General features: G+C 43.8%; 7 protein-coding genes and 1 long non-coding RNA gene across 12 annotated transcripts in view; 5 read left to right on the top strand and 3 right to left on the bottom strand.

The window, feature by feature from the left end:
• The window catches only part of LOC124009511 (GRB10-interacting GYF protein 2-like), a 55,645-nt gene extending 48,767 nt beyond the window's left edge, over positions 1–6,878 (top strand). Inside the window, 4 exon segments of the mRNA XM_046321357.1 lie at positions 1,929–2,068; positions 2,278–2,486; positions 5,586–5,736; positions 5,946–6,878. Coding sequence (XP_046177313.1) covers positions 1,929–2,068; positions 2,278–2,486; positions 5,586–5,736; positions 5,946–6,013 — 568 coding nt within the window. The 3' untranslated portion in view covers positions 6,014–6,878.
• A 722-nt stretch (positions 6,879–7,600) lies between these two features.
• On the top strand, positions 7,601–17,614 carry LOC124010215 (protein SNORC-like). The gene is made up of 3 exons (XM_046322643.1): positions 7,601–7,725; positions 15,892–16,062; positions 16,410–17,614. Exons 1-3 carry the CDS (start codon positions 7,650–7,652, stop codon positions 16,517–16,519), a joined length of 357 nt encoding a protein of 118 aa, XP_046178599.1. The 5' UTR covers positions 7,601–7,649; the 3' UTR covers positions 16,520–17,614.
• A 2,088-nt stretch (positions 17,615–19,702) lies between these two features.
• Positions 19,703–36,326, top strand: LOC124009960 (G-protein coupled receptor 55-like). 3 transcript variants are annotated; one of them, XR_006834340.1, is made up of 4 exons: positions 19,703–19,971; positions 20,812–21,544; positions 22,997–23,390; positions 36,194–36,326. XR_006834340.1 is itself a non-coding variant. In XM_046322227.1 (3 exons), exons 1-3 carry the CDS (start codon positions 19,958–19,960, stop codon positions 23,204–23,206), a joined length of 957 nt encoding a protein of 318 aa, XP_046178183.1. In that variant the 5' UTR covers positions 19,703–19,957; the 3' UTR covers positions 23,207–25,149. The 3 variants fall into 3 exon arrangements, 2 of the variants coding, with proteins under 2 accessions (XP_046178183.1, XP_046178185.1); XM_046322227.1 differs by lacking the exon at positions 36,194–36,326 and having other exon boundaries at positions 22,997–25,149; XM_046322229.1 differs by lacking the exons at positions 19,703–19,971; positions 36,194–36,326 and adding an exon at positions 20,534–20,713 and having other exon boundaries at positions 22,997–25,149.
• A 29,773-nt stretch (positions 36,327–66,099) lies between these two features.
• lpar5a (lysophosphatidic acid receptor 5a) lies at positions 66,100–67,624 on the top strand. The gene has a single exon (XM_046322429.1). It carries the CDS (start codon positions 66,112–66,114, stop codon positions 67,021–67,023), a length of 912 nt encoding a protein of 303 aa, XP_046178385.1. The 5' UTR covers positions 66,100–66,111; the 3' UTR covers positions 67,024–67,624.
• A 115-nt stretch (positions 67,625–67,739) lies between these two features.
• LOC124010088 (integral membrane protein 2C-like) lies at positions 67,740–73,865 on the bottom strand. Its single transcript, XM_046322430.1, has 6 exons — positions 73,652–73,865; positions 71,460–71,594; positions 70,991–71,179; positions 70,549–70,659; positions 70,225–70,378; positions 67,740–69,167 (listed from the first exon to the last, which is right to left on the bottom strand). Exons 1-6 carry the CDS (start codon positions 73,742–73,744, stop codon positions 69,076–69,078), a joined length of 774 nt encoding a protein of 257 aa, XP_046178386.1. The 5' UTR covers positions 73,745–73,865; the 3' UTR covers positions 67,740–69,075.
• Positions 73,866–75,296: 1,431 nt separating this feature from the next.
• LOC124009839 (transcription cofactor HES-6-like) lies at positions 75,297–77,374 on the top strand. Its single transcript, XM_046322033.1, has 4 exons — positions 75,297–75,694; positions 75,794–75,880; positions 75,998–76,079; positions 76,411–77,374. The coding sequence occupies exons 1-4, from the start codon at positions 75,617–75,619 to the stop codon at positions 76,872–76,874; spliced, it is 711 nt and encodes a 236-aa protein (XP_046177989.1). The 5' UTR covers positions 75,297–75,616; the 3' UTR covers positions 76,875–77,374.
• Positions 77,375–85,902: 8,528 nt separating this feature from the next.
• LOC124009961 (period circadian protein homolog 2-like) lies at positions 85,903–114,396 on the bottom strand. 3 transcript variants are annotated; one of them, XM_046322230.1, is made up of 20 exons: positions 114,246–114,396; positions 106,819–107,326; positions 104,280–104,515; positions 104,002–104,123; positions 103,513–103,714; positions 102,731–102,782; positions 102,159–102,301; positions 101,928–102,006; positions 101,488–101,594; positions 101,166–101,319; positions 100,752–101,001; positions 100,396–100,507; positions 99,936–100,152; positions 99,518–99,639; positions 96,355–96,621; positions 95,243–96,159; positions 89,350–89,587; positions 88,807–89,050; positions 86,735–86,885; positions 85,903–86,580 (listed from the first exon to the last, which is right to left on the bottom strand). In XM_046322230.1, exons 2-20 carry the CDS (start codon positions 107,193–107,195, stop codon positions 86,569–86,571), a joined length of 4,002 nt encoding a protein of 1,333 aa, XP_046178186.1. In that variant the 5' UTR covers positions 107,196–107,326; positions 114,246–114,396; the 3' UTR covers positions 85,903–86,568. The 3 variants fall into 3 exon arrangements, with proteins under 3 accessions (XP_046178186.1, XP_046178188.1, XP_046178187.1); XM_046322232.1 differs by having other exon boundaries at positions 88,888–89,050; XM_046322231.1 differs by having other exon boundaries at positions 100,396–100,504.
• A 16,368-nt stretch (positions 114,397–130,764) lies between these two features.
• LOC124009266 lies at positions 130,765–143,036 on the bottom strand. The gene is made up of 5 exons (XR_006834263.1): positions 142,121–143,036; positions 141,052–141,167; positions 139,384–139,480; positions 138,759–138,958; positions 130,765–130,813 (listed from the first exon to the last, which is right to left on the bottom strand). It is a non-coding gene; the product is annotated as an uncharacterized LOC124009266 (long non-coding RNA).
• Positions 143,037–144,179: the final 1,143 nt, after the last annotated feature.

Below are 144,179 nucleotides of genomic sequence, written 5' to 3'. Positions count from 1 at the left end.
CAGATGTGAGTGTAGCGAAATGCTTGTGCTTCTAGTTCCAACCATATCTAACAAATAATCTAACAATTTCACAACAACGACCTTATACACACAAGTGTAAAGGAATGAATAAGAGTATGTACATATAAATATATGGATGAGCGATGGCCGAACGGCATAGGTAAGATGCAGTAGATGGTATAGAATACAGTATATACATATGAGATGAGTAATGTAGGGTATGTAAATATTATATAAAGTGGCATTGTTTAAATTGACTAGTGATACATTTATTACATCTAATTTTTTATAATTAAAGTGGCTGGAGATTTGAGTCTGGATGTTGGCAGCAGTGACTCAAATGTTTGTGATGGCTGTTTAACAGTCTGATGGCCATGAGATAGCAGCTGTTTTTCAGTCTCTCTATTGTGCATCTGTAAAAGTTGGTGTGTTTTTTGGTGAAGCCAAATTTCTTCAACCTCCTGAGGTTTTTCCGTGATGTGTACGCCGAGGAACTTAACTTTCCACCTTCTCCACTACTGTCCCGTCGACGTGGATAGGGGAGTGCTCCCTCTGCTGTTTCCTGAAGTCCACAATCATCTCCTTTGTTTTGTTGACATTGAGTGGTTATTTTCCTGACACAACACTCCAAGGGCCCTGACCTCCGCCCTGTAGGCTGTCTCGTCGTTGTTGGTAATCAAGCCTACCACTGTAGTGTCGTCTGCAAACTTGATGATTGAGTTGGAGGCGTGCATGGCCACGCAGTCATCATGATTGAACAGGGACTACAGGAGAGGGCTGAGAACACATCCTTGTGGGGCCCCAGTGTTGAGGATCAGCGGGGTGGAGATGTTTCATACCTTCACCACCTGGGGGTGGCCCGTCAGGAAGTCCAGGACCCAGTGGCACAGGGCTGGGTTAAGACCCAGGGTCTCGAGCTCAATGACGAGTTTGGAGGGTACTATGGTGTTAAATGCTGAGCTGTAGTTGATGAACAGCATTCTTACATATGTATTCCTCTTGTCCAGATGGGTTAGGGCAGTGTGGTTGCGTTGTCTGTGGACCTATTGGGGCGGTAAACAAATTGAAGTGGGTGTCAGGTAGGGTGGAGGTGATATGATCCTTACCTAGTCTCTCAAAGCACTTCATGAGGATGGAAGTGAGTCATTTAGTTCAGTTACCTTTGCTTTCTTGGGTACAGGAACAATGGTGGAAATCTTTAAGCATGTGGGGACAGCAGACTGGGATAGGGAGAGATTGATTGAATATGTCCGTAAACACACCAGCGAGCTGGTCTGGGCATGCTCTGAGGACGCGGCAAGGGATGCCGTCTGGGCCAGCAGCTTTGCGAGGGTTTTACTCACGTTGGCTGCGGTGAAGCAGAGTCCACAGGTTTTGGTAGCGGACCGTGTCGGTGGCACTCTATTGTCCTCAAAGTGATTGAAGAAGTTGTTTAGTTTGTCTGGGAGCAAGACATTGTGGTCACACAAGCTCACAGAACGGGACTGCTGAGTGTTGAAGCGCATAAAAATAGTTATAGCATTAGTATACAGTATTAGAGATGTGAGACCGGATTTGTGTTCTACTTGTCTTTATACACCTCTATAGAACAACTTGTCAAATACAGGTGCATTGAATACTGATGTATTCCTGTCTGGGGAGACAGATTATAAAAAGCATGTCATAATAAACTTTCAGTTCTGACCAAGAAGCCCCCCCCCACCACAGGATACTCTTTTGAAATATGTCTATGTACTTGTTATTCTCTGAAAATAAGCACATATTCTTGCACTTCATATGGAAGTTTCACATTTTTCAGCCCTTACCAGTTTGCAATCCCTGAATATGATGATTCACTTACAAATGGGATGATGGTTTAACAGGAAGTCTTTAAAAGTTTTGAGGCCAATGTATCTAATCGTGTGTGTATGTGTGGTAACTGTGAGCAGCAGTCGGGCCAATAAGAAGGTGGAGGAGGAGGAGAAGCTGCTGAAGTTGTTCCAGGGGGTTAATAAGAGCCAGCAGGATGGCTTCATGCAGTGGTGTGAGCAGACCCTGCACACCCTCAACACCGCCAACAACCTGGACGGTGAGTATATAATATACGTGCACACGCCGCCAACAACCTAGGTGCGTCTGAAATGGCACCCCCTATTCCTTAGGGGTTCTGCCCCAAAATAGTGCACTATATAGGGAAAGGGTGTCAATTCAGACGCACCCTAAAGATACCTTGAACCTAAAGTAACCTTGGCTGTGTGTGACCCCATCTTTAAAACTCACCCGGCCCTCTTCCTCTAGTCCCGACATTTGCGTCTTTCCTGAAGGAGGTGGACAGTCCGTACGAGGTGCACGACTACGTGCGCGCCTACTTGGGGGACACGTCTGAGGCTAAGGAGTTTGCCAAGCAGTTCCTGGAACGCCGTGCCAAGCAGAAGGCCAACCAACAGAAAGAGCCCCAGGCCCCACAGAACCAGCAGCCGACTCTCAAACAGCGACAGCAACAGCAGGTGAGAGAAACATGGCACAGCAATTCATTGAGCAACTGGGGTGTAGCTATCTTTTTAGTAACCAAACGAGACAACAACTTGTAAAAAATAAACTTGTTTTTGTTGCAATCTGTTTTCCATTGCAAAACCTTTTGCTTAGGTGTGCACTAATGAATACTCCCCTGGTTTGGCGATTAGTTGTAGTCTATAGTTGTATGATAATCGGTTGAACTTATATTGCGCTTTTCAAACCACCCAAAGCGCTTTAAATAGTAGGGGGATGCTCACCTCATCTACCACCAATAGTTGAACTACCTAGTGTTGTGACATTGGTAACATTTTATTATCGATACGATCGAAGGCCAAGTAACGCGATACAACCAGGGAAACAGTTCAGATAGGCCTGGCGTCCTGTTCACATTGTCACCTGACACTTGTTCACATTTTCTTAAAGTTATGCTCATGTGCTATACAACACCTGTCACTGATATTCACACTTCTGCTCAATACAACACGTATTACTTTACACTGTTCACTTTATAATAGAACACTGCCAAGAAGGGCTAATTTGCTCATATTTGCAAAGGCCTACCTGTGATTTGGCTGGAAGAATGGAGGAAGGAATATAAACTGAAATATAAATGCCAAATGCATTTTTTGCGGAGTTACAGTTCATATAAGGAAATCGGTCAATTGGGGTGCCAGGCCCAGCCAATCAGTGAGTTTTCTTCCCCTACAAAAGGGCTTTATTACAGACAGAAATACTCGGATGTGGATGTCCTGGGCTGGCGTGATTACACACAGTCTGCGTTTGAGGCCTGTTGGACATACTGTCAAATTCTCTAAAACGACATTGGCGAGGCGCCTTATTTTAGAAAGAACATTCAATTATCTGGCAACAACTCTGGTGGTGAAATGACATACAATGTATCAACTATGTTCGCGCTGCTCCAATGTATCACAGATGACTGCTCAGGGTCTCCATCCGCCCTCGCCGTCACAGCTAAATTATATTTTATAATCTGATGGAGGATTAGATGTGCATGAAGAGCGGACAGAGGGAAGCAGGTGAGTGAGGGCTGGAAGGGGATGCGGCTGGCGGATTACAGCTGCCACACGTAATATGCGCATGGAAGTCAAGTGGACGTTATTGAACCAGTGTGTAAAATAGACTAGTATTGCCAAAGCAGCAGCTACTCTTCCTGGGGTCCAGCAAAATTAAGGCAGTTTATACCATTTTAAAACATCACAATACATTCACATATTTCACAACACTCTGTGTGCCCTCGGGCCCCTACTACACCACTACCACATATCTACAGTACTAAATCCATGTGTATGTATAGTGTGTATGTTATCGTGTGTGTGTGTGTGCCAATGGTTGTGTTGCTTCAAAGTCCCCCGCTGTTACATAAGGTGTTTTTTTAATAGTTTTTTAAAATATAATTTTACTGCTTGCTTCAGTTACTTGATGTGGAATAGAGTTCCATGTAGTTATGGCTCTATGTAGTACTGTGTGCCTCCCATAGTCTGTTCTGGACTTGGACTGTGAAGAGACCTCTTGTGGGGTATGCATGGGTGTCCGAGCCAGTAGTTTAGACCGGCAGCTCGGTGCATTCAACTTGTCAATACCTCTCATAAATAAAAGTAGTGATGAAGTCAATCTCTCCTCCACTTTCAGCCAGGAGAGAATGACATGCATATTATTAATGTTAGCTCTCTGTGTACATCCAAGGGCCAGCCGTGCTGCCCTGTTCTGAGCCATTTTGCCATGTGGCACCTGACCACACAACTGAACAGTAGTCAAGGTGTGGCAAAACTAGGGCCTGTAGGACCTGCCTTGTTGATAGTATTAAGAAGGCAGCGCATCGCTTTCTTATAGACACTTCTCCCCATCTTAGCTACTACTGCATCAATATGTTTTGACCATGACAGTTTACAGTCTAGTGTTACTCCAATCAGTTTAGTCATCTCAACTTGCTCAATTTCCACATTATTTATTACAAGATTTAGGGTTTAGTTTAGAATGTTTTGTTCCAAATACAATGCTTTTAGTTATAGAAATATTTAGGGCTAACTTATTCCTTGCCACCCACTCTGTAACTAACTGCAGCTCTTTGTTGATTGTTGCAGACATTTCAGTCGCTGTAGTAGCTGAAGTGTATAGTGTTGAGTCATCCACATACATAGAAACTCTGGCTTTACTCAGTCAGTGGCTTGTCGTCAAGGGGCCTAAACAGGCCGTGCAAGGGTCCTAAACAGCTACCCTGGGGAATTCCTGATTCGAACTGGATTATATTTGATAGGCTTCCATTAAAAAACACCCTCTGTGTTCTGTTAGACAAGTAACTCCTTATCCACATTATAGCAGGGGGTGTAAAGCCATAACACAAGTTTTTCCAGCAGCAGACTATGATCAATAATGTCAAAAGCTGCACTGAAGTCTAACAATATCATCAATTTCTCTCAGCCAATCATCAGTCATTTGTGTAAGTGCTGTGCTTGAGTGTCATCTAATTCAATAAATTAAGGAGCCGAGTTGTATTTTTTCCCCAAAATTTCATTTAAGGTGCCCCACAGCTTTTTAATATCATTCTTTATATAGTTTCTTTGTTTCATTTCTTTTTATTTAGTTTAGTCACGTGATTTCTTAATTTGCAGTTCTTTTGCCAATCAGTTGGGCTGCCAGACTTAATTGCCATACCTTTTGACTCATCCCTCTCAACCATACAATTTTTAAATTCCTCATCAATCCAAGGGGATTTAACAGTTTTTAGTCATTTTCTTAATGGGTGCATGTTTATTAGTAACTGGAATAAGTAGTTTCATAAATGTGTCAAGTGCAGCGTCTGGTTGCTCCTCATTACACACCACAGACCAGCAAATATTCTTTACATCATCAACATATGAATCACTACAAAACTTCTTGTATGACCTCTTATACACTATATTAGGCCCAGCCTTTGGAACTTTGGTTTTCCTAGATATGGCTACTATTATATGTAACGGTAACAGTATTAAAAAATGTTGGAATTAAATGTATTATGATGATTTGGTACCGGTATACCACTAGTTAATAATTATCTCACCCCTCATTTCCCCTGTGACTCCATTTCCCAGGATTCAGTGTGGGGCGTGAGCGGGACGGGCTCTCCGTCTCGATACCAGTCGAACCACACCAGCCTCCAGCAGCAGGCACGTTTCGAGACCGTCACCTCAGGGAAGAAGAAGAAAAAGCAGAAGATGGTCCGGGCAGACCCCAGCCTGCTAGGTGAGGACAAATACAATGATTCATTTTTTGAAGGAGTTAAAGAGTATGACAGTCATTTGTTATTGTATCACCTTCATTCCTATATCACCACTTGTAATTGATACAGCCTTACCTGGCAACTCACAGTATCCGTTGATAAGAGGTGCTCTATTGTTTAACTGTTTGACATTGAATCTAACGTGACTTCTCCTGTTCTCTCCTCTCCCCAGGTTTTTCTGTGAACGCGGCGTCTGAGAGGTTGAATATGGGCGAGATAGAGACGGTGGAGGACTTTTAAAGGGACTGCTCTGCCGCCACTGACTCGATCCGTTTTGAACAGCTGTCATTTTCCCCGCCCACACGTCCCGTCCCAATCCTTTTACTTTTCATTTTTGAAAATGCATCCTCTTTCTGTTCTCTTTAAGTTAATTTAATGTTTGTCATTGGAAGCTGGGGATGCTTTCCAGTGCCAAAGGACCCCCCACCCCAAAAACATCCCTAATGAGTATTTTGCCCTATGGGAGACCGGGAGAAGGCTAATGACGCAGCCAGACAATCAAACGGAACATTCACGCAATGAAACATTGAACGAACTGACCAAAAAAAATCTATGAATTGAAATCTGACTTCTCTCGGAGAAGAGAGCAGAGCTAAGGGGATGAGGAGTATGTGGATGTCTCTCCTCGTCTATGGTTGGCTGTTCAGTTCCCTCCTAGTCTCTGGTGTCTGAAAGTACCCAAAAAGAGAGGCCATTTCCTGATGCAATCATTTTACGCGTGGACATAAGGGTGGGGATGTGGGGGGATTTTCGATGAAAAAAATTGTCATTTAAACCTTTTTATTTTATTTTTTAATTTATTGAAAGTTTTTCCTCCACCTTCCATGTTGTTAAATCTTCACTCCTCACTCCTGTTTTCTGCCAGTTGCTTGTGGATGATGGTTGCATTGTAGGAGCTAAGGAAGTGTGCCCGCTGATGTCCTGTTTTAAGGACATGCTCGAAAGTTCCAAGTAGTTATCCATTTCTTGTAAAATATTAGGCTGTTTAAAGAATAAACTTTCAATTCTGCATCTGTATTATAATATATGAAAATGATGAACTACTGGAGTCATACTTTTCTATTGCGGTATGAAATAAAACAGTCTCTTGTGTGGGCTGTTCACACTTCTGTCTTTTGTATGAATGAACCACTTCAAAATACTGAAAGTGTATAATTTTTCCTTCTTGCCTGCACAATGTTTGTACTCCCACCCCCCTCTGATGCTGATGCACTAGACAGATTTTTTAAAACATTGACACTTTTAGGGAATTTGTTATCCTGTGTAAGATTCAAAGTTGTGTATTTATCTCATCCCAGTCACTGAGTTCCAATACTACTCTAACCCTCCTCTGGTGAAGCAAAGCTCATATCTTCTCACAACCTATAGCTATCTCCAACTGGCAACCTGACCCCCCATAACCTCTTACCAGTACCACAGATAATACTACCCCCAATATGAACTTTTGTGAAAAAATACCTGAGTCTGTATCGATGGCCAACTGGAAAGCATGGGACGATGGACTGAGAGGCCTGGGAAGGTGTTGGGATGGTGAGTCTTCTTCTCCAAGTAGAAGTTTCCCGGTGGTAGATCTAGGATCCGTGTACCCTGCCTCAGTCCTAACCCTAACTGTCCAGGTGGAAACGGTTGAACTAACCTTTAATCAGCATCTAGGGTGTATTTCCTTGTTTTTCTGAGGAGTATGAAGTGGGTGTACCCTCATCAGAGGTGTTGACAAAGTCTGCACTGTCCAGACACTTCTGTCTTCATACACAGTCCCTCCTCCCCCTCTTTCACCTCTCTTCCCCTTTTCCCTTCGCTCCAGCCCTCACTAGCCCATGCTTCAGGAGCTCTGGAGACTCCCAGTCCAGTCATCCTCCTCACAGAGACAGGAAACATGGCCAACTGCAGCAGCGTTTCCAGACTTGTCCTCATGGCCCTCCTCGGCCTCTGGGTAGCCACCCTCCACTCAGGTAAGCTCCCTGCCGGACAGTGTCTCTCCTGGTTTTCCTTGTATTAGTCATGGGAAGGAGGGTAATATATGATACATACGTCTATTTGGTCTTTACGTTTCGAATATCCCAAGTCTGAATGCATCAAAAGACAGTTCCCGCTACAGTAAATGTATTTATTACAATGTTATGAGTGTGTTTAGACATTGCCTTTAGACCTCACCGCAAGAGGACAAGGGTAGAACACTGGTTTGGTTGTTTAGTCATCTGTAGAGATGTGGATTAGAAATAAGTCTGTGTGCTTGTGAAAAACAGACTCAAGATTTGCCACCAGAAATGCAGGGGTTGTTGAAGGTCATTTGTTGGGAAGTTGAAAGGCAAAAATATACTCCCTGCTTTTTCTTTTGCTCCCACAAGCACATCAACAATATTATGTGCAATTTCAGGGACATTAACATTTTATTCAAATCGACGTTCTACTTTATTTCAGTGGACAAAGAATCAGAATATTCTTAAGGTTTTTTTTTCTGAATGTTTCTCATTTGAGTGGACATTGGGTAAGTATGGTCATATTTAGCTGTGCTCAAGGTGAGTGTGTGTACGTGTCATTTTCCCCCACTATTGACCTAGAGGCCCTGTTGCGAGAGGCCTTGCACTTTAAATGATGCAGTTGATCGAGAAAAGGGACATTTAGAGACTGAAAGCTAGTCTTTGACAAACACGGTGACTCACTTGCTTTCATATAATAACTCATGTTTAGAACCTTTCTGAAACGCAATATTGGCTCAATCTGGATGTGGTTTCGCTCTGCCAGGTGTCGTCAACCTTTTCTATGTGCTTCTTTATAAGGTTTTGTCATTTTTTTATAGAGAGAATCGTTAAATGTGAGAGGAGCTTATCAAAGTAAAGCTCACCGCTGACATTTTAATTACTTGCACTGATGAAATGGTTAAAAAATGACAGCAAATACTTGGAATTTATTTGATGTCCCTCTTAACAAGTGTAAGAGTTGTATTTTTACGAGAACCCTCTCTATGCGTGTGGTCTTCCAGCCAATCTGCTGATTCTGTATGTTGATCAGCAGGAAGTCTCACCCTCGTTTAGTTTTTCTCTTTCTATTTCCCCCTTTTCTCTTTCAATCTTTCTCCCCCCTTTGCTTTCTCCAGTTCTCTTTTTCTCTCCCTCCATTTCTCTGTCTCTTTATCCCTCCTATTTCTTTCTAGTTCTCTCTCGGTTTACCTCTTCCTCTCTGTTAACTTCTCTCTCTTTCTCACTTCAATTTGCTCTCGTTCTCCTACTCTCACACCTAAGTGATAAGCCTAAAGCCAGGCATGGGAATGAAGGGGATTCCACAAAGCCAGGGATTGTGAGGGCCTTAGTGCTGCTTTCCTAAGGCCCTACGGGTCAGGGCAAGGGTTGAATCCACCAGAAACATGCCACTTTTTCCTCCAAACAATGAACTGTCAGTAAGCAGTGAGTGGAACATTGACAGCAGTGTGCTGTCAATGTCTTGTCGGAGAGTCTAACGCTACACTCCTAAACCATTTTTAGGTTGAGGTGGTTGGTTTGATGAAGTCTTTCCTCGAAACGGTGACCTGTACAACACTGTTGCTTGGCATGCCCTGGGACAATGTTTTTTTTAAATATTTTTATTTATTTAACTAGGCAAGTCAGTGAAGAACAATTTCTTATTTTCAATGACTGCCTAGGAACAGTGCCTCGTTCAGGGGCAGAACGATTTGTACCTTGTCAGCTCAAGGATTCGATCTTGCAACCTTTCAGTTACTAGTCCCAACGCTCTAACCACTAGGCTACCCTGCCGCCCTGTTTTTGTGACCAGGCTGAGCTTTTGACATCAATGTCATGCCGGAGAATGTAGAGCTAGCATGGCGTTGTTTGTCGCGAGAATGATTTGTTACACACCTGTATCATCGTAGGATGAGCTGGATGGCTTGATAAAGAGAAGTTTTGTAGCGTTGAGGTGTTACTGAGCTCACCGTCTTTCATCTACGTTTACATGATCATTGTGTTCAGTTTAGCATTTCAACTTGGAACCTTGTGCATTCTCTTTTTTTAAACTGCACTTCCATTTCAAGATTTTCTTTTGATAATTTTGTAGTTCCTGTACCAATGATATGTCTATGGTCTCACAAGCATAAGATTCAGTATCAGCACCACCACAATCTGTATTTCACCTGTTCAGCAAATCTCAAAGTTAACCCATGAGTGATGTATGTGAATGATGTCGTTTTGCACCCGCATGACTCCTGTCATGGCCGGAACACAAGCTGCTTACTAAACCGTTTCCACCAAAATCTTCCTTTTCTCATTTTATAACTGCTCTGACTCATGACCTATCCAGGTCGTTCTTCTCTTAGGGGTCACGAAGAAAAGAAGACGAGGAAAGAAAAACAGTAACAGTACTTGGACCCAAACAAAAGTTCTCCTGTTCTCCCCTTCGAGACCCAAGCCCTCATCTCTTAGTGATCACGGAAGGGATGTAGATAAGGACAGAAAGCTGTTTAGAATGATTTGGACACAGCCATAGGACACTGCCTCTGTACTAACCTCCCAGAGTCCTCATCCGGGTTTCAAGTTGTATCACACTACAGTAGCTAACAGGGACAGTTGAAGTCGGAAGTTTACGTACACTGAGGTTGGAGTCATTAAAACTTGTTTTTCAACTACTCCACAAATGTCTTGTTAACAAACTATAGTTTTGGTAAGTCGGTTAGGACATCTGCTTTGTAATTTTTCCAATAATTGTTTACAGACGGATTATATCACTTATAATTCACTGTATCACAATTCCAGTGGGTCAGAAGTTTACATACATCAAGTTGACTTTGCCTTGAAACAGCTTGCAAAATTCCAGAAAATGACGTCATGGCTTTAGAAGCTTCTGATAGGCTAATTGACATTATTTGAGACAAATGGAGGTGTACCTGTGGATGTATTTCAAGGCCTACCTTCATACTCAATGCCTTTTTGCTTGACATCATGGGAAAATCAAAAGAAACTAGCAAAGACATCAGGAAAAACAATTGTAGACCTCCACAAGTCTGGTTCATCCTTGGGAGCAATTTCCAAATGCCTGAAGGTACCACGTTCGTCTGTACATACAATAGTACGCATGTATAAACACCATCGGTCCATGCAGCCGCCATACTGGTCAGGAAGGAGACGTGTTCTGTCTCCTAGAGATGATTGTATTTTGGTGCGAAAATTGCAAATCAATTCCAGAACAACAGCAAAGGACCTTGTGATGATGCTGGGGAAACGGGTACAAAAGTATCTATATCCACAGTAAAAACGAGTCCTATATCGACATAACCTGAGAGGCCGCTCAGCAAGGAAGAAGGCACTGTTCCAAAACCACCACTTTTTAAAAGAAGTCAGACTGCAGTTTGCAACTGCACATGGGGACAAAGATTGTACTTTTTGGAGAAATGTCCTCTGGTCTGATGAAACAAAAATAGAACTGTTTGGCCATAATGACCATCGTTATGTTTGGAGGAAACGGGGAGGCTTGCAAGCCGAAGAACACCATCCTAACCGTGAAGCACAGGGGTGGCAGCATCATGTTGTGGGGGTGCTTTGCTCCAGGAGGGACTGGTGCGCTTCACAAAATAGATGGCATCTTGAGGAAGAAAATTGTGGATATATTGAAGCAAAACCTCAAGACATCAGTCAGGAAGTTAAAGCTTGGTCACAAATGGGTCTTCCAAATGGACAATGGCCCCAAGCATACTTCCAAAGTTGTGGCAAAATGGCTTAAGGACAACAAAGTCAAGGTATTGGAGTGGCCATCACAAAGCCCTGACCTCAATCCTATAGAACATTTGTGGGTAGAACTGAAAAAGTGTGTTCAAGCAAGGAGGCTTACAAACCTGACTCAGTTACACCAGCTCTGTCAGGAGGAATGGGCCAAAATTCACCCAACTTATTGTGGGAACTTTGTGTAAGGCTACCCGTATTGTTTCTCCCATATTAAACAATTAAGGCCAATGCTACCAAATACTAATTGAGTGTATGTCAACTTCTGACCCACTGGGAATGTGATGAAAGAAAGAAAAGCTGAAATAAATAATTATTTCTACGATTATTCTGACGTTTCACATTCTTAAAATAAAGTGGTGAGCCTAACTGACAGGGAATTTTCACTAGGATTAAATGTCAGGAATTGTGAAACTGAGTTTAAATGTATGTCAACTTCCGACTTCAACTGTACAAGATACACATGGTATACATTGTCCAATTACATGCTTAGTTTCATGTTCCTTCTCAACAATACGAACACAAGGTAAATGGCTCAGTAGAATATAATAAACATTTTTTAGCAGAATTATAATACAGGAAGGAACAGTTTATACACCAATATTTAGACTATAATATATTTATAGTCCAATAGACCAGTGATCACTGAAGTAAAGTACACAAGAAGAGGAAGCTGTTTTACAGTAATGGGACCCGGCCGTAGTACACCTTCCTGGCCAACTTGTGGCCTTTACCAGCCTACAGGTGGTGAGGAGAGGTCTGCTATAAATTCTGAACCTCACCAACAGGATATTTGTAGCTATCGCCCTGTGGTTTGTCAGAAGGTGTTTGGAGGACGGTGGAGTAAACCCCACCTGGGAGGCAGTCGGTGAGGTGAGGCGAAGACACGGGCACAGGCAATGCCCCTTTTGGAGGTGGGCACAGCCGCAGGACCAGGTGCCCGGGCAGTGTGGTGTTCACATACGCCCGTTAGCAAGCTCTGTCATCTCTCCGGACCGTGTGAAATCCTGACTGGACTGGAGAGGTCAAAGCCACCAACGTCTGTCTTTTGTTTTTAGTGTCTGAGATCAGCCTTTTCCTAATGTCTGTGGGTTCTGTCTGTGGTTCGTTGACATGTCTAGGTCACACTACAGTAGCTAACAGGGACAAGAGGCACATAAGACTGAGATGGCACGTTCCATCATCATGAGTTTTCAGTGAGGCAGCTGTGTTGGTTAGTGGAGTTTGGACCTGTTCCTCTGGGCGAATGAGACATGGAGGGATGCCCTAGCTTAACTCCTTAAATGTTCACATATTGTCAGTGAGTGACAGAGAGCCTATGGGCTTACTCATACTAGATGTGATACCCATGTTAGTGTCTTGTCACAGATTGGTTGTGTGTAGACCCAGGTAGCAGGGTTTGGTAGACTGGTATTACCTGAAACTGGTAGTGAGAACACCTTTGGAAACTGCGTCATGAGAATAGATACAGCTCAGTGTTGATCTGTGGGAGATGAAAGACCGAGGATTCAGCTGGTCAACGGTAGCGCTGCGGTCAAGTCTGGGAGCCATTACTGGAAATTACGGAGAAGCACATTTCTCCTGCCCTCCTTGACGAGGCAAACTAACACCAACGGAAAAAAACATCACAGAGCTTTTTTTCCTCCCCGTCTTCATTAAACAAAGCTGTCCAAGGCGGCACAGCCTTTTTACACACACACACACACACACACACACACACACACACACACACACACACACACACACACACACACACACACACACACACACACACACACACACACACACACACACACACACACACACACACACACACACACACACACACACACACACAGACTATTTGATAAACATCCTTGTTTGACGTCCAGTGCCCGGCCATTCTATGGGCTGGGGCTACTGTAGGTTTGGGGCTGGCTGGCCGTTACCGGTTGGAGCCTGTCTCCCTGAATGCACAAGTTGCCTTTTGTGCCATGGGCTGAAGGCCTCATTGATGGCAGGGCTGGCCAGAGGCCCAGGGCTCTGTACCTGCAGTCAGCCCCTGCACAGGAAGCCACACGCTAACACGAGTCAACACACGCAGCAGAAATACTTACCCCACCCCACTTGCCCGGCCTATACCCCGGCTGGGTAAAGCCTGCAGTACACAGGCCATCACTGAACTCTGAACGTCTCCTAACCAAGCATTCCCACGCACCATAGCTAATACCTTCTTTATTTTAACTGATCATCTTGAAAATACGCAACCAAATGTATCAGTTCAAAAGATTGTCTGTGTACAGACCGGAGTACAACAGGGTTATCTATCACCAGTTCGTGTGTGGTGTTGGAATTCTAAGTCGTAAGGATGGGCCGCAATGGACATAGGTCCTTGGACATTATTCTGTATTTATCGTTGGAATTGTCTCCCGCAATAAGAACATTCAATCTTTTGAAGTGATGTTTGTTTATGTGTATTTTCAAGATAAAACTTATTAGCTATGGTGAGTGGGAATGTTTGGTTGGGAGATTTGCAGTGTTAAGTAAGGTTATGAAGTTTAGAGTGGGTGTCTTCATAGCTGGAAGGTAAATATGTCATAAATAGCCTAGGTGTAAATATGTTTATGGTTTTGTTTTGGTATATGAAGCGTGAGCTTGGGTAGGTTGAGTCAGTGAGTGAATGGGTGGGCTTGTGTGTGCATCATACATGCGTGTGTGTGGACGGTTTATTTTTCTTAGGTGATTAGGATCGGATTTTCCCCGTTCCATAGATTCATAAAAGCAAGGTCGCTCAGCTGTGCGCTTGAAGGGGAACGGTGGTTTACAGTTAGTTAGCTGGCGTTCTAAATCCTAGTGTTTCCATTCCCTTTTAACACAAGCCACAGAGGACACAGTGTTTCTCAGATCATTGGAGAGAATTATGTTGCATTTTAGTCAATTTAATTGGCCGTATCCAGAATCCACTCTTAGTACTCTTGAGCCTTGCCTTCTACTGGGGAACCGCGAGAGACAGCTTTTTTTTTAAAAGAGATCTGGATTCCATGGGTACTATGAAGGTGTGAAAAGTCGCATACCACCTCAATGCTAGGACCTGTGGAATGTAGGTGAGAGGAGTGAGAGACGCAGGAGAGAGGGGAGATGCAGGGTGGAGAGAAGAGCGAGGTGTGCGGAGGAGTTGAGCGAGCACACAGTGGAGGCTACCTGAACTGTGTACAGATAGTGCTGATCCTCTGCAAAGCCTTCCTTTCTGTGTCTTAGGCTGCTAGCAGAGCAGCACAGAAAAGCTATTAGTTCTTCCACAAATTCTGTGCCTTTTTGAGAACTGTAACTTGGGTAAAATATATATATATAATAATTTCACCTCATTTTAATATTCTGTCATGGAACACATGTTCAGCTTCATAAGAAGTGTTTTCCCTTTTCAAGAGGTTAAATAATATAATTACTGTAGTAAGTGCCAAATAAAGTAACAGGGTTGACTATTTTAATTCCCCCTGTGACAGTGGGAATGGAAGCTTGTGTGCAACAGGGAGAGAAATGAATGCAAGCTTCACAAACCAAATGACATAGTAAACATTTTTCCAGCCTGTCTATCTATGGGGTAACAGGGTTGAGTTGTTAATCTTGCACCGCTAGGTTTTCCACCACAAAACACCAGGAAATGGTAGAACCAGCTCATCTGAAGTCAATCTTCTGAAATGACTTTTGTCAAAGCAACAAAATAACTAGAGCTTTACAATGATGGTGAAACTTGGAGACATTTTGGGATTGAAGTGGGTCAAAATCTTCCTCGAAGTGACAGGGTTGAAGAGAGGGACTTGTCCAAATGCAGATGTATTGCATTTTCCCCTGGTATATAAAAAAGGGCACGTCATTTAATATCAGGAATTTATTGATGCACAATTTATATTTAAAATATCAGACGGCAAAAAAAAATAGGCACTATTTCGTGGAATGAACCACTAGCTTAGCCCTCTTTCCACTGCAGCGTCAGACTGGCTAACATGTAGCTCTGTCAGTACTCTAGCTGACATTCGCAGCTCTGTCCCTCACATTAGCAGCCGCCAAACCAGCAAAGCCACTCCTTAGACAAACTACTACGTGTCATGAAACATTTGTCATATTTTCAGGTCACACTTTTACCTCGGTTGTTGTTGTTTTTCTATAACTAAATGTAGCTGAAACTGAAAGTGCGTGTATGACTGAGCTTGCTGAGTTATCCTCATGTTTTTTGTTTAACCAGTTTAGTCCCATTGAGGTCCGAATGTCTGTTTTCCAACGGACTCTTGTTTTCCACACATTTGCACTACAAATATGTACAAGATGCTACATTTAAACAGTTGTAGACTCTCTTTAACTATTTGAACAAGCCCAAATTGGAAACGCACACACACACACACACACACACTGTTGCACTGCTGTTGTTCACAGAGACTGCAGCAGACCCCACACCCACTTTACAAGGGGACAACCAGGACACGCTGTCCGGAGAGGGGGCGTATGAAGTCACCACCAAAGACCCCTTCCAGGATATGACCGAGAGTGTGTTGACCTTCGAATACGAGGACACCACCCACTCACAGGCCGTGGACGAGGAGGAAAGTGAGACATTTCCCATCACCAGTCAAATAATATTGAAATGTTATTAATATAAAGAATTTGGGTTATACCCAGAGGATTTAGGAAATAGTATATTCTGTAAACATTTGCATGTGAAGAGCCATTGGCCAAAGCTCGCTGGAGGGGTTGTTTGTGTCTGTCAATCCACACCACAACCCCTGAATTGGTAATAAACCACACCATTGTAAAGTGTATCGAGACTGTGATGATGCATTTTAAATCAAATTCGACCTTGACTTGACAATCCTGCTTTATACTCGAGTGTCAGGTTGGTGGCCTAACCTTTGACCTTTGCTCGTTGTGTGTTCTCTGTGTGCCCCTGTATCCAGGTGTTCTGGGCCCGGGTGCCATCACAGCCATCGTCATCGCAGTCGTCCTGGGGGCTTCAGTCCTCCTCGCCCTCATCGTCATTACACTCAGGAAGTTCACTGCTTCCTAGAGCCACTTCCTCCTCTTTCTTTCAATCTCTCTCTTTCACTTCTTTGTCACTTCCATTCATCTATCTTTATTGTTTCTCTACATTTTCTCCCATTCACTCCATTTCCCTTGTACACACACATTGTGAAAGTGAAACCCTCTACAACCCTGGATGCTATAATGGTGTGTGGCAGGTCCCTTTTGGCCTTGAAGAGCAACTGACAATGAAATACCTTCAGACTCTAGCTACTATAATCATGCTGTTCTTGTTGGCCCCCATGTCCACTATTACGTTGTCAATTGGAGGCTTAAGTGGGAGTTAGGATTTGCCCCTAAGAGGACATTAGAGACTGGCAGGTTCTTCCAGTGTAACGTCATAGCTTTAATCAAATCCCTTTGACTTTACTCGTAATGATCTGTGTGCCGAAATGTTTTGTCCAGCTTTGATTTTGTTCTTGCTGATCTTTGTGGAAGCAATTTTTTTCTGACGGTTCTGTTGTGTGTTGCTGTATCCTGTCTGTCTTTGTGTGTGAACGGGTGTGATGAGTGTCTTTGTGAAGATGAATCCGCCATGTTCATTACGTTGCTGAGTGCCTACTCATTTGGTTAAAAGTGAAGTGTTATTGACAGTAGAATGAAAAATGAAATGATTTACCAAATGTACAACACAGAATTCACTTGTATGATCAAATGTTATTTTTATCTCATGAGAGAATGTTTTCACAATTCACACAATGTGCTACCTTTTATTGGCAAGTAGTCTTTTTAATTTAAGAAACGTTTTCCATTTTCCATTGGAACAAACATATTGATAGTGATCCAGAACTATAATATTTTAATATGAAAATGCTGCCATCGTCAATAAATAAACATAAACAGGGTAAAAAAATATATAATTTAACCTGCAAAGCAAATATTAACATTGCCTATTAAACGGCAGAATGACTGTTGTCTTTGTGTTTTGGGGGGGATTGATGGGAAGCGTTGTTTAATATTTTGATTTTCTCTGTATTACTCTTGCGTTTTACCAATCAACTAACTCATGCTTATGTAAAACAAATATTCTTTAAGGTTATATCACCTGTTTTGAACTATGTTTTATATTGTATAAATCACTTCCTACAACCAAATATTAGTCTTGTCATTTATTTCAAATGTATATGGGTAATATATTGGTGCACCAAGTTTCTGTAAGGCAGAATAGAGGGCTTCATTCATCCAATCACAATACAAACAGGTGTTGTCACAAGTTATTGTGTTGGACTGACACACATACCCGCTGACGAGTGGAAGTCAATCACTCACAGGTGCCGGATGTGCTAGTCAGCAGCACGTTTGACGCTTAGTGAAACTGGAACAAATGAGTCATGGGAGCACAATAAAAAGTGTAAAACTTCCATCATGGTTCCAGATTAGAACTGGCTCTATTGGGTTCTGGTTTGGAAAAGACCCAAGTCATCAGGAACATGGAAATATAATCAATTGTATATGATCAGGACACCGACAAGGGTCAAAGGTTAGAATGGCACACCAGTTACTCCTCAAAAGGGAAATAGTAATGGATTATCATTCACAGTCAATCAGTGGTATAGTTGAGCAGTGGAACAGGAGAGATTGATTTTGTCACTACTTGTATTTATGAGCAGTATTGACATGTTGAATGTACCGAGCTGTCTGTTTGAATTACTGCCACACAGTTCGGACACCTATGCATACCCCACAAGATATGCCACCAAAGGTCTCTTCACAGTCCCAAGTCCAGGACTGACTATGGGAGGCGCACAGTACTACATAGAGCCATGACTACATGGAACTCTATTTCACATCAAGTATTTGATGCAAGCAGTAAAATGTAATTTAAATAACGGATAAAAAATCAACCTTATGGAACTGCGGGGACTGTGAAGCAACACAAACATGGGTACACACACACACACACACACACGATAGTATACGCACTATACACACGTACACATAGATTTTGTACTGCAGATATGTGGTGGAGTAGGGGCCTGAGGGCGCACAGTGTGTTGTGAAATCTGTGAATGTATTCTGTTTTTAAAATTGTATAAACTTAATTTAGCTGGATCCATAATAAATACAACATTCCACTAGGGGGAGTAAAAACAAATGTATTTCCCTGTAAAACATTGAAGTTATCTTGATCAGAATCGGGTGCTTCCTCAAAGTTGTCATAAAAAAGTTGATATGGTGCAGTATGTTCTATATAGCTCAGATCACTATAGCTTCTACATCTACATTGATCACTGTTTGGGGTTTTAGGCTGAGTTTCTGTATAGCACTTTGTGACATCGGCTAATGTAAAAAAAGGTCTTTGTAAATACATTTGATTGATTGAGAGTAGAATGCTGTCCAGACAAATTTAACATGATTGGAGAATAATGTTGATGAAATAGTTCATTTTTGACCAATGATCTTTTCATGAATGAGTATGGTTTACAGTATTATCAGTCAAAATTAGAGTAATAGCTTTGTATAAGATATAAAATGATAATTATCTCTTCAATCCCTTTGATGAGAGAGATGACAACCTTGATTTAACATGGTTTCTATGCCTCCAGTCGAAACCAGGAAATCCTCAATTACTGTACATAAGAACAGACTGCTGTCACGCAATCATGAGCCCTTTCATGTCTGTTGTGTCATCAAAGTGTCAGACTTCATTTCAACATAACCTTCATAAGAAACCACTTAAAGTATGGTGTGACCAAGAGTTTTTCCACGACAATAAACTATACGTTTGAATTCAATATTAGAGACACTGTAAAATGCACCTCAGTCTCTAAGTCATCTTCATTTTTCACGTTAAAAGTTTTCACCTTTTGTTCAAAAGGAATGTGGCTGTCTTACCTAATTTTTTGTACCTTTATTTAACTAGGCAAGTCCGTTAAGAACAAATTCTTATTTACAATGACCGCCGCCTACACCGGCCAAACCTGGACGGCGCTGGGCCAATTGTGCGGCGCCATATGGGACTCCCAATCACTGCCGGTTGTGATACAGCCTGGATTAAATCCAGGGTGTCTGTAGTGACGCCTCTAGCACTGAGATGCATTGCCTTAGACTGCTGTGCCACTCGGGAGCCTTGTGGGGCTACACTACCGCAGACAGACTCACTTAGTTCGAACATTTCTATAAGAAATGAGCACATTTTAAAAATCAGCATGAATATATTTTCATATATGTGATAGCAGGATGATACTATGTTCTCAAGTGATTGTTTACATTGCTTGTTGTGGTCTGCTATCTCTTTGTCTTAAGGATGTCACAGACTTCACCCAATGTTCTGCTGCATAGAACCCCTATCCAGCTACTGTAGACAACTTGAGGCTATGTCACATATAGGAAGTGGTCATGGGAAGAAAAACAGAACTGTGAAACTACTGTGTCTGGAACTGACAGACAGACAGACAGACTGATAGACAGACGCACCAGCAGAATGGCATCTATAAGGTAAGGTTTCACTTGTACTGTATTCTATTTCATCATTACAACAGAATTGGCACAACATTTTTGATTTCATTAATTTATCTATAACAATGTAATAAACAAATCCAGAAGTCATCTTTTATTCCTTTAAAGCATAACCCGTTCAAATTGAACAGTCTGAATTGGGTTCACATTTTTCAAACCTTCCTTTTACCTGTTTACATTCATTGAGAGCTCTTTACAAGAGAGAGCCAGCCAAAATAGCATTTCTGTTTGGAATACTCTGGCTGTTTGGCGAGCAGACGGGTAGTGAAGAGGTTAAGGATTCTCACATTAAATCAGGCAGGCACTGCTTCTGTACGTGAGAAGGGTACAGATACTGTGCTCGCACCAGTAAGGGAATGTGGTTTTGCATAATGACGCGTGTGTGTATGTGTGCGAGCGTGTGGGTGTTTCACTTGCCTTTCAAATGGTATCTGGGGCATATAGGTACAAGCTTGCTAAATATCACGGTAGTGGAAAGATAACTGAGAGGAAAAAAGCTAAACAATTCTAAGATAGTAGGGCTAGTATAGTATAGTATGTATGATTAATCCACAATCAAAATACCGTCTTTCCTTTAAGATGTTTTATTTTGTACATGTCTTTATGCTTTATTAACCCATCCACCACCCCACCGCTTCGGAGGAAACATATCTTGTTTGTTTTTTACAGCTTTTCCGCTACATTTTCCATATACATTTTGCATACACATTTGACATACAAGGTACTTTATTCAAAAGCAATCGCATAACAATAATACATTGCAGTATGCCTTCCTTAACTAAATAAAGCACCAACCAGTTTCTCCCTTTGACCCCTCAGCGACGCCATGGAAACCAACTGCTCCTTCGACGAGGTGGACCACCTGATGACATCACTGGAGCTCGTCATCTACGTGCCCATCTTCGTGTTTGGCCTTATCCTCAACGTCCTCGCCCTGGTTGTCTTCTGCATCTTCCTCCGCAAGTGGAGCGAGTCCACCATCTACATGACCAACCTAGCACTCATGGACCTCCTTCTCCTCCTCCTGCTCCCCTTCAAGATGCACGCCACCAACCACCAATGGGAGGCCCACAACCGCTTCCTCTGCTCCCTCCTGGAGAGCCTTTACTTCGTGGGGATGTACGGCAGCATCTATACCATCGCCTGCATTGCTGTGGACCGCTGGGTGGCCATATGCCACCCATTCCGCGCCAAGCAGCTCCGTTCCCCCCGGGCTGCTCTGTGGACCTGCATCCTGGTCTGGGTGGTGGTGCTGGGGGGCATCTCCCCCATCTACGGGTTCCGCAAGGAGGAAACAGGGTCATTCCACTGCTTCCACACGTTCTCAAAGGAGGGCTGGCATCCAAAGGTGATCGGCTGCCTGTTGAGCTTCGGGTTCGTGGGGCCGGCCCTGGTGCTGGTGGTGTGTTCAGCCCAAAGCATCCGGACACTGAGGCAGTCGGGCCAGGAGAGCCCTAAAAGCAGAAGCTGTGTGAAGATCATCTACAGTAGTCTTTGCGCCTTCCTGGTCCCATTCACACCCAGCCACCTGGGCATCCTGCTACAGTTCCTGGTGAGTTAATAATAAGGCTAGAAATGCCATAAATGCTTTCTTACGGTTATCTTTTGTGCACATACAGTACCAGTCAAAGGTTTGGACCCACCTACTCATTCCAGGGTTTTTCTTGATTTTTACTATTTTCCTCGTTGTAGAATAATAGTGAAGACATCAAAACTATGAAATAACTCATATGGAATAATGTAGTATCCAAAAAAGTGTTAAACAAATCCAAATCTATTTATATTTGAGTACAAAGAAATGACAGTCCATCATTACTTTAAGACATGAAGGTCAGTCAATACGGAACATTTCAAGAACTTTGAAAGTTTCTTCAAGTGCAGTCGCTAAAACCATCAAGCGCTAGGATGAAACTGGCTCTCATGAGGACCGCCACAGGAAAGGAAGACCTGAAGTTACCTCTGCTGCAGAGGATAAGTTCAATAGAGTTAACTGCACCCCAGATTGCAGCCCAAATAAATGCTTCACAGAGTTCAAGTAACAGACACATCTGAACATCAACTGTTCAGTGGAGACTGTGTGAATCAGGCCTTCATGGTCAAATTGCTGCAAAGAAACCACTTATAAAGAACCCCAATTAGAAGAAAAGACTTGCTTGGGCCATGAAACACGAGCAATGGACATTAGACCGGTGGAAATCTGTCCTTTGGTCTGATGAGACGGAGAGTAGGTGAACGGATGATCTCCGCATGTTGGTTCCCACCGTGAAGCATGGAGGAGGAGGTGTGATGGTATGTGGGTGCTTTGCTGGTGACACTGTCAGTGATTTATTTAGAATTCAAGGCACACTTAACCAGCATGGCTACCACAGCATTCTGCAGCAATCTGATTTGCACTTAGTGGGACTATAATTTGTTTTTCAACAGGACAATGACCCAAAACACACCTCCAGGCTGTGTAAGGGATATTTTACCAAGGAGAGTGGAGTGTTGCATCAGATGACCTGGCCTCCACAATCACCTGACCTCAACCCAATTGAGATGGTTTGGGATGAGTTGGACCACAGAGTGAAGGAAAAGCAGCCAACAAGTGCTCAGCATATCTGGGAACTACTTCAAGACTGTTGGAAAAGCATTCCAGGTAAAGCTGGTTGAGAGAATGCCAAGAGTATACAAAGCTGTCATCAAGGCAAAGGGTGGCTACTGTGAAGAATCTCAACAACAACAAAAAATTGTTTAACACTTTTTTGGTAACTGCATGATTCCATATGAGTTATTTCACAGTTTTGATGTCTTCACTATTATTATGCAATGTAGAAAACAGTACAAATAAAGAAAACCCCTTGAATGAGTAGGCGTGTCCAAACTTTTGACTGGTACTGTGATTATCTGGGGGCATCTTCACCCTTTCGCTCTGGTCTGTTATTGCTAAGACCCAGAGTTTTTCCTGGCCGTGTGACCTGACCTGACAGGCATAACCTCTATCTAATCCTCTTTGTCCTCCCAGGTGCATCAACGCCTGATCGAGGACTGCTTGGCCAAGACAAGGATCAGCTTGTACATTCAGGTGACCATGAGTCTGGCCAACATCACGTGCTGTCTAGACGCTCTATGTTACTACTTCATCACCACGGAGGTGAGGAGCTCCAAGCAGACCTTCACCTTCAGGAGGTCCATGAGCCAGAAGAGAGCCACCACCAGCACCTCGGAGCTCTGACGAGACCCTTGGAGGAAAAAACACTGAGCCAAACTGGTTGAAATGACGTTTTATCCATTTTCGCCCACTGGGAAGTTACTGGCTGTAATCTGACTAGGTTTGTGAGACATTCTGCCACTGTTGGAGGACAAGGGACGTCGACACGGAAAAAGGAGTGTTTATTGTTGAATACCTAGACAACAAGGTAGGTTGAAGGACAACAAGGTATTGAATAGGTTGAATAGGAGAAGTCAGTTTGCTTACAATAGGCATTCATGAGCTCTATAAGTCACACAGTACGTGGGCTAAGACATACAGTCAGGTCGAAAGTAATTGGATCCCTTGATATAGATGATCAAAAAAGACTGTGGAAAATAAATGATACAAATACTGGAGCTGTATTGTATGCTCAATTTTAAAGAAAGAAAATCATATTATTTTATGCTAATACAATTGCTCAGAGAAAGAGATTGTGTTTAACAAGTCATTTTATTTTAATCTCAAAAAGATATGGATCCCCATTTTCAATAGTCCAGCGCCCACCCCTTGCAAGAATAATGACACTGAGCCTTTTTCTGAACTGTTTTATGAGATTGGAGAACACATTGGGAGGGATCTTTGACCACTCCTCTAAACAGAATCTTTCCAGGATATCTCCTTGGTCTGCGTTTATGGACTGCCCTCTTCAATTTAAACCACAGGTTTTCAATGGGGTTCAAGTCCAGAAACTGAGTTGGCCATTGCAAAATGTAGATTTTGTGGTCAGTTAACCATTTCTTTGTGGACTTTTGATGTGTGCTTGAGGTTATTATCTTGCTGGAAGATCCACATGTGTCCAAGTTTTAGCCTCCTGGCAGAGGCAACCAGGTCTTTGGCTCAAATGTCCCGGTAATTGGTCAAGTTCGTGACGCTATTGACCTTATTAACAAAGGCCCCAGGACCAGTGGAATCAAAGTAGCCCCATAACATCAAAGATCCGCCGCCATATTTTACAGTGGAGATGAGGTATTTTGTGGCCATGCACTTCTATTTTCATGTCACCTGATCATAGTTTGCTAAATGCCATTGGCACTTAGATTGGAACCGGTCATATGACATGTTATATTTTATCCAGTCTTTTTTTGCTCGGCTTTATTAAGGGATCCAATCATTTTGGACTCCACTGCATGTGGGCTAAGACAGCGCGCCACTGGTTTCAACTGCCGTCATAGAGAATAAAATCCCCATTTATCTGCGTATGCAGTATGCTGAATGTTACTGTGGGAGTATGAATAAACATATGTACATCAACTATATATTATTCTGTATTGAATATGGTGTATTATAATTGTATTACATTATTACATGATCATAGTTTTGTTCATGTCTGTAATTAGGGTAAAAGTAGTCTATTTCAAATACGTATGTAGTGTGTAGGATGGATACGATTAGGATATGTGATTTAGGTGAATTGTAATGGAATTAACCCCAACCCTGCTACATTGCATGAAAATCCTGGTCATTATTGTTTTAGCTGCGTTCATTTACCCTCTTGTGTTAATGAATGAACGCTTTGTCAGACAACAGTCCAAACAGGAGTACACATTATTAAAGCTGTCTATTCATATAACAGCAACCTATGTTACTGACCGCTAAAATAAGTTTTGTTCGGTCATTAGATTAAATCATTTTTGTACATTTTTTAAAAAAAAAAGTAAACAGTGTTATTTGATCTGTTTTCTAGAAACTGACTTTGAAGGACAGTCGGTTTAAACCTTCAAGGTGAAAAAAGAGAAACCAAATGGAACACAGTGGCAAAGACTTCCGAATAAACCCCTGATCCATTTCCCTTTGAGGCCCAACTAGGTTGGCTACATGAGCCTCTACAATGACTCACTTTCTTGTGACTTACTTTAAACAGAGTCAGAATCTCAGTAATATCCATATATATACCCTACTGTTCAAGTGTTTGGGGTCACTTGGAAATGTCCTTGTTTTTGAAAGAAAAGCTTATTTTTTTTTGTCCATTAAAATAACATCAAATTGATCAGAAATGTGTAGAACAGTGTAGACATTGTTTATGTTGTAAATTTGTAAATGACTGTAGCTGGAAACGGCAGATTTTTTATGGAATATCTACATAGGCGTACAGAAGCCCATTATCAGCAACCATCACTCCTGTGTTCCAATGGCACGTTGTGTTATCTAATCCAAGTTCATAATTTTATAGTGTGTATATATATATATATATAGTGTTTATATATATATATATATATATATATATATATATATATATATAGTGTTTATATATATATATATAGTATATATATGTATATATATATACACTATATATATATATATATATATATAGACCCATACACTATATGGGACTTCTATTAAAGCGCATTATAGAACTCATGTAAAACATGAAGAAAAGGTCTCAGATCAGGTCACACTTTGCACCTGTTTTTTCAGTAAGGGATTTAACACCTAAAACAAGGCTAAAACGTTCTTAACCTTTCTGCAACTGTAGTATTCTTTCTCTTAAGTCTTAACAGTCTATTGACGCACCCAAGCATGTTTTTTGCGTCTTTTACTTTCGGTTTTGTACACCAGCTTGAAAATGATACACCACACTTGAAAATACGACATTTGTGGTTCTGGAAAATATATTTCACAGCGGTTTAGTTGGATCAATGATTCTCAACACAAGTTCTTATTGATTTTATTTAACCTTCATTTAACTAGGCAAGTCAGTTAAGAACAAATTCTTATTTACAATGACGGCCTACTTGCTCACATAAACTGAAATTAGGCGAACTATTAGAATTATAGCAACCAGGAAATGGCGGAGTAATTTCTGCATAGTGCACCTTTAATGTTTATTAATTCCATGATGAAAACGCAGGTGCAAAGCAGTTGCAAATGCTTAGCTAAACCAATCTGACCCACAGTCTTTAGGAATTCATGGAGTTATACAGAGGGATACCTCTTTCATCGAGCTGTTGAAAGGGGTTGTTTGTGAGAAAACTGTACCTCCATAATGAGGAGCAATGTCATTTAACTGTTTGGATGGTTGTTGTGTAAGCCACTTCAAAGAGACAGGAACAGCGTCATAAACAAATAGAAAGACAAAGACAATCAATGCAGCAGCGGGGAACAGAGCAGGGAACTGACAAATATAGGGGAGGAAATAACCGGCTATAAGTGAGTCCAATAACGCTGATGCGAGTGACGAGGGAAGGCAGGTGTGCGTGATGGATGGCAGGAGCGCGTGATGGGTGGCAGGAGCGCGTGATGCAGGGTAATCTGGCGCCCTCAAGCGCCAGGGGAAGGGAGAAGCGGGAGCAGACGTGACAGTATCCACTCAATGGAGAGACTGTGTGTGTGTGTGTGTGTGTGTGTGTGTGTGTGTGTGTGTGTGTGTGTGTGTGTGTGTGTGTGTGTGTGTGTGTGTGTGTGTGTGTGTGTGTGTGTGTGTGTGTGTGTGTGTGTGTGTGTGTGTGTGTGTGTGTGTGTGTGTGTGTGTGTGTGTGTGTGTGTGTGTGTGCTGTTCCCGCTAGCCGAGCATCCAGCTTAGGATGCTCCTCCATTGTCCATTCATTCACTCACAGATACTCAACATATACAATGTCCTCCACCTGAACTCAACCATGTTGATGCTGTCCTCTAATGATTTGAGCATGTTCTTTATTGAAGCTGGGTGGTGCGTGTCATTAGAGCACAAACCATAACAAAACCGGTTGCAACAACAACAGAAAACATTTGATATTGCAGTTGAGATACTCTTCTACCTCCCGGTGACACCGTGTTGTCTTTTGTGTTGTGCCTTGTGCACATTACCCTGTCCTTTATTGACTTCTCCTCTGTCAAAGCAAACCAACAATCAAATCAATGAAAATGGTCTTGGTTGTACACATGTTTAGCAGATGTTATTGTGGGTGTAGTGAAATGCTTGTGCTCCTAGCTCCAACAGTGCAGTGATATCTAACAATACACACATCTAAAAGTAATATAATGCAATTGAGAAATATATCAATATTTGGACATGCAATGTCGGAGTCCGGAGTATAAATATATATACGGCGTGTACAGTACCCGTCAAAAGTTTGGACACACCTACTCATTCCAGGATTGTTCTTTATTTTGACTATTTTCTACATTGTGGAATAATAATGAAGACATCAACACTATGAAATAACACATGGAATCATGTAGTAACCAAAGAAGGATTAAACAAATCAAAATATATTTTATATTTGAGATTCTTCAAAGTAGCCACCCTTTGCCATCCAGGCTGTATCACACCCGGCCGTGATTGGGAGTCCCATTTGGCGGCACACAACTGACCCAGCATCGTCTGGGTTTGGCCGGAGTAGGGCGATAAGAATTTGTTCTTAACTGACTTGCCTAGTTACATAAAAATTATAAAAATAAATAAATGCCTTGATGACAGCTTTGCACACACTTGGCCTTGTTACCTACCTTTACCACCTGGTGGGCGGCCCGTCAGGAAGTACAGGACCCAGTTTCACAGGGCGGGGTTCAGACCCAGGGCCGCAAGCTTAATGATGAGCTTGGAGGGTGCTATGGTGTTGAAGGCTGAGCTGTAGTCACAAACAGCAATGAACAGCATTCTTACATAGGTTAGAATTGCAGTGGGCCTACCATTTGAAAGGAAACACTTTGAAGTTGTGTGGAAATGTGAATTGAATGTAGGAGAATATAACACAATAGATCTGGTAGAAAATATATCAACCAGTGTTTTCTTTGAAATGGTTGTAATTTCAATAGTGTCCACAAGATGGCAGCAGTGTATGTGCAAAGTTCCAGAAGGATAACTTGGAAAATGACGGATTCTCAAGACTTTTACTGTGAATTCCCCATGTACATTTGGTCAAATCGTGAAGGACACAGTCGCATTCATATTCCATTTTTCTGCTAGAATATCGTCAAATCTGTATACTTGGACTTTGATTTAGCTTTCCAAGTATTAGTAGCCATATTATAAGTTCAACAATAGCAAAACAACCAGTTTTCATAACTTCATAACTCCGAGTATCCTTATAATTTTTGTCCAAAATGAAAAGGCATGCTGTTGTACAAGGTTACAAGCTACATTTGACAACATATACATTGTTTCCTAGTACTCCCGTAAAGCCCAGCTCATTGGCTATTGAACTAGCTTTGTTTGACCCCAGTTGGTTCTTATTTGACAAAGATACAGTCGTTGGGTCATTGGCGTGCCATTAAGGCGTCGCTCTCTGACCAAATATTGTGTCCAATAGGATACACCACACCCATAATGAAATTGTGAAGTCTTGTTACCTTATAGGATCTCTGAAGAATAGATAGATATGTACTGTACATAGCACGCTGGGTATGTACATAGTCAATGGTAGGCTTCGAGGGGACTCCTATGGTAGGTCACTGACCTCAACCCAGATTCTCTCAGAGCGTTCACAATCAGCCCACTGACACCCCTATCAAATCACAGTCTACTTGAACAAAGCAATACTCAATCATGAGGCATCAAAGCCAAAGGAACTGAGTAACATTAAGAAATGCTATAGATGGAAGGAATGCAGTTTGGAAACCTACCAAAAAACAATTAGGCAACAACAAATTCAATCCCTTTTAGACAATTTCCTGGGTAAAACGTTCCACTGTAATAGTGATGTGTAAACATGGCAGTAGAAAATCTTAACAGTATATTTGACCTCTCTGCTTCTCTGTCAAATCTAAAAATCTCAAATAGAAAACCGAAGAAAATGAACAACAATGACAAATGATTTGATGAAGAACGCAAAAATCTAATAAAGAAATTGAGAAACCTGTCCAACCAAAAACATAGAGACCCAGAAAACCTGAGTCTACGCCTTCACTATAGTGAATAACGAAAACAATACAGAAATACACTACGAAAACGAAGGAACAGCAAGTCAGAAATCAGTTCAATGTAATCGAAGAATCCTAAGACTCGAAGCACTTCTGGGAAAATTGGAAAACACTTAACACAAATAATTATCTATCCAAAATGGAGATGTATGGGTAAACCACTTCACCAATTTATTTGGGCTCTATAACAAAGAACAAACCCCAAAAACATATACATGACCAAATACAAATCTTAGAATAAACTGTTAAAGACTACTAGAACCCACTGGATTCTCCAATTACCTTGAATGAGTTACAGGACCAAATAAAAACCCTCCAACCCAAAAAGGCCTGTGGTGTTGATGGTATCCTTAATGAAATGATCAAATATTCAGACAACAAAATCCAGTTGGCTATACTAAAACTCTTTAACATCATCCTTAGCTCTGGCATCTTCCCCAATATTTGGAAACAAGGACTGATCACCCCAATCAACAAAAGTGGGGACAAATTTGACCCCAATAACTACAGCGGGATATGCATCAACAGCAACCTTGAGGAAATCCTCTGCATTATCATTAACAGCAGACTCGTACATTTCCTCAGTGAAAACAATGTATTGAGCAAATGTCAAATTGGCTTTTTACCAAGTTAACGTACAACAGACCACGTCTTCACCCTGCACACCCTAATTGACAAACAAACAAAACAAAACAAAAGGCAAAGTCTTCTCATCTTTTGTTGATTTAAAAAATCCTTCAACTCAATTTGGCATGAGGGTCTGCTATACAAATTGATGGAAAGTGGTGTTGGGGGAAAAACATACGACATTATCAAATCCATGTACACAAACAAGTGTGCGGTTAAAATAGGCAAATAACTCACATTTCTTCCCACATGGCCGTGGGGTGAGACAGAGATGCAGCTTAAGCCCCACCCTCTTCAACATATATATCAACGAATTGGCGCAGGCAGTAGAAAAGCCTGCGGCACCCGGCCTCATCCTACTAGAATCTGAAGTCAAATGTCTACTGTTTGCTGATGATCTCGTGCTTCTGTCACCAACAAAGGAGGGCCTACAGCAGCATCTGTATAGATTCTGCCAGACCTGGGCCCTGACAGTAAATCTCAGTAGGACCAAAATAATGGTGTTTCAAGAAAGGTCCAGTAGCCAGGACCACAAATACAAATTCCATCTAGACACCGTTGCCCTAGAGCACACAAAAAACTATACATACCTTAGCCTAAACATCAGCACCACAGGGAACTTCCAAAGCTGTGGTGAGCGATCTGAGAGACAAGGCAAGAAGGGATTTAGATGCACTATTGTAAAGTGGCTGTTCCACTGGATGTCATAAGGTGAATGCACCAATTTGTAAGTCGCTCTGGATAAGAGCGTCTGCTAAATGACTTAAATGTAAATGTAAATGTAAAAGGGCATTCTATGCCATCAAAAGGAACATAAAATTCAACATACCAATTAGGATCTGGTTAAAAACACTTGAATCAGTTATAGAACCTTTTGCTCTTTACGGTTGTGAGGTCTGGCGTCCGCTCACCAACCACAAATTCACAAAATGGGACAAACACCAAATTGAGACTGCATGCAGAATTCTGCAAAAATATCCTCTACAACGTAGAACACCAAATAATGCACGCAGAGCAGAATTAGGCCGATATCCGCTAATGATCCAAATCCAGAAAAGAGCTTTTAGATTCTTCAACCACCTAAAAGGAAGTGATTCCCAAACCTTCTCAAAGCCATCACCTACAGATATGAACCTGGAGAAGAGTCCCCTAAGCAAGCTGGTCCAGGGGCTCTGTTCACAAACACACCCCACACAACCCCAGGACAGCAACACAATTACACTCAACCAAATCATGAGAAAACAAAAAGATAATTACTTGACACATTGGAAAGAATTAACAAAAGAGCAGAGCAAACTATAATGCTATTTGGCCCTAGCAGAGAGTACACAGTGCCAGAATACCTGGCCACTGTGTACAGACTCAGTGAGCATAGCCTTGCTATCGAGAGAGGCCACCGTAGGCAGACCTGGCTCTCAAGAGAAGACAGGTTATGTGCACACTGCCCACAAAATGAGGTGGAAACTGAGCTGCACTTCCTAACCTCCTGCCAAATGTATGACCATAGAGACACATATTTCCTTCAGATTATACAGATTGTAATGGCAGATTTCCTCCTCTTCGTCTGAAGAGGAGTAAGGATCGGACCAAGATGCGGCGTGGTAAGTGTTCATGGCGATTTTAATAAGAAAAGCACTGAAGACTATGAAATACATAAACAATAAACGAATATGTGAAATAACCAAACCGAACCAGTACCGGTGGCGACAAACACTTCACACGGAAACAAACACCCACAAACCAACAGTGAAACCCAGGTTACCTAAATATGGTTCTCAATCAGAGGCAGCTGTTTATCGTTGTCCCTGATTGAGAACCATATTTAGGTAACCTGGGTTTCACTGTTGGTTTGTGGGTGTTTGTTTCCGTGTGAAGTGTTTGTCGCCACACAGAAATAGAAAAAACATAGAAACACAAACAAAGACTGCCCACCCCAATTCACGCCCTGACCATGCTAAATAAAGACAAAACAAAGGAAATAAAGGTCAGAACGTGACACAGATCCACAAAGAAATCGAAAGCAAACGCGATTTTGATAAACTCCCATATTACAGCAACAAGATTTGTGACCTGTTGTCACAAGAAAAGGTCAACCAGTGAAGAACAAACAAATACATTCCATATTTATGCTTATTTATTTTCCCTTTTGTACTTTAACCCATTTGTACATCGTTACAACACTGTATATATACATAATATGACCCGGTCAACAAACCCTGCGCTCCCCACAACAACTCGCCCAAACCTCCCCACTTCTCCTTCACCTATATCCAGATAGCTGATGTTCTGAAAGAGCTGCAAAATCTGGACCCCTACAAATCAGCCGGGCTAGACAATCTGGACCCTCTCTTTCTAAAATTATCAGAATAAATGGTTGCAGCCCCTATTTACTAGTCTGTTCAACCTCTCTTTCGTATCGTCTGAGATTCCCATAGATTGGAAAGCTGCCGCGGTCATCCCCCTCTTCAAAGGGGGGAGACACTCTAGACCCAAACTGCTACAAACCAATATCTCTTCTACCCTGCCTTTCTAAGGTCTTTGAAAGCCAAGTTAACAAACAGATCCCTGACCATTTTGAATCTCACCATACCTTCTATTTGTTCGCCACATTTAATTCCCTTTGCTATAAAAAAAATATTCAGCATAAAAAAGTTATTGTCGCCATGGTTTTATGGCGCATGAAGAGAAGGAGGCCAAACTGCGTGTGTATGTTTCTGTGAGTGTGATCAATCTTCCCATGATTCTGTTTATTTTGAGATCAAACACACTCCACCAGTGATCTAGTTTGATATGATGTCAGAGCTGAAGTGTAACGATGACGCTGAATGAAGTGATGAAAACATGAGTGTTGTCTCTGGCAGCCCCTGATGTACTGGCTCAGAAACCCTTACAGCAAGGCAGTGGACTGATGGTCCATTGGAGTCGTTGTTCTGTAACGTCTTCTTTCATGTTAGCTCCGAGGTTTCTCCTGCCACTGCTAAGAGGACGGTCTGCTCTTATGATGCCTTATTTATCCTTCCTTCATCTTTCCGCTGAGGTAAATGTTGATCTAACATAATTGGATATAGACAAAGCAAGGTGGACACCTCATGACTTATAGTAAACTCATGTCAGATCAGTGATTACATCAAAGTAACAAAATCATTCAAATATGTCACATGATAAGACCTGCAGAGAGAGACCTGCAGGGCTGGTTCAAAGTCAGGCCAATTCCATGCTGGAGTCTGGACAGTGTTTTTTACTGCAGTCAAGCTCCTTGTTCGTGCCTGGGTTGAAGCAATAGTTTCCCACTCCTTTGGCTAACTTTTGCTTTATCAAACTATATGTCATGAGGTCATCTACTAACTTGTAATAAAAAACGCTGTTTATATTTGTACTGTATGTTTGAAAAATGATTAGCTCAATAATAGCGCCGAAGGAGATGTCTGCTGTTTTACAATCCTGTAACCAATTGTGCTATTGTGTATGTCAAGGCGGTGGCCCGTTCCTGTAGGTTCATGCTCTACAACATCCGCAGAGTACGACCCTGCCTCACACAGGAAGCGGCGCAGGTCCTAATCCAGGCACTTGTCATCTCCCGTCTGGATTACTGCAACTCGCTGTTGGCTGGGCTCCCTGCCTGTGCCATTAAACCCCTACAACTCATCTAGAACGCCGCAGCCCGTCTGGTGTTCAACCTTCCCAAGTTCTCTCACGTCACCCCGCTCCTCCGCTCTCTCCACTGGCTTCCAGTTGAAGCTCGCATCCGCTACAAGACCATGGTGCTTGCCTACGGAGCTGTGAGGGGAACAGCACCTCAGTACCTCCAGGCTCTGATCAGGCCCTACACCCAAATAAGGGCACTGCGTTCATCCACCTCTGGCCTGCTCGCCTCCCTACCACTGAGGAAGTACAGTTCCCGCTCAGCCCAGTCAAAACTGTTCGCTGCTCTGGCCCCCCAATGGTGGAACAAACGCCCTCACGACGCCAGGACAGCGGAGTCAATCACCACCTTCCGGAGACACCTGAAACCCCACCTCTTTAAGGAATACCTAGGATAGGATAAGTAATCCTTCTCACCCCCCCTTTAAGAATACCTAGGATAGGATAAGTAATCCTTCTGGGATTCTTCTGATGGCATTGAGGAGTACACCACATCAGTCACCCCCCCCACAGTGAACGTATGTACATACCCCCAACCAGATTTAAGATTTAGATGCACTATTGTTAAGTGACTGTCCCACTGGATGTCATAAGGTGAATGCACCCATTTGTAAGTCGCTCTGGATAAGAGCGTCTGCTAAATGACTTAAATGTAAATGTTTCAAGGAGGTAAAAACACATTTGCCACGCTGATCCTCAACATGAGGGCCCCTTAGGGGTGCATGCTCAGTCCCCTCCTGTACTCCCTGTTCACTCATGACTGCATGGCCAGGCACGACTCCAACACCATCATCAAGTTTGCCTATGACACAACGGTGGTAGGCCTGATCACCATCAACAATGAGAGCCTATATGGAGGAAGTCAGAGACCTGGCTGTGTGGTGCCAGGACAACAACCTCTCCCTCAACTTGATCAAGACAAAGGAGATTGTGGACTACAGGAAAACGAGGACCAATCACGCCCCCATTCTCATCAACGGGGCTGCAGTGGATCAGGTTGAGAGCTTCAAGTTCCTTGTTGTCCACATCACCAACAAACGATCAGGGTCCAAACACACTAAGACAGTCGTGAAGAGGGCACGACAAAGCTTATTCCCCCTCAGGAGACTGAAAATATTTGGCATTGGTCCTCAGATCCTCAAAAGGTTCTACAGCTGCACCATCGAGAGCATCCTGACTGGTTGCATCACTGCCTGGTATGGCAATTGCTCAGCCTCCGACCGCAAGGCACTACAGAGGGTAGTGCGTACGGCCCAGTACATCACTGGGACCAAGCTTCCTGCCATCCAGGACCTCTATACCAGGCAGTGTCAGAGGAAGGCTCTAAAAATTGACGAAGACTCCAGCCACCCTAGTCATAGATTGTTCTCTCTGCTACTGCACGGCAAGCGGTACCGGAGCGCCAAGTCTAGGTCCAAAAGGCTTCTTAACAGCTTCTACCCCCAAGCCATAAGCCTTATATATCCTCTCTTAACAGAAGAGGTGATATATACAGGGGGTACCAGTACAGAGTCAATGTGGAGGCTATATACAGGGGGTACCAGTACAGAGTCAATGTGGAGGCTATATACAGGGGGTACCAGTACAGAGTCAATGTGGAGGCTATATACAGGGGTACCAGTACAGAGTCAATGTAGAGGATATATACAGGGGGTACCAGTATAGCGTCAATGTGGAGATTATATACAGGGGTTACCAGTACAGAGTCAATGTGGAGGATATATACAGGGGGTACCAGTACAGAGTCAATGTGGAGACTATATACAGGGGGTACCAGTACAGTGTCATGGTGGAGACTATATACAGGGGGAACCAGTACAGAGTCAATGTGGAGACTATATACAGGGGGTACCGGTACAGAGTCAATGTGGAGGCTATATACAGGGGGTACCAGTACAGAGTCAATGTGGAGATTATATACAGGGGATACCAGTACAGAGTCAATGTGGAGGCTATATACAGGGGGTACCAGTACAGAGTCAATGTGCGGGGGCACCAGTTAGTAGATAATTGAGGTAATATGTGTCAGGATTTGGCCAGGGTTGTTCCGGTTTTTGGTCACTAGATGCCCCCATTGTGCCTTTTGACCTTTTGTTTTCCCTTGATCCCCATTATTATTTGCACCTGTGCCTCGTTTCCCCTGATTGTATTTAAACCCTTTGTTTTCCTCAGTTCTTTGCTCTGTGTTTGTATGTTAGCACCGAGCCCTAGTTCTCTGTGAACTCTTGTTGATCCCGGTTGACTCTCTTGTGGAATTCTGTTTTTTGTTCTTGTTTGTTTGTTTTGGAGTATCTTTTGAGGCTTTTTGTGCTATACCTTCCACCTTGTGGATTTACCTTTTTTTGTCTTGGAGGATTACCTTAGTTCTTGTGGAATTCCTTTTGAGGTTGTGGAGTTACATGTTTTCCTGAAGAACTTCACTTTGTTTTCTTCATTAAATACACCATCTCAAGTACTGCTGTGTCTGCCTCATCTTCTGGGTTCTGCCGACTATTCGTGGCTCAGTTGGTTAAGTGACTGTTTCTCACTCCGGAGACCCGGGTTCGTAACCGGGTCCTGACAATATGTCCCTGTAGGTAGAGTTAAAGTGACTATGGATTGATAATAAACAGAGAGTAGCAGCAGCGTAAAAGAGGGGTCTGAGTAGACCCTGTATATAGCCTTGCTATTGTATTTCACTGCTGCTGTTTTATGATTTGTAACTTTTAAAAAACATATCTACTTTTTACTTTACACGTCTTAAAGCATTGTTGACTAAGGACTTATTTCATTGTCAGGGCTACACCTGTTTTATTCGGCGCGTGTGACAAATACGATTTGATTTTATTGGTAATATGTTGTGTGTCCCTGTGGTGTTTTCAGCTAAAGACTCTATCGTCCACCTGATAGAGAAGGACCCAAGGATATGCCACACAGGTGACCAGACTCATCAGCAGTCCTGGTACAGTGCACGCACACACACACACCATCTTGCAGAGAGCACACTTAAATTCACACAGGACACCGAATAGGACAGGAGAAGTACTCCAGATATAACAAACTGACCCTAGCCCCCCGACACAAACTACTGCAGCATAAATACTGGAGGCTGAGACAGGAGGGGTCAGGAGACACTGTGGCCACATCCGAGGACACCCCCGGACAGGGCCAAACAGTAAGGATATAACCCCACCCACTTTGCCAAAGCCCAGCCCCCACACCACCAGAGGGATATCTTCAACCACCAACTTACCATCCTGAGACAAGGCCGAGTATAGCCCACCCCCCTCCAGGTGTCACCCATCTTCCCCATTATCCCCTGTGTATTTCTACCTGTGTTCTCTGTTTGTCTGTTGCCAGTTCGTCTTGTTTGTTCAAGCCAACCAGTGTTTTGTGTCTGGCTTTTCCAGTTTATCGCCTTCTTGGTTTTGACCCTTGCCTGTCCTGTCTCCGAGCCCACCTGCCTGAGCACTCTGCCTGCCCATGACCCTGAGCCTGCCTGCCATCCGGTATTGTTTCCCCACCTCTGGCTGCCTTAACCTGTCTATTGCCTGCCCCTGTTGAGATATTAAACTATTGTTTATTTGACGTGGTTTGCATCTGGGTCTTACCTTCACACCTGATGCAATGAACTAAGAATAGGTCTCAGTTATAACCCATACTTTTACTCCATGATGTTTTAAACAACATTCTAACCTGAAGGGGCAATACGATCCTGTTGATAGTCTTTAAGTTAAGACCATGGAGAATGAAATGAGCTCAACCCTCTTGCTTATTAAAAGCAGGGAGTAGATGTGTGTGAATACAAAACCACATTTATAAATGTGGATATTTACATTTACATTTAACATTTAAGTCATTTAGCAGACGCTCTTATCCAGAGCGACTTACAAATTGGTGCATTCACCTTATGACATCCAGTGGGACAGTCACTTAACAATAGTGCATCTAAAACTTAGGGGGGTGAGAGGGATTACTTATCCTATCCTAGGTATTCCTTAAAGAGGTGGGGTTTCAGGTGTCTCCGGAAGGTGGTGATTGACTCCGCTGTCCTGGCGTCGTGAGGGAGTTTGTTCCACCATTGGGGGGCCAGGGCAGCGAACAGTTTTGACTGGGCTGAGCGGGAGCTGTACTTCCTCAGTGGTAGGGAGGCGAGCAGGCCAGAGGTGGATGAACGCAGTGCCCTTGTTTGGGTGTAGGGCCTGATCAGAGCCTGGAGGTACTGAGGTGCCGTTCCCCTCACAGCTCCGTAGGCAAGCACCATGGTCTTGTAGCGGATGCGAGCTTCAACTGGAAGCCAGTGGAGAGAACGGAGGAGCGGGGTGACGTGAGAGAACTTGGGAAGGTTGAACACCAGACGGGCTGCGGCGTTCTGGATGAGTTGAAGGGGTTTAATGGCACAGGCAGGGAGCCCAGCCAACAGAGAGTTGCAGTAATCCAGACGGGAGATGACAAGTGCCTGGATTAGGACCTGCGCCGCTTCCTGTGTGAGGCAGGGTCGTACTCTGCGGATGTTGTAGAGCATGAACCTACAGGAACGGGCCACCGCCTTGATGTTGGTTGAGAACGACAGGGTGTTGTCCAGGATCACGCCAAGGTTCTTGGCGCTCTGGGAGGAGGACACAATGGAGTTGTCAACCGTGATGGCGAGATCATGGAACGGGCAGTCCTTCCCCGGGAGGAAGAGCAGCTCCGTCTTGCCGAGGTTCAGCTTGAGGTGGTGATCCGTCATCCACACTGATATGTCTGCCAGACATGCAGAGATGCGATTCGCCACCTGGTCATCAGAAGGGGGAAAGGAGAAGATTAATTGTGTGTCGTCTGCATAGCAATGATAAGAGAGACCATGTGAGGTTATGACAGAGCCAAGTGACTTGGTGTATAGCGAGAATAGGAGAGGGCCAAGAACAGAGCCCTGGGGGACACCAGTGGTGAGAGCGCGTGGTGAGGAGACAGATTCTCGCCACGCCACCTGGTAGGAGCGACCTGTCAGGTAGGACGCAATCCAAGCGTGGGCCGCGCCGGAGATGCCCAACTCGGAGAGGGTGGAGAGGAGGATCTGATGGTTCACAGTATCGAAGGCAGCCGACAGATCTAGAAGGATGAGAGCAGAGGAGAGAGAGTTAGCTTTAGCAGTGCGGAGCGCCTCCGTGATACAGAGGAGAGCAGTCTCAGTTGAATGACTAGTCTTGAAACCTGACTGATTTGGATCAAGAAGGTCATTCAGAGAGAGATAGCGGGAGAGCTGGCCAAGGACGGCACGTTCAAGAGTTTTGGAGAGAAAAGAAAGAAGGGATACTGGTCTGTAATTGTTGACATCGGAGGGATCGAGTGTAGGTTTTTCAGAAGGGGTGCAACTCTCGCTCTCTTGAAGACGGAAGGGACGTAGCCAGCGGTCAGGGATGAGTTGATGAGCGAGGTGAGGTAAGGGAGAAGGTCTCCGGAAATGGTCTGGAGAAGAGAGGAGGGGATAGGGTCAAGCGGGCAGGTTGTTGGGCGGCCGGCCGTCACAAGACGCGAGATTTCATCTGGAGAGAGAGGGAGAAAGAGGTCAGAGCACAGGGTAGGGCAGTGTGAGCAGAACCAGCGGTGTCGTTTGACTTAGCAAACGAGGATCGGATGTCGTCGACCTTCTTTTCAAAATGGTTGACGAAGTCATCTGCAGAGAGGGAGGAGGGGGGGCGGAGGATTCAGGAGGGAGGAGAAGGTGGCAAAGAGCTTCCTAGGGTTAGAGGCAGATGCTTGGAATTTAGCGTGGTAGAACGTGGCTTTAGCAGCAGAGACAGAGGAGGAAAATGTAGAGAGGAGGGAGTGAAAGGATGCCAGGTCCGCAGGGAGGCGAGTTTTCCTCCATTTCCGCTCGGCTGCCCGGAGCCCTGTTCTGTGAGCTCGCAATGAGTCATCGAGCCACGGAGCGGGAGGGGAGGACCGAGCCGGCCTGGAGGATAGGGGACATAGAGAGTCAAGGGATGCAGAGAGGGAGGAGAGGAGGGTTGAGGAGGCAGAATCAGGAGATAGGTGGGAGAAGGTTTGAGCGGAGGGAAGAGATGATAGGATGGAAGAGGAGAGAGTAGCGGGGGAGAGAGAGCGAAGGTTGGGACGGCGCGATACCATCCGAGTAGGGGCAGTGTGGGAGGTGTTGGATGAGAGCGAGAGGGAAAAGGATACAAGGCAGTGGTCGGAGACTTGGAGGGGAGTTGCAATGAGGTTAGTGGAGGAACAGCATCTAGTAAAGATGAGGTCGAGCGTATTGCCTGCCTTGTGAGTAGGGGGAAGGTGAGAGGGTGAGGTCAAAAGAGGAGAGGAGTGGAAAGAAGGAGGCAGAGAGGAAAGAGTCAAAGGTAGACGTGGGGAGGTTAAAGTCGCCCAGAACTGTGAGAGGTGAGCCGTCCTCAGGAAAGGAGCTTATCAAGGCATCAAGCTCATTGATGAACTCTCCGAGGGAACCTGGAGGGCGATAAATGATAAGGATGTTAAGCTTGAAAGGGCTAGTAACTGTGACAGCATGGAATTCAAAGGAGGCGATAGACAGATGGGTAAGGGGAGAAAGAGAGAATGACCACTTGGGAGAGATGAGGATCCCGGTGCCACCACCCCGCTGACCAGACGCTCTCGGGGTGTGCGAGAACACGTGGGCGGACGAAGAGAGAGCAGTAGGAGTAGCAGTGTTGTCTGTGGTGATCCATGTTTCCGTCAGTGCCAAGAAGTCGAGGGACTGGAGGGAGGCATAGGCTGAGATGAACTCTGCCTTGTTGACCGCAGATTGGCAGTTCCAGAGGCTACCGGAGACCTGAAACTCCACGTGGGTCGTGCGCGCTGGGACCACCAGAGTAGGGTGGCCGCGGCCACGCGGTGAGGAGCGTTTGTATGGTCTGTGCAGAGAGGAGAGAACAGGGATAAACAGACACATAGTTGACAGGCTACAGAAGAGGCTACGCTAATGCAAAGGAGATTGGAATGACAAGTGGACTACACGTCTCGAATGTTCAGAAAGTTAAGCTACGTAGCAAGAATCTTATTGACTAAAATGATTAAAATGATACAGTACTGCTGAAGTAGGCCAGCTGGCAGTGGGTGCGTTGTTGACAATATGTTTTTCACCATGTAGATACAACCAACTAACATTCCCCTTTGGATCACCCTTCCGTGGATCTTTTCTTCATTATTTAAGCCATTGTATGTGTACAGAGAGAACTTGAATTAAAGAATGTAAATAATAATCACTCTCACCATAAGGTCAGGTTAAATTGTTGACACTTTTGGTAACTTGTTACACATATAAACAACACTGGCAAATAAACTAATACTTAGACTTAACAATAAAACAATACAAGTGTTTTGTTTTTTAAACACATGTAATTTATGAATTATGTCTTGATAATTAATTCCCAAATTAAAATAAAATCAGATTTTCTAGATTCATGATTGTTAGTTCACTGCTTTTGGAGTGAGGGGAGTGGGTCTCCCTCTGCCAGGAGGTGAGGTTGGACAGGTTGAGGAAGGAGATGGTCTGGATGATCTTTGCAAGGCCCTTCTCATCAGTCAGAACACAACTACTCCCCCTGGAGGACAAGAGATGGAGGAGAGGGGAGAACGAAGTGGGAAAGGGGTGAAGAGAGAGGAATATAAAAAATATCAAAATAATGATAGAAGAATACTGCCAGTTAAACATGATGTAAAATACTTAAGACTGGACATACTTAAACAAGGAGTGGACAATCTTCGCCCCATTAACGACTAGTCCATAATGTAATTAATAGCTTTTTTGTCATTTCTCCTAGCACATAGTGACAGATGAAAGAATGATAGAGATAAAAGGTGTAGAACCTCTCACACTATGGTCCACACCCGTTTCCTGACCAGCATCACAGTGATAAATATAGCCAGGTGACATGGAAGATCTGCAGAGATGAGACAATATAAACGGACTGAGGGTGGGTGGTTGTGACTGTGTGCTGGTGTGTGTGTCTGTAATACTACTAAACAAAGATGTTGAGGCCACTGTATGACGATATTGTTACCACCACACGGTCCTGTAATCAAGGTGACAGACAGTGACAAATGCAATACCGCTTTGCAAACTCTTGCCTGCATCTAGCTGATCCAGGGTGTATTCATTAGGGTGTATTCATTAGTTTAATGGTAGAGTTTCTACTGGACAAATTCAGGTATGTTTATCGCTGTTTCGTTTTGTTCCGTTTGCTCCTCCTTAAGAAATGTTTTTCAACAGAATCAGCAGAATGAATACACCCCTGATCACACGCAAACACAGTTCACTTTCATAGCAGCCACAAACAAACAGCATGATCACTTTGCTTGTTGTAATTCCTTCTCACATCTATGGCTTGTCCTCCTCTCTCACCTTTTTCCTTCACTTGTGGACTTCAGTGCACAACACATCAGCTGCCTGTGACTAGGTGAAATAACTTTTCCAAGCCAAACCTTCATATCATAACCGTTAACCGCTACACACAGCCTACATTGTTGTCACTATATTACAGTGCATTTGGAAAGTATTCAGATTCCTTGACTTTTTCCAACATGTATGTCATTACAGCCTTATTCGAAAAATGATTAAGTAAAAAAAATTGTCCTCATCAATCTACACACAATACCCCACAATAAAAAAAAGCGAAAACAGGTTTTAGACAATTTTGCAAATGAAAAAAAAAAAACGGAAATACCTAGACATAGACTTATAAGTATTCAGACTCTTTGCTATGAGACTCGAAATTAAGCTCAGGTGCATCCTGTTTCGATTCATCATCCTTGAGATGTTTCTACAACTTGATTGGAGTCCACCTGTGGTAAATTCAATTGATTTGACATGATTTGGAAAAGCACAAAGGGACTCCCAATTCCAGGCCGGTTGTGATGCAGCCTGGAATCGAACCAGGGTCAGTAGCGACACCTCTAGCACAGAGAAACAGTTCCTAAGACCACTGTGTCACTCTGGACCCCTTAAAGATCTGGGGAAGAGTACCAAAAAAGATTCTGCAGCATTAAAGGTTCCCAAGAACACAGCGGCCTCCATCATTCTTGAATGGAGGAAGATTGGAACCACCAAGACTCTTCCTAGAGCTGGCCACCCGGCAAAACGGAGTAATCGGGGAAGAAGAGCCTTCGTCAGAGAGGTGACCAAGAATTCGAGACAGGATTGTGTCAAGGCACACATTTACATTTACATTTAAGTCATTTAGCAGATCTGGGGAAGGGTACCAAAACATTTCTGTACTATTGAAGGTCCCCAAGAACACAATGGCCTCCATCATTCTTAAATGGAAGAAGACTCTTCCTCGAGCCGGCCACCGGCCAAACTGAGCAATTGGGGGGAAAAGGCCTTGGTCAGGTCAGGGAGGTGATCAAGAACCTGATGGTCACTCTGACAGAGCTCCAGAGTTCCTCTGTGGAGATGGGGGAACTTTCCAGAAGGACAACCATCTCTGCAGCACTCTATTAAGCAGGCCTTTATGGTAGAGTGGCCAGATGGAAGCCACTCAGTAAAGGGCACATGACAGCCCGCTTGTAGTTTGCCAAAAGGCACCTAAAGGACTCTCAGACCATGAGAAACAAGATTCTCTGGTCTGATGAAATCAAGTTGAACTCTTTGGCCTGAATGCCAAGCTTCACATTTGGAGGAAACCTGGCAATATCCCTACGGTGAAGCATGGTGGTGACAGCATGCTGTGGGGATGTTTTTCAGCGGCAGGGACTGGGAGACTAGTCAGGATCGAGGGAAAGATGAACGGCATAAAGTACAGAGAGTTCCTTGATGAAAACCTGCTCCAGAGCACTCAGGGCCTCCGACTGGGGCGAAGGTTCACCCTCCAACAGGACAACAACCCTAAGCACACAGCCGAGACTATGCAGGAGTTGTTTCGGGACGAGTCTCTGAATGTCTTTGAGTGGCCTAGCCAGAGTCCAGACTTGAACCTGATCGAACATCTCTGAAGAGACCTGAATAAAGCTGTGCAGCAACGCTCCCCATCCAACCTGACAGAGCTTGAGAGGATCTGCAGAAAAGAATGAGAGAATCTCCCCAAAAGCAGGTCTGCAAAGCTTGTAGCGTCATACCCAAGAAGACTCTAAGCTGTAATCGCTGCCGAAGGTGCTTCAAAAAAGTACTGAGGATCTGAATACTTATGGATCTGAATACTTATGGATCTGAATATTTACAGTGCCTTGCGAAAGTATTCGGCCCCCTTGAACTTTGTGTGAAACAAAATTTATTCGATATTTCAAACTTTTTTAACAAATCAAAAACTGAAAAATTGGGCGTCATCTCTTCAGTAGGTCCTATCATTGATTGGAGTCTGGCCCAGGAGTGTGAAGGTGAATGGAAAGGCACTGGAGCAACGAACCACCCTTGCTGTCTCTGCCTAGCCGGTTCCCCTCTCTCCACTGGGATTCTCTGCCTCTAACCCTATTACAGGGGCAGAGTCACCGGCTTACTGGTGCTCTTCCATGCCGTCCCTGGGAGGGGTGCGTCACTTGAGTGGGTTGAGTCACTGATGTGATCTTCCTGTCTGGGTTTGCCGTGGCGGAGATCTTTGTGCGCTATACTCGGCCTTGTCTCAGGATGGTAAGTTGGTGGTTGAAGATATCCATCTAGTGGTGTGGGGACTGTGCTTGGGCAAAGTGGGTGGGGTTATCTCCTGCCTGTTTGGCCCTGTCCGGGGGTATCATCGGATGGGGCCACAGTGTCTCCTGACCCCTCCTGTCTCAGCCTCCAGTATTTATGCTGCAGTAGTTTATGTCGGGGGGCTAGGTTCAGTCTGTTATATCTGGAGTATTTCTCCAGTGTCATATGTGAATTTAAGTATACACTCTCTACTTCTTTCTTTCTTTCTTTCTCTCTCTCTCGGGGGACCTGAGCCCTAGGACCATGCCTCAGGACTACCTGGCATGATGACTCCTTGCTGTCCCCAGTTCACCTGGCCGTGATGCTGCTCCAGTTTCAACTGTTCTGCCTGCCGCTACGGAACCCTGACCTGTTCACCGAACGTGCTACCTGTCCCAGACCTGCTGTTTTTAACTCTCTAGAGACAGCAGGAGCAGTAGAGATACTCTCAATGATCGGCTATGAAAAGCCAACTGACATTTACTCCTGAGTTGCTGACCTGTTGCATCCTCGACAACTACTGTGATTATTATTATTAGACCCTGCTGGTCATTTATGAACATTTGAACATCTTGGCTATGTTGTTATAATCTCCACTCAGCACAGCCAGAAGAGGACTGGCCACCCCTCATAGTCTGGTTCCTCTAGAGGTTTCTTCCTGGGTTTTGGCCTTTCTAGGGAGTTTTTCCTAGCCACTGTGCTTCTACACCTGCAGTGCTTGCTGTTTGGGGTTTTAGGCTGGGATTCTGTACAGAACTTTGAGATATCAGCTGATGTAAGAAGGGCTATATAAATAAATTTGATTTGATTTAATACCGCTCTTCACCGAGCCCAGGAACGGGCGGTGCAGTGCCAAACAGGTGTTGTGCCATGTTTCCCTCCTTCAGGGAACAGTAGTTACAGTCATAACGTTACGTTCCCTTTCAGTCAGTCAACTTTTGGTAGAACAAGTCGACCCCAACGGATACTAAATGAAACAGCACATGGCAGACCACCCTGAGCTGACCTGGGGCGAACTGAGTACAACAAGGGTGTACGGATAACACGTGGAGGTCCCCAACATGTTTAGCCGAGGCCAGAGCCATGAGCAGGGAGGTTTTGTAGGAGAAAATCTTCAGATCCAGTGACTCCATGGGCTCAAAGGGGGCCATATACAGTGCCTCCAAAACCACTGCGAAGTCCTATGTGGGCGCAATAGGTTTAGAGACCGATCTGAGATGATGTAGACCTTTCAGGAACTGCACCACCAGGGAGTGAGACCCCGTTGAGGTTCCGTCGATTCCCTCATGACACGATGAGAGAGCGGCCATGTACACTTTTAAAGTGGATAATGCTTGAAAAGCTCCTGTAGGAACATGAGGATGTCCCTCACAGAGCACTGAAAAAGAACACGTCCTTTAGCACCAGAGATCAAACGCTTGCTACTTATACGCATACAACCCTCTCATGGAGGATGCCTTTGCAGACTGAATGGTAGCAATAACATTCGAAGGTAAACCTCTAGCCATCAGATTGGTCCTCTTAGTGGCCAGGCCATTAGGAACCAAATCTCCAGCCTCGCTAGTCAAACCTGCCCATGTGTCTGGGACAACCGGTCCCTGCGCAACGGGAGTTTCCATGGATCCCCACCTGAAAAGGAAATGATCTCTGCGAACCAAGGCTGCCTGGGCCAATGTGGAGCCACAAGAATCAATGGTAAGCCCTTCCGGCAAACCCACTCCAATGTGGGCTGAATCAGAACACCTGGCAGAAACATTTAAAGGAGGGTCCGAGCCCACTGGTGTACCAGAGAGTCCGTTCCCAACGGGACACTCGGATCCATGCGTAAGATCTACATCAGCCCTGCCAAAAATGTCCCATACATGGGAGAGCCTCCAATCCTGAGAGATAGGGTCTCACCTGGATACAAGTTCTGCACCTAAGTTGAGGCAACCAGGGACATGCATTGCCCAAAGGGAAAGCATACACACACTGCTCCCCAGCAATAGGAAGCGAGGTTAGGAGGGAGAGAGACAGAGCATCTCCCCATCTATTCATGCACGCCGGAACTGATATATTGTCGGTTCTGACCACCACAAGCCGGTCCGACAAAAACAGTGGGAATCGCCGGAGTGCCAAACAACCCCGGCTAATTGACATGCAGTGCACTCTGCACCAGTGTCCATTACCACCCCCCCTCTACACACACACACACACATTCGAGTTGCCTTCGTACAGTGCACCCCACCCTCGGGGGGAATGCGTCTGTCATGATCATCTTGCGGGAAACAACACCTGAAGCGACCATCTTATTTTCCCTGAGGGGCCCCTATATTATTATGGGGTATTGTGTGTAGATTGATGAAGGCAAAAAATATATATTTGATCAATTTTAGAGTAAGGCTGTAACGTAACTGTCATGCAGGTGAAAGAGGACCCAAAAAGCGACTTGGCGAAAACAGAGTCTTTAATCCAGTAAAGTAAATACAATCAAAAAACACAACTTTCACTCGAAATGACGAGGACAAACTGGAGACTCGATCTTGAACAGCAGGTGAACAGCAGGTTGCCTCGGGAAGGCACTTGAACCAAACAGACTCAGACACCTGCTCACCACGCAGCATCTGAGGAAAACACGACACGACAGGGCGATACACAAACACAGCACGGTGAATTCTAGACAAGGAACCGACAGGGCAGAAACGAATAACAAGGAGAGAAATAGGGACTCTAATCAGGGAAAAGGATCGGGAACAGGTGTGGGAAGACTAAATGATTGATTAGGGGAATAGGAACAGCTGGGAGCAGGAACGGAACGATAGAGAGAAGAGAGAGCGGGAGAGTGAGAGAGGGAGGGGGAGAGAGAGGGATAGAAAGAGGGAAAGAACCTAATAAGACCAGCAGAGGGAAACGAATAGAAGGAGAAGAACAGGGACAAGGCATGATAATCAATGACAAAACATGACAGTACCCCCCACTCACCGAGCGCCTCCTGGCGCACTCGAGGAGGAATCCTGGCGGCAACGGAGGAAATCATCAATGAGTGAACGGTCCAGCACGTCCCGAGACGGAACCCAACTCCTCTCCTCAGGACCGTAACCCTCCCAATCCACTAAGTATTGGTGACCCCGTCCCCGAGAACGCATGTCCATGATCTTATGTACCTTGTAAATAGGTGCGCTCTCGACAAGGACGGGAGGGGGGAGGGAAGACGAACGGGAGTGCGAAGAAAGGGCTTGACACAGGAGACATGGAAGACAGGATGGACGCGACGAAGATGTCGCGGAAGAAGCAGTCGCACAGCGACAGGATTGACGACCTGGGAGACACGGAACGGACCAATGAACCGCGGAGTCAACTTACGAGAAGCTGTCGTAAGAGGAAGGTTGCGAGTGGAAAGCCACACTCTCTGGCCGCAACAATACCTTGGACTCTTAATCCTGCGTTTATTGGCGGCTCTCACAGTCTGTGCCCTGTAACGGCAAAGTGCAGACCTCACCCTCCTCCAGGTGCGCTCACAACGTTGGACAAACGCTTGAGCGGAGGGAACGCTGGACTCGGCAAGCTGGGATGAGAACAGAGGAGGCTGGTAACCCAGACTACTCTGAAACGGAGATAACCCGGTAGCAGACGAAGGAAGCGAATTGTGAGCGTATTCTGCCCAGGGGAGCTGTTCTGCCCAAGACGCAGGGTTTCTGAAAGAAAGGCTGCGTAGTATGCGACCAATCGTCTGATTGGCCCTCTCTGCTTGACCGTTAGACTGGGGATGAAACCCGGAAGAGAGACTGACGGACGCACCAATCAAACGACAGAACTCCCTCCAAAACTGTGACGTGAATTGCGGGCCTCTGTCTGAAACGGCGTCTAACGGGAGGCCATGAATTCTGAATACATTCTCGATAATGATTTGTGCCGTCTCCTTAGCGGAAGGAAGTTTAGCGAGGGGAATGAAATGTGCCGCCTTAGAGAACCTATCGACAACCGTAAGAATCACAGTCTTCCCCGCAGACAAAGGCAGACCGGTAATGAAGTCTAGGGCGATGTGAGACCATGGTCGAGAAGGAATGGGGAGCGGTCTGAGACGACCGGCAGGAGGAGAGTTACCCGACTTAGTCTGCGCGCAGTCCGAACAAGCAGCCACGAAACGGCGCGTGTCACGCTCCTGAGTCGGCCACCAAAAGCGCTGGCGAATAGACGCAAGAGTGCCTCGAACACCGGGATGACCAGCTAACTTGGCAGAGTGAGCCCACTGAAGAACAGCCAGACGAGTGGAAACAGGAACGAAAAGGAGGTTACTAGGACAAGCGCGCGGCGACGCAGTGTGCGTGAGTGCTTGCTTAACCTGTCTTTCAATTCCCCAGACTGTTAACCCGACAACACGCCCATAAGGAAGAATCCCCTCGGGATCAGTAGAAGCCACAGAAGAACTAAACAGACGGGATAAGGCATCAGGCTTGGTGTTCTTGCTACCCGGACGGTAAGAAATCACAAACTCGAAACGAGCGAAAAACAACGCCCAACGAGCTTGACGGGCATTAAGTCGTTTGGCAGAACGGATGTACTCAAGGTTCTTATGGTCTGTCCAAACGACAAAAGGAACGGTCGCCCCTCCAACCACTGTCGCCATTCGCCTAGGGCTAAGCGGATGGCGAGCAGTTCACGGTTACCCACATCATAGTTGCGCTCAGATGGCGACAGGCGATGAGAAAAATAAGCGCAAGGATGAACCTTATCGTCAGACTGGAAGCGCTGGGATAGAATGGCTCCCACGCCTACCTCTGAAGCGTCAACCTCGACAATGAATTGTCTAGTGACGTCAGGAGTAACGAGGATAGGAGCGGACGTAAAACGTTCTTTTAGAAGATCAAAAGCTCCCTGGGCGGAACCGGACCACTTAAAACACGTCTTGACAGAAGTAAGAGCTGTGAGAGGGGCAGCAACTTGACCGAAATTACGAATGAAACGCCGATAGAAATTAGCGAAACCTAAAAAGCGCTGCAACTCGACACGTGACCTTGGAACGGGCCAATCACTGACAGCTTGGACCTTAGCGGAATCCATCTGAATGCCTTCAGCGGAAATAACGGAACCGAGAAAAGTAACGGAGGAGACATGAAAAGAGCACTTCTCAGCCTTTACGTAGAGACAATTCTCTAAAAGGCGCTGTAGAACACGTCGAACGTGCTGAACATGAATCTCGAGTGACGGAGAAAAAATCAGGATATCGTCAAGATAGACAAAAACAAAGATGTTCAGCATGTCTCTCAGAACATCATTAACTAATGCCTGAAAAACAGCTGGCGCATTGGCGAGACCAAACGGCAGAACCCGGTACTCAAAATGCCCTAACGGAGTGTTAAACGCCGTTTTCCACTCGTCCCCCTCTCTGATGCGCACGAGATGGTAAGCGTTACGAAGGTCCAACTTAGTAAAGCACCTGGCTCCCTGCAGAATCTCGAAGGCTGATGACATAAGGGGAAGCGGATAACGATTCTTAACCGTTATGTCATTCAGCCCTCGATAATCCACGCAGGGGCGCAGAGTACCGTCCTTCTTCTTAACAAAAAAGAACCCCGCCCCGGCCGGAGAGGAAGAAGGCACTATGGTACCGGCGTCAAAAGACACAGACAAATAATCCTCGAGAGCCTTACGTTCGGGAGCCGACAGAGAGTATAGTCTACCCCGAGGAGGAGTGGTCCCCGGAAGGAGATCAATACTACAATCATACGACCGGTGAGGAGGAAGGGAGTTGGCTCGGGACCGACTGAAGACCGTGCGCAGATCATGATATTCCTCCGGCACTCCTGTCAAATCGCCAGGTTCCTCCTGAGAAGTAGGGACAGAAGAAACGGGAGGGATGGCAGACATTAAACACTTCACATGACAAGAAACGTTCCAGGATAGGATAGAATTACTAGACCAATTAATAGAAGGATTATGACATACTAGCCAGGGATGACCCAAAACAACAGGTGTAAACGGTGAACGAAAAATCAAAAAAGAAATAGTCTCACTGTGGTTACCAGATACTGTGAGGGTTAAAGGTAGTGTCTCAAATCTGATACTGGGAAGATGACTACCATCTAAGGCGAACATGGGCGTAGGCTTCTCTAACTCTCTGAAAGGAATGTCATGTTTCCGAACCCATGCTTCGTCCATGAAACAACCCTCAGCCCCAGAGTCTATCAAGGCACTACATGTAGCACCCGAACCGGTCCAGCGTAGATGGACCGACAAAGTAGTACAGGATTTTGATGGAGAGACTTGAGTAGTTGCGCTCACCTGTAGCCCTCCGCTTACAGATGAGCTCTGGCTTTTACTGGACATGAATTAACAAAATGTCCAGCAACTCCGCAATAGAGGCACAGGCGGTTGGTGATCCTCCGTTCCCTCTCCTTAGTCGAGATGCGAATCCCTCCCAGCTGCATGGGCTCAGTCTCTGAGCCAGAGGAGGGAGATGGTTGCGATGCGGAGCAGGGAAACACCGTTGATGCGAGCTCTCTTCCACGAGCCCGGTGACGAAGATCTACCCGTCGTTCTATGCGGATGGCGAGAGCAATCAAAGAGTCCACATCTGAAGGAACCTCCCGGGAGAGAATCTCATCCTTAACCACTGCGTGGAGTCCCTCCAGAAAACGAGCGAGCAGCGCCGGCTCGTTCCACTCACTAGAGGCAGCAAGAGTGCGAAACTCAATAGAATAATCCGTTATGGACCGTTCACCTTGGCATAGGGAAGCCAGGGCCCTAGAAGCCTCCCTACCAAAAACTGAACGGTCAAAAACCCGAATCATCTCCTCTTTAAAGTTCTGGTACTTGTTAGAGCAATCAGCCCTTGCCTCCCAGATAGCTGTGCCCCATTCTCGAGCCCGGCCAGTAAGGAGTGAAATGACGTAAGCAACCCGAGCTCTCTCTCTAGAGTATGTGTTGGGTTGGAGAGAGAACACAATCTCACACTGCGTGAGAAAGGAGCGGCACTCAGTGGGCTGCCCGGAGTAGCAAGGTGGGTTATTAACCCTAGGTTCTGGAGGCTCGGCAGGCCAGGAAGTAACAGGTGGCACGAGACGAAGACTCTGGAACTGTCCAGAGAGGTCGGAAACCTGAGCGGCCAGGTTCTCCACGGCATGGCGAGCAGCAGACAATTCCTGCTCGTGTCTGCCGAGCATGGCTCCTTGGATCTCGACGGCAGTGTAACGAGCGTCTGAAGTCGCTGGGTCCATTCCTTGGTCGGTTCCTTCTGTCATGCAGGTGAAAGAGGACCCAAAAGCGACTTGGCGAAAACAGAGTCTTTAATCCAGTAAAGTAAATACAATCAAAAAACACAACTTTCACTCGAAATGACGAGGACAAACTGGAGACTCGATCTTGAACAGCAGGTGAACAGCAGGTTGCCTCGGGAAGGCACTTGAACCAAACAGACTCAGACACCTGCTCACCACGCAGCATCTGAGGAAAACACGACACGACAGGGCGATACACAAACACAGCACGGTGAATTCTAGACAAGGAACCGACAGGGCAGAAACGAATAACAAGGAGAGAAATAGGGACTCTAATCAGGGAAAAGGATCGGGAACAGGTGTGGGAAGACTAAATGATTGATTAGGGGAATAGGAACAGCTGGGAGCAGGAACGGAACGATAGAGAGAAGAGAGAGCGGGAGAGTGAGAGAGGGAGGGGGAGAGAGAGGGATAGAAAGAGGGAAAGAACCTAATAAGACCAGCAGAGGGAAACGAATAGAAGGAGAAGAACAGGGACAAGGCATGATAATCAATGACAAAACATGACAGTAACAAAATGTGGAAAAATTCAAGGGGTCTGAATATACGTTCCGAAGGCACTGTAGATAGCTGAAGTATCGCCAAATTGGAGTAGGCCAGGACATTTGTGATTCTTATTTCCAAGAGCTTAGAAAGTCTGGGTAGCCTATAATTATGACATTCAATAGTGCCCATCCCTGCAATTTAAAAGTCTGTACAATTTAAATTCTGCATAAACTTTACTATGGGAAAGTTTGATATGTTAATATGCTTCAGTTTGCTGCCATATGACTGTTTTCACATTTGTCTCCAGCGATTATAAGGTAAATATATATTCCCATATCCAAATGGATTATTCATTAACCTAGCTCTTATTAATAGCTCTTATAAAGTTGTAAATGACATGGAGAATGGTGTTATTTCTATCTAAAAAAAATAAGTAGATGCTTTTTCCACTTGGAACCGGCAAGTGGTAAAGACGTACCACACACTGCCACACCTTATTCAACCTCCACCGCAAACAAATAGTGGGTAAATAGTTTGCTATTCTCATGCTTAAAAGGTGCTGAATGGTTAATCCATTGTTTGAATTTGCCATGCAGCGTTTATTGTGATACAGCCTCTGCAGAAGTCAGGGCATTCATACCTATTGCGATTTGCGGAGCAACGGAGAGCTGTTGAGCAAATCAGTTGTGAAGAAAGTTGTCAAGGAAGTGACTTTGTGTTTAGCTGGAGCTACCCCCACGTTCAGTTGGAAGGTGGTGAATGGAACGCAAAAGTATTCCTAAAAATATTTAACCTCCACACATTAACAAGTCCTATGGCTCAAATGAAAGATAAACACCTTGTTTATCTACCCAGCAAGTCAGATTTCTAAAATGTTTTACGGCGAAAACATAGCACATATTTATGTCAAACCACCACCAAAGACACAGCCAATTTGCATAGCCAAGTTGAAAAAAATATGCAATCAACAAACGTAGGATTAAAAGAAAAATAATGCACTAACCTTTTGAAATCTTCATCAGATGACAGTAATATAACATGTTACACAGTACATTTATGTTTTTTTCAATAATATGCTATATATATCCATAAATCTCTGTTTACAATGATGCATCGTTCAAAAAATGCTACTCAAATGTCCTGAGAAATGACGATAGCTCCGGCAGATAACGTCAGCTAACAAGGAATACACATCATAAACTTTGACTAAATATGCATGTTCTACATATATATAGTTAGATACACTTCTTCTGAATGCAATCGCTGTGTTACATTTATTTTTAACGTTACAGGTTTCGTTCACTAGGCTATACTATGAGTCTGCGCTCAAATAGTAGCATTATGGCTCCTCTATCTTGGAGTCCACAAAAACCCAAATTTACCACATAAATATTCCCTTACCTTTGCTGTTCTTCCATCAGAAGACCTGGAAGGAATTATACTTACCAAAAACAGCATTTAGTTTTGCAGTCTGTGTCTTTCAGTTCTCAAACACGACACATTTCGGTTGAAATGTAGCCAAAAGTCAAGTGGATGCGCACCAAAACGTCGAACTTACATATTATATGTCGACTAAACTTGTCTAACTAAGTTCATAATCAAGCTTTAACATGTTCTAAAGGTGTACAGCAATCGTGAGGACGAACAGAAACGCATGCATTGTATAATTGATCTTGGAAAAAAGACAGGACCGGAGCAGAGCACGCATAAAAGTGACTTTTTTTCCGCGTGACCGAAAGGTTTCGGCCCGCCAAAACTCTTGTGAGCGCGGATTCTCACAATGAGAAGCCCCATTGAAAGCTGAGATCGCGCTGAAGACAGAGAGACTGTTCCCAGACCTGTAAGTGCTTGGGAAGGGTGGGAGCGATGACGTCAAAGTTGGGCCAACTTTTCTGATGACAAGAGAGAGTTTGGGAGAATGACTGCCCTGAGAGTTCTGCTTTACATACAGACATAATTTAAACGGTTTTAGAAGCTTTAGAGTGTTTTATATTCAATAATATTTTTTATTTGCATATATTAGCAACTTTTGACAACAAAAAAATTATGTTTACTATGGGCACGCAATTACTCCAGCGGGGGCAGTAGACAGCCCTATCCCCAACAGGTTTTTAAGTTTGTTCGGAATTGGGCCCGATGTCTATAGGGAATACGTCTGGATATAAACTACTGAGAAGTGCATAGGAAAGGCGTGCATAGGAAAGGCGTGCATAGGAAAGGCGTGCATAGGAAAGGCGTGCATAGAAAAGGCGTGCATAGGAAAGGTGTACATTTCCTAAGTCAGAATCAGACCCTAAGAAAATACTGTCTGTACCTATAAATAACATAAAAACATAGAAGACAATAAAGCAGTAAGCCCCCTTTGAGACTTGCCCAATAAAAAAATTGACATCGATGATATGGTAATGAAATAAGCAGCAATAACTCCAGCTATTCGTAGGCGAGAAAAATAACGTCACCATGTCATAATGATCATATGCTTAACAAAATTATGATTATAATTATATAATTTTAGAATGAGAGGATTGTGGGTTGCTGCTGCTAGGGTACACATGAGATAGCAGCTCTGGCACAATCTTCCACATTCATACTGAATGCACAATCCAAGGTCTACGACTTCCTCTTAGAAGCTGCTGGTTTGTCACGCTCACAGGTTCCCCATAGGCTTTACTCACTAGCTTTGGTAAGAGATATCATGTCAACAGAAGAGAGAAGCCCCCTCTCCATCCTCCTGTTTGCACTGGCAATTGAACTGCTTGCAGAAAGATTTAGACAGGACCCAAATATAACAGGTATCAATATTGGTAAACGTGAATATAAACTAAAATGATTTGCAGATGATCTCCTGATATACCCGACCAAAATGGAAAATTCAATGCTCTCTTTGCTAAGAACATTTTCAGAATTCTCAAAGATCTCAGGTTGGGAAAACATACAATAATGGCAATAGGAAAATCCTTTAACGGGGAATTTCACCCTGGGGGAATCTCTGCTTGTTTTCATCATATAAAATGTACAGTACCAGTCAAAAGTTTGGACACACCTACTCATTCAAGGGTTTTATTTATTTTGACTATTTTCTGCATTGTAGAATAATAGTAAAGACATCAAAACTATGAAATAACACATATGAAATCATGTAGTAACAAAAGTGTCAAACATATCAAAATATATGTTATATTTGAGATTCTTCATAGTAGCCACCCTTTGCCTTGATGACAGCTTTGCACACACTTGGAATTCTGTGATTGTTTGAGCCAATCAGTTGTGTTGTGACAAGGTAGTGGTGTTATACTGCTGAAAATGGCGCCGACAGAGAGGGCTGCCTTGCTTCTAGCTCTTAGGAAACTTTGCAGTACTATGTTTTTTTAATGTATTATTTCTTACATTATTAAACCAGAAAACAGTCATTACTTTTAAGACATGAAGGTCAGTCAATATGGAAAATATTTTGCAATCGCAAAAACTATCAAGTGCTATGATAAAACTGGCTCTCCTGAGGACTGCCACGGGAATGGAAGACCGAGAGTTACCTCTGCTGCAGAAGATAAGTTCATTAGAGTTACCAGCCTCAGAAATTGCAGCCCAAATAAATGCTTCACAGAGCTCAAGTAACAGACACATCTCAACATCAACTGTTCAGAGGAGACTATGCGAATCAGGCCTTCATGGTCGAATTGCTGTAAAGAACTACTACTAAAGGACACCAATAAGAGGAAGAAACTTGCTTGGTCCAAGAAACACGAGCAATGGGCATTAGACCGGTGGAAATTTGTCCTTTGGTCTGGAGTCCAAATTTGAGATTTTTGGTTCCAACCGCCGTGTCTTTGTGAGATGTGGTGTGGGTGAACGGATAATCTCTGCATGTGAATTTCCCACCATAAAACATGGAGGAGGAGGTGTTATGGTGTGGAGATGCTTTTCTGGTGACACTTAACCAGCATGGCTACCACAGCATTCTGCAGTGATACGCCATCCCATCTGGTTTGGGCTTAGTGAGAATATCATTTGTTTTTCAAAAGGACAATGACCTCCAGGCTGGACCTCCAGGCTGTGTAAGGGCTATTTTACCAGGAAGGAGAGTGATGGGGTGCTGCATCAGATGACCTGGCCTCCACAATCCCCCGACCTGAACCAAATTGAGATGCTTTGGGATGAGTCGGACCTCAGAGTGAAGGAAAAGCAGCCAACAAGTGCTCAGCATATGTGGGAACTCCTTCAAGACTGTTGGAAAATCATTCCAGGTGAAGCTGGTTGAGAGAATGCCAAGAATGTGCAAAGCTGTCATCAAGGCAAAGGGTGGCTATTTGAAGAATTTCAGATATAAAATATATTTAGATTTGTTTAACACTTTTTAGGTGACTACATGATTCCATGTGTGTTATTTCAATGTTTTGATGTCTTCACTATTATTGTACAATGTAGAAAATAGTAAAAATAAAGAAAATCCCTTCTAAAACTTTAGACCGGTGGTGTATATAAAAATAAATATGGAGCCTGTATTGTGACACTAATAGGTGTCACATATGAGTTTGCAAACAATGTAAAAATAAATCAAAAATCATTGAGTTAATAAAACTTTGTCTCTTTTTTTGCTTTCTTGAGTAAAGCACCTCCAAAATGCAGGTGTTTCAGCCTAGCTCAGTGCTTTCTGTGGTGGTGGGGCAGCCATTAGAAAATACGGAGCGTATGGGTTGGTAATGTTCTCTCGTTGCTCCGTGATTGGCTCAGTATTCTGTCACTTATGGTGTCACGCCTGCTCCCGCCCCCCATCTCTGGTGCTCCAGGGCGCCAGGCTGTCCTTCATTACACACACCTGTCACCATCATTACGCTCATCTGCACTCATTGGACTCACCTGGACTCCTTCAGGTTTATTGATTGCCCCTCTACATATATCTGTCTGGATCTTGTTGGCTCCCCTTGTCAGTATTATTGTCATGATGTAATTTTGTTCCCCCTGTCCAGATGCTGTCTGTGTTTTGTTTGATGTGTGTTTTCCCTGAAATGTTTACTCCTTGTACTTGCTTCTCTTTTCCAATGTCGGCCCTTAGACATGGGGACACTACGTCACCGCATACTCTATGGGTAGAGCTCAAAAATTCATTCCCCTAGGGTGCTGCCATAGAGTTACATTAGAAGTGCCAATCCAAGAAGGCTCAAGGTAATTGGCCACGATAAAATAACATAAAATCATGTTATACAATGGGGAGAACAAGTATTTGATACACTTCCGTTTTGCAGGTTTTCCCACTTACAAAGCATGTAGAGGTCTGTAATTTTTTTTTATCATAGGTACACTTCAACTGTGAGAGATGAAATCTAAAACAAAAATCCAGAAAATCAAAAGTAATCATAAGTAATTCATTTGCATTTTATTGCCTGACATAAGTATTTGATCACCTACAAACCAGTAAGAATTCCAGCTCTCACAGACCTGTTAGTTTTTCTTTAAGAAGCCCTCCTGTTAAGAAGCCCTCCACACACTCAATCAAACAGACTCCAATCTCACCACAATGGCCAAGACCAGAGACCTGTGTAAGGACATCAGGGGTAAAATTGTAGACCTGGGATGGGCTACAGGACAATGGGCAAGCAGCTTGGTGAGAAGGCAACAACTGTTGGCGCAATTATTAGAAAAGGGAAGAAGTTCAAGATGACGGTCAATCACCCTCGGTCTGGGGCTCCATGCAAGATCTCACCTCGTGGGGCATCAATTATCATGAGGAAGGTGAGGGATCAGCCCAGAACTACACGGCAGGACCTGGTCAATGACCTGAAGATAGCTGGGACCACAGTCTCAAAGAAAACCATTAGTAACACACTATGCCGTCATGGATTCAAATCCTGCAGCGCACGCAAGGTCCCCCTGCTCAAGCCAGCGCATGACCAGGCCCGTCTGAAGTTTGCCAATGACCATCTGAATGATCCAGAGGAGGAATGGAAGAAGGTCATGTGGTCTGATGAGACAAAAATAGAGCTTTTTGGTCTAAACTCCACTCGCTGTGTTTTGAGGAAGAAGGATGAGTACAACCCCAAGAACACAATCCCAACCGTGAAGCATGGAGGTGGAAACATCATTCTTTGGGGATTCTTTTCTGCAAAGGGGACAGGACGACTGCACTGTATTGAGGGGAGGATGGATGGGACCAAGTATCGCGAGATCTTGTGCCAACAACCTCCTTTGCTCATTTAGAGCATTGAAGATGGTTGTGGCTGGGTCTTCCAGCATGACAACAACCTGAAACACACAGCCAGGGCAACTAAGGAGTGGCTCCTTAAGAAGCACCTCAAGGTCCTGGAGTGGCCTAGCCAGTCTCCAGACCTGAACCCAATAGAACATCTTTGGAGGGAGCTGAAAGTCCATATTGCCCAGCGACAGCCCCAAAACCTGAAGGATCTGGAGAAGGTCTGTATGGCGGACTGGGCCAACATACTTGCTGCAGTGTGTGCAAACCTGGTCAAGAACTACAGGAAAAATATGATCTATGTATTTGCAAACAAAGGTTTCTGTACCAAATATTAAGTTCTGCTTTTCTGATGTATCAAAAAATTATGTCATGCAATAAAATGCAAACTAATTACTTAAAAATCATAGTGTGATTTTCTGGATTTTTGTTTTAGATTCCGTCTCTCACAGTTGAAGTGTACCTATGATAAAAATGACAGACCTCTACATGCTTTGTAAGTAAGAAACACTGCAGATTTTGCAGGTTATCACATACTTGTTCTCCCCACTGTATCTACAGTAGCTTTGCTTGGACTGATCATGTCAACATCATACTTTCAAAATCTTAGCTAGCAAGTGTTGGTTCAACTTTTCTGAGCTCCGTTATTTTCTTAACAAATAAGGAATACTCAAAGTGCATATATAAAATTAAGATATTTTCATTAGAATACAGCTGTACACAGAAGTCAAACATCAGACATACAACTGATCAAATCTGCCCTTGTTTCAGAGAGAAACCGACACTGTCTCTCTGTCTCGCTATCACCCTCAGTCCCTTTTCTCAACTTCTCTCACAGACGAGAGGCTGCGGGTTTTGGCAGAGAGCTAAATACAGACCGAGGCCTCAATAGTCAGCTATACAGTGAGCATAAGTACAATGGCACGTAAGCAAATGAATAACAACACAATCAATGGTGGGGGTCTTTAGAGACTCCCCCATTCCCCCCTTTAAAGAGTCCCCCATTCCCCCCTTTAGAGATGCCCCCATTCCCCCTTTAGAGACTCCCCCATTCCCCCTTTAGAGACCCCCATTCCCCCTTTAGAGACTCCCCCATTCCCCCATTCCCCCATTCCCCCTTTAGAGACCCCCATTCCCCCTTTAGAGACTCCCCCATTTCCCCCTTTAGAGACTCCCCGATTCCCCACCTTTATAGACCCACATTCCCCCTTTAGAGACCCCCATTCCCCCTTTAGAGACTCCCCCATTCCCCCATTCCCCCATTCCCCCTTTAGAGATTCCCCCATTCCCCCTTTAGAGACTCCCCCTTTAGAGACCCCCATTCTCCCCTTTAGAGACTCCCCCATTCCCCCCTTTGAGACTCCCCCAGAGTCTCAGACAAAAGTATATCCCTCACCCTCAGAGTCATCTTCCAGATAGGGTCATTCCAATTATTTACAACAGAGACTCAAATCAACATTCTGAGTTTGCAGGACCATGATCCGCAAATGTTCAACAGTCTTTTTAGCCAAGCACTTTATTCTTCGGAAAGCGACAGCAAAACACAATAATCCCACCAGGAGCGGAACAATCATGGCAGACAGGAACATCATTACCTTACCCATCACGTTTCCAAATGCACCATTCAACCAGTTTCCAATTTGGTTAAAGATGGTGTTGTCAGCTCTACCCAGAGTACCTCCTAATTTAGCCAGGTTACTAATGATGTTGGTCATATTATCAGAGGAGTCAGGGAGCAGCATGACACAGTGATCATCATTGTCTATTCCAAGGGCCCTGCAGGTACCACCCTCTTCTGCCAATATGTAATCAAGAGCCATTTCATGTCTGGTAACTACTGCCTTCAAATTCTGCACATCTAGTGACAACTGAGTAAAACTCTGTACGGTCAAATTAGTAAGGGCCTGCATGGAGTGTGTCAAATTGTTAATCCACTTACCCATTACAACAACTCCTGCACCTAGAAAGATTTCTATGGCTGCCATCTCTACCTGAGACAGCACATGTCCATAAGCCTCATTATTTTGAGCCACAGCTCTTTTAGCTCTATTATTCGATCTGATACTAATTTGCAGTGAACTGTTCAGCAGCTCAGAGGCAGGTAATGTTGCTGCTGTCAGTTCAGTTTCCCCAGATAACAACATCCTTTTCATCCCAAGGGAAATGTAGCCTATACCCCCACAGATCCAGACATGATCTGGAGTTGTCCACATGCCCTTGCCAATGTTTGAAATATTTACCCTAGTTATCAATTGTTGCCCATCCAGTACATCAAAACTACTGATTTCCATTTTTAGGCCTGGTAAGGGCTACACAAGCAATTAGTGATGTTTCCTACATCCATATTCTATGAGTTGCAGATACAAGCAGGGGGAGTTATTGTGGGTTTTAATCCTGCCAACACAACATCGACTACCCGTCAGATACTCCTTAGCTGTATCTGAACTATTACCTATTGTCTTATCGGAGAATCCACCTTCCCATGCTGCTTCCTTCCCCCTAGTGACCAACATCAGAATAGTATCATTGCTGTTTCTTTGTCAAACCCTTGTATTGTTCCTTTGCATAAAAGGAAGTAATCCACATCCAAAATCATTCTTACCAATTGGTGCTGCTTCGGTTCCCCACAGAGAGGCTGTGGAGGTGGGTTTCTGGAAAATCATTACCCGTGTGCCAGATGTGTTCCTCTTCTCCTGTAATCCTATGCATGTCACTGCTTTCACCCATTTATTATTCTCCACATCCCCGTCCACAAAAGGAACGGGTAGGATTTGGAGAGCAATAAATACCCTGCATGTGTGTTTCCATGGTTGCCATTTTCTTGTTTCACTACCATAGAGTGTGTGGATCTCCGCCTCTTTTGTTGCCATGGTCACCTGAAAGGGTCCCATCCATCTTGGCTGGTTCCATTTTCTCTTATGGTCTCGTAGTTTCACCCAGTCTCCTACGCAGATGATCAGAACATCTGGATCCTCACCTGGTGATTGGTTCTGCTGCTTTCCTAGTGTGAGAGTGGAGAAAACTTACAACAGAAGTTAGTTCCTTCATCTACTCAAGATGGCCACACTGTCTGTTATGTCTATCTGTCGGTCAGTCATAGGTCTCACCCCTGGGTTGTTCATTGGTCGTCTTGTTATTAACATCTCATAAGGTGTACACCCAATACGGCTGCTGAGCATTTTCATGAGGACAAGGGGCAAGCGTCCCACCCAACACATTTTTGTGGAATGGCAGGCTTTTGCAAGCCCCACCCCCCTTTGATAATTTAATTAACGCTCTCTGTAATCCCGTTACTCTACGGGTGATAGATGGACACAAACCTCTGGTCAACACCCATCATTTTGGCCACTTGGGAAACCACATATTCTATGAGACGGGTTCCATTGTCTGCAGGCAAAACCTCAGGCACTCCGAACCTGAGTATAATTTCCCTGATTAGCAATTTTGCAACTGTTCGCGCATCGCAGTTGGTGGTGGGAAATGCTTCCACCCACCTGGTGAACCTGTCAATTATCACCAGGCAGTATCTCTTTCTTTCTTTTCGCTCTACCATGTTTATGAAATCCATAGCAAAGTGGACAAGGTCCTTTTGGAGTGGGGAACTTCCCTGGTTGGAGTGGAGTTCCCTTGTCTGCGTTATGTAACAAACGCGCAACAATAAAGTTCTCATTTACTAATTCAAATTTTGGCAAAACCATTGGGCCGAAATCTTCTCCTCCTAAATCTTCTGGTCCTCCTAAATTCCCCCTTTGACGAATGGCTCACTCCATGAGCCAATCGGCACATATTAAAGATCATGGTTGATGGTAAAAAGGGCCTGCCAGACAAAAGATGTAGCCATAAGCCAGACCTATTAGTAAACCCTCTTGCTATATAACCTCAGCAAATCCTACACGTTTCTTCCCTGTGCTTTGATCTATATAAGCAGAACCGTCAATGAACAGCACCATGTGTCATGTTTTGTCATTTATTATCTTGTCTTGTCCCTGTGCTTCCCATTCTATTCGTTTCCCTCTGCTGGTCTTATTAGGTTCTTTCCCTCTTTCTATCCCTCTCTCTCCCCCTCCCTCTCTCACTCTCTCGCTCTCTCTTCTCTCTATCGTTCCGTTCCTGCTCCCAGCTGTTCCTATTCCCCTAATCAATCATTTAGTCTTCCCACACCTGTTCCCGATCCTTTCCCCTGATTAGAGTCCCTATTTCTTCCTTTGTGTTCCGTTCCTGTCCTGTCGGTTCCTTGTCTAGAATTCACCGTGCTGTGTTTGTGTATCGCCCTGTCGTGTCGTGTTTTCCTCAGATGCTGCGTGGTGAGCAGGTGTCTGAGTCTGTCTGGTTCAAGTGCCTTCCCGAGGCAACCTGCTGTTCACCTGCTGTTCAAGATCGAGTCTCCAGTTTGTCCTCGTCATTTCGAGTGAAAGTTGTGTTTTTGTTTGTATTTACTTTACTGGATTAAAGACTCTGTTTTCGCCAAGTCGCTTTTGGGTCCTCTTTCACCTGCATGACACCATGTCAGAGTCAAGCAGAGGTTCATCAAACAAGTCTTCATCCAGTACACATTCCTGGGCTGTTCCCGATGTCCCTGTTATTGTTCCTTCATTGTTGATTCTGGGGGAAATGAGAACTGTTGGTTTTCTGATTTCCCATTTGCCATGGCTGTCCTCTGTCATTAACTTGTCCTCCTTGTCCATGGGGCATAGGTGGCCCCGGGTGAGCATTTCCAGCTCTGTGGCTGAGTTTCAGTGTCACGCGGGACTAGGTGTGTGTGCAGGAATCAGACGCAGAGAGAGAGGAACGGAGTAAAGTGCTTTACTATTGCACACCAAACTGATAAGCCCAATAAAATACAGGGCGCAGGACACTATACCAGACAACCCAAAACCACAGGGTGTCCAGTATAGAAAACAAAATACACCACGACCTAATATGTACACACGTTAAAAAAAAGACAATCCCGCACAAAACAAGGGCGGGTCAAACTACTACATATAGGGAAGCTAATTAAACCAAAATACACACAGGTGAAACTAATAGCTGCTAGTAGGACGGTGACGACGACCGCCGAGCACCACCCGAACAGGCAGGGGAGCCAACTTCGGCGGAAGTCGTGACAGCCAGACCCAAAGTTTCCTCTGCCGCTCGTTCACACTGCGAACTCGCATTTCCCACCTGCCCACAGGTCCAGCATTGAGTGTTGTTCCAGTCATGCAGGTCTCTGGCTGGGCCCACCTCTTCCTCCAGTCCATGTTTGTGGATCCCCATAAGGTTGAGTGGTGAAATTCACATACCCTGCAAGCACCAGGTTCATGGGTGTGACTGATGTAGGCTGTGGGGAAGCTGCAGGCCGTGGTTGTGGTGAGCCTGTAGAAACAACTTTGAGCAGCCATCATATTGTGAGTAAAACCACCACTTCCTTTCTCGATCTGTGCAAGCTGGGCCTTCTTCAGTGCAGTGTCTAGCCCTCCCTTTCTTTCTCTCTGAATAGGTCACTCTTGGATGGTGGCACATTGTACTTTTCTTTTGCTTCTTTAGTCGTTTGTGGGTTTTTTCTTCTTCTTTTCTTCAGGCGGCCATATGTCTTAGGGTCTTTCAGTCTGTTCCTTTCTTGTGGAGTGAGTTTGGGTGGACCATACTTGGAATTTTCCTCCCTCTTGGAACTGTGCTTCTTTTCCCCATCCAATTCTATTGTTCTCTCACGTGGCTTGTTGCTGCTGTTGTGTCGTCCACCTCCTTCATCAGAGTCCCCTTGAGGATAATTGTGGTCGCTTCTCCATTTTCTTCTGTCAGTGGTATGAGAGGGTAGACCTGTATATAGTCGCCCAGGGGTCCTCTGGGTTGATTTTCATACAGCCGCAGGGCAGTGGGGAGTACTCCTGTTCTGCCTCTGTCCTGACTAATAGTCTTGTACAGGCTACATTGCTCCTATCTCCTCATTCTGGTTTGACTGTGCCATGGTGTTCCGGCTTTTTATTTAGATAGTCTGCATGTAATGTGTTTTTCCATTTCGTTAGGGTTATCCTAAAGTGGGTGTAATATGTATGAATATGTGCATATAAATTCTTCTCTATCCCCTTTCAGCGTGTGTTAAACAACAGTAGGTGATACTGTAATCCTAATTCTACTCTCACTTATTCCAGGCTATAGAAAATGGTTCTACTAAATTCAAATATATTTCACATACGGGCCTCACAGAGACAACCCCATGATAGACTTCAATTCCTAATATTATATCTTAAGCATGAAGAGTAACAGTAATACGTTATTCACTAGTGTCCCCTGGTGATAGCATCACAAAGTCATTTTCTATGAAAATCTCTACAGAACACAACTTCCTTGTAATAATTGTACTGGTATATTAAAGGTTGTGCATCTCCTATACTGTCCTATGGTAGGAAAGTGTCACTAACAAATATGTTCAACCAAATAACTTCTGTCCTACTCCTAACTTTTTATTCCACCATTGGGCCATTACCTAATAAATAAAAAACTTTAATCCACAAAGAAAACTTACAACACACTATTCATAAACAACTCAACACTGGGTAATTCTCACAGAACCTCCTCTAGAAAAAGTACAAATAAACCAGTTCTCAGGTCATTTTCGTTGAATTACCTCAACAAAATAAAAATAAAGTAATATTTGGGTATTGTATGTTTTATAGGTATTATCTTCATCAAACCCGCCTTTTCTGATACAATGACAGAACTCCATCCTGCCGTCTTCACTTCCAAAAATCAATTTCTTATACTATTCCAATCATTCCAATAATGCCTTTATCTATATACTGTTCCTCATCCTCCTCTTTATCAAAAATCCACTTATAACGGCTCTCAGTCCTCAGACCAAATAACCAGTTCCTCGATTCGTTTATCACCTCACCCACTGCTTATTTCACTCACACCAAACACATAAGGACAGACAACATATTATTTCTATCTTCCAGGTGTCATTCTGTTATCACCTGTTCCAGAACTGTTCACGCTGGATACAGCTTCTGCTCCCTAACTAAACAATCTATCTTCCAGGTGTCATTCTGTTATCGCCTGTTCTTAGTACATATAACAGATAACACACATTGACATACAGCAATTACCACACATTCATTGACTTATACATGCACATTTGAGGTTCCTTTGTTTTTATAATTACAAAGAGGGAGGTGGTGCTTTTACATACCAGCGAAACACTCAACACCCACTTCTTCTAAATTACAGACTTCGATATAACAGGTGTCTGCTTACCTTGTATTTTGGTGATCAGAGAAGGGGGTTCAGGTTGTCGACTTCCTTTTCTGAGGAGGAGTAGGAAATATCGGACCAATTTGCAGCGTGGTAAGTGTTCGTCATATTTAATGCACTGAACACAGGAAACAAACGAACAAGCGGATAAAGAAGAGTCGAAACAGTCCCGAAAAACATTGAAACGGAAAATAACCACCCATAAACAAGAGTGAGAAACCAGGCTGCCTAAGTATGGTTCTCAATCAGAGACAACGATTGATAGCTGCCTCTGATTGGGAACCATACCAGGCCAAACACATAGAAATACAAACATAGAACAAAACATAGAATGCCCACCCCAGCTCACGCCCTGACCAACCTAACATAGAGACATAAGAAAGGAAATAAGGTCAGGATGTGAGAGTAGTATAACACTTACACTTACGCTGAATCCTGTCGCTGTATATTTCAAAAGTGCTGAACAAATAGTTATATTGACTACGTCCATCCTAGCTCGCTCATTAATGTCTTAATCGAAATTACGGATTGCCTCTTATCCGATCGTCGTCCCCTATACTTTGTACATCTCAATTGTCAATAGAAACCACATTTGTTTAAGCAAGTCAGCCATATCCACTATATTATCTAAAAATGGAAAGAGCATTGACGACAGGGAGAAAAAAATCCTGCAGTTTGAGGTCATGTGGCAGAAAGTGATAAGTACAATGGAGATATGGGTTGAGGCTTGTGGGTCTGGGCAAGTGTGATGTAGTGATGCTTGTATAATGTCGTTGTTTGTATGTGTATGTTTTGTATTTTCTCTAAAATATCAAACGCAATCTTTTAAAAAAGTAGAGAGAAACCTAAGGCTGAAAGCCTAGCGTGGGTGGATTTCCCAGAGTTTCCTGTTCAGCAACTTGCATCTGAAGAAACCACAGACATAAACTGCAACAACCAAAAAAAACGCCTTTATCTTTCAACATCCAGCTCTGACAGCAGTAGCAGTTTAGTGTCAGTTCATGCTAGTCCTCCAGAGATGACTAACGCCACCTGCAACATCACCCACTACAGGTACCCTCTCTTCACGGCCACCTACAGTGTCGTGTTGGCCCTGGGTCTTCCCCTCAACACCCTCTCTCTCTGGCTCCTGTTATGCCGCTTGAGGGTCCGCTCGGTGCCCTTGATCTACATGGCCAACCTGGCCCTCTCAGACCTCCTCTTCACCCTCTCCATGCCCTTCCGGATCCTGTACTATGCCAGGCGCCACTGGCCCTATGGACACCTGGCCTGCATGGTCTCTGGGACTCTGTTTAACGTCAACCTCTACTCCAGCTCATTCTTCATCATGTTTATTAGCGTGGACCGGTTCCTGGCTGTGGTCTATCCTCTGCGCTCACGCCCGCTGAGGAGGATCGGTGTGGCTTGCAAGGCATGTGCGGCCGTATGGGTGTTGATTGGTGCCATGGCGGTGCCAGTGGCACTGACTCACCATGCCAGACAGAACCAGTGCGTAGGGTGGAGTTGCTTCGAGGGCTACACTCAGGACGAGTGGCACTTTGGGTTCAATATCATCTGCGTGGCTGCTATCGTGGGAAATGTCATTCCGTTCGCTGTCATCGTGGGCTGTACGGTGGTCGTGGTGCTTAAGCTGAGAGTGCAGAAGGCCTCCTCTTCTTCATCCTCTTCCTCTATGGATGAGAGCCAGATGGTGTGGCTGCTTGTGATCAACCTTTTGATCTACACAGTGTGTTTCATCCCCTTTCATGTTGCAGTAGTCCTATATGGGCTCCACAAGCTACGATTCCTTCAATCCCAGTTCCCCTTCTTTGACTTCCTTATTGGAACTATCTGCTTGGCTTGTGCTAACAGCTTCCTGGATCCTCTCATCTACTACTTCAGCTCCAAGATTCTGAAGATAGGGAGAGGGAATACAGGAACTGGAGTTTAATTCCATGGTTCTGCCTAGTTCTGCCTCGTAGTGGAGGACTGGCATTAGTGGTGAGAATGCTAGAGATGGTCTTGAACAAGTTAATGGTGGACTTTGTTGTTCTTACATCTTCTATACTGTATTCATGTGTGCGTGTGAGAAGTCAAATGGCAAATGGAAGGCAATTAGATTGGTTAGGGTGTTGACTTAAGAAGCACCCTCATTTGTCCGGTATCGCTTAAAGTCTCATTTTTGTGAAAACTTCTTTCTTCTGTCTATTATGAGTGTGATGGGGAACGAAATGTCAGTTGTGGTGTGTGTTCGTGTGGCAGGAAAGAGAGATGTCACTAATAGCCCCTGAAGTATCGTAGATACATCATTAATGTACCTAATGTTGTATATGACTGTTAAATTGTAGCTTCGTCCTTTATTGTTATATTTTATAAAGCCGTTTTATAAACCTGTTGATTGTCTTCCTCTGAAGGGAGGATGTAGTTGAAACGTAGCAATGTTATTTTCTCTGATTATTGGTCATTGGTCTGACTTCTGTGCTTGGATTTGCCGCAATTGAGTGATGGATTGTGGGAATGTTTCTTTTTATATAAGAAATATATTCCATGTTTATTTAGCCTTTGTATTCTCATCTGTCATTCTGTTTCTCTAAAACACGCACACAGGACAATGACAATTAAAAAGATAAAAGCAGTGTAGTTGTAGATATATGTAGATGTAAGCAGTGTAGTTTAATTGTTTATTCATTAGGTACTGTGGTAGGATAAGCAAGTCAAATGACAGTACAGCATGGCGAGTCAGAAGAGAAGGGGACAGATCGTGAAAATATACAACATACGGTAGGTCCCTTTAAAACAGCAACAGAATTCCTTCATATCATCCAGTATAGTTTTTAAAAATGTTAAGAGAGCAAGACAGGCAAGCAATGAAGAGATAGTAGATCAGGATAGCAGGTATGGAACCTGGCTACGAGGATTCAACTGCAGACAAGAGGCTGAACCCACTAGACAGAAGGAAGAGGACAACCACGTCCCAATGCTCCACCCTTCTCCTGAAGTGTTCACTTGCACACAGAATCAGGAAGTAGCCAAAGACACTCAGAAAGAAAGAGTTGAATTCTAAAACCTGTCCCACCGTAGGTAAATTTATAAAGCTAGATCCATCCCCAAATATGCCTAAGTAACACTCTCACAACTCCACATAGCGTTACTGACTATATATTTGGTTCCGTTGGCCCATTGAAAGCACTGCTACTTCAGTCTAAGCCATGTGAGAGCCAGACAGAGTCAATGAGTGGAAGATACCACGAAGAGGGACAAACCATAGAGAAATGATCAGTCAATCACAAAACAAGTTTAGATTAAAAAAATCTATGCATATACAGTATATATTGCTTATAGGATAATACATATACACAATTCATGATTTACATAACAGGCGAAAAAACATTAAAATATACGAGGTATGTTTCGGGCATTTCTGGACAACAAGAAATCATCATGGGTTCACTTTGGTTGAACCGAGAGACCAATAAAAACAGGTCTGTCTGCACAGCGCATGAAGCAGCATTATGCCCAATTGTCTTCACTGTTACGCGAACTGCACAGGGTTACAAAGAGAAGAAAAGTCAAATACACAAAGGATAAACATGCCAACTCAATCTGAATAGATTGAAGTAGAAACCCGAGACAACTCATCTGATTATGCTGGCGTCGACCTCCAATTAAAGACGTATCAAATCCCAAAGAAACATCTGTGCAACATGACATTAAAACCCAAGGAACAAAAAAAGCTAAGGATTCACTGCATTTACCGGCATTATCAAACTATACAGACCATTGGAATACAAAAAAATAAAATAAAACCAACACCAGAGCAGGAAACAACCCTTCAACTTGGGACAAAATAAGGAATAAAAGAAAACATTAAAACCAATAACTATTTGGACAAACAAAATCTTTTTAAAGTGCAATAGAACGCCTAAGGGAGGTGCGAGGTATGGTTTAAGAGTTGGCTTGGTGGTGTAGGGAGGCCATCTTGCCATCTTCTCCCTCGGAAAAGTTAGACCCTGTCACAGATCACCGTCTCGACAACAAAGGTGTTCTCAAAGTGACGGATGCTGTGACAGTTCCTCGCCTCGCGCTTGTCGATGCCTGGAGAGAGGGATGGAGAAGAAGAGAAGATAGGTAAAGCTTACATGTCACGTTCAATTATGTTCTACCTTTAACAAACTTTTGATATGATATGGTTTGGGATATCTATTGTGCTATTGCTGTGCTGGGTTACAGAGGTACTGGCCACTCCCCATTTGTGTTCATATATCCACATATTAGGCACCTAATAACCATTATGATACAGTTTATGAACAGGCAATCCTCATAACACTAGATAGCTATAGCCCACTGCCTAGCTCACTCACTCACTGTTACCATGACTACCGGTACCAGCCTCATCTTGGATCGATGGAGTCGCCCGTCAGTCCATATGTGTTCAGTGTCAAGGAAGCATGTTACATCAATGCTCTGGTTCTATAACTGGCCAATCACAGAGCCACAATGGAGTGAATTCCTACTGTGCAGCACTTCCTTCCCCACGCACGCTGCCTGATGGTGTGTTGGAGAAATGACTCACAAACACACACACTATGTCTCTGACATGATAACCATACAAGGCTGTGTGTGTGGAAGTTTGCCAAACAACTCATATTGTGGGAGGCTAACGCCTGGCGGAGCCCACACACATACACGTATGTGCATGCTCACACACACACACCCTGTCTGAGCCCACACAGGAAGCTTCAATATTGACATGGCCATCTCCATTTCCTCTGCGATGATGGGTTTCACATGGAGGCTTCTGGACGTTCAGTGTTTCTCCCACCACACAGTCAGTCAACCCACGGATTCTCTGTTGACTCAGTGACTACTGTGAAAGCACACACTCTTCTGTTCTCCTCTCCTCTGTACAGGAGAGGAAGTGTCTAACTGATAGCATAGAACTTACATGCATCTCACGTTGACAAGGACATCAGTATGGGTGTGAGTGTGAAATTGTACGCGGGTGTGTGAGATAGAGGGAAAAAGATTATGTGTGTGTGTGTGTGTGTGTGTGTGTGTGTGTGTGTGTGTGTGTGTGTGTGTGTGTGTGTGTGTGTGTGTGTGTGTGTGTGTGTGTGTGTGTGTGTGTGTGTGTGTGTGTGGTAGTACTTACGTCGGCGTGCGTCACGTCGGCGTTTGAGGCGGTAGGTGTCTTTGCCGTAGCAGAGCCGGTGGATGAAGGGTCCCAGCTGTCTCATGTTCCTCACCCTCCCAGTCACCACCATCTCCTCCTGGATGATGTAGGTCTGGGGCAGATACGTTCCCCTCTTTTGGAGAGGAAGACAAAAACACACTTTATATCACAGGGCGTACACAGATTAAGTCAGATATGACCGCAGTGCTCTACTGCAGGATACATACGCAAACACCCAAGCAAAATGTCTTTCTGAAGGATACACACACACACACCTCTGACAGACATAACACAACAGCATACCTTGACATTGACCAGCAGCTCCCACAGGTTCCGTGGTGGCATGACCAGGGTGGTGTTGAGCTCAATCACGTAACACTTGTCCAGGGCAATGTCATGGTACGCAGTCAGACCCTGGAATTAGAAATGACAGCAACATTTGTATCATCCATTCAGAGGTATTGAATAACTATTTACCTTTGCAGAAAGTTATTTGCTAACCACGCCTTGCAGCAGAGCTGGAGGAAGGAAGTGTCAGCACTCCGGTCCGGTCTGACACTTCCTAACAGAAAAGGTCTCATAAAACCTTCATTGCCTTGTAGACACATTCATCAGAATCATATGCTCATATGTATACCAATTGGCAATGGGTGAGTCTTCTGGTACAAAATCGCTACCTTGTATCATACTCCACATTGGCTGTGTGTATTGACATAGGGATGACTGAGGTTCCCTTGGCTCTTACCCTGTGGAAGTCGTGGATGATGTCTGCTGGGTCGCTCCCTCCAAAATGGGGTACGGGCACGCTGATCTGCTCGTAGTTGTCGTCCAGGTAGATGCCCACGTTCTCCTCAAGCTCTTGTCTGCCGTGCATGGGGGCGTGCACAGAGTCCTCATACAGAACCCTGCAGTGGAACAGACTGTCCTCGGGAATCTAGAACACACAGGGAGAACAGATCAGAATAGGGTTAGGATAGTTAGGGGGATATCTATCTGTGGTATATCTATATCATTGGTTCAATCAGAACCAATCTGTCTGTATGATTGAATATGTGAGGTATGATGTAGCAGGTAGTAGTAGCTACTACTGGTAGTTGTACAGTAGTATAGGTTAGCAAGGTGTGTGAGGTAGTATGTAAAAGTAATAATATTTGACCTGTCGTATGAAAAATAAGTGACTAGTCGTAGTTGTGTAGTATAGTTGTATTATATACCTGTGGTATGAAGTAATAGCGATAGACATATATGGAGGCCAGCACCAGTCCTGACATGAACACCACCAGGCCAAAGGTGGAACAAAGCAGTCCGTTCAAATGAGACTTCTTGGGCCTCAGAGGAAGAACCAGCTCCTGGTGGAAGAAACAATGCACAGGTCAGTCCTACAGGCCAATGTTAGATAAGAGTGATAAGAATTATCGGCAGGATGCTTCCACTATGAAACTGCCGTTTCCGTTTCACTCAAGTAGCTAAGCAGTGATCTTCACCCAAGAAGAAAAGCAGGACTGTGAAATCATCAAGTTCATCTGAGCAGAAATAATCAGTCATATAATATCTTAAGAGTGAACTCCTCACACAGCGACACTTTCCTGTGCTACACCCTACCAAGCCATATCTTGCTTGCTTAGTCTGTGATGAGATGACTCTTGTCCTTGCCAAGTGGTTAGTCAGAGAGGAATTCTCCAAGACGTACTGTAGGCTGAAGATGGCTCCTCATCCCAACAGCCCACCCACAGTCTATCAGCCCTACCGTCAGTCTGTTCGCTATTAGCGATACGCTAGTCGCTAGCTAGAGATGGTACCCACACACGGTTGCTAGGGACTACGGAGGATCAAACGGGATGAGACGGATTGTGTTGTGTGTGCCGAGTGACGGCGAAGGAGGCTGGCACGGTTGTCTGCGAGCTCTATTCATAGACCTCTACTTCCAAGTGCCTTATTTATAGCTGTGACAGCTGTTACATCACCACCTCCGGTAGGAGGGAGATCAGAGCGATTGCGTGGAAGAGGAATCTAAAGCCAGAGATCGTATTCATAGGCTTTATACAGATTTGGTATATACACAAATCCTATGACGCCTTTGCAAGAATCGCGTCTCCCACCCAATGTAGGCTATTTCTAAATCTGATGGAGGGTAGAGTTATCAAGCTCATAGGCCTACAGTTGCTCAGAGTTTGACAGTCCAACTGCAAAACTCACAATGCATTTATTCTGCCACCTGTAGAAATAAAATTCAATGTTTGCCACAAATGGCAGGAAAACACTATATACTATCCAGGTGTTCTCTAACGACACAGACCTACAACTGTGGTGTCAACGCTAACAGAAACAACACTAAGAGTCAACACTTGGCAAAGGCTTTTTTTAACGCAAATCCAGTATGGCCACCCTTTTAGCAGCTCTCTGACAGTTATGTAACAAAATTCATATGTCTTATGACCCTCTACAGTGTGACTTCATTTCTTTCCTCATCTCCTTTCCTTCATCTGGCTTGAATGAACAGAACATATGAAAGCCACCCGAATTAAACCTATATTGTACCTACCATATTGCATCTGTGAAGTATTGTCAGACTGCATAGATTAGGGTGATCATGACACAAAGACAGCAAATCACATTACACTATGTAAATAAATGCATTGCGTCCTCATTTACATAAAAATAATAATAATAAAACAACAACCCCACTGCGCAGGTGGCCCTCACGCGCTACCTTCTGGATTGGCCGGGGAAACCACTTCCGTGACGTAACCATAGCGCAGCAATAACGTCCCCATTTGTATGCACAATTTGCATGGTAATTATTGATGTGATATAACTTCACAATGTCAACCTATAAACGTTTTGGCTTGAAAGCTTTCGATAAACATAACTATTATTCGACTTAAATTGTATAGGAGAGCTTACGATTCGTGGCTACATCTGTGGTGTATTCATTACGGCAACTGTTTAACGGAAGCAAACAGCAAAACGAGAGTTTCTATTGGACTAATTAAGGTAAATCCCGGCCCATTTCGTTCAGTTTAAGAAACGTTTTGCAACAAAAATCAGCGGAATGAATACACCCCTGCAGTGTATTCCGCCAGCCTAAGAAGGTGACGTAATGTCAACATCCTCCGGCTGTGCTGTCTAGCTTGTATCGGTTTTAAAATGTTATTTTGGATCCGTGTTTCCAACGCTTTCACTGCAACAGTGTATCATTGCTGGTAACAATAGTACAAACAATACTAACACTAAATGATGTCGTGGTACTATATGCAAATTGACCTACTGCTGCTTTTATGTTCTGTTTTGGAAAAATGGCCTTGATATAATCTAATTATTGCATCTTGGTCAGAAAAAAAAAATCCCTCTTTCTCCACAACGGTATGTCAAAACACGGAACATAGAAAAGAGATGCTGAACTCACGTGTTCATGGGGCATGAGAATCTCGGCTTTGTCTCCATCGAGCTCCTTATCTGCTTTCTGCGCCGAGACCGACTGGAAAGTAATCTTCACCATCTTCACTTTGTCTATCTTTTTCAATACACTGACTTCCTCATTCGATGCTGGTTGATTATATAGTTGCACTGTTCTCTCGCCCCCGTCCTATCAAGATCCTTTCTGACCTCAGACAAGCGTAGCTGTGACGAACAACAGCATGTGGGACTCGAAAAAAATCATACCCTTATCACTTTTCAAAATAATTGTCGACATCCATATGAGGTTGATTCAAATGTTGCTTTTATTAGCCTGTTGTTTATGTTATTGTGTTTTATAATAATTGAGTTTGTATAGATATTGCTGTATTTATAACAGTTTGCACCTAAATGGACGTTTTTCACTGCATGAATTAGATTCAGAATATGGTGTTTATTTGCAAGATTCGTTAGGGGACCTTTATTTTGAAGGTTTGCACCAGATATGGGTATACCTTCCTCATCTTATTTTTAGCGCTTTTTCTCTTCTGATTTGCCCGAATAAACTCTGATCATCCGGAAGTCTATAATGATACGCCTATACAGGAATGATACTGAAATTATCTCTTTAATGACGTGAAATTTGATATGTGAGAGAACGCTATGCGAATGTTAACCACACATGTATAATCACTACGGAGTCTGAGTTTACACAGTGGGAAATGTACTTTGTGTTTAATTTAGCTGTTTAATTATTCTAAAGGCCATACTATAATGTATACGCATTAATAAACTATTCATATGAGATAACAACCCCTATAGCAATGTATTAGCTGTCTGTCTGTCAGATCGTAGCAATAGAGTGCAAATGGAGAAACATCTTCAATTAATTTCACAACTCTCAATAAAGATAAGCATTGGAGCCCATGTGCCAAAGGTTGAGTTGGCCTACAATAATATATATAAACATTTTGATTTTGTCATTTTAGCAGATGTTCTGTCTGGACGTACAGTACAATCGAACCCACAACACCGGCATTCCAAGTGCCACGCTCCACCAACTAAGCCACATGGTGTTGAGAATACTTTATTTTTGCCTATTCAAGACTAAGGGTGGACGATATGTGACACATTTTCCGATTCAAATTTGGCCTAATGTCCCATTCTGTTAATTGTCTTGACTTGGGTTGAAATTGGCCTCAACTGGACATGACATGTATTAAGTCAACTAAACTTGAAATACACGTAAAGGTGACTAATTGCGCAATGTGAGAATTGTCTGTTAATGTTGAACGATTCAATAGGCTAATGGTGTTTGCTAATGGTTTTGCAATTTGCTTAAGTGTTTGTTTGAGTCAGAAGGTACAATGATGAGTACAAAATCAAACATTTACAGGGCACATTCAATATGATCCTTTAGGAATATTGTTTACTTATAGTTTTATATTTCATAATTCCATAAATATCGGTTTTATGTGTTCAATTATGATTAATTGTCTCTTTGCGATTTCTTGTTATAATTTAATTTCCATTTATCTTTCAAAGCATATTGGTCTCTGGAGCAGACTAGAATTGTGGGTTATAAAATAACAACTTATTTCGGGCTGGGACAGAAGCCAAAGAATATCCCTCTTGTGGTCTAGCCAAATCCTTTCCCTCTGCAGACAATTTCTATGGTGCACAGAGGACAAAAGGCTTGATCAGCGATTGGCTGATTCGCAAGTGCGCTGAACAATCTCTTGCTCGCGCAGTCAGCCCCTCTATTCACATTTAAATGAGGCGTTATAAATACCTACTACTACTGGCACTATCGTTGCGCTTGAGGCTGCATAACAAATCTAGTACCCGTCTGCGCAAAAGTACAGCTCGGCTTTGTTTGCAGCAGGGACCGGCGGCCATCTGTCCCATTTACGGAGTGTAACGGTCGTGTGGATTTACCAAACCTCGGGCAGTGTCTGGGTTAAACATCAACAACATGGCCCCCACTCACAATATCAAAAAAGAACTGAGTAGAGACGAAGATGAATACTATGGCATTAAAGTGGACAGAAAGGTAGGCCAAAGTGACGATAATTGTCGTGTATTGAGTGGTCTTTGATTTGACTAAATGTAGCCTAATTTATTAATGTGGCGGTGATTTTTATTTTTCTAGATCAGAAAGCCGTTGGTTGAGAAAAAGAGACGGGCTCGCATCAATGAAAGTTTGCAGGAACTCAGAGTTCTTCTCGCAGACACAGATGTATGTTTTTGCACATCTTATGTCACTTTATATCACATGCCCCCTCTCTTTGTGATGCCTATTGTTGCATTGTAAACCAGTTATTGACATTGTAGCCTATCAATATGCCATTCACAGTTACAATCAAAGATGGAGAATGCCGAAGTGCTGGAAATGACTGTAAAACGAGTGGAGAGTATCCTTCAAAACCAAGGACAAGGTAAACTATAGGATTATGCACTTATGCACATTGAACATTTTCACCCAACTGGTAGAATGTTGTTTGTGTAAGGCCTATGTTCAGTGTGTCTCATTTGTGTATCTCTCTAGCTCTCTTTATACCTGCCTCTAACATGCGTCCTTGATCCTGATCTGGATCTGATCTTGTCTGTTTACACTTATAAGATTTGATCACAATCAGATCACAATGCGTCTTTTAATCGTCAACACCTGTCTAAAAATGTGGGAAACATCAGAATGTGGACAGGATCAGGACCAATAATGAATGTTAGAGCCAGGTATAAACGGGGCTTCTGTTTGTGCTTTGTCAGAGGTAGACCCAGTGAACCAGGAGGCGAGTGAAAGGTTCGCTGCTGGCTACATCCAGTGCATGCATGAGGTGCACACCTTCGTGTCCAGCTGCCCGGGAATCGACGCGACTCTCGCGGCGGAGCTCTTGAACCACCTCCTGGAATGTATGCCTCTGAACGACGAGGACAGACTCCAGGTGATGCTCCAGGATATTATGGCAGACTGCTCCACTAATGGCAGCAGCACATGGCCCAGTTCTGAGGGCATTTACGCAGCACTGGTCTCCCCTGGAGGAAGGAGCATCCCCAGCGAAAGCTCCTCAACCCTCTCCCCAGCGCCCTCCACCACCTCCAGCGATGACCTGTGCTCGGATCTGGACGAGACTGACTCTGAGCAGAGCCACATCTCTGTGGACGCTGAAAACCAGGATGTTCTGAACATACCCAGAGTGGCCTATTCCAAGTCCATGTGGAGACCTTGGTAGAGCCAAATTACTGTAGACCTACAACTGTCAGTTACTAGAGGAATAGCCTAAAAAAGTTATTGTATATTGTGTTTTATTATGTATACTTGAAGATACAATTCCTTGTAATCTTGTTAGACTGTTGGATGACAGACGTAGGAATAGCATGAGAAGTGGGACATTATCACTACAATGACTATACTTGGCAATGCAAAGTCTGGTTGCAAGTAGGCTAGAAGTGGCATCATTTTAAAAAGCAATTTTGTGTCTTTTAGCCAGAATTCTAGGTTGTACAGATGTAAATATGTATTTGTTGATAGTATGGCTGTATAGAAAGTACCATGTCCTAGTACACCACACTCAGTAATGCCGTGTTGTGTGTAAATTATTTTATTTTTTATTTGTGTAGGTTTAATCAAATCAATATTTTATGTTATCTGTAACATTGTAATAACAAATGTTTTTCAGACAAATTGTCATACACTGACGTAGGTAATTTCATTAAATTGATTTTCTCTTCATATTGGACTCAGTTTATCCTATTTACTCAGCTGTGAACATTTTCACATGAAGTAATGCACAATCTGTCTGTTGTTTCAGAGAAGTATATATTAGGGGGGTCCTGGGTGGCGCAGTGGTCTCAGGCACTGCATCTCAGTGCTAGAGGTGTCACCCTGCTTCAATTCCAGGCTGTATAATTGGGAGTCCTGTAGGGCGGTGCACAATTGGCCCAGCGTTGTTAGGGTTTGGCCGGGGTAGGCCATCATTGTAAATAAGAATTTGTTCTTAACTGACTTGCCTAGTTAAATAAAATAGTGGTCCTTCTGTAGCTCAGTTGGTAGAGCATGGCGCTTGTAACGCCAGGGTAGTGGGTTCGATCCCCGGGACCACCCATACGTAGAATGTATGCACACATGACTGTAAATCGCTTTGGATAAAAGTGTCTGCTAAATGGCATATATTATTATATTAAATACATATTGCTGTAGCACACTTCAAAAAACAGGGACCAGAAATGGTTAAATGCTTTCCTGCTAAACTAGCATCAAACAGTCATTCCACAGTAATCACATCTCAGCAATACACTGCCGTTTGTGTGTGTGAAGGTAGGCTTTGAAGTTTAATATAGGACTACTTTAGCACAGCTGGACCAGTGGGCCTTTATCAGGTGAGAATGTCTGGGTTTGGCCTTCTTGTCTTGCCTGGCTAACCAAACTCCTTGCTCTGGTCAAACGCTAAGCCATGCCCACGGACGCTAGTTTCTTCTCCTCAATGAGTCTAGATCTGAGTTCCTCCCCAATGATTTCAACACCCTTAGCGGAGTTGCCAACAACCAGATGTATCCGGTTTTTAGGGATACAGCTAATTCAAACTAGTTTCCTTTTCTACTAAAAAACGGATGTCGGAACTCCGCTCAGGCGTTTTAGAACTCGGCTAGGCATTTTCATTTTCGCCTGCCATGTTAGGTTAGATTAGAGTTCTAGAACCCACACATTCAAACCATTGTGATTGGTCCCAGAAACCGATGGGTTGGGCCAAGCCAGAACAGCGGGTAAATCAGAGTTTTTAAATTCTCTAATTGGTTAGAAATGATTACATCGCTGATGACTTTGTTTTGTACAACACACCTAATTTTGACATCACAAACGACTTCTGGTGGCAGTGTAGACTGAAAGTATGTAGGGAACATAGAGCCGTGGAAGAATTCATTTTGAGTTGTCAGGCAACTTCTCAACAATGCAGTGTGAGATCTGGCACCTGGTTCATTTGATGGCCTTCATTTGTATTCTGACAGCGTTAAATTCCTCCTTGAAATTTGACAAGCAGTAATACTACTAGCTACTTAGCAATTTCATGAGGTTGGCTTTAGATACCCCGGATAGGTTCCCAATCACCCAACCTCATAACTAGCTACCAAGAAGGCATTTCAGGCTATCAATCAAGTTAGTGTAGCCAGCTTGACTAACTATCTTAGCTGGCATGCCTGTGGGCAAGGTTGCTAGACTTTAGAAAAACAAGCAATAACTAAATGTACTGAATCTTCTTTTACCCAGATGTTAGCAGAGATGCAGAGATTATTTTGTTTATTTAAAAAAGAACCACAAGTCAGGGGGATACAGACAGCTCAAGAGTTATGCTTAAGAGTTAAGCATAATGATTATGGCTCTAGATTGCAGGAAAAGCTATTTGAAGATGTTTTTCAATTCTGAGATTTACAGATCACAGCATAGCCCCCTCTGGCCACCCTCACATATGTTGTGCCTTCTCATATTTTGGGGCTGCATGATCTCAGACATTAATATTATTTCATTTAACTAGGAAAGTCATTTAAGAACATCTTCATATTTACAATGATGGCGTACCTTGGCAAACCCTCCCCTAACCTGGACCAATTGTGCTCCGCCACTCGGGAGCCATTGAACATGTGCTTAGTGCCGAACTGGTAGATGGACACCAAAATAATATTTCTCTCTGCTCACAGCTTTTCTTCTATCCCTTTCAGACAAAAATTGCACTCTTTTAAGAAATAACCCGTTTTAACATGAAAGATGTCGCAGCAGCACACCACATCAAAGGCACCTAAAATCAATATCAAAGCCCTTCTCCCCGGTTCAGTGGCCGGCCTGTAAAGTGACATCTTGGATGTTGCTCTGATGTCCTCAAGTGTCACTTCTGACACATCGATATTTACTTATCGCTGCCCCATACACAACGCAGCGTGCGTGTTGGTTTGTGACAACTCAACAAATAGGCCTACTCTGTAACATAGTCAAGCCAAGGTGGCTCAATAACGATTGGATAAATTGTATTTTAATTCTGTACCTGAAATCCACATTATTAGGGGACATTCACAGACTGTTTTCAGTTTGTGATGGAGCCGACTCCGGATTAGCGGAACCCCAGAGGTGGCGTCACAGCAGGAGGGGAGTTGTCCAGATTCACACCTGATCCTCAATTTGGGAGAGGTGCGAACTGCTAGGGATGTGAATGACGGTGGTCGCTTTGATCCACGCTGCTAATAGCCGTGGGAGAATCTTCCCCACCGTCTGCCTTCCGGTCCAGTTTCCACTGATAATCTAGCCATGCTGTGGGTTTTTATTTGCAAGCATGAGGATTTTATGTGACCCTCTCCTCTTGCATTTTTAGGCAAATATTACGTGTTCTTTCTATACTGCAGGGGGAAATGGAAATACTAAAATAGCCTACAGTGGTTGATATGCCTATTTTGAAATGGCACACATTCGAACGTGCAGGCCTAGGCTACTGAAGTGAGCATATGGCCAATTCAATCAGTAGCCCATCTGTGTGCCAGAGACTATAAACCCAGAACGCTCCGACTTAAACTCCAATTCAGCAGCTCTGCAAGTTAAAATGTCAAAATTACGTTCCTTGAACACCAAATAGAGGTTCGCTGAGAAACTATTTCCATTTACTCACTCCCATTACAGACGGTATGTACATCCAAGAAAGGTCCAAAGATAAATGTACATACAACCGAAAAAATGCCTCTTCGGAGCGGTTGCAGACTTCCGACCTGTGCGTTTCCACATACGGAGCTTGGAGGTGCCGAATAGGCATTGTTTTAGGTTGCTTGTCAATTTTATATTTAGACCTTTTTGGAAGTACATACCGGTCATAACGAGAGTAAATTAAGATAGTTGCTCAGTGAAAATCCATACTTGGTGATCAAGGAACGTATTTTGACATTATAACGCGCAGAGCTGCTGAATGAGAGTTTGAATCGGAGCTTTCTGGGTGTCCGAGAGGTCTCTAACGCACAGATACCGGTTCAAATGGCCAATCATCTCACCAAAGGTCAATTTCTGTAACTGCTCAAGTTGTTCACACAAAGTAGGCCTACTTATTACCGAGGCCCTCTCAATTCTCAAATTAAGAGCGTGCCATTAATCATCTACCTAAATTAACCTAATTAATAAAGAACTAAAACCACGATGAAAGAGTTCCAGTGAAATGATAGGAAAACCATAAAATGGGTCTTTTCGGTTAAAGTTATAGCAGGTTGTGAACGTCAAAATAAGCACTTGGGAGTGGATCTCCTTCTTTATAGACAATAGGCTATTTCCACTGAAAGGTAATAACCACTAGGCCTAATATCCACAATGGCCTGCTTCCTGAATAAACACAAACACGAAAAATGTACCCTAATATTTGGCATGAAATAAATACATGTAAATGAACCCCTACTTGATTTTATTACATTCGTCAAATTTTTGTGTTTTCATAAAGTAGCATAGAAAAGTGTGAATATATTGAAATCTTTCATTTATAAACATTATCAACACAGCATATATTTTTTTTCAGAAAGAGTAGCCTAGAAAAGTGTAAATATATTGAAATCTTTCATTTTTATTTTGAAACATTGTCAACACAGAATAGAAAATTTAAAAAACTTTTTTTTTTAGATGTTATGCTTTATATTTGAAGAATAGACAGGACAACAGCTGTTTCTACAGCTCTATGGTGTGGTGTGGTCCTAAATTAAACTGCCAAACAGCCCGACCGCTCTGAGGTGTGCGCATGGTCTTAAAGCACACCCGTGCTACTTTTTGTATCACAGTACAATGATAAAACTGGGCAGGGGACAAAAATGCAATTTCAGAAAGTGGGGTCATGCCCCCCGTCCCCAGTGAAAGGTGCACCCCTGCAAGTAGGTACACGTAGCTATGTGTGTGGCAAACATTTCATCACAGGTAAGCCATTTAACCTGTTTAGTGTAGTCTGCTTAACTCCACTCACTACTTGTAGCTGTATAGTCTGTTTGTTTGGGTTGTTGGTCTTGGCGATCTAGCTGTAACACTCACTCATGTGACTGCTAGCATCGTCATGAAAAGAGGCTTGAGGGAAGCCCTTATAATTGTACGTCTTTCTAAGTAGTGAGACTGCTCGGGAGCAGGCAGTGTTGAAAAGTAATAGACATGTTGTACTTTCCTTAAATGTAGTTGTGTAATTGACTAAAACAAGTAGACAAGAAAATTTGAAAAATGTCAAGTTTTCCCTCTGAGTCTAATAGGGTAACCTATATCCTCGGTAACCATATCGACTGGGGAAATGATTAGTGTTGTGTTTGGGAAAGCTGATCCTAGGACAATCTTTCCTCAAACGCGCAAACATTGCCGCACGAGAGCGATGCGCGTAAGTTTATGACAGAACACGGGGGACGTCTTATAGAATGCCAGCAAAAAAAAATACTATGTACATGTTGCTTATGAGTGCATTTCACACTACGTTTGGATTTTAAGGTTCGTATGAATGTCCTGTTTAATATTATGTTTGCGTCCTCATCGCAAATCAACTGCATTAAATGTAAAAAAAAATCAAATACACCACCAGTAAAATGGCTCTTTGCTTAGCTTTTGCTACAGCAGCCTATGTCAATGAGCGTTAGCATTCTAGCTAACAACCGCTGCATCCAAAATGTTTATTTTGCAAAGATCACAACCAAATATAAATTTTAGCGACGGTTCATTTAGAATTAAAACACAAATTGTAAGTGTATGAGAACCCAATAAAGTTATAAGTACTAAAAAGGTCAACCATGGCTATGTTGAATGGGCACAGATGGTGATGTCTTTCTTACTGCAGTCAAGAGTCACGCACATCTGTGCGTGATGTCAGCGTGCCGTGTACTGGAAAGGGCTCTATGAGAACATTCAACCACAGGCTAGAAAGAAACTGGTGAAACAGAAAGCAACTTCTCTACAAGCCTCTTCTGCCACACATTTTAGTCAACCAACATAATAGACTAGAAATCCTGTAAGTGTTTTCAACAACAAACAGATATCAACATCATCATGTTATATATTGGATATGCAACAAAATATTTTGCTGTGTGACCCGGAGTTTTATTTTGGGAGCACTGTGGGCCTAGGAAAAAAATGAAGAAAATACATTGATGTAATAATGCTTCGCTCTAACGTATTTTCCCGAGTGCCCTTAAGAGTCATGGTTGCACCATTACCACAGCGAAAGCTTCCATTTCAATCAGTGCCTCGGGTTTCCCCAAAAGCATCTTAACGTTAAATTCATCATTAGAACCATTAAGCGCCATGGTGCTAACAATGAACTTAAATCTTAAGATTCTTTTGGAAAACCGGGCCTACGTCAAAAGATCTGAACCATATTACCGGCGCAGCATTTTTATCTTCCCATAGCGGGTCGCTGGGACCGCATTTTACATTCATAAACCATGTCGTTATCTATTTGTTTACACTTCAGTCATGTTACCTCATTGGTTAGCTAGCTAACAACCTGGGAACGTTACCAGTATATCCAAACATTTGGGGGCATAGAAAGAAAGGAAAAGGGATAGCTTGCTTCAGGAGATCAGTGACAGTAGAAAATAATGAATGTCAGATCTTCTGCCGTTTTTGAAGAGACAGTATACAAGTTTCAATGTAATGCATCTCAATAGTGCTTTTACACAATGTAGAAACCGAATATTCCACACATTACTTTGTAATTTCGATGACAATTATTCCTTTCAACATTTTGCCAGGTTACAGTTGATAAATGAGAACTTGTTCTCAACTGGCCTACCTGGTTAAATAAAGGTGAAATATTTTTAGCTTTTACAATACATTATTATCTTATATACATATTACATCAAATCAAATCAAATCAAAATCAAATCAAATTTATTTATATAGCCCTTCGTACATCAGCTGATATCTCAAAGTGCTGTACAGAAACCCAGCCTAAAACCCCAAACAGCAAACAATGCAGGTGTAAAAGCACGGTGGCTAGGAAAAACTCCCTAGAAAGGCCAAAACCTAGGAAGAAACCTAGAGAGGAACCGGGCTATGTGGGGTGGCCAGTCCTCTTCTGGCTGTGCCGGGTAGAGATTATAACAGAACATGACCAAGATGTTCAAATGTTCATAAATGACCAGCATGGTCAAATAATAATAAGGCAGAACAGTTGAAACTGGAGCAGCAGCACAGTCAGATGGACTGGGGACAGCAAGGAGCCATCATGTCCCTCAAAAGTACCTTGAATTCATATAGGCCCAATATAGGCTGTATTACAATAAAACATGATATATTCTGGTGCTCCTACATTTCATGTGGTGCTCCTAACTTTTTAAAATTGGGAGCATCAGTGTTAAAATGTTGATGCTAGCCCCAGGGCTCTAAATGAACACAAATACAAGACTACTACGGTCAAAACGTTTTCAATGAAAACATTAATTTCAATAAATGAAAAAACAATTGATAGAACATGAACTGTGTTGTGGACACACTGTAACTCACTCTTCCTTTTCCACACACACACACACACACACACACACACACACACACACACACACACACACACACACACACACACACACACACACACACACACACACACACACACATTTACATTTACATTTAAGTCATTTAGCAGACGCTCTTATCCAGAGCGACTTACAAATTGGTGCATTCACCTTATGACATCCAGTGGAACAACCACTTTACAATAGTGCATCTAAATATTTTAAGGGGGGAGGGGGTGAGAAGGATTACTTTATCCTATCCTAGGTATTCCTTAAAGAGGTGGGGTTTCAGGTGTCTCCGGAAGGTGGTGATTGACTCCGCTGTCCTGGCGTCGTGAGGGAGTTTGTTCCACCATTGGGGAGCCAGAGCAGCGAACAGTTTTGACTGAGCTGAGCGGGAACTGTACTTCCTCAGTGGTAGGGAGGCGAGCAGGCCAGAGGTGGATGAACGCAGTGCCCTTATTTGGGTGTAGGGCCTGATCAGAGCCTGGAGGTACTGAGGTGCCGTTCCCCTCACAGCTCCGTAGGCAAGCACCATGGTCTTGTAGCGGATGCGAGCTTCAACTGGAAGCCAGTGGAGAGAGCGGAGGAGCGGGGTGACGTGAGAGAACTTGGGAAGGTTGAACACTAGACGGGCTGCGGCGTTCTGGATGAGTTGTAGGGGTTTAATGGCACAGGCAGGGAGCCCAGCCAACAGCGAGTTGCAGTAATCCAGACGGGAGATGACAAGTGCCTGGATTAGGACCTGCGCCGCTTCCTGTGTGAGGCAGGGTCGTACTCTGCGGATGTTGTAGAGCATGAACCTACAGGAACGGGCCACCGCCTTGATGTTAGTTGAGAACGACAGTTTGTTGTCCAGGATCACGCCAAGGTTCTTAGCGCTCTGGGAGGAGGACACAATGGAGTTGTCAACCGTGATGGCGAGATCATGGAACGGGCAGTCCTTCCCCGGGAGGAAGAGCAGCTCCGTCTTGCCGAAGTTCAGCTTGAGGTGGTGATCCGTCATCCACACTGATATGTCTGCCAGACATGCAGAGATGCGATTCGCCACCTGGTCATCAGAAGGGGGAAAGGAGAAGATTAATTGTGTGTCGTCTGCATAGCAATGATAGGAGAGACCATGTGAGGTTATGACAGAGCCAAGTGACTTGGTGTATAGTGAGAATAGGAGAGGGCCTAGAACAGAGCCCTGGGGGACACCAGTGGTGAGAGCGCGTGGTGAGGAGACAGATTCTCGCCACGCCACCTGGTAGGAGCGACCTGTCAGGTAGGACGCAATCCAAGCGTGGGCCGCGCCGGAGATGCCCAACTCGGAGAGGGTGGAGAGGAGAATCTGATGGTTCACAGTATCGAAGGCAGCCGATAGGTCTAGAAGGATGAGAGCAGAGGAGAGAGAGTTAGCTTTAGCGGTGCGGAGCGCCTCCGTGATACAGAGAAGAGCAGTCTCAGTTGAATGACTAGTCTTGAAACCTGACTGATTTGGATCAAGAAGGTCATTCTGAGAGAGATAGCGGGAGAGCTGACCAAGGACGGCACGTTCAAGAGTTTTGGAGAGAAAAGAAAGAAGGGATACTGGTCTGTAGTTGTTGACATCGGAGGGATCGAGTGTAGGGTTTTTCAGAAGGGGTGCAACTCTCGCTCTCTTGAAGACGGAAGGGACGTAGCCAGCGGTCAGGGATAAGTTGATGAGCGAGGTGAGGTAAGGGAGAAGGTCTCCGGAAATGGTCTGGAGAAGAGAGGAGGGGATAGGGTCGAGCGGACACACACACACACACACACACACACACACACACACACACACACACACACACACACACAATGAATTGACCAGGTGGGATGTAACAGTCTGTATGTTCCCTGGTCTCTCAGGCTGTAGAAGAATTTCAATACAGTTTAGTTTGTTGTAGAAAAGGTTTGTACCCGCAGGGTGCAAGCGGTACTAGGCAGTCTAATATGGGGTGGCAGGTAGCCTAGTGGTTAGAGCATTGGGCCAGTAACCGAAAGGTTGCTGGATCGAATCCTCAAGCTGACAAGGTAAAAATCTTGTTGTTCTGCCCCTGAACAAGGCAGTTAACCCACTGTTCACCCGGTAGGCTGTCATTGTAAATAATAACTTGTTCTTAACTGACTTGCCTGGTAAAATTTTAAAAAATGGTCTTGTCAGGGACAGCTGAGGGTGGGACTTGGTGAATAATTTATGTCACTTGAGAATGAGCCTTTTGCGGAGGTGATGCTGCTACAATTAACAGGGGCAGATTCAGGGGGTGGATGTGGCTGTTATGATCCAAGGCCAGAAGAGAGACAGGTGTCCATGTTAAAGGTGTCCATAATTCAAGCTCCTCGCCGGGCTTCCTGTAGGGGCTGACCTCCTCAGTCTCTGTGTCTCCCATATCCAGGCCAGGCTGCTCCTCAGACAACAACACCTCTGGAGTGTCCTCCTCACAGCCCACACTTAACAAAAAACAACACATTTCTGTTAGTTACTTTCAGACTTGCTTTTGACAAATGTGAATGGCTGCCTGTAGTGTAAAAGAGAGAGAGAAAGGAAGATAGAGTGATTGTGAGAACGAGAGAGGGGGGAAAGAGATAGAGAAAGAGAGCTCACCTTGGCATCCATGACCTTGGGCAGCCCTCTTCTCCTCATCCAGGGGTGCACCTCCCCCAGTTCTATCTGCTGCTCCCCGGTGAAGCACGGCTGGCTCTTCTGCATCACACGTAGCTTCTCTCGGTCTTCCCTAAGCACACAGTCGATACCCCTGAGTAGACCAAGGAACATACACACTCGGTATACTGAACTATGTGACTTATATGACCAGGTGAAAGACATACAGTGCCAGTCAAAAGATTGGACACACATACTCATTCAAGGGTTTTTCTTGATTTTTTAAAACTATTTTCTACATTGTAGAATAATAGTGAAGACATCAACACTATGAAATAACACATCTGAAATCATGTTGTAATAAAAAAAAAGTGTTAAACAAATCAAAATATTTTATATTTGAGATTCTTCAAAGTAGCCACCCTTTGCCTTGATGACAACTTTTCACACTCTTGGCATTCTCTCACCCAGCTTCATGAGGTCATATGGAATCCATTTCAGTTAACAGGTGTGCCTTGTTAAAAGTTAATTTGTGGAATTTCTTTCCTTCTTAATGTATATGAGCCAATCAGTTGTGTTGTGACAAGGTAGGGGTGGAATACAGAAGATAGCCCTATTTGGTAAAATACAAAGTCTATATTATGGCAAGAACAGCTCAAATAAGCGAAGAGAAACGACAGTCCATCATTACTTTAAGACATGAAGGTCACTCAATGCGGAACATTTCAAGAACTTTGAAAGTGCAGTCGCAAAAAACATCAAGTTCTATGATGAAACTGGCTCTCATGAGGACCGGCACAGGAAAGGAAGACCCAGAGTTAACTCTGCTGCAGAGGATAAGTTCATTAGAGTTACCAGCCTCACTCCTCTTTCTTTTCTCGTTAGAGACAGTTTGCACTGTTCTGTGAAGGGAGAAGTAAATAGCGTTGTACGAGATCTTCAGTTTCTTGGCAACTTCTCGCATGGAATAGCCTTCATTTCTCAGAACAAGAATAGACTGATGAGTTTCAGAAGAAAGTGCTTTGTTTCTGCCATTTTTAGCCTGTAATCAAGCCCACAAATGCTGATGCTCCAGATACTCAACTAGTCTAAAGAAGGCCAGTTTTATTGCTTTTTTAAATCAACACAACAGTTTTAAGCTGTGCTAACAATTGCAAAAGGGTTTTCTAATGATCAATTAGCCTTTTTAAAATGATAAACTTGGATTAGCCAACACAACGTGCTATTGGAACACAGGAGTGATGGTTGCTGACAATGGGCCTCTGTAGATATTCCATTTTTAAAAATCCTCCGTTTCCAGCTACAATAGTCATTTAACACACTAACAATGTCTACACTGTATTTCTGATCAAAATGTGATGTTATTCTAATGGACAAAAAAAGAAGCTTTTCTTTAAAAAAAAAGGACATTTCTAAGTGACCCTAAACTTTTGAACGGTAGTGTAGCTGATGTTGAACTGATCTTCAGGGTCCACTAGATATGATATCTGGAATAATTCAAAACTAGCCTTGAAGAAATCACACATTTTCTCTCAACCCACTTTGCCTGACAACTTGTGCAAGTGCCCCATCTTATACATTAGAACTGCAAGCCAGCAACAAAAGACCTCATACGCTTTCATCATCATAAGATGGATCACACAAACATACATAGATTTTTGGGATCTATTGTGGACATAAATCCAGCAGGTAAATACAGGGACGGAGTAGGTGGGAGTGGAAGGGAGTGGGTAGTATCTATGCTGTGCAATGTGTGCTGTGCAATGTATTTCCCAAAGATGCTGTGTTCCATCTGAAAAATGTGTAAATAAATAAACCAAATGAAAACCAACAAATATTTCTAACCCCAGCATTCATGGGCACTCATCATTTTGGGAAACATTGCACTAGGACTCATGCTCTGGGTAGAAGTTGTCTGTGGTCACAGATCTAGGATCAGTTTACCCTCCCCTTATCCTTCCCCTAAGCCCACCCCTTCAAAAATCCCAAACTGACCCAGATATGCATTCACAGACAACTTTCTCATATTCCAAGGCACATTGCGTGCCGCCTCTCTCCTGTCTCCTCCCACTCACCGGGAGGGCATCTGATAGGTCAGCATGACCTTGTCGTCAGCGTTGGCGGTGACTAACCACGGCGGATCCTGCAGTACATACTTGTCATATTGGCTTTCCTCTACCTCCATTGGCCGCCCCTCACTAGCGCTACCACCACTCCCGCCGCTGGAGTGCACTTTGACCTGCTGGCAGCTGTTCTGGGAGGAGTCCACGGTGCCAAAGTAGTTGCTGCTGTTGTTGTTGCTTGTGTGGCTGCTGCTTACTGTGGGGGTGAAAGAACACACAAAACAGAGTTAGGATCTCTTACCTCAGAAGCACCAGCGTTCTGGTCTCAAGTGCTTCATACATGAAGCAACAAACTGCTGGATGTAATGTCATGCTGCCATGTTAATGTCCTTCTATCTTGTGTTCGTTCTTGTTCTGCCATCCTTGCTGATCAAATATGTAAACCCCCAAGGCAGTTACAGGAGTGAGGTTTGGTACAGTGGAAGTGACTGGTATATAATAGGAAAATAATTCTAACAAATGTACAATAAGGCTAGGGTAGGTGTGTGTACAGACCTGTGCCACTGCCAGATACTCCGCTAGCTGACGTTCCACATCCCAACGTTCGGCTGTTATTAGACATTCTGCTGTTAGACGTTCTAGCTGAGGTTCCGCAGGCATTAGAGCTGAAACCCATGGACCCTGAAGTGCCTGAGCTGGTGCCTGAACGAGAGTCTGAATGGAGCAGGATGTCCAGCAGGTCACTCGATGATGAATTGACATCGCTATGGTTACCATTGCCCGGCGAGCCCACCTGCAAGACAGAAGTCAAAGGTCAACAAACAGAAGCTCCACTTTCAAGTCGTATTGCTCCCTTTCTTCGGGCATCAGTCCCATCCTTTTGCAACTCTCACTTCTCCTTCAAGGTCTAAGAATCGACTCAGTCATATTTATTTAACTTTTATTTAACCAGGAAAAGCCCATTGATACCCAGAGTCTCCTTTTCAAGGGAGACCTGGCCAAGAAGTCAGCAACAATCAATACATTACAGAATTAAAACATACAACAATGTGATCCAGCCTATAAAAAGCATTTACACTCCTCTGTAACAGAGTCTCCCATCAATACTTTACATTCATTCAGTGGCACTAACATATCTAGATGAAGCATGGACTGTAGATTATTCCATGCGTCTGGGGCACAAGAAGAGAAGGCAGTCTTGCCTCATAGTGTGAATGTCCTGGGGACTTTAAGTAGCAACCTGTCACGAATTCCGCCGAAGTCGGTCCCTCTCCTTGTTCGTTCGGTGGTCGCGTCACCGGTCTTTTAGCCATCGCCGATCCACTTTTCATTTCCATTTGTTTTGTCTTCTGCACCTGGTTTCTATTCCCCAATGACATGTTCATTATTTAACCCTCTGTTTCCCACATGTTAGTGTGCGTGTTTATTGATTGTTCATGTCGGTTCTTAACGGCTGGTTATTGATTGCCGGGTTATGTATTTACGCCCGTTATTTTCGAGTGACCGGTATTTCTCCGCACCTTAAGTATTGTCTGTGTACTGGTGCTGTCGTGGGATGAAATACCGTGTACACTCACCTCTGCTTTCCTGCGCCTGATCTCACTGCACCAGTTACCCACCACATGACACAATCACCTAGCAGACCGGGTATGGTAACTGCTGTTGGTGAAGGAGACCAGAGTATAGAGGTAAAGAGGGAGTTTACCAAAAAGGGCTTTGTAGATGAACACATACAAATGTATCTTTATGCTCATATAAAGTGAGGTCCAACCTACCATTTGGTACAATGATGAGTGAGTGACTTGGCATTTGTAATAAAGCGCAAGGTTGCATGGTAAACAGAGTGCAGTCTCTGTAAGACGGAGGAGGTTGCATGGTAAACAGAGTGCAGTCTCTGTAAGACGGAGGAGGTTGCATGGTAAACAGAGTGCAGTCTCTGTAAGACGGAGGAGGTTGCATGGTAAACAGAGTGCAGTCTCTGTAAGACGGAGGAGGTTGCATGGTAAACAGGGTGCAGTCTCTGTAAGACGGAGGAGGTTGCATGGTAAACAGAGTGCAGTCTCTGTAAGACGGAGGAGGTTGCATGGTAAACAGGGTGCAGTCTCTGTAAGACGGAGGAGGTTGCATGGTAAACAGAGTGCAGTTTCTGTAAGACGGAGGAGGTTGCATGGTAAACAGAGTGCAGTCTCTGTAAGACGGAGGAGGTTGCATGGTAAACAGAGTGCAGTCTCTGTAAGACGGAGGAGGTTGCATGGTAAACAGAGTGCAGTCTCTGTAAGACGGAGGAGGTTGCATGGTAAACAGAGTGCAGTCTCTGTAAGACGGAGGAGGTTGCATGGTAAACAGAGTGCAGTCTCTGTAAGACGGAGGAGGTTGCATGGTAAACAGAGTGCAGTCTCTGTAAGACGGAGGAGGTTGCATGGTAAACACAGTGCAGTGTCTGTAAGACGGAGGAGGTTGCATGGTAAACACAGTGCAGTCTCTGTAAGACGGAGGAGGTTGCATGGTAAACAGAGTGCAGTCTCTGTAAGACGGAGGAGGTTGCATGGTAAACACAGTGCAGTCTCTGTAAGACGGAGGAGGTTGCATGGTAAACAGAGTGCAGTCTCTGTAAGACGGAGGAGGTTGCATGGTAAACAGAGTGCAGTCTCTGTAAGACGGAGGAGGTTGCATGGTAAACAGAGTGCAGTCTCTGTTTACCATGCAACCTCCTCCGTCTTACAGAGACTGCACTCTGCACCATGCAACCTCCTCCGTCTTACAGAGACTGGACTCTGTTTACCATGCAACCTCCTCCGTCTTACAGAGTCCAGTCTCTGTAAGACGGAGGAGGTTGCATGGTAAACAGAGTGCAGTCTCTGTAAGACGGAGGAGGTTGCATGGTAAACAGAGTGCAGTCTCTGTAAGACGGAGGAGGTTGCATGGTAAACAGAGTGCAGTCTCTGTAAGACGGAGGAGGTTGCATGGTAAACAGAGTGCAGTCTCTGTAAGACGGAGGAGGTTGCATGGTAAACAGAGTGCAGTCTCTGTAAGACGGAGGAGGTTGCATGGTAAACAGAGTGCAGTCTCTGTAAGACGGAGGAGTTTGCATGGTAAACAGAGTGCAGTCTCTGTAAGACGGAGGAGGTTGCATGGTAAACAGAGTGCAGTCTCTGTAAGACGGAGGAGGTTGCATGGTAAACAGAGTGCAGTCTCTGTAAGACGGAGGAGGTTGCATGGTAAACAGAGTGCAGTCTCTGTAAGACGGAGGAGGTTGCATGGTAAACAGAGTGCAGTCTCTGTAAGACGGAGGAGGTTGCATGGTAAACAGAGTGCAGTCTCTGTAAGACGGAGGAGGTTGCATGGTAAACAGAGTGCAGTCTCTGTAAGACGGAGGAGGTTGCATGGTAAACAGAGTGCAGTCTCTGTAAGACGGAGGAGGTTGCATGGTAAACAGAGTGCAGTCTCTGTAAGACGGAGGAGGTTGCATGGTAAACAGAGTGCAGTCTCTGTAAGACGGAGGAGGTTGCATGGTAAACAGAGTGCAGTCTCTGTAAGACGGAGGAGGTTGCATGGTAAACAGAGTGCAGTCTCTGTAAGACGGAGGAGGTTGCATGGTAAACAGAGTGCAGTCTCTGTAAGACGGAGGAGGTTGCATGGTAAACAGAGTGCAGTCTCTGTAAGACGGAGGAGGTTGCATGGTAAACAGAGTGCAGTCTCTGTAAGATGGAGGAGGTTGCATGCAACAAGTCACCATAATCAATTACAGAGAGAAAACTGGCTTGAACAAGCTTCTTTCTAGCCATAAGTGGGAAGAAAGCCTTATTACGAAAATAAAAACCCAATTTCAATTTAAGCTTTGTCACAAGATTATCCACATTAAAGGACAACTGGTCATCCAACCAAATACCTAGGTATTTGTAGGATGACACTTTTTCAATGGAAAAAGTCACCAGATGTGAAAATGCTAGACTTCTCTGGCAGAGTTCTAGCTCTGGTAAAGGTCATGAATTTAGTGTTTTGTATATTCAAGACCAGTTTGAGACCATTTAGGGAGGCCTGCAGTGACTGAAAAGCAGTCTGGAGCTCTTCAACAGCCTGAACCAGAGAAGATATTGTCCCACTACGAGAGATGGATAGACAGAGGTCTGTATTACAGTAACTACAGTAAGTTATATTTTGTGGAGAGTTGCGATGTTATCCTACCTCGTCACTGCAACACCTCAGCCTAGAGCACACTATATTCCATGATAGTAGTTGGAGACACAATGTTTTAGACGTAACATTTTAGCCAGGAGACTTTTGGATTATTGCACTTTGACAAGGCAGCACAGTTACTTCACACAGGATGTCGGGATTGTAAACCTTTTTAATGATTCGATACAATTTGCATAAACTAGATGAATTGGTGAAACTATAACATTGTCTCCCAGTAAAAGCTTTCTTAAAATATTCATAACAATTACAAATCTACAGCCTGTGCCAGTTGAAGACAATATAGGTCTGATTTGTGAATGACGTTGGGGTTAAGTCGCTTTTTACACATCCTAAACCTAGCCTAACACCTCCAGTCTGAAAACAACACTTTTCTAGTTTTGCTGCCATTTTCGTGAAACTCAATACTGATGCCACAACCTTACACTAACCCTGTTTCCGAGAGAGTTGGAGGAGCCTGTACTAAGTCTCTCTGGGGTAAAGGGAGGGAGGGAGAAGAGGATGCAGAGGGGGAAAGAGGTCAAACTCATGAGGTCTGATTTCAAAAGGCTCAGAGACCGTTTCTATCTACAAGCTATCATACTGCTCAACAATTGAACTGGACTGACCCCCTTTACTGACTCCCCGCACTTTAGCACACACGCACTCAGACAAATATACACCCACCCAAACAGATATACACACACACCCACACAGGTATACAGTACCAGTCAAAAGTTTGGACACACCTACTCAATCAAGTTTTTCTTTACTTTTACTATTTTCTACATTATAGGATAATGGTAAAGACATAAAAACTATGAAATAACACATGGAATCATGTAGTAACCAAAAAAGTGTTAAACAAATCGAATCAAAATATATTTTATATTTGAGATTCTTCAAAGTAGCCACCCTTTGTGTTGATGACAGGCCAGGTCATCTAATGCCTCACTCCATCAATCTCCTTTTTGGTCAAATAGCCCTTAAACAGCCTGGAGATGTGTTGAGTCATTGTCCTGTTGAAAAACAAATGATATCCCATCTGGTTTGCGCTTAGTGGGACTGGCGTATCGCTGCAGAATGCTGTGGTAGCCATGCTGGTGTTTCTTGGCCCAAGCAAGTCTCTTCCTCTTATTGGTGTCCTTTAGTAGTGGTTTCTTTGCAGCAATTCGACCATGAAGACCTGATTCACACAGTCTCCTCTGAACAGGTGATGTTGAGATGTGTATGTCACTTGAACTCTGAAGCATTTATTTGGGTTGCAATTTCTGAGGCTAGGAACTCTAATGAACTTATCCTCTTCAGCAGAGGTAACTCTGGGTCTTTCTTTCCTGTGGCGGTCCTCATGAGAGCCAGTTTCATCATAGCGATTGAAGGTTTTTGCGACTGCACTTGAAGAAAGGTTTTATTTTCCGAATTGACTGACCTTCATGTCTGAAAGTAATAATGTACTGTCGTTTCTCTTTGCTAATTGGAGCTGTTCTTGCCATAATATGGAATTGGTATTTTACCAAATAGGGCTATCTTCTGTATACCATCCCTAGCTTGTCACAACACAACTGACTGGCTCAAGCACATTAAGAAGAAAATAAATTAAACAAATTAACTTTTAACAAGGCAGACCTGTTAATTGAAATGCATTCCAGGTGACTACCTCATTAAGCTGGTTGAGAGAATGCCAAGAGTGTGCAAAGTTGTCATCAAGGCAAAGGGTGCCTACTTTGAAGAATCTTAAATATATTTTGACATGTTTACCACACTTTTGTGGTTACTACATGATTCCATATGTGGCATTTCATAGTTTTGATGTCTTCATTAAGTAATATAAAAAAATGCAGAATAGTCTAAATAAAGAACCCCCCCAAAAAAAAGTGCAAATAAAGACCCCCCAAAAATAATACAAATAAAGAAGAATACAAACTTTTGACTGGTACTGTACACTCACACCCAAACAGATATACACCCACACAGATAAACACTCACACCTACTGCTGCCACTAATTATTTTGACTAAATACTGAACAATTTAAACATTTGCCCCCCAATCCACACATCCCCAATGCACATGTAAATATTGGACTATAAATTGTGCCTTCCTGTATTATACTTATGCTAAAAAAAAATGATTCTATTCTACTGAACTATTTACCTTACGTTCGTATTCTTATCTTTGACTATTTCTTGCGTTGTGGAGAAAGAACCTGCAAGTAAGAATTGTGTTGGATTGCACATACCATGTGTATCCCGTACGACTTGAAAATGAGTATCATACCTGCCGAAGCGCCTTGACCTTCTCCATGGCTTGGCAGACCATGCTCCCTCCCTTCATGTTGACGGTGTTATTCCCTTGTGTGCCAACAGAGGGCACCACCACCATGCGGTCCTGTCTCTCCAGGGAGCACCACATCTCCTCCAGCTGCAGGGGCGAGCTGCACCATGATTGGACCAGTGGAGGGGAGGACGCTTGGTCCCTGCCGCCCATGGTCGCATGCGGGGAGCAGCGAGACTGGGTGGTTTCCCCAGGTGGCTTGGGAGCCTCCATGGGCATGGAGAGTGGGAAAGGCTGGGCGGGGATCGGGAAGGCCGTCAGTAGGGGAAAGGCCTGTGGCTGAGCCGGGAAAGGAACATGAGCAGGTAAGGTGAGGGAAGTCTGTGGGTGGAAGGGCTGTGACTGAGAGGGGTAGCCGGCTTTCTCGGCCTGGTAGAAAGGCTGCTGTCCTGGAGCCCCGCTTCCCATTTGAGGGAACATGCAGCTGGGGAAAACCAGAGCCACCACGGGGGTCACCATGGGAGTAGAGAAGGGCGAGGGCTGGATGTTTGGTGGCTGGCACTGGGGATCCTGGTTGCTCTGGCAGTCACCAAAGCCTGCCAATGAATTCTCTGGGCGGGTAGGCATGGTGCCAGCCATGGTGCCCGCCCCAGGGTAGACCTGGAGGGGGTAGACTGGCACCACGGTGGGGTAAGCCAGGGGCAGCAAAGTGGACTGGGAAGTATTGGAGGGAGACCAGGAGGTCTGGTTGAGGCCATGGTTGAGAAGGTGGGGTCGGGGCTGCGGCTGTCTTCTCCTATGAGACACGGAACTGTCGGACGACTCGTTCTGTTTCACCCGCTTAGACTTGGTCTTCTTGTTGCGCCCACTTCGACGGGCAGCGGGCTCGGCCTGCGTGCATGGGCGCACAGCGGGCAGAGCTAGAGAAGGGGACAGCGAGGGGAAAGGGACAAAAAGAGGGTGTGATTACATCATGTATTTGACAGTGAGAGGTTGAGTGTATGAGAACATTATTAAGGTACTGTGTGAGTCTGTGTTGAATTGTACTAGCCCAAGTCTAACAACCTATACTGAGATTGTATTGTAATGTGTGTAGAACATGTTTGCTACTGTACCATCAGCGGCGCCCTGTCCCTTCTGGCGCTCCAGGTAATGGGAACAGTTGGCCTGGAAGGCCTGGACTCCCCTCTGTTCCCTGAAGCGACACAGGAAGGTCTGCTCCTCCTTCACGGTGTGGGCTACTAGGACCTGTTTGGTCAGACCGAGCTTCTTATAGGGCTCCCTCTCCAGGCTGGGAGGTGAAACAGCATTGGGGGGAGGCCCGGGAGTCTGGCTGCCCCCCTCCACCTCAACCCGAGCCACAGATACATCTACGATGATCTCTGTACAGGGAAAAACAGACAGAGAAACAATTATACAACATATACATAAAACACCCAACTGCTCAGGACATACAGAGATGAGACGGTGTAATACCCTTAGCAACATTGATAAACATATATACATTGATATTCATTACAGGGAAGCAGAGATGCAGAGAGAATGGACAGCGCATTTAGACACATAGCTTTGGTATAACATACATCATGGTATAGTCTTGAGGAACCAGACGACTGTGAATCTCTGAATATTGTAAAATACTTCTGATACATTACACAACATCAAGCTACATCCATACAACACACACACCCATGTACCTACGCACGCACGGACGGACCCACACAGTCCCCACTCCCAAACACAACCCCACCACCACAAACTGAAGACCAAAAAGAGTAGAACAGAAGAGTAGAATGAGACATGTCAATGTCCCTGTAGTGTATACCTGACCCGGGCTGCAGTTTCTTATCTCCTACATGCACGACGGTGCTGCTGTAGCTACACTGGCTTGCTACTGACACCACGCTCTCGGCTTTGCCGCACGGTGGCCCTGCGAGGGCCGCCAGGGAGGAGCCCACTGCCCCTGTGGCGGAGGTCGTAGCGTCTGTCGTTATGTCTGCGATGACGTCATGCACAGGGGTTAGACCAGGCTGATGCTTAAACAGTGCAGGGTCTGCCAGGGTGACAGGGAGAGACTGAGGGAGGGTGACTTGGAGAGTCACATGTAAAGTCCCATAAATGCAGATTATAGAGAGATAGACAAAAGAGAGTTTGGCTGTGTCTGATTCAGTTGGTGACCTGTCCAACAGAGCCTTGGTGAGACTGATAGTCTTTCAAAATAAAAGTCTTTAAACTACAGTGGACAAAATATAAAACGCAACATGCAAAAACTTAAAAGATTATACTAAGTTACAGTTCATATAAGGAAATCAGTCGAAATTAATTCATTAGGCTCTAATCTATGGATTTCACATGACTGGGAGTACAGATATGCATCTGTTTGGTTACAGATACCTTTTTTTTAAGTAGGGGCGTGGATAAGAAAACCAGTCAGTATGTGGAGTGACCACCATTTGCCTCATGCAAAGAGCTGATCAGGCTGTTTATTGTGGCCTGTGAAAAGTTGTCCCACTCCTCTTCAATGGTTGTGCGGAGTTGCTGGATATTAGCGGGAACTGGAACACACTGTCGTACACGTCGATCCAGAGCATCTCAAACATGCCCAACGGGTGACATGTCTGGTGAGTGTGCAGGCCATGGAATAAATGGGGCATTTTCAGCTTCCAGGAATAGTGTACAGATCCTTGTGACATGGGGCTGTGCATTATCGTGCTGAAACATGAGGTAATGGCAGAGGATGAATGACACAATGTGCCTCAGGATCTTGTCACGGTATCTCTGTGCATTCAAATTGCCATCGATAAAATGCATTTGTGTTCGTTATCTGTAGCTTATGTTATGGGGCACTCTGTTCACCATGGGGCACTCTGTTCACCATGGGGCACTCTGTTCACCATGGGGCACTCTGTTCACCATGGGGCACTCTGTTCACCATGGGGCACTCTGTTCACCATGGGGCACTCTGTTCACCATGGGGCACTCTGTTCACCATGGGGCACTCTGTTCACCATGGGGCACTCTGTTCACCATGGGGCACTCTGTTCACCATGGGGCACTCTGTTCACAACGTCGACATCAGCAACCCGCTCGACCATACAACGCCATACACGTGGTCTGCGGTTGTGAGGCAAGTTGGACTTGTTGCCAAATTCTCTAAAACAATGTTGAGACAAATAAGCTTTTCGTGCATATGGAACATTTCTGTGATTGTTTATTTCATGAAACATGGGGCCAACACTTTACATATTGCGTTTATATTTTGTTCAGTATAAAGGAGTTTAAATATAAATACTGATATTTTGATAAATTGGTATGTGTATGTGGAGCCAGACAGAATCTGCAGGGTGTCTTTCCAACCAACACATTTTCAACGTTGTCACACTATATTTCTGACTATTAATCTAGCAGTATTATTTGTTTTAAATTCAATTAATCCCACAGGTATATTTAATTTTAATTAGAAGTTTGCAGGTTCCATCTAGAATGAGACATCTAATTTAAGTACAAATCACACCGGAGCCAAAGGCGTCAAAATGTTCGTGTGAGAGTAGAGAGCGTCAATACACATTAACGCGTATGCCAATTTAATTGTCACAATAATCCATAACAAACAGTCATATTTGTTACGTTCGCTATGTAGCCCTTGTGAATTATTGTTATGTTCCTTATGACTCACCTTATATGTCCTACGGGAGCCACCGTACCTGCCTGCTCTAAACAGTTGTTATGTTTGGTCAAGAACGTGAGGTCAGGTGTAGCTAATACACCCGATGAGTTTATAAAGAATTTTGCTTGTCTCGCTCTTTCTACATCGCAGTATTCTCTCTTAGCCTGCCTAGGCTTTATGCCTGTGATCAAAATCAACACAAGTAGGTATAACGTTATTGTTTTCAAATATGTATTTTTGGCACTGGCCGTATTGTTGTTATAGTAACGACCCATTATCAACACTTAAATATACATGTCACAAATCCAGACGTAACAATGCACAAACAAGTTTATTTTCCGGCAATTTATCGGCTCATTTTACTAGCAATACTTCGTGTAGACGTGAGAAAAATAGATTTGCTTTCTAATTTAACGCGCGGTCCGTCTGTGTTCTCTCACTCACAACCTTGCATTCTAATTCCGACTGGTAAAAAAATAGTGGTGTAGAAGAGTTCACTTGCAATATAGGATACATTCAACTGTAGCAATAATACCGAAGTCAATTGTTGAACATCTTTTATTAATGGAGTGATAAAGTAAAAATAGATTACGACCAGTGGTAGAACGTACCTTCAGATAATTGCATGGGATTGTCCCCTCCTTTCTGCTTGTCCTCATCTGAGGACATAGTGTTGTCAGAAGAGTGGCACCTCCTCTTCATAGTGATGGGAACATTACAGCCCTCTAGATATCTGCCCAGAGAGGGAGAGAGATGCACACAGAAGGATGAAAGACTGATTTACTTTATATCTTAATCAAAAACAATAGCCCATGATGTAACTACTACCATGTCATTGGGTAGCAGTAAGTACATACAGAATAAGTAACAGTCTCCTTTCCACCTATCTACCCAGAAACAATGCCCATAACAGGACAACTAGATTAATAGACAAAAGACCCAAGACTATAAATAGGCTAGATGACCAGAGAGATGAACAGATACGTGATTAGCAAGATGAATAGGTGACTAGTTAGTAGTTGTTCTGACCTGATGACACTGTCCAGACAGCTGATCTGTTGGTAGGAGTAGACCGTCTGGTCGTTGAAGGCCAGCTGCTCCTCCTGTACTGCAGTCCTGCTGCTGCTGTCCTCCAGGCTCAGCCCACTGACCCCAGCACTGACCCCACTGTCCCTCCAATTCAGAGGGGCCACAGGGGCTGCAGATTCCTTGGAACGCACCCCTGCTGGACTCTTCTGGAGGAACTCTGCTGGGGAAAAGGGAGTGTGTCAAGACTGGGATGGGCATGGATTTGTACGTTCTGTATACGCCAAACTACACCCATGAACTACACCCATGGATATGTGTGTTTTCTACATCTCTTCCAACACACAAAAGTGCATTGATATATGTGTACATCCACACATATGTACACTCCCCAGTTCACATTATCCAATGCACATGCGAACATATCTCTCTGCTTCCTGCAGACTGTGCTTGTTTGACTTACTGCCAGGGCACTTCTTGGTCTCAGGCATGGCCGAGGAGGGGGCATGGTAGATCTGCTGTTCCTGACTCTTCTGCAGGTGGATACCTTTACAGATCTCCTGGAATGACCTCTGCTGGGGAGGAGAGAAGAGACATGTTCACTATCACGGAGAGAGAGAGAGAGAGAGAGAGAGAGAGAGAGAGAGAGAGAGAGAGAGAGAGAGAGAGAGAGAGAGAGAGAGAGAGAGAGAGAGAGAGAGAGAGAGAGAGAGAGAGAGAGAGAGAGAGAGAGAGAGAGAGAGAGAGAGAGAGAGAGGTAAAAGAGAGTGAGAGCGAGTGATAAGACAGGGAAAAGAGTGTGACAGAGAGGGTACTTACAGGTTTGGCCCAGCTGCTTTCCCCCTCCTCCTCGATGTGTGTCCTGCTTGGGCTGCCCTCGCTGGTCATCACCTGAGATGCTGCAAGGTGGTCGTTGCTTTCCACACTACCGTAGCCACTGGAGCTAGTGTTGTGCACCGGCTGTAGTAGCAATCTGTGGATCTGCTCAGTGATCTCCTGGACTTCAGAGTCCATAGTCTCCATGAGGGCAGGGAGCGGGGACACAAACACGTCCTCATTCACCGGGCCTCTAGAAGTGGGAACAACTACATTATCCTTATTCAGTCATACAGGCTTCTTATATTAGAGAGTTTTCTTCTGTCTTTAAAAAAAAAATGTGCCAAGATAACACAAAATAGTGCTGAGCAGAGAGTAGTGTCAAGATAGAAAACATTGTGCTGGGCAGACACTCACATGCGGACTTTGTGCCTCCCGATAACGAAGGAGACCTTGCGGCTCCAGGGGTTGACGAAGCTGGACCAGCTGGTGTCGACGATGACGTACTCTCCGTTCCGCGTGCAGAACCTGATGGGGGAGTGGTCGAACGGCTGGCCAGCGTACTGAAGGACTATGGGTAGGAGAGAGGACATAGATGTCAGCAAAAGACGGAGTAACGCTAAAATGGAATATATTCTATTATTAAAGGGTCATACAGTGTGTTGTATGCAGTCCAGAGATAGAATAGCACTACGTTAATTAAGTAGTATGTTAGAAAGTGTGTTCTAGTTTCTCTTACTCTTCTTGTGAATGGCCAACATGACAGGCCTGTCATCGGGATGCATGAGAAGAAGGACTGGGGTGCCAATCAGATCCTGGGGGAAGTACCCAAGAAGTGGAACAGCTCTGAAAGGCAAAAAACAATCACATTGTGAGTCAGCCTATAGGTTTCACTGTACTCTTCTGTTGGATAAAAACAATCACTTTGTGAGTCAGCCTATAGGTTTCACTGTACTCTTCTGTTGGATAAAAACAATCACTTTGTGAGTCAGCCTATAGGTTTCACTGTACTCTTCTGTCGGATAAAAACAATCACTTTGTGAGTCAGCCTATAGGTTTCACTGTACTCTTCTGTTGGATAAAAACAATCACTTTGTGAGTCAGCCTATAGGTTTCACTGTACTCTTCTGTCGGATAAAAACAAAAGTGTATGGGAAAAAAAGTGCAAATGTGTCTCACCTCTCATCCACATCCTGGAACACACAGCTCGGAGTGTGTGTGGTGGTGAAGATGCGCTTGTCACTAGGGATTCTGGGAGCTGTAGGCAAAATGAAAACACTACTGTTCCCACACACTATATTTCACATATACCTATTTCACTAATATACACTACTGAGGATGCAGTTTCAAAAGTATTCAAACAGTCACGACTCCGGCCGGCATTGTGACGGCATTATCATTGATCCTTACCCTCGTATCCGGAGTGCACCTTCTCAGCCACTAGGAGGCAGCAGAACTGGTCCTCAGAATGGACCTTATCCTGCACCTTCATCAGGTAGGGGGTCATACAGAATGGGTAGTACTGCAGGTCCCCCTCACACTCCTTACCCCCACTACAGAACACAGGAGAGAGAGGACAAAGTCAGCAAGTCACTAAAGCAGCAACAAAACCATGAAAATATAGTGTCCTTTTGATTGTCAGCTGTGTTAGTGACTCACTTCATTAGCATCTATTTCACGGATTGAGTTGCTGCTTGGGTGTTTTTCTGCCTCTTGGGGGCAGAGTTGAGCTGTAGATCTACTTTAACGGCAACTGTGTGTGTGTGTGTGTGTGTGTGTGTGTGTGTGTGTGTGTGTGTGTGTGTGTGTGTGTGTGCATGTAAATGTGTACGTGTGTGTCAGAGAAAAGAGCGAGAGCTTCCTATTTATGAAACCAGCCGAGAATCCAACTAATTTAAACTGGAAAGAGGGAATGAATAGAAACATGGAGAGCAGCTGACTCACGGACGCAGCCACACACACACACACACACACACACACACCTGATCCGACAGAAGAACGATTTTTCCTGCATGCAGTCCGACCGGGATGACTCTGAAAGGGGAGGAGGGGGGGGATGAAAATGGTTTTAATTCAAAATATGTCTACTTTATTGGCTCAATGCCGACCCTCTTCATTCAACTGAGATACTATTTCACGAGTCACATCAGCTTTCAACAACACACCTATTCAGAGAAATTTACAAGATGAATACAGGACAAAGATACGCTCAATTTAGAGTAGGAGAGAAGATCGGTGTCTAATCTGGTGCCCTTGCTTCAATGCATACACTATGTATGTTTTCCAAGCTCTGGTTAACCCCCTGTATTGACTGGTTTCGCAGGAATCTGTAATTGATTTGATTAGGGTGGGGACGACTAGACTCTTATACAGGTACATTCATGTTTTACTAGCAACGGCTTCGCTTGTGCTGTTTGAAATGGATTACTTTTCTGATCATTATAACTACATGGGATTTGACTGAAGAGTGTCTCGAGAAGCGCTATATATTTAAAATGGGGCAGGCGGACCACTCTTATAGCCAGGTTTAATGGGTAAACAAGCATGTTCTCTTTTTCCATCCTACCATATGCCTTTAGTGCATGTGTGATGTAGCTCTGTTGTTCTCCTGTCTAATAAAACGGTTCATAGACGGTCTATAAGAGGTTATAAGTTAAGGAGGGGTTTTCGCTACCTTCTCCAGGAGGGCAGGTGGTATGGCATGTTTAGAAGTGTTTAGATGGTCTATAAGTGGTTATACGCGCTTGTAGAGGGGTCATTTTACCTGCTCCGGTGCACATGCTCCAGGAGGGCAGGCGGTAGCGCGTGGTGAAGCTGTAGAAAACACTAACGTCCTGGGGAGTCAAGAACTCCACAAACTTGGCATCCTTGAAGATGCCCCGTTTACAGTTGAGGATGGAGGCGGCCTGGTCTGAGATGTAGACAATATTTCCCGTGATCAGAGATACAGCTACAGCAAAGATGTCCTGGAGGGACACAGAGGCCCATGTGAGAAACTGGCATATACAGTACACGGACAGCTGCAAGTTTGGATTACTCAAACGTTATTACATCACTGGGATATCTGATCTGTTGTTGGTCAGACACCATGTCAAATTGGGACGGATGGCATGGATGTGGTAGGCATAAACTCGTGGCTGTTATAGTGTTAACTAAGCATTACTATTGGGTTCCATTTGTTTTTGAGGATGTATTCAAGGAAATGTTTTTTTGTGTGTATTCAGAAGTAATACTGTACTACTAAGGAATTTACATTGTTTTTGAGGGTGTACTCTGAGGTGATGCTGTCTATCTCCTCGATGGTGTAAGAGGACACTTCCAGGCCTGATGGCTGACTGTCATTGGTCATCAGCAGCTGGTAGTACTCCTCATTGGCTGAAACACAACACAAACACACATTGGTTTCCTTGTTGGACTTTTGAGACACATTCCTAATACAATAAACTATAATGTAATGATGCTAAATTCCTCATCTTCTCATATGTTCAGGACTTACCACCCAGAATGATGTGCGGTTTGGTTGTCTCTTACCTTCCACCTGTTTGACGCAGCGCAGGGCGTATTTCAGGGTGTTTAGGGAGCTGGACTTGTTGCCTTTGTTCCTCTTGTCAGCAGGCAGGAGATGTCTGAGCTGCTTGGCGGTCCTGAGCAGCTCCTTCTGGGTCTTGGTCTTAGCGGACTCCTCACTACTGCAGCCGCTGGTGGAGGGGTTGTCCTGCTCAGAATCCAGCAGGCTGAAGGCATTGGAACTACTGGGAGGAGAGGGGCTGTGGGAGTTAGAGCGACAAGCGAGATAATTATCAATAACACATTTCTATTCGAGAATTGTTTCACATCACTAGAATGACATTGTTGCAAGCCGAAGCTACACTGTAACAAGTCTTCTACCGAGCTGTATACTTTTGAAAAACAATAAAGGGACTGAAAGTAGGCTTGTTATTGTTGAGGTTTCAGCTACAATGTCTTTTTCTTGAAAGGCAGCCTCGACTGAGGTTAACAAGAAAAGGTCTACTTTCAATCGTATTGTTTTTGTTTTCAAACGACACTGAGGCCTTTCATTAAAATGCTATTCCTCTTGGACAACAACAGGTGAATTGCGTTCATTGCAGGCTAAAAGTTTCTCGTTCACAATATCCGATTGAAATACATCCATTGAACACTGAAATTACATTTCAAAACAAAGTCTGAGTTTTGCATGAAATTAATGAGTTAATTTATTTGCACAGCTGCTACAATGTCTTGGAGTTCTCTACTCTTTTTGGGTTCAAGAGAGTGCAATGCTACAATGGTACATGGACACCAGAGCACTTTCGTAGGAATCTGTAATTGATTTGATTAGGGTGGGGACGACTAGACTCTTATACAGGTACATTCATGTTTTACTTAGCAACGGCTTCGCTTGTGCTGTTTGAAATTGATGACTTTTCCGATCATTAAAACTGCATGGGATTTGACTGAAGAGTGTCTCGAGAAACACATTTAAAATGGGGCAGGCGGACCACTCTTATAGCCAGGTTTAATGGGTAAACAAGCATGTTCTCTTTTTCCATCCTACCATATGCCTTTAGTGCATGTGTGATGTAGCTCTGTTGTTCTCCTGTCTAAAACGGTTCATAGACGGTCTATAAGAGGTTATAAGTTAAGGAGGGCTTTTCACTTCCTGCTCCAAGAGGGCAGGTGGAATGGCATGTTTAGAAGTGTTTAGATTGGTGTCATATTGTGTCTTTGGGGCACAGAGTGGCCCATGCCACGTGTGTGTTTATTGTGGTTGTGAGAATTTGCAGTAAGTAGGAGCCATTGTGCGTTTTTGGGCCACGAGCATTAGCTTACAGGCTTCGCGAGAGCGCTACTACATCCAAAGGCTGCCCCCTTAAGGCAGCCAACTCTTCGTATATAACTCAGGTGTGTTTAAATAACTAGCTTAAGTAGCTGAGAATATAAAGCAGAAATAGCCTCTCTAAGCGCCAATACAGATCTAATTATATCGAATAGTTCAATTACATAAAAGAGCTGTTGATAGTATCAACGGCATCTGCTATTGGGATCAACAGATTGGTTTGGCATTAGAGTGGCAAGTTAATGGTGAATTATAGAGGTTGTTAATGATAGTATAGGCCTCCTAATGATAAGAATAGGCCTCCTCACTGTTAAAGTGGAGCCCAGCCCATAGGAACATACTGTATTGTCACAGAGGTGGGAGGTGAACGGGAAGCAGGAAGCGGGGGACAACTTCACCATATGTCTCAGTTCTTATCTGCCATATCTCAGCAAAGAATGACCCTGATAACTGTTTGCTTTCATTGCCAATTTTACGCAATCAAGATGTGCTCCAGTGTCTTCCTCTGAAAAGAGTGTTCAAGGTGATTTCAGCCCAGTTGCTGAGGAACAAGGAGAGAAAGGGGGTGACAAGCGTGTCATCAGGATGAAGTGCTGCCATTCAGGGTCCTAATTGGAGCCACTCCATTGGCAGCTTCTTTAGTTTCTCACTGGGGTCCATCATTACTTTCTATGGGCTTTTCACTGCTCTCTGTGAGGGACTCACTTCACTATGGAGCAAGCTGCATGGGCACCACGGGAAAAGACACCACAGGAAAAGAGGTGAGAGACAGGGCGCCGCTGTGCATCACATACATCTATTATCTAGGGCATGTCAACTCTGAGGCCGGGACAAGTGGAGGTTCAGAGTAGGGATGTGGGCCACCATGTGTCAACAGAGAGGAAGAAAGAGGGATGGGTCTCTAGAGCTTCAGAATGTGCTGCTAGTGACAGTCATATTGATGCCAACTTACCATACGTCCTAAGGAGAGAACGGGGACACCCAACAGAGGACACATGGTTTTGTACACGCATATGTGGGATATGTGATAACGTACGTTGTCGGATCAACTAACACGGTCGACTGTATATTCTACTGGGCTGCCATCGATTTAGGAAATAGGACCTACGACTGGACTGGTAAAATTTAGTAATGGTGAAACGTAGGAATGGTAAAAAGGTACCCATAAAGAAACGTGATCTACTCTAACCCCACCCACAAACCACTTAAACCCCCCCCCTCCCCCCCACTGACCTCTTGCTACCCCCAGACGACTCCAGGAGGGCGGAGTCCTTGCTGTTGCCGTTGGAGCTACCTGTCGACTCGTTACCATGGCTCTCGTTTCCATGGCTTCCGTGGCTCTCGTTGCCATGTGACTCGGTCTCGCTCCCGCTGGATCCACTGCTCTTCATCTCCACGTCGTCGTGGCGGGAACGTGAGCAGACGTTCTTACGCCGGATGCTGTCACTGCCCTCTGAGGCAAGACCCAGGTCTGGACCACCCTGGCTGTAGCTGCTCATACGATGGAGCTGGGCCATGGAGCTGCACGAGGGGGCCCCCCTGGGCATGGAGCTGCACGAGGAGGCCCCCCTGGGCATGGAGCTGCACCCCGGGTCTGAATCCTCTGACATTAGGGAGGTGTGGTGTGTTGAGGGTTTGACACCAGAGATGTGCTGGGTAGAGAATGGAAGAAGCCAAACCCAATCACACCATCATCTGCAAGACGCTGGAGAGAATGGGTGGATTAGAGGCCGAGAGTTTTCTGGAAATGAAGAGAGGAAAAAGAGGGTCAGTTACGACTTCAAACAATAATAAAACCCTTTAGGAAAACCTTGTAAAATGAAATAAATCCCTGGAACAAAAATATTATTAGATACAGTAGATTTCCCTTTTAAGCTGTCAGACAAAAAACACAGACAAGTGTTTGCCCCTGTTTGCTGCCCTTTCCACAAAAGTGCTAGCTTTTTTTTAGACATCAAAGCTGTAGTACATGACCTTTGAAATCCACCCAGGGGAGGACCAGGCCAGCGGATGGTCCATCAAAGTGGATCCACCCAACAGTGCTCCCTACTGGGATCGCCGCCTGCCCTTTCTCCCATCTCTGGGGGGCTAAGTCCCCTTCAAAGGTTGAAGCTTTATCTTGTCTAGACAGTGCTAGAGTCAGCCCAGCTCAGTGTACAGTGCTGTACAAACAGGTAGTAGTCGAAGCGGCTGCTCCTGCTCTGTGGAGGAATGGGCACGTTGCCAGCCAGGAGTCTATGAGATGTCAAGTAATTTAACGACTGACTTTAACCGGCTATAAGTTATGTAACAGAAAGCATTACACAGCAGCTAGTCAGGACTCATTATCTGACTTTAATTTGAATACTCAAATACAACTCAGCATACCTTAATGGTATTGGATTAGAAGTCAATTAAACATACTGGATTCAATTCCTCGGTGTTGGGAACAGGACAAGTGCTGTTGTCATCATAGGACAATTGTTATAGAACAAGGTTGTATGTTTACTGAAATACCCAACACTCAGACCCATTTTCTTCACAATATATTTTACTCAACTCCAGCCACTTTAATAATGGAAAAATGTATGTAAAACATGTATCACTAGCCACTTTAAACAATGCCACTTAATATGTTTATATACCCTACATTACTCATCTCATATGTGTAACGGCCGTCGTCGGTGGCAGAAGGTGAGGACCAAGGTGCAGCGTGGTAAGTGTTCATGATTTTTAATATAATCAAAACTGAACACTAAACAAAATAACAACTAGGAGGAACGAACAAACGAGACAGTCCTGTCTAGTGATGACACACAAAACAGAAAATAGAAAACAATAACCCACGAAACACAATAGAAAACAGGCTACCTAAATATGGTTCTCAATCAGGAACAATGATTGATAGCTGCCTCTGATTGGCTCTACACGGACAAGTTCTGGCCTGGTTTCGATCTTATCTGTCGGAAAGATATCAGTTTGTCTCTGTGAATGGTTTGTCCTCTGACAAATCAACTGTAAATTTCAGTGTTCCTCAAGGTTCCGTTTTAGGACCACTATTGTTTTCACTATATTTTTTTACCTCTTGGGGATGTTATTCGAAAACATAATGTTAACTTTCACTGCTATGTGGATGACACACAGCTGTACATTTCAATGAAACATGGTGAAGCCCCAAAATTGCCCTTGTTAGAAGCATGTGTTTCAGACATAAGGAAGTGGATGGCTGCAAACTTTCTACTTTTAAACTCGGACAAAACAGAGATGCTTGTTCTAGGTCCCAAGAAACAAAGAGATCTTCTGTTGAATCTGACAACTAATCTTAATGGTTGTACAGTCATCTCAAATAAAACTGTGAAGGACCTCGGTGTTACTCTGGACCCTGATCTCTCTTTTGAAGAACATATCAAGACCATTTCAAGGACAGCTTTTTTCCATCTACTTAACATTGCAAAAATCAGAAACTTTCTGTCCCAAAATTATGCAGAAAAATTAATCCATGCTTTTGTCACTTCTAGGTTAGACTACTGCAATGCTCTACTTTCCGGCTACCCGGATAAAGCACTAAATAAACTTCAGTTAGTGCTAAATACGGCTGCTAGAATCCTGACTAGAACCAAAAAATTTGATCATATTACTCCAGTGCTAGCCTCTCTACACTGGCTTCCTGTCAAAGCAAGGGCTGATTTCAAGGTTTTACTGCTAACCTACAAAGCATTACATGGGCTTGCTCCTACCTATCTCTCTGATTTTGTCCTGCCATATATACCTACACGTACGCTACGGTCACAAGACGCAGGCCTCCTAATTGTCCCTAGAATTTCTAAGCAAACAGCTGGAGGCAGGGCTTTCTCCTATAGAGCTCTTATTATATATTATATTATTATGGAACGGTCTGCCTACCCATGTCAGAGACGCAAACTCGGTCTCAACCTTTAAGTCTTTACTGAAGACTCATCTCTTCAGTGGGTCATATGATTGAGTGTAGTCTGGCCCAGGAGCGGGAAGGTGAACGGAAAGGCTCTGGAGCAACGAACCGCCCTTGCTGTCTCTGCCTCGCCGGTTCCCCTCTTTCCACTGGGATTCTCTGCCTCTAACCCTATTACAGGGGCTGAGTCACTGGCTTACTGGAGCTCTCTCATGCCGTCCCTGGAAGGGGTGCGTCACCTGAGTGGGTTGATTCACTGATGTGGTCATCCTGTCTGGGTTGGCGCCCCCCCCCCTTGGGTTGTGCCGTGGTCGGAGATCTTTGTGGGCTATACTCAGCCTTGTCTCAGGATGGTAAGTTGGTGGTTGAAGATATCCCTCTAGTGGTGTGGGGGCTGTGCTTTGACAAAGTGGGTGGGGTTATATCCTTCCTGTTTGGCCCTGTCCGGGGGGTGTCCTCGGATGGGGCCACAGTGTCTCCTGACCCCTCCTGTCTCAGCCTCCAGTAGTTATGCTGCAGTAGTTTGTGTCGGGGGGCTAGGGTCAGTTTGTTATATCTGGAGTACTTCTCCTGTCCTATTCGGTGTCCTGTGTGAATCTAAGTGTGCGTTATCTAATTCTCTCCTTTTCTCTTTCTTTCTCTCTCTCGGAGGACCTGAGCCCTAGGACCATGCCCCAGGACTACCTGACATGATGACTCCTTGCTGTCCCCAGTCCACCTGGCCGTGCTGCTGCTCCAGTTTCAACTGTTCTGCCTTATTATTATTTGACCATGCTGGTCATTTTTGAACATTTGAACATCTTGGCTATGTTCTGTTATATTCTCCACCCGGCACAGCCAGAAGAGGACTGGCCACCCCACATAGCCTGGTTCCACTCTTGTTTTCTTCCTAGGTTTTGGCCTTTCTATGGAGTTTTTCCTAGCCACCGTGCTTCTACACCTGCATTGCTTGCTGTTTGGGGTTTTAGGCTGGGTTTCTGTACAGCACTTTGAGATATCAGATGATGTACGAAGGGCTATATAAATACCTTTGATTTGATTTGATTGAGAACCATACCAGGCCAAACACAGAAATAGCAAATCATAGAAAAACTAACATAGACAACCTACCCAACTCATGCCCTGACCATACTAAAACAAAGACATAATAAAATAACTAAGGTCAGAACGTGACAATATGTATATGTACTCATATGTACTCTATACCATCTACTGCATCTTGCCATCTTTATGTAATACATGTATCACTAGCCAGTTTAAACAATGCCACTTAATATGTTTACATTCCCTACATTACTCATCTCATGTATATACTGTACTCGATACAATCTACTGCATCTTGCCTATGCCATTCTGTACAATCACTCATTCATATATCTTTATGTACATATTCTTCATCCCTTATACACACACAAGTGTAAAGGTAGTTGTTGTGAAATTGTTAGGTTAGATTACTCGTTGGTTATCACTGCAATGTCGGAACTAGAAGCACAAGCATTTCGCTACACTTGCATTAACATCTGCTAACCATGTGTATGTGACAAATACAATTTTATTTGATTACTGTCATCTCACAGCCTTTAGCATCTTTCTCAGCTACTTCCCTTTGCTAAAAAAAACTCAACTCTGTCCTGCGCCTTGGGTGTGGGACATTGTGTCGAGTGACAACATTATCAAGTGGAACTTGAACAGGAAGGAAAGAGATACATTATGGGTTACCGGTGTTCTCCTCAAGGACAATGGTCCTTCCCTCAGGCCCTCTTTGCAAGGCTAACAGTGACATGGGATTCTGCTATCTACACTGAACGAAAGTATAAAACAATGTGGTTCGCAAATGGCCATCGAAGGTGAGCATTTGCCCACTGAAGTCGGTTATGTCGCCAAAATGCAGTCAGGTCAAGATCCCGGTGAAGACAATGAGCACATAGATGAGCTTCCCTGAGACGGTTTCTATCAGTTTGTGCATTAATTCTTCGGTTGTGCAAACCCACAGTTTCATCAGCTGTCCGGGTGGCAGGTCTCAGACGATCCCGCAGGATGTGGAGGTCCTGGGCTGGCGTGGTTACACTTGGTCTGTGGTTGGACGTACTGCCAAAATCTCTAAAACAACTTTGGATTTGGCTTATGGTAGAGAAATGAACATTAAATTCTCTGGCAACAACTCTGGTGGACATTCCTGCAGTCATGCCAATTGCACACTCCCTCAAAACTTGAGACATCTGTGGCATGGTGTTGTATGACAAAACTGCACATTTTAAAGTGGCCTTTTACTGTCCCCAGCACAAGGTGCACCTGTGTAATGATCATGATGTTTAATCAGGGTCTTGATATGACACACCTGTCAGGTGGATGGATTATCGTGACAAATGGTAAATGCTCACTACAAAATATGATTGAAATAAGCTTTTTGTGTGTGTGGAAAATTTATGGGATCTTTTATTTAATCTCATGAAACATGGGAACAATATTTTACATGTGTTACTATTTTTGTTTAGTATATTTAAGCAGCAGTGTTACGATGCTACGCTAGTAGTACCTGCTAAATTTACATAAGGAGTTATGCAATATCCCTGTTATAAGGTATTAATTAACAAATGTACTTATGCAATCATTTCCACTGGTGCACTCCATAATTTGAATATTCATGGTAACAGAATGAAACACTGGTAAATATTATAACCATTTAGTAACAAATAAATTATACTTATGCGATGTTAAGTGTTGCCACTGAATATTCAAGTTAGAATGTTCTTCTTGGAGAACCATCATGTAGAATACTGAGTATTGTGAAGCAGAAGTAGGGAAAACTAGCAGGAAGGACTCACTGTTCACATGTGTGACCTATAATAGTGGCCTAGTATGGGTTTACTGGATGCCTTTCACATACATTTTATTTAACCAGGCAAGTCAGTTAAGAACAATTTCTTATTTTCAATGACAGCCTAGGAACAGTGGGTTACCTGCTTTATTCAGGGGCAGAACGACATATTTGTACCTTGTCAACTCGGGGATTTGATCTTGCAACCTTTTGGTTAGATTATGTATACATCATATTATATCTAATACAAAATAAACAGGTGAGCTGAGGGCTAAAGTGACATTTCCAAATGTAGACACAGCAGCATTGAGCTCTACATGACTAAATTAAATGAAGGTATTTGGTACAGTCCATATTAGGACCAGGCCAGATATACAGCAGTAGACTAATAGCTAGGACCAGGAGTTTGATTTTCTGACCATGCAAGAACTACTCAGGGCCCTCGATCTTCGCAGGGCCCCAGAGTTTCCCCCCTGGTCGTGTCCCATTGGAAAACTCCTGGCCGAAGCATGTGTTTTAAAAGATGCCGCCACAAAACTGCACAGCACAAAGTGAAAGAAGCTCTACCCAGCTCATCTCTCGCTCTGAGAACTAGCAATGGGTATCAGGTTACATGTAATGTGTTCTAACGCAACCTATGGTGAAGGAAGAGTTAACGGGAGCATGTGACCTGTCATTGTATAGAAATGGATGATGCCTCTCTTTACAGATGCATTCTTTGTCAGATTGAAGATAGGAGTGTCATGCCGGATGCAGCTTGATTATGAAATTATATAGTTTGAGTATTTGACAGACAGTATAATGAATGGCAAAAACGAAAATAAAAGTTTATTTTCACAACAGTTCATTCAAATCATTATGTCATGCCTGCAGCTGAATAATTACATTCATTGTTATTACTCTAACAATAAGAGTGTGTTAATCTGGCAAAAGGGCAAGTGATGCTCTATTTTTCAACAAGTCATTGCAATACATTGAAACACAACAATGGATCTTTGAGGACTACCATAGCCCACTGCTACATAGCCCACTGCTACATAGCCTACTGCACATGACCATGCGGATGTCAAAGTCTTCATGGCAATAGTAAATAAAGCAAGGAAAATCAACTTAACCTAAGCATCACTAGAGAAAGGCATAACGCCCCTCTTACAAGATGACTATTGGAGGAAACAACACCAGTTCCACGTGCTGGGCTTTTTTTATGTAACGAATGGGTTATAAAACCGCACCGCAAGGCACCCAGCCACTGCCTGACTTGATACAATGAAAACAGCCGCTTGCTCTGTTCATCCTCTTTTTCTAAAAACGTTTCAATGACAGTAAACACCACAATAGACTCCCCTTTCAATACACTAAGCAGTTTTGGACAGATCTGACTCATGCAATGATTGCATCATTGTTTCTATGTCTATGGCACAGGCAGGAAAATGATAAGAATATAGCTTTTGTCAAAATGGACTTTTCGTAGCAGGTTATGACAACGTACGCAGCAGGTAAGGATAATTAACGTAGCATGTTAGGAAAAGGGTTTTCAAAAATTCAACTTTTGACGTCAAGGTGGTAATGAATCTAGACATGACCGCATAGGATCGTTAAAACGAACACTGCTGTCATGTGGGCCGGGCTGACCGAAGACTACTGACCTATTATGAACCGCACACTGACACAGTTATGCAATGCAACGTTCAGACTCCTTTTAAACCATTTCAAAGCTCGGTAAAACCCACCAAACCGTGTTATAATAAAGATGTATATGTGCTCCCACCACAGAGTTTCGAAGATTTAGGCTTTTGCTATACAGTGGAAAATCAAGATCTAACCAAGTCACATTATAGTGATATGATCCAATGCGTTTATACAGCATCGTTCCATAACGCACCCGCAAACACCAAACTATGTAGGAGTCAACAAAACCATGACAAATTCACCAACCTGTCAGGTAAAGTAGTTCCTCGTCTCTTTTCTTTGATTCCAAAGACTTATGTTGGTTTTCAAAATGAATAGTTGTATCTTGCTGGAGCAGTGCAAAATGCCAGCAGGCTTTTGTTTAACACAATGCATTTGTCACCGACTAATTCGTTTTCTTATAGACCTCTTTGCAGTAACTTTATTTTGAGCTCCGCCCTTAGCACCAGTTAGCCCCACCCTATACCATGAGGTCCTTGGCTTAGATAATTGTTTTTTCCAGGGCGAGAATATGGAAACAGCCCGAGACCCGCGACCATTGGTGAAAAACGACGACAGTCTCTTTATATAAGGACGTCATCGCCATAACCAGCGGAACACGGAGTGGTCGAATCACTACAAAAGACTGGAAAATGAATGGAGCGTCGTCAGTGGTTGGTTCACAGGGGCTCAAACGGCTGGCTGTTATCTAAACGGTTATACAAGTGTGTGTACTGTCAATGTGGGTGAATTACTTAACCATATCCTTGCATGGTGATACGCATAGGTGTTTTCCAGCATTATACGTATGTTTGGCAGTATGAACTATCCCGTTTGTTAGAAAATGATACATGTTCATAAACATTATTAGACAATGCTTTGTTTTTAGAAAAGTTGAAATTATGCACGACTGTTAATGCGTAATAATACGCTATTTTATCGTATTTCAGCATAGGGTAAAAAAAAACAAGATACAAACATTATACGAAAGCATGTTGGAATTTCAAATAAATCTCCATGTCTTTTTTAGGCTGTTGATGTAAGGTTCTGTATTTATTTTCTGAGTCAACCTTGTGTTCTGTTTCGTTGTGTTCTTGATTGTAGCCCTGTCTTTCATTTTTGCTCATTGGTTTCACCTTGTGTTAGTTACTCACCTGGTCTCATCAGCTCTTTATTTACTTCAGTTCATTCTGTTTGTGCTCGTTTGTGAGAACCAGTTATAGCCTTCAGTCCTAGTTTTGATTCACTGCCTGTTTTCCAACCTGTGCATTGCCTGCCTGTGACCACGAATCCTGCCTTCTGAGAAGGCGAAATAACTACCTGCCGCGCTCTGCGCGTGAATCTACATATTTTTCTCCCTGAGTATGCATTACACTTGAAACAGTGAACATTTAACCAGACGCAGAGCAAGCAAAGCGTTCCTAGAAAGTTGTTGGTCCATTTATCATGCGATGATGAAAATTGTCTCTGGAATATGGGCCTACTACTGTTGCACAAACGGGAGACAATCCTGCTCGTTGTCAGTAAGAAGTACCGTGTTCGCCATTACAAATGTAATATTTTCCTGTGGGCATATGTCAGCACACGCTTATGGTACAACATAGTAGACTTGGCATTGATTAAGGAGCATGTGTTGTGTACATAATGCAATGTGTTTCAATCTCATCCTTATGTAAAAGCCTGCCATCCAGGGAGGCCAGTTGCTGTTTCTGCAGTGCAACAATGAGCCAGCAGATGCCAGGATAAGAGGAGGGAGGCATGGATCACAATGAGCTGTTTACACACTGTGGTTCTACAAGTGTAGCCATCAGGATAGCATGACCATTTCCGTTGCATCATTTGTTTAGCAATGTGAAGATAAGAAGCTCAGGGAATATGGAATTTGGAGTATTCTATGGAATATAGATGACGAAAGACGTCACATTTCCTGCATTCATTCCTCCCTCTACTACATGCAAGAAAGAAAGGGGAGAGAGTGAGTCGGCACTTGGCAGCTCCTGTCATGCACCTGGTTACTCGGTCATCAGTTTGACCCAGAGGAAAGTCAAGATAAACTAAAGGATTGCAATGAAAATATTCCACATTGCTCACGTGAATTGGAAAAAGACTTGCTATTAGAACATGTATCAAGTGCATTTCCCTCTCTCATCTCCCCTCAACACTTATTATCCTCTATCTACCCTTCCTCCCACTCATCGGGGCTCAAATTAAAACGGCCCTCAGCGTCTAGTCTGTCTCCATACTTCTCAACATTATTCCAGCAGGTCACTTGGATGCTATTGAGACTACAGATTAAAAACATGGCTCTGCATGTTAAAAACATGCAGAGCCACAATCACAGGTTGTCTCTCCATCTGCTTTAGACGAGACATGGGAATCAGAAACCATCAAGCTCTTTAAAGGTCCAATGCAGCTGTTTTTATCTCAATATCAAATCATTTCTGTAAATTAAGTATCTTACTGTGATTGTTTTCAAGAAAACATTGTCCGCAAAAAAAATGCTTCTTAGCAAAGAGCAATTTTTCAAACAAGAATTTTGCTAGGACTGTCTGGAAGTGGGCTGAGTGGGGAGGGGGGGAAATGAAAACCAGCTGTTATTGGCAGAGTTTTGGAACTCTTCCTTATTGGTCTATTAACTAATGTGCCAACTTGGTGATGTCATCAGGCTGAATTTTCAGGCCATTTTTTCAAACAGCTCTTACACTAAAAGGACATTATCATGATTTTAACAATTTCACAGTATTATTCCAACCTCATTGTGTGGAAATATATACAAAACACATAAATGTTTTGTTTTTGACTGCACTGAGGGAGAGCAGTGAAACATGCATAAAAGTCTCAAGTCAAGTTTGTCATATGCACAATATAAATCAAATCGAAACGTTATTGGTCACATACACATGGTTAGCAGATGTTAATGCGAGTGTAGCGAAATGCTTGTGCTTCTAGTTCCGACAGTGCAATAATATATAACAAGTAATCTTAACAATTTCCAAACAACCACCTTATAAACACAAATCTAAAGGGGTGAATGACATATACATACAGTGGGGCAAAAATTTATTTAGTCAGCCACCAATTGTGCAAGTTCTCCCACTTAAAAATATGAGAGAGGCCTGTAATTTTCATTATATGTACACTTCAACTATGACAGACAAAATGAGAAAAATAAATCCAGAAAATCACATTGTAGGATTTTTAATGAATTTATTTGCAAATTATGGTGGAAAATAAGTATAAAATACAGTATATACATATGATATGAGTAGTGTAAGATATGTAAACATTATTAAAGTGGCATTATTTAAAGTGATTAGTGATCCATTATTAAAGTGTCCAGGGATTAGGTCTCAATGTAGGCAACGGGCTATCTGAGTTGGTGATTGCTGTTTAGCAGTCTGATGGCCTTGAGATAGAAGCTGTTTTTCAGTCTCTCGGTCCCAGCTTTGATGCACTTGTACTGATCTCGCTTTCTGGATGGTAGGGGTGTGAATAGGTAGTGGCTCGGGTGGTTGTTGTCCTTGATGATCTTTTTGGCCTTCCTGTGACATCAGGTGCTGTATGTGTCATGGAGGGCAGGTAGTTTGCCCGCGGTGATGCGTGGTGCAGACCGCACCACCCTCTGGAGAGCCTTGCGGTTGAGGGCGGTGCAGTTGCCGTACCAGACAGGATGATCTCGATTGTGCATCTGTAAAAGTTTGTCAGGGTTTTGGGTGACAAGCCACATTTCTTCAGCCTCCTAAGGTTGAAGAGGCGCTGTTATGCCTTCTTCACCACACTATCTGTGTGGGTGGACCATTTCAGTTTGTCTACGCTGAGGAGCTTAAAACTTTCCACTTTCTCCACTACTGTCCCTTCGATGTGGATAGAGGGGTGCTCCCGGTGCGTCCTTTATTTCAAGAGGGAGATCAAGCTGATCCTAAATGTTATAGGCCTATTTCTATTTTGCCCTGTTTATCAAAAGTGTTGGAAAAACTTGTCAATAATCAACTGCCTGGCTTTCTTGATGTCTATAGTATTCTCTCTGGTATGCAATCTGGTTTCCGCTCAGGTTATGAATGTGTCACTGCAACCTTAAAGGTACTCAATGATGTCACCATTACCCTTGAATCTAAGAAATGTTGTGCTGCTATTTTTATTGACTTGGCCAACACTTTTTATACGGTAGACCATTCCATTCTTGTGGGCCGGCTAAGGAGTATTGGCGTCTCTGAGGGATCTTTGGCTTGGTTTGCTAACTACCTCTCTCAAAGAGTGCAGTGTATAAAGTCAGACCATCTGCTGTCTCAGCCACTGCCTGTCACCAAGGGAGTGCCACAAGGCTCGATCCTAGGCCCCCACATTCTTCTCAATTTACATCAACAACATAGCTCAGGCAGTAGGAAGCTCTCTCATCCATTCATATGCAGATGATACAGTCTTATACTCAGCTGGCACCTCTCCGGATTTTGTGTTAAACGCTCTACAACAAAGCTTTCTTGGTGTCCAACAAACTTTCTCTGCCCTTAACCTTGTTCTGAACACCTCCAAAGCAAAGGTCATGTGGTATAGTAGGAAGAATGCCCTTCTCCCCACAGGTGTGATTACTACCTCTGATGGAGCTTGAGGTAGTCACCTCATACAAGTACTTGGGAGTATGGCTAGACGGTACACTGTCCTTCTCTCAGCACATATCAAAGCTGCAGGCTGAAGATAAATCTAGACTTGGTTTCCTCTAATCGCTCCTCTTTCACCCCAGCTGCCAAACTAACCCTGATTAGGATGACCTTCCTACCCATGCTAGATTACGGAGACATAATTCTTAGATCGGCAAGTAAGGGTGCTCTCGTGCAGCAGATGTTCGTTACCATTCGGCCATCAAATTTGCCACCAATGCTCATTATAGGACACATCAATGCACTCTATACTCCTCTGTAAACTGATCATCTCTGTATACCCGTCGCAAGATCCACTGGTTGATGCTTATTTATAAAACCCTCTTTGGCCTCACTCTCCCCTATCTGAGATATTTACTGCAGCCCTCATCCTCCACATACAACACCCGTCACATTCTGTTAAAGGTCCCCAAAGCACACACATACCTGGGTTGCTCGTCTTTTGAGTTCGCTGCAGCTAGCGACTGGAACGGGCTGCAACAAACACTCAAACTGGACAGTTTTATCTCAATCTCTTTTTCAAAGACTCAATCATGGACACTTACTGACAGTTGTGGCTGCTTTGCGTGATGTTTTGTTGCCTCTTTCCTCTAGCCCTTTGTGCTGCTGTCTGTGCCCAATAATGTTTGTACCATGTTTTGTGCTCCTACCATGTTGTGTTGCTACCATGTTATGTTGTTGCCATGCTGTGTTGTCATGTGTTGCTGCCATGCTATGTTGTTGTCTTAGGTCTCTCTTTATGTAGTGGTGTCTCTCTTGTTGTGATGTGTGTTTTGTCCTATATATTTTTTTAAATGTAATCCCAGCCCCAGCCCCGCAGGATGCCCTATGCCTTTTGATAGGCCGTCATTGTAAATAAGAATTTGTTCTTAACTGACATGCCTAGTTAAATAAAGGTTAAGTATATATATTTTTTTTAAATACAAATGTGTCGTAACTTAGTAACTACTATCGTCATTAGGGCCCCTAATTTAGGCCTACTATGAACCAAATGAATATAGTATAATAAATAGAACATGTTAGTAACTCAACTACAACCCTAATGCTGTTGATACAGTTTGGTCATTACAATAAATCATTGTCAACTCATTTTAAATTAACTCAATTATTAACAGAATGATACAATTTAAATGTTGTTTTCTTCACCCAAAACATGCCAGAGAAAATGTATAGGTTTCATCATTTATATTTCAGTAGGGATGTAGCGATTCACCGACAGGCAAAGGTCCCAGATTTAAATGTTTAAGATAGTGAACCGAAAATACCTCCATAAAATAGCTCTCATCTTTTCCGACAACTGATGTGTCCTCTCCTTCAATGTTTACATACACCTTAGCCAAATACATTTAAACTCAGTTTTTCACAATTCCTGACATTTAATCCTTGCAAAAATTCCCTGTCTTAGGTCAGTTAGGATCACCACTTTATTTTAAGAATGTGAAATGTCAGAATAATAGTAGAAAGAATGATTTATTTCAGCTTTTCTTTCTTTCATCACATTCCCAGTGGGTCAGAAGTTAACATACACTCAATTAGTATTTGGTAGCATTGCCTTTAAATTGTTTAACTTGGGTCAAATGTTTCAGATAGCCTTCCGTAAGCTTCTCAAAATACATTTGGTGAATTTTGGCCCATTCCCCCTGACAGAGCTGGTGTAACTGAGTCAGGTTTATAGGCCTCCTTGCTCGCACACACTTTTTCAGTTCTGCCCACAAATTTTCTATAAGATTGAGGTCAGAGCTTTGTGATGGCCACTCCAATACCTTGACTTTGTTGTCCATAAGCCATTTTGCCACAAGTATGCTTGTGGTCATTGTCCATTTGGAAGACCCATTTGTGACCAAGCTTTAACTTCCTGACTGATGTCTTGAGATGTTGCTTCAATATATCCACATAATTTTCCTACTTCATGATGCCATCTATTTTGTGAAGTGCACCAGTCCCTCCTGCAGCAAAGCACCCCCATAACATGATGCTGCCACCCCAGTGCTTCACGGTTGGGATGGTGTTCTTCGGCTTGCAAGCCTCCCCCTTTTTCCTCCAAAGATAACGATGGTCATTATGGCCAAACAATTTTTGCTTCATTAGACATGAGGACATTTCTCCAAAAGGTACGATATTTGTTCCCTATGTGCATTTGCAAACCGTAGTCTGGCTTTTTTATGGCTGTTTTGAAGCTGTGGCTTTTTCCTTGCTGAGCGGCCTTTCAGTTTATGTCAATATCGGACTCGTTTTACTGTGGATATAGTTACTTTTGTACCTGTTTCCTCCAGCATCTTCACAAGGTCCTTTTGTTGTTGTTCTGGGATTAATTTGCACTTTTTGCACCAAAGTACGTTCTCTTGGAGATGACGGCTGTGTGCTCCCATGGTGTTTATACTTGTTTACTATTGTTTGTACAGATGAACGTGGTACCTTCAAGTGTTTGGAAATTGCTCCCAAGGCTGAACCAGACTTGTGGAGGTCTACAATTTTTTTCTGAGGTCTTGTCTGATTTATTTTGATTTTTACCCATGATGTCAAGCAGGTACACCTCCAATTGACTCAAATTATGTCAATTAGCCTATCACAAGCTTCTAAAGCCATGACATAATTTTCTGGAATTTTCCAAGCTGTTTAAAGGCACAGACAACTTAGTGTATGTGAACTTCTGATCCACTGGAATTGTGATACAGTGAATTATAAGTGAAATAATCTGTCTGTAAACAGTTGTTGGAAAAATGACTTGTGTCATGCACAAAGTAGATGTCCTAACCGACTTGCCAAAACTACAGTTTGTTAACAAGAAATGTGTGGAGTGGTTGAAACATGGGTTTTAATGACTCCAACCTAAGTGTATGTAAACTTCCAACTCCAACTGTATATACATATATGGTCATTTTTGAGATATACAGTGTAAAGTTTACAACGTCATAATGAGGAGAGCAATCACTTTAGCTAAAGAAGCAGCACTGTATTGTCGAAATGGAAGGAGAAGGTCACTCCAACAATTGTAAACTGTCAAAAGCACTCCATTTTGAGACGGGTGAACGTCTAAATTGTGCTATGTATTCATTGGCATGGCACATTTTTTTAATGATAAATATTGGTACATTACTAGTTTAAACACTTTTAAGTTTTGAAAAATTACAAGTGGGTGATGGTGATTTCAGAAGAAAGGTATTAGGAGAAAAAAAGCATACATTGCCCCCCCTAATCTGATAGTGAAGTGGTAGATGACCACTTGTCTCCCTTATGGCTCAGCTTACCTGACTACATGACACCATCCGCACGCACGCACACACTAAAACTTAGCATCCCTGTATCAGAGCCCATGTATATAGATACGTTTCAAATCGTATTGGAAGAGAATAATTCACATCCCTATATTTCAGTGATATCTAAGGCTGCAGATGGGATGGAGTCTGGCCACAAACACATGTTTACCAGATCAACAGCAGCTGGTCAAGACTAGTCAGTCTTAACCCGTAGCCTATCACTGGCTGTTGCTATGCGTCAGTCCCATCCATGCAGTCAAATGTGAGAGAGAAGCCCAGTCTGAGGTCAAGAGCATACATCCACACATGCACAGAGAGAGACACACATCACTGGCTTCCAATAATGGGTCTCACTTGTCTTTTTCCTCGAAAGGTTTACCATTACATTTGACCTCATTGAAACGGTTGGACCAAAGTTACTCGTGGACAATTACAACTACGAGCTAATTCTCTTTCCAAATAGAACATTCTGGAAGTGTTTGGAACATGGGAGTTTTGGGAAAGATCCCAGATCTACACGGAAGCAGCTTCGAATCGGCACATTCGCAGAAGTCCTAGTGACTCGCCAAACCCAAATTGCACCAGTCTCCCCAACAAAAGTTGTTGGTACTCGGATGCTGCTGTCTCTATCTCTGTATGTAGGGCAATGTGATGATGATGAAGTGTTCATTATTGTCTCCCTTGTGTGTGTCTGTGGAAGTGTGAGAATGACGCAGGTCGGCCTCATGCTCTGGCTCAGAAGCCCTCTCTCTGTGCAGCAGAAGACAGTCAGAAGTGTATCTATGTATAAATAAGTAACAAATCAAATGTACCCATGATCATTTGCAGCAGTTGACACCGTATTAGGAGTGGACCCAGGTAGTGCCTTGATCAAATCTGCCGAACACATATGCACCTTGGTCTAGGAAGACTGCTATTTCCTATAATAACTATACTCTTCAAATGAAAGTACTTCAAAATAAAGTAGAGACCAAACATGACTCAACCGTTAATTCTCTCACACTCAGGGCTCCAACAATCTTACATCACAACCCCATAATATTCACTGGTCTGTTTCAGTTGCCGTTTTAGGCGGGACACTCCTTTCTCATCCCTCAGACTTCACACCTCTATTTGCACGGATGTGGCCATTTTCTTAGTGACAAGAGGGTTGCTATACGTCACATTTCAAGCGCCATAGTCTTCTTCCATTGTTACGTCACATGCGGGCCGTTTTTTACAGCCGCAGACAGACATTAGCCAATCCTACAACGCTGCGGAATTCTAGGATGGAATGTTTGCCGTCTGCTGGGAGACTTCCTTTGTAAAGTTGCCTCTCTGCCCACTCCCTCCTCTCTTTTAAGATGGTTTCTTTTAAGATGGAAATAGACAGTCTCCCTCCATGAACCGTCATGAAGTGATACTGAACTTAACAGTTTGTTTTAAGTCTTAAGTAAAATTGTCTGTTTAGACAGACTCAAACAATGAATTCGCAATTCCCAACCTTATGCCTGTAAAAACCTTGACAGAAAGAAGTGACAGTACACTTGACTGTAGAAAGTAACGGTCATACGATCCACATGGAGTCCAGTCATTTGTAATAGTCTGTGCCAAAATGGTGTGTTTGTCATCCATTTCAATGTAATCTCTTGGATTTCAAAAGAACACACGCAATCACATGCTCTCAAGACACATTTTGAAAACCTTCATTAACAAGAGGGCCACAACAGTGAAGAGTCAAAGACTCATCCACCCATCCTCACCTTGAGGTTTAGTCCCTTCAATCTATTTTAGTGTAAGTATTTGTGTGTGTGGATACTCAAAGGTGCCGCATGGTCAATCCGACATCTGCATTGGCCTTGCAGCATTTTAATATTTTTTATTTCACCTTTATTTCACCAGGTAGGGTAGTTGAGAACAAGTTCTCATTTGCAACTGCGACCTGGCCAAGATCAAGCAAAGCAGTTCGACACGTACAACAACAAAGAGTTACACATGGAGTAAAACAAACATACAGTCATACAACAAACATACAGTAGAAAAATCTATATACAGCATGTGCAAATGAAGTAGGATAAGAGAGGTAGTAAGGCAATAAATAGGCCGTGGTGGCGAAGTAATTACAATATAGCAATTAAACACTGGAATGGTATGGTGTGCAGAAGATGAATGAAAGAAAGATGAATGAAGATGAATTTACGGTGACACGGCCTCTGCAGAAGTCCGGGCGTTTATGCTTCGCGGGGGAGCAGCGCAGAGCTGTTGTGAAGGAAGTTTTCAATGAAGTGAGTTTGTGTTTATACAGGACCTCCCGCCCTCACCTACCGTCAACCAATCATGGACCCAGTTTGGGAAACCCCGTTTGTTGTCGAGTGTAACTGTAAATTGAGAGCTGCTTGGAGTATGTTGCCCTCTATGGGCCTTCTAGAGCACTGCAAGTCAGGGACGGGCTCCACTGTTATCCCTATCCGTATAAGAAGATAGGTGTAGAATGATGGATGGAAGTTAAGAAGTATCTAGAAACGCATCTATGATTCATGGGAATTGTTGGAAGTGTACGTCTGGCCTGTGTTCTGTGCGCATCTGTGTGTGTGCGTTCGGAAAGGAGGTGTGTGAAAGAAAAGGGTGAAAAGGTGACTGACATATACAGATGCTCTGTTTTACCATCATGTTTCAAACCGTCATATGCTGTAATTGAGCTTCTTTTAATTCCCCAATGTCAACATTGATTATATTCAACTAAATGGGAATTGTCATGGCATCCGGAGAGTATTACATTGCAGAAGCCCAAATAAGGGTGTTGATCTGAGAGCAACATCCTGGCTATATCCATGTCACTTCTCCCAATCGCGTCCATTATATCCTGGTAAAACATTTATTCGTGCTTTAGCCAACTCCACTCACCAAGGAGGTAATCTAGCTGTCTACCTGCTCAGACCTGCACCTTAGAGATGATTTGCATCGACTCTCTGCACACATCCAACTCTTATATACAAGCACACACACACACCCCCACACAACACTTATATATACTATTTACTCAACTGTGGGACCAAGACACTATCCACTTTATATTTGTAAATGCAGTCATACTGTACTTGACATTGCACATTCATAATGTATACTGTATCTCCTATTGTGTACATATCAGTTTTGTTAAGTACATACTACTATCTTCTACTTCTTTTTTTATTGATTTTTTATTGTTATTGATATTGATATTGATATTTGAACTGCACTGTTGAGGGAGCTTGTAAGTGAGCATTTCTCTGCCACGTTTATTCCTGCTGTAACTGTGTACGTCAAAATAAACTTTGATTTGATTTAGTCACTGAACAGGTCTGCCTTAGGCGTTGGCTAAAGCGCATAGCAACAGATCTGGAATCAGTCTACATCTCCCCTCATGTGTTCCAGGTAGCTGTGGGTGGAATAAGGAAGTCAGAGGGCAGGGATCTAACTGGTTTCTCATCAGTATTCAGTATGGGTGTGGTAGTGGACATCAACTAGACAGCCAGCCAGCCATTGCATCTTCACTCCACTGATTGCTGTGGTTTCTTTCATTCATTCATTGTTCTCATGAGTGTCTGGAGGATATAGACAATACAGGCCCTTCGCAATATTTCAAATACAATTGCGGGAAAGCACAGGTTGGAAACCAAATGGCTCCTGATGAAAAGACTAATCTGTCTGCTATAGGCTATAAAAAATAATTGATCAACTTCACCCCTTGTCTCTGGGCTTGGGGTCAAAGGTGATGAGTCATGAACATGATGACCTGGTCCTGTGGATGTCTTCTGACCTCTCCACAGATTGACAAATCAAAATAAATCCATTGATCAACTGATTGGTTGATTGCTGGAAGGAGTATGGCTGGTTTGATAACTGTGTAAAGAAAGATTAAACAAATGCTTGCCAATGGAACTTCAGAGTGGGAACATAGCTAAAATCAGAAATCCACTTGAATTTACTGATGCAGAAAAAAAGCATCCATGGTTTCATCACATCCCGTCTAGATTACTGTAACACCGTTTTATCAGGCTATACCGCCTCCAATCTGAAAAATATACAAATTGTACAACATGCTGCTAGAGTCCTAACAGGAACCATCAAGTCTTAACACATTATCCCAATTCTTACCTCTCTCAACTGGCTCCCCATACAGTCCCGTACAGACTGCAAAGCCCAGATCTCAACCCAATTGACCACTTATTCGATATTCTGTAGTGGCGCCCGAGACGGTGTTTTCCACCGTCATGAACAAAACACAAAATAGAGTTCCAGACACGTCGAATCTTTGCAGCTTTTCAGGCTGGTGTCCCAACGCCTTAACACTGGTGTTTCCTTTATTTTGTCAGTTACCTGTAGATCAAAATACACAGCTGGATGCAGGGCCCACTCTCCATCCACCCTGCTGCACTACCCTGCGATCCCTCCACCTTCTTTCTGGCTATAAATGGACTCATTATCACTGCTGCCCTACTGGACTCCCTCGTGTTTTGCTGTCATGTCTCTTGACCTTGTGTGATGTCCCGGTGCTAGGTCTTAGATAACAGAGCACAGGGACAAGAATAGATGGTCTGATTACAAATTAAGTAGCAGCACAGAATAGAATAACTTTATTTTTCACAGTTGAACTTCAGCATCTCTTTATGTAAGAATTTCCTATAATTTCATAACCATGTAATAATGTATCCTTATTATAATGGTATAACATGTAGTGTAAACAGAGCTGGCCTACAAACATACTTTCCCTTCTTTTTTTTATTTCACGTGTCTCCCTCTAACTGGTTCAGGGTGGTTGTATAGAGGATGGATGGTTTGATAACTAAGATTGAATGAAATAACAGCATAGAGTAACTGTTATTCCCTATGAATGATGAAGCTGTTCAACAAACAATACCTCTAAAGGTTGCTTTATAGTAATGACGTAAGGGGAAAAAAAACAGTGTCCTTGTAGAAATGCTAAGTGGTGGTATGTGGATCTGAAATAGTTATAAAAAAAATAGGTGGTTATAGCACTACTAAAAATTTGTTGTTTTTTTTTCTTTTCAGACATGGTCCAAGAGTAGACCTACTGACCTTCTCTTCCATTATGGAAGATAACTCCCCAGCGTACCACTGTCTGAGTGCCTCTAACCTATAATAAAGAAATGAATAGAGATTGAAGAGAAAGAAAAGGTTTCCGTGAAATCAGTGCAGATATGTTTTACTGTACATTTCCACACTAATGTTACACACCCTCCTACAATGCAATGTCCATTGTCGGAAGTGACTCACAGTCGTCTCCTCCTCAATGGAGGGATCAACCTGAAACATCAGCGGATCTTCTCGGCGGTTTAGGTGGTACACTCATCAGGGCAAGTTTAAGTGCACTCTCTCTCCCTCTGCCAATGACTTCCATGGCTATATAAGGTTAGCGTGAGGCCCTAAGACGAGGTGATGAAAGGAAAATGCAATATGCTTTCAAATTCCATTTGCATTGAATATACACGATCGTTCAAAAGTTTGGGGTGACTTAGAAATGTCCTTGTTTTTGAAAGAAAAGCAATTTTTTGTCCATTTAAAATAACATCAAATTAATCAGAAATACAGTGTAGACATTGTTAATGTTGTAAATGACTATTGTAGCTGGAAACGGCAGAGTTTTTATGGAATATCTACATAGGCGTAAAAAGGCCCATTATCTGCAACCATCACTCCTGTGTTCCAACACCAGTCTCAACGTAAACAGTGAAGAGGCAACTCTGGGACGATGGTCTTAATATTTTATTTTTATTGGCCAGTCTGAGATATGGCTTTTTCTTTGCAACTGCCTAGAAGGCCAGCATCCCGGATTCACCTCGTCACTGTTGACGTTGAGACTGGTGTTTTGCAGGGTACTATTTAATGAAGCTGCCAGTTGAAAACTTGTGAGGCGTCTGTTTCTCAAACTAGACACTAATGTACTTGTCCTCTTGCTCAGTTGTGCACCAGGGACTCCCACTTCTCTTTCTATTCTGGTTAGAGCCAGTTTGCACTGTTCTGTGAAGGGAGTAGTACAGAGCGTTGTACAAGATCTTCAGTTTCTTGGCAATTTCTCACATGGAATAGCCTTCATTTCTCAGAACAAGAATAGACTGACGAGTTTCAGAGGAAAGTTATTTGTGTCCAGCCATTTTGAGTCTGTAATCGAACCCACAAATGCTGATGCTCCAGATATTCACCTAGTCTAAAGAAGGCCAGTTTTATTGCTTCTTTAATCAGAACAACAGTTTTCAGCTGTGCTAACATAATTACAAAAGGGTTTTCTAATGATCAATTAGCCTATTAAAAGTATAAACTTGGATTAGCTAACACAACGTGCCATTGGAACACAGGAGTGACAGTTGCTGATATTGGGCCTCTGTACGCCTATGTAGATATTCCATTAAATATCTGCCGTTACCAGCTACAATAGTCATTTACAACATTAACCATGTTTACACTGTATTCCAGATCAATTTGATGTTATTTTAATGGATGAAAAATGTCATTTTCTTTCAAAAACAAGGACATTTCTAAGTGACCCCAAACTTTTGAACGTTAGTGTATATGCATTCATATTCATATTTAATTTTCATAACCCTGGCTGATATAACCAGAGAGAATGTAATCGTTTGATACAATGGGAGTCTATCCATTTCATTCTCAAAAAGGTCATCCCAGGCGTAGAACTAAATTGGAACACTTTAATGTATCTCCGATCCGAGGGCTGCACAGATCATAACAATGGAAACATTTATCAAGTTCAGTATTTTTACATCATCATCCTCGCCATTTTATCCCACGTGTAACTCTGTGTTGTTGTTTTTGTCGCACTGATTTGCTTTATCTTGGCCAGGTCGCAGTTGTAAATGAGAACTTGTTCTCAACTGGCCTACCTGGTTAAATAAAAGGTGAAATAAAATAAAATCATGAATTAAAACCAAGCTGCACTTCGTGCTATTCAAGTCCTGTCAAGCGGAAGCCATAGAAATGGAATCCTTTTCCTGTATTGGCTTGGTTATGTCTACGCCCACATACCCCATTGTTATCAGCACACCCACATATGTGAATTCATGGAGATTTTCTGTAGCAAACGTGACGCAGTTGGGTTGCACGTCTCACTGGCAACCAGGCCTTGTCCCATTACTGCCTGCTGGAGGCGTCGATGCCCACTGCCAAGTCACCCACCACGTGTTAACCAGTGACGTGGATCGGCTGGGTATTTCTGATCCTCGCCATCATGTGTACAATGACTGTGGGTTGTAAAACCAATGGAAACGTCAGATGGGATGTGGAGGTGAATATCACTTATGGTTAACTTCACAGCCGTGCTGTTTGAGTCAGTCTGTGGAATATCAACTGGTTTACAGTGACCACCGTATGGCATAAAACACCAGATTATTAGTTTGTAGACTAGAAACTTCCCTGTTAATCACTCGACTAGAGACAACGCTGTTTATGGTCAAACATGATCCCAATAGATGAATAATTGTTGGGGGGAGTCTTTGGTGAGAACAGAAAATATATTGTGACATTTGTGGCTAATCAAAAGAGAACCATTGAATTCAGACAAACAAAAGGTGTAATGGTTTGGCACTAGAAAATGTTGCATAAAGCTTACTTCATTACTACATTTTTTAAATTGCATCAGGGATAGCGTACACGGACATTTTGGCTTTTGCAGCCTTCTTCAGTGTGGCTTTGTCAGCCTGTGTCAAAATGTCAGGACATAGACGGCGCATGATGTAGTGCACATGCCATATAACTGTAAAGTCACTGGTTCAAGCCCTGCCTCCGCTGTTCCCCTTCAATCACTACAGTAGAATTGTCGTACTGTGGCTCTGGTGAGGTTTCTAAGCAAATATCACCCCCTTCTGGTCTGGAAATGCATTCTCTGCACATTGATAGAGAGAATGATTCCATTATTGAAAATACCATATATATATATTTTTTTTTTAGTGATACAGACAAAAAAAAACTAGAATTGTGCCAATGATGCCAAGTGATGATGTGACCTCCTGGACGGTTGTGTTAAAACCTGCCCCACACCTCTAGTCAAACCTAGTGTGTAATAATCAGAACATCCACACCAGAACTGCAGGAGTGCGTCGGTCAACCAAGACCCATATAAATCAGACAAACATACACACATCCTCTTGCCCCTCAGCTTACACTATTAAAGTGACTGGTGTCATTCACAAAGAATGTTCATAGGAACATAACTCACTGGATATGGGAAAGGGTCAGGGGTGAGGGGCTAATGATGCAAAGATGATCTATTATATTGACAAGATATTTGCCGGACTGCTCTAACAATAGAAATGCATGTCCTCAACTATGGAAGACAGGCAGGAGGAGGAGATCAGGCGGGGCCATTCTAGCCTATGAGAGAGCAGATACGCATGTAACCAACAGGCAAGAGCAACTAAGTTGTTTTTGTCAAAGTTGCCGGAATGCCACGTGCAACAACTTAAGAGTACAGTTGTAACAGCCTAAACATTACGAAGCTTCTATTAGATCAAATAAGCCTCACATAATAATGCAACACTCTCATAGAAGTTGATACAAAAAACAGCTTCTCACACAGACAGATTTTGGGTGGAGTAAATCCTCTGGCTTTGTCTCTTCCTCTCTGTAACAGGTGTACCCCCATGGCTGGGTGGGGTCAAGCCCAGGTCTCTACGGAGCAGGTCCAGCTGGTGAAGGGGTCAGAGCCAGGTGAGGGATAAGGTGAATGGGGATACAAGTGAAGGCTCAGGGGTTAGAGGTCAGTGGTGACAACTGGCATTACCCCATGGATGAGCAGGGTGGGGCCAAGCTCTCTACTGAGCAGGTCCAGCTGATGCAGATAGGAGTATCACTGCATGTCTGCCGGTGGGCGGGGAAAATGCAGGAAACGCACGGCAGGGGGCGGGTCTCCGTGCTGGCGAATCAGATTGTGCTGTGAACAGAGGTCATCGTCTGTCAGTTGAGCGGCGTTACTGGGGATCTTCTGGCATTCGTCAAAAGTTTGGAAACACCTACTCAGGTAGCCTAGTGGTTAGAACGTTGGACTAGTAAACGAAAGGCTGCAAGTTTGAATCCCAGAGCTGCCATGGTAAAAAATCTGTCGTTCTGCCCCTGAACAAGGCAGTTAATCCACTGTTCCTAGGCTGTCATTGAAAATAAAAAGTTTGTTCTTAACTGTCTTGCCTTGTAAAATAAATAAAAATCTTCTTTATTTTCTACATTGTAGAATAATAGTGAAGACATCAAAACTATGAAATAACACATATGGAATTGTTAAATAAATCATAATACGTTTTACATTCTTCAAAGTAACCACCCTTTGCCTTGATGACAGCTTTCACACTCTTAGCATTCTTGATGGCAGCATTCGCGTGAAACTGAAAGCGCGAACCACTGCTTTTAATCAGGGCAAGGTGTCTGGCAACATGACTGAATACAAACAGTGCAGCTATTCCCTCCGTAAGGCTATTAAACAAGCTATAAGCGTCAGTACAGAGACAAAGTGGAATCTCAATTCAATGGCTCAGACACAAGAGGCATGTGGCAGGGTCTACAGTCAATCACGGACTACAAGATGAAATCCAGCCCAGTCACGGACCAGGATGTCTTGCTCCCAGGCAGATTAAATAACTTTTTTGCCCGCTTTGAGGACAATACAGTGCCACTGACACGGCCTGCAACGGAAACATGCGGTCTCTCCTTCACTGCAGCTGAGGTGAGTAAGACATTTAAACGTGTTAACCCTCGCAAGGCTGCAGGCCCAGACGGCATCCCCAGCCGCGCCCTCAGAGCATGCGCAGACCAGCTGGCCGGTGTGTTTACGGACATATTCAATCAATCCCTATACCAGTCTGCTGTTCCCACATGCTTCAAGAGGGCCACCATTGTTCCTGTTCCCAAGAAAGCTAAGGTAACTGAGCTAAACGACTACCGCCCGTAGCACTCACTTCCGTCATCATGAAGTGCTTTGAGAGACTAGTCAAGGACCATATCACCTCCACCCTACCTGACACCCTAGACCCACTCCAATTTGCTTACCGCCCAAATAGGTCCACAGACGATGCAATCTCAACCACACTGCACACTGCCCTAACCCACCTGGACAAGAGGAATACCTATGTGAGAATGCTGTTCATCGACTACAGCTCGGCATTCAACACCATAGTACCCTCCAAGCTCGTCATCAAGCTCGAGACCCTGGGTCTCGACCCCGCCCTGTGCAACTGGGTACTGGACTTCCTGACGGGCCGCCCCCAGGTGGTGAGGGTAGGCAACAACATCTCCTCCCCGCTGATCCTCAACACGGGGGCCCCACAAGGGTGCGTTCTGAGCCCTCTCCTGTACTCCCTGTTCACCCACGACTGCGTGGCCACGCACGCCTCCAACTCAATCATCAAGTTTGCGGACGACACAACAGTGGTAGGCTTGATTACCAACAACGACGAGACGGCCTACAGGGAGGAGGTGAGGGCCCTCGGAGTGTGGTGTCAGGAAAATAACCTCACACTCAACGTCAACAAAACTAAGGAGATGATTGTGGACTTCAGGAAACAGCAGAGGGAACACCCCCTATCCACATCGATGGAACAGTAGTGGAGAGGGTAGCTAGTTTTAAGTTCCTCGGCATACACATCACAGACAAACTGAATTGGTCCACTCACACTGACAGCGTCGTGAAGAAGGCGCAGCAGCGCCTATTCAACCTCAGGAGGCTGAAGAAATTCGGCTTGTCACCAAAAGCACTCACAAACTTCTACAGATGCACAATCGAGAGCATCCTGGCGGGCTGTATCACCGCCTGGTACGGCAACTGCTCCGCCCTCAACCGTAAGGCTCTCCAGAGGGTAGTGAGGACTGCACAACGCATCACCGGGGGCAAACTACCTGCCCTCCAGGACACCTACACCACCCGTTGTTACAGGAAGGCCATAAAGATCATCAAGGACATCAACCACCCGAACCACTGCCTGTTCACCCCGCTATCATCCAGAAGGCGAGGTCAGTACAGGTGCATCAAAGCTGGGACCGAGAGACTGAAAAACAGCTTCTATCTCAAGGCCATCAGACTGTTAAACAGCCACCACTAACACTGAGTGGCTGCTGCCAACACACTGTCATTGACACTGACCCAACTCCAGCCATTTTAATAATGGGAATTGATGGGAAATGATGTAAATATATCACTAGCCACTTTAAACAATGCTACCTTATATAATGTTACTTACCCTACATTATTCATCTCATATGCACATGTATATACTGTACTCTACATCATCGACTGCATCCTTATGTAACACATGTATCACTAGCCACTTTAACTATGCCACTTTGTTTACTTTGTCTACACACTCATCTCATATGTATATACTGTACTCGATACCATCTACTGTATGCTGCTCTGTACCATCACTCATTCATATATCCTTATGTACATGTTCCTTATCCCCTTACACTGTGTATAAGACAGTAGTTTTGGAATTGTTAGTTAGATTACTTGTTGGTTATCACTGCATTGTCGGAACTAGAAGCACAAGCATTTCGCTACACTCGCATTAACATCTGCTAACCATGTGTATGTGACAAATAAAATTTGATTTGATTTGATTTGAACCAGCTTCATGAGGAATGCTTTTCCAACAGTCTTGAAGGAGTTCCCACGTAGGCTGAGCACTTGTTGGCTGCTTTTCCTTCACTCTCATCCCAAACCATTTCAATTGGGTTGAGGTCAGGTGATTGTGGAGGCCAGGTCATCTGATGCAGCACTCCATCACTCTCCCTGGTCAAATGGCCCTTACACAGCCTGGAGATGTGTTTTGGGTCATTGTCCTGTTGAAAAACAAATGATAATCCCACTAAGCGCAAGATAGGATGGTGCATCGCTGCAGAATACTGTGGTAGCCATGCTGGTTAAGTGTGACTTGAATTTGAAATAAGTCACAGACAGTCACCAGCAAAGCACCCCCACACCATGACACCTCCTCTTCCATGCTTCATGTGGGGAACCACACTCGCATAGATCATCCGTTCACCTACTCTGCGTCTCACAAAAGACACAGCTGTTGGAACCAAAAATCTCAAATTTGGACTCATCAGACCAAAGGACAGATTTCCAACGGTCTAATGTCCAGCTTGTGTTTCTTGGCCCAAGCAAGTCTCTTCTTCTTATTGGTGTCCTTTAGTAATGGTTTCTTTGCAGCAAATCGACCATGAAGGCCTAATTCACAGAGTCTCCTCTGAACAGTTGATGTTTAGATGTTTCGGTTACTTGAACTCCGTGAAGCATTTATTTGGGCTGCAATCTGAGGTACAGTTAAATCTAATGAACTTATCCTCTGCAGCAGAGGTAACTCTGGGTCTTCCTTTCCTATGGCGGTCCTCATGAGACAGTTTCATCATAGCGCTTGATGGTTTTGCGACTGCACTTGAAGAAACTTTTAAACTTTTTGAAATTTTCCGGATTGACTGTCCTTCAAATCTTAAAGTAATGATGGACTGTTGTTTTGCTTTGCTTATTTGAGCTGTTCTTGCCATAAGATGAACTTGGTCTTTTACCAAATAGGGCTGTCTTCTGTATACCACCCCTACCGTGCCACAGCACAACTGATTGGCTCAAACACATAAAGATAGAAATAAACAAGGCACCCCTGTTAATTGACTGTGACTACCTCATGAAGCTGGTTGAGAGAATGCCAAGAGTGTGCAAAGTTGTCATCAAGGCAAAGGGTGGCTACTTCAAAGAATCTCAAATATAAAATATATTTTGATTTGTTTAACACTTTATTGGTTACCACATGATTCCATATGTTTTATTTCATAGTTTTGATGACTTCACTATTACTCTACAATGTAGAAATAGTCAAAATAAAGAAAAACCCTTGAATATGTATGTATGTATGTATGTATGTATGTATGTATGTATGTATGTATGTATGTATGTATGTATGTATGTATGTATGTATGTATGTATGTATGTATGTATGTATGTATGTATGTATGTACGTATGTACGTATGTATGTACGTACGTATGTTCCGGAAATAACATATTCATGTAAGTATTCAGACCCTTGACTAGGCGAAAAAAACAAGCTATGAGGCCAAAGGAATTATCTGTAGAGCTCCAACACAGGTTTGTGGTCCTTCTGTAGCTCAGTTGGTAGAGCATGGCGCTTGTAACGCCAGGGTAGTGGGTTCGATCCCCGGGACCACCCATACGTAGAATGTATGCACACATGACTGTAAGTCGCTTTGGATAAAAGCGTCTCCTAAATGGCATATATTATTATTATTATATATTATTATAGTGTCGAGTCACAGATCTAGGGAATGGTACCAAAAACTTCTGCAGCATTGAACGTTTCCAAGAACAGTGGCCTCCATCATTCCTCAATGGTTCTTCCTAGAGCTGGCCACCTGGCCAACTGAGTAATTGAGAGAGAAGGGCATTGGTCATGGAGGTGACCAAGAACCTTGATGGTCACTCTGACAGAGCTCTAGAGTTCCTCTGTGGAAATTGGAGAAACTTTCAGAAGGACAACCATCTCTGCATCACTTCACCAATCAGGCCTTTATGGTAGAGTGGCTAGACGGAAGCCAATCCTCAGTAAAAAGGCACATGGAGTTTGCCAAAAGGCACCTAAAGACTGACCATGAGAAAGAAGATTCTCTGGTCTGATGAAATCAAGACTGAACACTTTGGCTTGAATGCCAAGTGTCACGTCTGGAAGAAACCTGGCATCATCTCTACAGTGAGGCATCATGCTGTGGAGGTGTTTTTCCCCATCGGCAAGGACTGGGAGACTAGCCAGGACCCAGGACAAAATTAGCCAAAGAAAGTACAGAGAGATCCTTAATGAAAATCTGCTCCAGAGCGCTCACTATTTCAGACTGGGGCGCAAGTTTGGGGCGGCAGGGTAGCCTAGTGGTTAGAGTGTTGGACTAGTAACCGAAAGGTTGCAAGTTAAAATCCCGGAGCTGACAAGGTACAAATCTGTCGTTCTGCCCTTGAACAGGCAGTTAACCCACTGTTCCTAAGCGGTCATTGAAAATAAGAATTTGTTCTTAATTGACTTGCCTAGTTAAATAAAGGTAAAATAAAAATAAAATAACCCTAACCACACAGCCAAGACATTGCAGGTGTGGCTTCGGGACAAGACTCTAAATGTCCTTGAGTGGCCCAGCCAGAGTCCGGACTTGAACCCGATCGAACATCTCTGGAACATCTCTGGAGAGACCTGAAAATAGCTGTGCAGCAACTCTCCCCATCCAACCTGACAGAGCTTGAGAACATCTGCAGAGAAGAATGGGAGAAACTCCCCAAAAGCAGGTATGCCAAGCTTGTAGCATTATACCCAAGAACATTTACATTTACATTTAAGTCATTTAGCAGACGCTCTTATCCAGAGCGACTTACAAATTGGTGCATTCACCTTATGACATCCAGTAGAACAGTCACTTTACAATAGTGCATCTAAATCTTAAAGGGGGGGGGTGAGAAGGATTACTTATCCTATCCTAGGTATTCCTTAAAGAGGTGGGGTTTCAGGTGTCTCCGGAAGGTGGTGATTGACTCCGCTGTCCTGGCGTCGTGAGGGAGTTTGTTCCACCATTGGGGGGCCAGAGCAGCGAACAGTTTTGACTGGGCTGAGCGGGAACTGTACTTCCTCAGTGGTAGGGAGGCGAGCAGGCCAGAGGTGGATGAACGCAGTGCCCTTGTTTGGGTGTAGGGCCTGATCAGAGCCTGGAGGTACTGAGGTGCCGTTCCCCTCACAGCTCCGTAGGCAAGCACCAGACTCAAGGCTGTAATTCCTGCAAAAAGTGGGGTCTGAATACTTATGTAAATGTGATCAGTTTTTTTTATCTGATAAATTTGCCAAAATATCTAAAAACCTGTTTCTTTGTCACTATGGGGCAATGTATGTAGATTGATGAGGGGAAATCACGCATCTGCAACAAGTAATTTTTCCCTTCTTTAACTCCTGTACGGACTCAGGAAAGGCGAAGGCCGTGAGCCTCGCGTCCCCCGAAACACAACCCAGCCGCGCTGCTTCTTGACAACGCCCGCTTAACCCAGAAGCCAGCCACACCAGTGTGTCGGAGGAAACACCGTACACCTGGGACCATGTCAGTGTGCATTGCGCCCAGCCAGCCACACGAGTCGCTACTGTGCGATGGGACAGGAACATCCCTGCCGGCCAAACCCTCCCCTAACCCAGATGACGCATGTCCAATTGTGCGCCATGGGTCTCCCGGTTGCGGCTGGCTGAGACAGAGCCTGGACACAAACCAGGATCTCTAGTGGCACAGCTAGCACTGTGATGCAGTGTCTTAGACTACTGCGTCACTCGGGAGGCTCTCAACAAGTCAGTTCGGTGGAAACACACACTTGGCATAAAAATGTTACTTGCACCATAACAAATAAATATACATAGCACTACATTCACATTATCTGCCTGTAGTTATTGAACTCAACCTGCAGGAGGTTTGTTTGTTATGACTGAGTGGGAGGAAACAGCTGCGGGCAAGGTTCTGACAGATGGGTGTGTCTGGGTGGTGGCAAGGACACACCCAATAACCCATATCAAACCACACCCCAAGTCAACTCATGTTTGGCTTCTGTCATGGCCGCCAGCATTTCTTGAGAAGCGAAAAAACAAGGCCATATCAGCGGGCGCAGTTTTCCAGATCTTACTGTACTGTGCTGTAATAGCCTAGTGGTTAAGAGCATTGGCCTGGTAAACAAAAGGTTGCTGGTTTTAATTCTTGGTGACAAGGCACTTAACCTTAATTGCTCCTGTAAGGTGCTCTGAATAAGAGTGTCTTCTACATGACATGTACAAATAAGAGCAGTGAACCAATCAAGCACTTAAAGGAATAAATGGATGACATTGGGGCTGCATAATACCCTGAGCATGTCCATACCAATAAAGCAGAATGGAACAAAGTGAGTCTTTGGCTCAATTAAACACAGATTTCCCAAATAAGATAATCGCTTTTCATGGCCTGGTGCCGCAGGAGACCTCTCTTTAGGAGGACCGATGGAAGGGTTGAAAATGAGTAAACTCCCTCCACCCAGCACACTGGTCCATGCAAAATGAATTCCCCAGACAACACAGTGTATCACCTTGATATGCAATGCGCACATTGATTGGGACAATAGCTACTCTAGTGAAAAGGGGCTTCCTTATAGTTCAGATGGCCAAGATATAGATTACATCCCAACACTAGCTGCATGTTCTGCATGCTGTCAACCGTCAAACTTGAGACTGTGCCTGGTGTTGTTAGTGACAGTGATTTGGTTACACTAGCTTGCTCGCTACATTACTTGATAATGCTCGTGAGTAACAAGGGATTGTAGAACCTTGCCTCTACTTTAACCCACACATAGAACTGAATTAGCCCTCATTTGGTGTGATTGAATGGCAAAGACATACCGCAAAAAACACCCACATGAAACCACACCCCAAAGACAACTCGTTTGCCTTCAGTCATGGCCCGCATGCAATTCTACATTTTAATCTCCCCCTGCTGGTAGGACAGAGGTAGTGCATGAGCAGAAGCAACATGTAGGCCTTGCTAGCTGAGCCATAGATGTCGATCAGGAACATCACCACCAGGCAGCCCACTATGCCCCGAGCACACGTGTGCCAGGTAAAGCAACAGAACTACGGCCTGAACACAAGAAGAAGAAGAGGTGGACGAGGATGACTGCATGTATGGCATGAGTGGCTTTTTTCTTCTTTTTTAACTTAGCCTCTGTTGTGGAGGTTGAGTTTTCAAAAGCTGAGCACAAATGTGAGCATAATGGGCTATCAATATCTAGAACATATTGTAGTGTAGTATTGGACTATTTTGTATGGTATTATACTGTATCGTATACCTGTTGGGTGCAGAGGCCCATTCCAGGGCCAGGCAGGCCAGATCCACAGCAGCATAGACAAGGAAGAAAAGGGTCACTCTGTTGGCGATGGTGTTCAGCTTCCCTGAAAACACCACCTGCACTAGGACCCATGAGATGAGCACGGACGCCAAGGGATTCCAAATTTGTGACTGTCTTTCTTGCCAGAGCCAGGACCCCACCTGTAAATATCAATGAAAGGACGAATAGGATTGGCACCATGTAAATTAACATGACGAAAAAAAACATTGAGTGACACCAGTGGCAATCTTACACATTATTTGGGGATTAAGGCCCATTTCTGTGTACGCATACAGATCCTACTTCATCTACATACTACAGATTGTGTGGAATAAACTCATCAGCTTAAGAACCCCATTTAAGAAGTTAAAATCATGATGAACTTAAGTTGAGGTGAATTTCAGGGAGAACTCTCGCTTTAACCCCAACATGTCATGATCACATAAAGGGAAGCTGATTATCTGGTTGAAAACGGCCAATGTGGCATCGATAGTAGTCCTAAACATAAATTCTAGTGCCAAAATTGACTGAAAAGTGTAAATAGGAGTGCTCAGAGGATGTGGGAGGCCCCGCTAAGGTTACTTACGGCAGCAGACAGGGTAGAGGAGTACACCCCCACTGTCACCAGGGGGCCCCTCACGTTGATGTCCCCCAGGAAACTGTAGTCCCTCTGGAGAAGATGACTGGGAGAGAGGGGTACATTATCACTGCACCACAGATACAGTGCATTCGAGAAGTTCAGACCACTTGACTTTTTGGTACGTTACAGCCTTATTCAAAAATTGATTAAATCGTTTCACCCCCCTCAAGTATCTACACACACCACCCCATAATGATAAAGCAAACACAAAAAAATGTACATCTCCCATTTACATAAGTATTCAGACCCTTTATTCAGTACTTTTTTGAAGCACTTTTGGCAGCAATTACAGCCTTTAGTCTTCTTGGGTATGACGCTACAAGATTGGCACACTTGTATTTGGGGAGTTTCTGACATTCTTCTCTGCAGACGCTCTCAAGCTCTGTCAGGTTGGATGGGGAGTGTTAATGCACAGCTATTTTCAGGTCTCTCCAGAGGTGTTCGATCGGATTCAAGTCCGGGCTCTGGCTGGGCCAGTCAAGGACATTAAGAGACTTGTCCCAAAGCGAAATATGAGTTGACTTGGGGGTGTGGTTTGATGTGAGTTTCTTTAGTTTATCTTTGCCACCACCAAGACACACCCATGTGTCAGAACCTTACCAAAGTCTTTGAGTTCCCGAGCCCTCTGGAGCAGGTTTTCATCAAGGATCCCTCTGTACTTTACTTGGTTCATCTTTCCCACAATCCTGGCTAGTCTCCCAGTCCCTGACGCTGAAAAACATCCCCACAGCATGATGCTGCCACTACCAAGCTTCACTGTAGGGATGATGCCATGTTTCCTCCAGATGTGATGGTTGGCATTCAGGCCAAAGAGTTCAATCTTGGTTCCATCAGACCAGAGAATTTTGTTTCTCATTGTCTGACAGTCCTTTAGGTGCACTTTGACAAACTTCAAGCGGGCTGTCAAGTGTCTTTTACTGAGGAATGTCTTCCGTCTGGCTACTCTACCATGAGTTCCTGATTGGTGTTAGTTGCAGAGATGGTTTTCCTTCTGGAAGGTTCTCGCATCTCCACATAGGAACTCTGGAGCTCTGTCAGAGTGACCATCAGGTTCTTGGTCACCTCCCTGACCAATGCCCTTCTCCCCTGATTGCTCGGTTTGGCCGGGCGGCCAGCTCTAGGATGAGTCTTGGTGATGGAGGCCACTGTTCTTGGGGACCGTCAATGGTATTGCCAGTAGTGCTGTCCCAAGAATACTGCTGAACTGAAAGAGCTTTGTAAAGAGGAATGGACCAAAATTCCTCCTGACCGTTGTAACAAGTCTGATCCGCAACTACAGAAAACGTCTGGTTGAGGTTATTGCGGCCAAAGGAGGGTCAACCAGTTATTAAATCCAAGGGCTCACATGCTTTTCCCACCCTGCACTGTGAATGTTTACTCGGTGTGTTCAATAAAGACATGAAAACGTACAATTGTTTGTTAATAGTTTAAGCTGACCGTTTGTCAATTGTTGTGACCTAGATGAAGATAAATTGGTCATAAAATGTGATCTTAAGAGGAAATCCAGGTACTTCAAAAGGATTCACATACTTTTTCTTGCCACTGTATGTGCTTCAAATCAAATCAAATCAAATGTGCTTGTGTGTAAGCCTGTGTGTGCGCATTTGTGCTGACCGGTCACAGGAGTAGGCCACCAGCAGGCTGAGCAGGAATACTGTAGGAGATGAAGCTTAAGATGACTGCTGCCAGGGTTCCCTTGAGGATAGAGTAGCTTGGGCTCTTCAGGTCCCCTGGAGTAGAGTAAGAGAGAGAGTAAGAGAGTCCACGCATGAATAAGTCATTTTGGAAAAAACATCTGCTAAATGAGAGAGCGAGAGACACAAAACCTTAGGAACACCTTTCTAATACTGAGTTGCACCCATTTTGCTCTCAGAACAGCCTCAATTCGTCGGGGCGTGGACTCTACAAGGATTCGAATGCGTGCCACAGGGATGCTGGCCCACAGTTGTGTCAAGTTGGCTGGATGTCCTTAATACACACGGGAAACTCTTGCCACAAACATTGCGCCTGACACCTACTACCATATGTCGTTCAAAGCCACTGAATCTTTTGTCTTGCCCATTCACCCTCTGAATGGCACACATACACAATCCATGTCTCAATGCTTGAAAATCCTTATTTAACCTGTCTCCTCCCCTTCATCTACACTGATTGAGGTGAACTTAACAAGTGACATCAATAAGGTATCATAGCTTTCTCCTGGGTTCACCTGGTCAGTCTGTCATGGAGGGAGCAGGTGTTCCTAATGTTTTGTACACTCAGTGTATAATAAAAATGGCTTCAGTGACAAAATATTATGTCTAAACACCAGACCGTTTAAAAAAAATGGTATTTGAGTATTTGTTATTTAAATACTTATTTTCTGTGTATTTAAGTACTTTCAAATAATGTGGCCCCAGGCCGGCCAACTTCTATTGGAAGTATTTTGAAATAATTTCCTATAAATAGCCTACTATTTTCAAGTATTTTCAAATACTTATTTTAAATACTATTTTCAAATACCTGGTTAAATGCAAGGGAGTATTTGAATTAGTGTATTAGAGCATTTTAAAATACATTCATATACTCAACTACTTGTCTTCTCAAATAAAAAAACATACCTAAATAACAACTTCCACATGTCTTTGAAAGTAGTTGAAATAACCTAAATAGCATTTGAACTCAGCTCTGCTAAAACACTCACATCATGTACGCTGAACTTCTGCCGATGTCAGCCCTTAGTCTCATCTGACACGTTGGAACTAGAACTATGATGCCTGCGCAGCCGTTGAACATGACAGCAAACACGGTGTAAATGTCATCATGGTGCCTGTGGTGTAGTCTCCTGTGTAGTCAGCTGGGAGGGGAGAAGAGATCACAGAATACATTAACATCTATCAAGACAATCTCCAAAGCCAAGATATTGCTGATATGGATTTCTGAACTATTATGGCTGCGTTTACACAGGCAGCCCAATTCGTGGGGTGTTCTGTAGAATTGGAACAATTTGGAACGTTCAGATAGCCTATTTCTATGTAGATCAAACTTATTTAGAATAAGGAATCACATCAGCTCTATTCATGGCATTTCTATCTGCAATGTTCAAGAATGTTTGGCATCTGAACGTTGCCCTGATCTTCATCCAATAATTGGTGTTATGACCAATCAGATCAACTCTTGAACAATCAGATCAACCCATTTGTCAAAAATTGGGCAAAAGATCAGAATAGGGCTGCCCGTGTAAACAAAGCGTATAGGATTACATGTCTACGGTGAATACCAAACCAGCCCTCATCGGTTTCATAATAAAACACAAATGTAGATTCAAATGAACAATTTCCTGCTGTCATTTTACAAGATCTAAACCTCAGTAACAGATAAACATTATTTGGGAGGTATTTGTCATTTTTGTGTTATTTTGTATGAAAAAAACATATTGCAGTGCGTGTTGGGATAGCACTTCGCTCTGGAGCCTGCAGCCTTGCTGTCTCGGTCTAGTTAGCCCCTACACCCTCTAATTTGGGTAACTTGTGCATCAAATCTAATTTTATTTGTCACTTACACATATTCAGCAGATGTTATTGCGGGTGCAGCGAAATTGCTCCAACAGGGCAGCAATATCTAACAATTCACAACAATACACACACACACACACACACACACACACACACACACACACACACACACACACACACACACACACACACACACACACACACACACACACACACACACACACACACACACACACACACACACACACACACACACACACACACACACACACACACACACACACACACACACACACACACACACACACACAAAGTAAAGGAATGGAATTAAGAAATATATAAATGTTAGAATGAGCAATGTCAGAGTGGCATTGACTAAAATACAGTAGAATAGAGTATACACTATAAAGCAGTTGATTAAAGCAGTATGTAAACATTATTTAAACAGTATTAAAGTGACTCCCAAGTCTATAGGGCAGCAGCCTCTAAGGTGCAGGGTTGCGTAACCGGGTGGAAGCCAGCTAGTGATGGTTAACTTGTGCATATGGAGGAGGAGGCAAAAGGGGCAAAAGAGTGGTTTGGGATGCAGCCCTAGTGAAAATGGTGTTTAGGTACTTTTGATGGATATTCTCAAAAGATGTCCACCAGACCTCTACATAGCCCAACCCCTGGCATGCAGCCACACCCCAACAAAACATCCTATACTCCCCCCACAGGTTGTCCCTCAGGGTTGCCAGGCAATGATCAGTGAAGTTGGCAGTGCCCAGGCCGGTGGTAGCGTTGGCACCAGGAGCGTAGGGAAGCGCGATGTCCTGCGGGCCCACAGCGAAGAAACTGAGGATGAAGGTGGCCAGGACCGACATGACGATTATTGAAAATGAGGAAGACGGCCTTGGCATAGATGTGAGCGCTAATCTGAAATGACAGTATATGTAGATGTCATCATGTATAGTTTGCAAAACAAAATGTAGTACATTATATAGGAAATAGGGTATAATGCATCCCTAGGAAGAGACACACTGCATCACATTTCTCTTTCCTTTCTCCTAGTGTGTACGGGCTAGGGAGTTTCCAGCATGCCTCTAAGGAAGCAGAGGAGAGAGAGAAAACTATCTTACCCGACAGAAGAGGCAGAGAAGAATGGCTGTGCCATAGAGCAGAGACCACCAGTATTCAGCAGGCAACACCTGGTCCAAGATCAGTGGTGCTAAAGGACACAGTAGGCGCAGCCAGCATCCAGAGCCCCGC

This window comes from Oncorhynchus gorbuscha, linkage group LG22, assembly GCF_021184085.1.
Source record: "Oncorhynchus gorbuscha isolate QuinsamMale2020 ecotype Even-year linkage group LG22, OgorEven_v1.0, whole genome shotgun sequence".
Lineage (NCBI taxonomy): Eukaryota > Metazoa > Chordata > Actinopteri > Salmoniformes > Salmonidae > Oncorhynchus > Oncorhynchus gorbuscha.
This window is presented reverse-complemented; position numbering and strand designations above follow the sequence as displayed.

Excerpts from the sequence above, each read along its gene's own strand:
- LOC124010215 (XM_046322643.1), top strand. The coding sequence starts at position 7,650 with ATGGCCAACTGCAGCAGCGTTTCCAGACTTGTCCTCATGGCCCTCCTC. Across the intron at positions 7,726-15,891 it reads GGTAGCCACCCTCCACTCAG|AGACTGCAGCAGACCCCACA; the intron begins GTAAGCTCCCTG and ends TGTTGTTCACAG. Across the intron at positions 16,063-16,409 it reads GGCCGTGGACGAGGAGGAAA|GTGTTCTGGGCCCGGGTGCC; the intron begins GTGAGACATTTC and ends CCCTGTATCCAG.
- LOC124009960 (XM_046322227.1), top strand. Across the intron at positions 21,545-22,996 it reads GCATCCTGCTACAGTTCCTG|GTGCATCAACGCCTGATCGA; the intron begins GTGAGTTAATAA and ends TTGTCCTCCCAG.
- lpar5a (XM_046322429.1), top strand. The coding sequence starts at position 66,112 with ATGACTAACGCCACCTGCAACATCACCCACTACAGGTACCCTCTCTTC.
- LOC124010088 (XM_046322430.1), bottom strand. The coding sequence starts at position 73,744 with ATGGTGAAGATTACTTTCCAGTCGGTCTCGGCGCAGAAAGCAGATAAG. Across the intron at positions 71,595-73,651 it reads TTCTCATGCCCCATGAACAC|GAGCTGGTTCTTCCTCTGAG; the intron begins GTGAGTTCAGCA and ends TTCTTCCACCAG. Across the intron at positions 71,180-71,459 it reads GCTATTACTTCATACCACAG|ATTCCCGAGGACAGTCTGTT; the intron begins GTATATAATACA and ends TGTGTGTTCTAG.
- LOC124009839 (XM_046322033.1), top strand. The coding sequence starts at position 75,617 with ATGGCCCCCACTCACAATATCAAAAAAGAACTGAGTAGAGACGAAGAT. Across the intron at positions 75,695-75,793 it reads GCATTAAAGTGGACAGAAAG|ATCAGAAAGCCGTTGGTTGA; the intron begins GTAGGCCAAAGT and ends TTATTTTTCTAG. Across the intron at positions 75,881-75,997 it reads TTCTTCTCGCAGACACAGAT|TTACAATCAAAGATGGAGAA; the intron begins GTATGTTTTTGC and ends TGCCATTCACAG.
- LOC124009961 (XM_046322230.1), bottom strand. The coding sequence starts at position 107,195 with ATGTCAGAGGATTCAGACCCGGGGTGCAGCTCCATGCCCAGGGGGGCC. Across the intron at positions 89,588-95,242 it reads AGGTCAAGGCGCTTCGGCAG|GTGGGCTCGCCGGGCAATGG; the intron begins GTATGATACTCA and ends TCTGTCTTGCAG. Across the intron at positions 86,886-88,806 it reads ACCTATCAGATGCCCTCCCG|GGGTATCGACTGTGTGCTTA; the intron begins GTGAGTGGGAGG and ends TGGTCTACTCAG.